General features: G+C 31.9%; 7 protein-coding genes and 10 non-coding genes across 17 annotated transcripts; 14 read left to right on the top strand and 3 right to left on the bottom strand.

Annotated features, from left to right (window-relative positions):
• The first annotated feature begins 32,367 nt into the window (after window positions 1-32,367).
• LOC119601961 (lipase 3) lies at window positions 32,368-83,982 on the top strand. The gene is given in 6 exon segments (XM_037953268.1): window positions 32,368-33,178; window positions 33,181-33,227; window positions 45,643-45,801; window positions 77,890-77,974; window positions 78,215-78,360; window positions 83,628-83,982. Coding segments are annotated over 6 exon segments (1,215 nt in total). The 5' UTR covers window positions 32,368-32,553; the 3' UTR covers window positions 83,781-83,982.
• Window positions 83,983-84,211: 229 nt separating this feature from the next.
• LOC119601962 (ubiquitin-protein ligase E3C) lies at window positions 84,212-92,402 on the bottom strand. The gene is given in 9 exon segments (XM_037953269.1): window positions 84,212-84,520; window positions 84,591-85,290; window positions 85,348-85,492; window positions 85,559-86,329; window positions 86,386-86,507; window positions 86,572-87,001; window positions 87,068-87,773; window positions 87,776-87,837; window positions 91,720-92,402. Coding segments are annotated over 9 exon segments (3,444 nt in total). The 5' UTR covers window positions 92,060-92,402; the 3' UTR covers window positions 84,212-84,352.
• A 541-nt stretch (window positions 92,403-92,943) lies between these two features.
• Window positions 92,944-96,023, bottom strand: LOC119601968 (7-methylguanosine phosphate-specific 5'-nucleotidase). The gene is made up of 4 exons (XM_037953274.1): window positions 95,769-96,023; window positions 94,865-95,499; window positions 93,412-93,835; window positions 92,944-93,350 (listed from the first exon to the last, which is right to left on the bottom strand). The coding sequence occupies exons 2-4, from the start codon at window positions 95,269-95,271 to the stop codon at window positions 93,189-93,191; spliced, it is 993 nt and encodes a 330-aa protein (XP_037809202.1). The 5' UTR covers window positions 95,272-95,499; window positions 95,769-96,023; the 3' UTR covers window positions 92,944-93,188.
• A 10,643-nt stretch (window positions 96,024-106,666) lies between these two features.
• LOC119601969 (borealin-like) lies at window positions 106,667-109,039 on the top strand. The gene is made up of 4 exons (XM_037953275.1): window positions 106,667-106,999; window positions 107,081-107,192; window positions 107,537-107,990; window positions 108,064-109,039. The coding sequence occupies exons 1-4, from the start codon at window positions 106,778-106,780 to the stop codon at window positions 108,251-108,253; spliced, it is 978 nt and encodes a 325-aa protein (XP_037809203.1). The 5' UTR covers window positions 106,667-106,777; the 3' UTR covers window positions 108,254-109,039.
• A 1,636-nt stretch (window positions 109,040-110,675) lies between these two features.
• LOC119601965 (H/ACA ribonucleoprotein complex subunit 4) lies at window positions 110,676-114,920 on the top strand. Its single transcript, XM_037953270.1, has 6 exons — window positions 110,676-110,835; window positions 111,019-111,387; window positions 112,220-112,471; window positions 112,831-113,105; window positions 113,835-114,251; window positions 114,321-114,920. Exons 1-6 carry the CDS (start codon window positions 110,823-110,825, stop codon window positions 114,549-114,551), a joined length of 1,557 nt encoding a protein of 518 aa, XP_037809198.1. The 5' UTR covers window positions 110,676-110,822; the 3' UTR covers window positions 114,552-114,920.
• On the top strand, window positions 111,995-112,135 carry LOC119601978. Its single transcript, XR_005231300.1, has one exon. It is a non-coding gene; the product is annotated as a small nucleolar RNA snoR639/H1 (small nucleolar RNA).
• LOC119601971 lies at window positions 113,145-113,285 on the top strand. The gene has a single exon (XR_005231294.1). It is a non-coding gene; the product is annotated as a small nucleolar RNA snoR639/H1 (small nucleolar RNA).
• Window positions 114,921-115,207: 287 nt separating the features above from the next.
• Window positions 115,208-115,302, top strand: LOC119601981. Its single transcript, XR_005231303.1, has one exon. It is a non-coding gene; the product is annotated as a small nucleolar RNA Me28S-Gm1083 (small nucleolar RNA).
• A 777-nt stretch (window positions 115,303-116,079) lies between these two features.
• On the top strand, window positions 116,080-116,174 carry LOC119601975. Its single transcript, XR_005231298.1, has one exon. It is a non-coding gene; the product is annotated as a small nucleolar RNA Me28S-Gm1083 (small nucleolar RNA).
• A 1,318-nt stretch (window positions 116,175-117,492) lies between these two features.
• LOC119601976 lies at window positions 117,493-117,586 on the top strand. Its single transcript, XR_005231299.1, has one exon. It is a non-coding gene; the product is annotated as a small nucleolar RNA Me28S-Gm1083 (small nucleolar RNA).
• An 827-nt stretch (window positions 117,587-118,413) lies between these two features.
• Window positions 118,414-118,502, top strand: LOC119601972. The gene has a single exon (XR_005231295.1). It is a non-coding gene; the product is annotated as a small nucleolar RNA Me28S-Gm1083 (small nucleolar RNA).
• Window positions 118,503-118,769: 267 nt separating this feature from the next.
• LOC119601973 lies at window positions 118,770-118,863 on the top strand. The gene has a single exon (XR_005231296.1). It is a non-coding gene; the product is annotated as a small nucleolar RNA Me28S-Gm1083 (small nucleolar RNA).
• Window positions 118,864-119,028: 165 nt separating this feature from the next.
• On the top strand, window positions 119,029-119,119 carry LOC119601980. Its single transcript, XR_005231302.1, has one exon. It is a non-coding gene; the product is annotated as a small nucleolar RNA Me28S-Gm1083 (small nucleolar RNA).
• A 176-nt stretch (window positions 119,120-119,295) lies between these two features.
• LOC119601979 lies at window positions 119,296-119,386 on the top strand. Its single transcript, XR_005231301.1, has one exon. It is a non-coding gene; the product is annotated as a small nucleolar RNA Me28S-Gm1083 (small nucleolar RNA).
• A 2,435-nt stretch (window positions 119,387-121,821) lies between these two features.
• LOC119601974 lies at window positions 121,822-121,913 on the top strand. The gene has a single exon (XR_005231297.1). It is a non-coding gene; the product is annotated as a small nucleolar RNA Me28S-Gm1083 (small nucleolar RNA).
• A 2,142-nt stretch (window positions 121,914-124,055) lies between these two features.
• On the top strand, window positions 124,056-140,293 carry LOC119601958. The gene is given in 8 exon segments (XM_037953265.1): window positions 124,056-124,214; window positions 130,772-133,324; window positions 133,384-133,442; window positions 133,505-133,665; window positions 133,722-137,768; window positions 137,770-139,349; window positions 139,419-139,506; window positions 140,267-140,293. Coding segments are annotated over 8 exon segments (8,553 nt in total). The 5' UTR covers window positions 124,056-124,176.
• Window positions 140,294-141,679: 1,386 nt separating this feature from the next.
• LOC119601967 lies at window positions 141,680-142,146 on the bottom strand. Its single transcript, XM_037953272.1, has 2 exons — window positions 141,883-142,146; window positions 141,680-141,817 (listed from the first exon to the last, which is right to left on the bottom strand). Exons 1-2 carry the CDS (start codon window positions 142,057-142,059, stop codon window positions 141,686-141,688), a joined length of 309 nt encoding a protein of 102 aa, XP_037809200.1. The 5' UTR covers window positions 142,060-142,146; the 3' UTR covers window positions 141,680-141,685.
• Window positions 142,147-144,179: the final 2,033 nt, after the last annotated feature.

The raw sequence follows: 144,179 nt of genomic DNA, 5'->3' as shown, positions 1-144,179 counted from the left end.
TAGACTACACTATAGACTAGACTATAGACTAGACTATAGACTAGACTATAGACTAGACTATAGACTAGACTATAGACTACTATAGACTAGACTATAGACTAGACTATAGACTAGACTATAGACTAGACTATAGACTAGACTAGACTATAGACTAGACTATAGACTAGACTATAGACTAGACTATAGACTAGACTATAGACTAGACTATAGACTAGACTATAGACTAGACTATAGACTAGACTATAGACTAGACTATAGACTAGACTATAGACTATAGACTAGGCTATAGACTAGAGTATAGACTAGGCTATAGACTAGACTATAGACTAGGCTATAGACTAGACTATAGACTAGACTATAGGCTAGAATTTTTTTATTCCTTCCATGATATATGTAGACTAGACTATAGACTAGACTATAGATTAGACTAGACTAGACTACAGACTAGACTATAGACTAGACTATAGACTAGACTATAGACTAGACTATAGACTAGACTATAGACTAGACTATAGACTAGACTATAGACTAGACTATAGACTAGACTATGGACTAGACTATAGACTAGACTATAGACTAGACTATGGACTAGACTATAGACTTGACTATAGACTAGACTATAGACTTGACCATAGACTAGACTATGGACTAGACTATAGACTTGACAATAGACTAGACTATAGACTTGACTATAGAATTGACTATAAACTTGACTATAGACTAGACTATAGACTACACTATAGACTAGACTATAGGCTAGAATTTTTTTATTCCTTCCATGTTATATGTAAGTTTTGAGCCTGTGTCAATCAAGTGTGATTACCATTAATTACGGTAAACATATCGCGGAATGATGGCCATTCCTCATAAACCCCATAAAATTCCTAAGTATCACAAGGAGAAACCTTTATATACATACATATTCGAAGTATTGAACAACGTAGAGATAGTTGGTTGAACGGACCTTGGACCTTGAGTACTAGAAGCTCTGTGCATCTTCAATTGGTCCATTATATTACCCAGATCTCACTTTTGCCGTGCATTTTTCGCTCTCAGGAATAATATTCTCATTAGTTAAAATTAGATCCTCAATGGCTTTTCAAACTGAATGCCAGTCCTCTTCAAGCCACTGCAATTTCGTCTCGAGAAGAGACTCGGTTAAATTTTCCAATGGAGTTATATTAAACTTGGAACAAGATCCAACTGTTCAGTTTATAGTTTTAGATATAGACTAACTTTTCAAGATATATCGATTTATTAGCACAGAATTAAGTTAATATTTCAACTACATTTATAATACAAACCTTTGTCTTATTGTCTTAATGTTAAATATCGCACATTTTAATGAAAATATTAATCGCACTTCTCCTACAATAAATTGCAAATAAAAAGCGATGAATATTTAACTTCATTTGAAATAATAAATTACATTTTTTTTCCTAAAATCTTTCAAGAGTGACAAACTATTGACACAACAATCAATTTGAATTTTCGTTTGCCTTTTTTTCGTTTAACAAGGATTCAAATAAATAAAAAAATCCAGCAGATTGAAACAAATATTCAATGGATTCATTCAGCTCAACACAGCTCCACTCAACTACTACTCCAAGTTGAGTCAGTCATTCATTCAATCATTTATCTTAAAAATATTTTAAAGGGATTTTTTTTCGTTGTTGTTTTTTTTTGTTCGTACATTTTATTTGTTATAAATTTTTAGTGGCATGTAAATGAGTTTCCTTGAGTTTTATGAACAAAATGAAATGAACGAAAAAAAAAATTAATACTTTTTCGTTTTCTTGTTGAAGTAAGTAAAACAAACACAATTTTAGACTCGCATCCAACTTCCGGCGGCAAATTTCCGTTTCCTTTATTTAAACAATCAACGAGGCAACGTGGTAGAGGGTGTTATGGGGGAGTTAAATGAATTTTTGCATTTTATTTTATTCATCATTGCCAACAGATTCAAAGTTTTATTGACGAAAAATTCTATAATAAATGATTTTGCATTAGGAAAACTAATGACTCTCAGGCTAAATGCACAAAAAAAAAGCAGAGAATAAATTACTGCTTTGCTGGCACCTCAAACCATTTTCCAAATCAACTGAAAACGAACAAATCCACAAAATATTCATTCTGCTGTTGGGTATTACAACAGCAACTACCAGGAAATAAGAAAGAAAAGTTGGATAAATGTAAAGGAAAAAGGGTTTTAATCATTAGTTTTGTAGATTTGTTTCAATAAATCATGCCATTGGCATAAGAATTTCTTTCATTCAGACTGTTCCTGTTGTTCGGTTTCATCTCTTTGATTTAAATTACTTGACAATTATTATAATGGGTGACAAGGATACGTCCGTCCATCCATCCGTCCTTCCTTCCATCTTATATATGATATATTTGCTTGTAAGTACCACTCTGGCAGGATAAAGCATAAATAACTCAAGTTTTATATTTTTACCCTTTATTCCATTCTTCTGCATACCTCTGCTGTAGTATTAACTTGCCACTTTTCTGTGGCCCAAACAAAAAATTATGGGTAAAAATGTTAAAAAAAACTACAAGTTTTAAGGAAAAAAAATAAAGGTTTTATTTCATTGTAGCATGAAATTAATGATGTTCAAATCATTCTTTTATCTTTCACTTTCTTTCCATATTTTTCATAATTTTTTTCTTTTTGTCGAGTTCACATAATATGAGTAATTTTCTTAAGATGAAGCGTTTTCTGTTCATTTATTATTGCAACAGACACTCCAGCTCCACTCCAAACATCCAGCCAACCAAACCCAACATCAAGGCAGTCAGGCATCTAACCAACGAACCAAAATAGGTTTTCGTTAGTAAATTTAAGTTCTTTTTATGCCTTGTAAGCACTTTGTATGTTGAGTTATTATGACAACAAATTTATAAAATTATCTTGGAACCAACATTTAAAGAAACATTTAAAACTTAAAATATAAAATTAGGCAATTTTAAATTCTTGCAGATAAGTTTAACTGCAACCAGTTAAAGCCTGCACATTCGGGCTGAAACGATTTGAATCTGAAAGCTGCTAGTCCGTTTGGCGAAGAAGCAAAGAGCCTCTTCCTATAAGTTTCAGATTATACTATAGATCATACGTCAAGAAGATATATGGATACATTTGGCAAAGTTTCCTATTAGTCAATGAATCGATAAAACATCGAGTTAACTAAGCACAGTTGGAAGTTGGATCGGTAAAAGCTGTCAGAAAAGTTGTTCAGAAGAAAAGCTTAGTAGAAATACCAAAGTTTTGGCGGTAAGGATAAAAGCTTTAAGTCCAATTGATAAATTTTTAGAGAACTTACCTTACTTATCATCTATAGGCGTTTCGATCAAATATTAAATCTTTGACCATCGCATTCCCCATTGTTTAATATCCGACAATATTCAGATCATATCTTTACTAAACGACAATCCACCATCACATAGATGGAATGGATTCTATTGATTCGGCCTAGATGTAGTCCAAAGTACGATCTCTATTCATTATTTACAGGGGACGCTCTGAGAAAACTATGGTATAAAGAGAACTAAAAAAAAACCGACTGCAAGTCAAGCGACTTCCCCAGTTGATAGTCCCTTGGGAACTATGCCCTTGAATTGCAACAACTCGAAGGTCACCAGGGTAACATACCACTGATATGTTATTATATAAGCATTTGTTGAGGAAATGAAAGAAATTAGAACAATTCCTATCGGAGAATAGTGATTAGATGCACCTATTTATAATGTTGATTGCCCACAAAATATTTTTGACCTTATATAGTTATGAAGCAATTGAATCATAAGCGTAAGAAGTTTATGCAAAGGTACTAGAAATACGAATACAGTTGCCGAATACATGAAGCAATTAAACTCGTCACTCGGGTTCAGGAAGTAAAAGACGTACGATAAGAAGAAGTGACTTACATTAATTCTATAACTCTGATGTAATATACAGACAGACGTATGCCTCTAAATTGGGAGGCAAAAGAGTCCTAGAATCATATAGAAAAGACCAAGTTAAATGTAAGACCGTATTGGATTTTATGGAAGCTTTAACCGAATACTCTTCCAAGATGGTAAATTTACATTATATTGATACTAGGAGGCCACTTTTGAATAGGGCCTAGGAGAGAGCGAATGTACTAGGGAAGGGATTCGGTCAAAGATGCCGAATTAATGCGCGAGAGAATCCGCTAAGTGTTAGTTAGTTAGTTAGTATTTAGTAGTAGTTGTAGTTAGTTATTTAGTTAGTTAGTTAGTTTAGTAGTTAGTTAGTTAGGTTAGTAGTTAGTTAGTTAGTTAGTTCGAGTTAGTAGTTGTTAGTTAGATAGTTAGTAGTTAGTTTAGTTATTAGTTAAGTTAGTTTTAGTTAGTTAGTTTCGTTAGTTCGTTAGTTAGTAGTTAGTTAGTTAGTGTTGTTCGTTGTTAGTTAGTTTAGTTCGTTCTTTTCGGTTAGTGTTGGTAGTTGTTAGTTGTTAGTTAGTTTTAGTTAGTTGTTAGTTCTTAGTTCGTTAGTTAGTTCGTTAGTTAGTTCGTTAGTTGTTAGTTAGTTTTAGTTAGTTCGTTCGTTAGTTCGTTCGTTTGTTACGTTGTTAGTTAGTTCGTTAGTTCGTTTCGTTCGTTAGTTCGTCGTTATCGTTTTCTTCGTTCGTTCGTTCGTTCGTTTCGTTCGTTCGTTTCGTTCGTTCGTTAGTTCGTTCGTTCGTTCGTTTTCGTTCGTTCGTTCGTTCGTTTCTTCGTTCGTTCGTTGTTCGTTCGTTCGTTCGTTCGTTTCGTTTGTTCGTTCGTTCGTTTCGTTGTTCGTTAGTTCGTTCGTTCTCGTTCGTTCGTTCGTCGTTGTTCGTTCGTTCGTTTCGTTCGTTCGTTCGTTCGTTCGTTCGTTCGTTTCGTTCGTTCTTTCGTTCGTTCGTTCGTTCGTTCGTTCGTTCGTTCGTTCGTTCGTTCGTTCGTTCGTTCGTTGTTCGTTCGTTCGTTCGTTCGTTCGTTCGTTCGTTCGTTTGTGCGTTCGTTTCGTTCGTTCGTTTGGTGCGTTCGTTCGTTTTGCTTCGTTTCTCCCTCCCCCCCCCTCCTCTTTCCTCTGTTTTTTGTCCCTCTTTGTCCCCCCGTTTCCCCCTTCCTTCCTCTGCCTGGTCTTCCGTTTACTTCCTCTCGTGGCCCCCCTCCTGTCCACTGCTTTTTCTTTTTGGTTTCATTGTATATTTCTCTTGAATTTTTCTAAAAAAAAACCAACATAGTTTTTGTTTTCACCGAAATACAAAAAAAGTTCATTAGCCTTCGAACATGATTTTTTTGTTAACATTTTTATTTTAGAAATCAACAATAGCAACAAAAAATATGCACATGCGACAAAAAAAATACAAACGTAATCACAATATGTCAATCACCTGTCCTCCAAATGGAGCAACACCAAACAAATAAACTTCAGCCAACTAATATATAGAAACGAAAATTATACACTATCTCTTGCACCATGAACATCATTGTTGGTTGGTTGGTTGAATGAATGGATGTTTGAATGCAGCAATGTGTGTTGTAGATAGATCAACTAAATTTCCAATGAATCTTTTTGATTAAAACATGTACAAATAATGGTCAATAGCCGTTGCTTTCAAAAACTCCGGTTTATATTTCATTTTCGTATTTCAGATTTTTTCTTATAACACCATATAAATCGGGAGAAAAAATAAAATACAGATAAATCCAAATTCAATAGATAACACATTTTTTAAATTTGTATTTAGAGGGTCAAGCAGATGTTAAGGCAAAGTGCGACAAATACATTTTGCAATAAAAGCTAAATAAATATTGAAGGCTAATTGTATTAACATTAGGGTGATATTTCTATTCTAGAACTAGAACTGAACTAGAACTGAATTAGAACTGAACTAGAACTGAACTAGAACTGAACTAGAACTGAACTAGAACTGAACTAGAACTGAACTAGAATTGAACTAGAACTGAACTAGAACTGAACTAGAACTGAACTAGAACTGAACTAGAACAGAACTAGAACTGAACTAGAACTGAACTAGAACTGAACTAGAACTGAACTAGAACTGAACTAGAACTGAACTAGAACTGAACTAGAACTGAACTAGAACTGAACTAGAACTGAACTAGAACTGAACTAGAACTGAACTACATCTGAACTAGAACTGAACTAGAACTGAATTAGAACTGAACTAGAACTGAACTAGAACTGAACTAGAACTGAACTAGAACTGAACTAGAACTGAACTAGAACTGAACTAGAACTGAACTAGAACTGAACTAGAACTGAACTAGAACTGAACTAGAACTGAACTAGAACTGAACTAGAACTGAACTAGAACTGAACTAGAACTGAACTTGAACTGAACTTGAACTGAACTTGAACTGAACTTGAACTGAACTAGAACTGAACTAGAACTGAACTAGAACTGAACTAGAACTGAACTAGAACTGAACTAGAACTGAACTAGAACTGAACTAGAACTGAACTAGAACTGAACTAGAACTGAACTAGAACTGAACTAGAACTGAACTAGAACTGAACTAGAACTGAACTAGAACTGAACTAGAACTGAACTAGAACTGAACTAGAACTGAACTAGAACTGAACTAGAACTGAACTAGAACTGAACTAGAACTGAACTAGAACTGAACTAGAACTGAACTAGAACTGAACTAGAACTGTACTAGAACTGAACTAGAACTGTACTAGAACTGAACTAGAACTGAACTGGAACCCGCCCTAATATACATTTCTGAATTTACACACTTTATATGCATATACTATATGTATGTATGTACCTTCAATATCTGAACATCTGTAAACTTTCGTATTCAATCAACATTAATTGAAACAAATTGCAAACGAAACAAAGGATATTTTATGTTTGTATTTCATTTGAATTAATTGATTAGCCTGACATGTGGTAAGTAAATGCCAATTATTTCACATATGTTAAATAAAAACTACAAAGTTTGAATTTAAAGAATTAAATTTAAAAATTTGTTAAACTACAGTCTTTACTTAAGCCATTTCTCTGCATACATACAGATTAAAAAGAAAATGCAAATTTTGCAATTTTGTACTTGCACCAACCCACCAACCCACTTTAGCAATTTACAAAATATTCATTTCTGGCAATTATTAGTTTCTTTTACATTTTCCTCAGAAATTTCCTTAATCAAGGTGTAGGTAAGAAAAAAAAGACATTCAACACAAAAACACTTTACATTTAAATTCATTGGAAAGTAATGACAACATTTTTAATTGCAATTGTTGTAACCTGAAGACGACAATTCAACGAAAATAAATATGATAAAAAAAAGAAATTAAAACGATAAGTCAACGACTTAAAAAGCATGCAGATCTTGTGTGAATCACGGCAGCCCAGAACGTCAGCAATAATGGTGTAAAACAAAAGATTACAAAAAAAATAATGAAACGAAAGAAAAACAATTTCATAATAAACGAAACGCAACGTTGATAATTAATTCTCAGCCAAGTGGATGATAAAGACATTAAAGGCAAATTAAAGCATCAAGTCAAGGGAACAGACAAAAATACCAGGCATTATTTTGCGCTGCATAAATACTCGTCCACCTAGAATAAATGCAGGCAGAGGACAAAAAAAATATACGAACGACATGGACAGATTATATCTGGTTGTTTTTTAAGTAAAGGGTGTATTTTTTTGAGATCATATTAAAACATTTTCTGTGATCACAAGGAAAGACTTGAATATAAAGCAGTCTCTATAGTCTGTCTAGCCTTGACTATAGACCAGTCTATAGTCTTGCCTATAGACCAGTCTATAGTCTTGCCTATAGACCAGTCTATAGTCTTGCCTATAGACCAGTCTATAGTCTTGCCTATAGACCAGTCTATAGTCTTGCCTATAGACCAGTCTATAATCTTTACTATAGACCAGTCTATAGTCTTGACTATAAACCAGTCTATAGTTTTGACTATAGACCAGTCTATAGTCTTGACTGTAGACCAGTCTATAGTCTTGACTATAGACCAGTCTATAGTCTTGACTATAGACCAGTCTATAGTCTTGACTGTAGACCAGTCTATAGTCTTGACAATGGACCAGTCTATAGTATTGACTATGGACCAGTCTATAGTCTTGACTATGGACCAGTCTATAGTCTTGACTATGGACCAGTCTATAGTCTTGACTATAGACCATTCTACAGTCTTGACTATAGACCAGTTTATAGTCTTGACTATAGACCAGTCTATAGTCTTGACTATAGACCAGTCTATAGTCTTGACTATAGACCAGTCTATTGTCTTGACTATAGACCAGTCTATAGTCTTGACTATAGACCAGTCTATAGTCTTGACTATAGACCAGTCTATAGTCTTGACTATAGACCAGTCTATAGTCTTGACTATAGACCAGTCTATAGTCTTGACTATAGACCAGTCTATAGTTAAGACTATAGACCAGTCTATAGTCAAGACTATAGACCAGTGTATAGTCAAGACTATAGACCAGTGTATAGTCTTGACTATAGACCAGTGTATAGTCTTGACTATAGACCAGTGTATAGTCTTGACTATAGACCAGTCTATAGTCTTGACTATAGACCAGTCTATAGTCTTGAATATAGACCAGTCTATAGTCAAGACTATATGTTTTCGTTGTGATCACAGAAAATGTTTTAATATGATCTCGAAAAAATGCACCCTTTAGATATATATATATATATATATATATATATATATATATATATATATATATATATATATATATATATAGACCAGTCTATAGTCTTGACTATAGACCAGTCTATAGTATTGACTATGGACCAGTCTATAGTCTTGACTATGGACCAGTCTATAGTCTTGACTATGGACCAGTCTATAGTCTTGACTATGGACCAGTCTATAGTCTTGACTATGGACCAGTCTATAGTCTTGACTATGGACCAGTCTATAGTCTTGACTATGGACCAGTCTATAGTCTTGACTATGGACCAGTCTATAGTCTTGACAATGGACCAGTCTATAGTCTTGACAATGGACCAGTCTATAGTATTGACTATGGACCAGTCTATAGTCTTGATTATGGACCAGTCTATAGTCTTGACTATGGACCAGTCTATAGTCTTGACAATGGACCAGTCTATAGTCTTGACTATGGACCAGTCTATAGTCTTGACAATGGACCAGTCTATAGTCTTGACTATGGACCAGTCTATAGTCTTGACAATGGACCAGTCTATAGTCTTGACAATGGACCAGTCTATAGTCTTGACAATGGACCAGTCTATAGTCTTGACAATGGACCAGTCTATAGTCTTGACTATGGACCAGTCTATAGTCTTGATTATGGACCAGTCTATAGTCTTGACTATGGACCAGTCTATAGTCTTGACAATGGACCAGTCTATAGTCTTGACAATGGACCAGTCTATAGTCTTGATAATGGACCTGTCTATAGTCTTGACTATGGACCAGTCTATAGTCTTGACTATGGACCAGTCTATAGTCTTGACTATAGACCATTCTACAGTCTTTACTATAGACCAGTTTATAGTCTTGACTATAGACCAGTTTATAGTCTTGACTATAGAACAGTCTATAGTCTTGACTATAGACCAGTCTATAGTCTTGACTATAGACCATTCTACAGTCTTGACTATAGACCAGTTTATAGTCTTGACTATAGACCAGTTTATAGTCTTGACTATAGACCAGTATATAGTCTTGATTATAGACCTTGTCTATAATCTTGACTATAGACCAGTCTATAGTCTTGATTATAGACCAGTCTATAGTCTTGATTATAGACCAGTCTATAGTCTTGAGTCCCGACCAGTCTATAGTCCCGACTACAAACTAGTCTATAGGTTTGACTATACCCCAGCCTATAGTCTTGACTATAAACCAGTCTATAGTCTTGACTATAGACCTTGTCTATAGTCTTGACTATAGACCTTGTCTATAGTCTTGACTATAGACCAGTCTATAGTCTTGATTATAGACCAGTTTATAGTCTTGACTATAGTCCCGACTACAAACTAATCTATAGTCTTGACTATAAACCAGTCTATGGTCTTGACTATAAACCAGTCTATAGCCTTGACTATAGACCAGTTTATAGTCTTAACTATAGACCAGTTTATGGTCTTGACTATCCATCTAATAAAGTTAAGGTGATATAAAATAAATTTTAATCTCCCTAAATATAACACCCTTTGAGTGTCGCAACAGACATTGCGGCGACATACCAACAAATTAAAACATTTTCTGTGATCACAACGAAAACATATAGTCTTGACTATAGACCAGTCTATAGTCTTGACTATAGACCAGTCTATAGTCTTGACTATAGACCAGTCTATAGTCTTGACTATAGACCAGTCTATAGTCTTGACTATAGACCAGTCTATAGTTAAGACTATAGACCAGTCTATAGTCAAGACTATAGACCAGTGTATAGTCAAGACTATAGACCAGTGTATAGTCTTGACTATAGACCAGTGTATAGTCTTGACTATAGACCAGTGTATAGTCTTGACTATAGACCAGTCTATAGTCTTGACTATAGACCAGTCTATAGTCTTGAATATAGACCAGTCTATAGTCAAGACTATATGTTTTCGTTGTGATCACAGAAAATGTTTTAATATGATCTCGAAAAAATGCACCCTTTAGATATATATATATATATATATATATATATATATATATATATATATATATATATATATATATATAGACCAGTCTATAGTCTTGACTATAGACCAGTCTATAGTATTGACTATGGACCAGTCTATAGTCTTGACTATGGACCAGTCTATAGTCTTGACTATGGACCAGTCTATAGTCTTGACTATGGACCAGTCTATAGTCTTGACTATGGACCAGTCTATAGTCTTGACTATGGACCAGTCTATAGTCTTGACTATGGACCAGTCTATAGTCTTGACTATGGACCAGTCTATAGTCTTGACAATGGACCAGTCTATAGTCTTGACAATGGACCAGTCTATAGTATTGACTATGGACCAGTCTATAGTCTTGATTATGGACCAGTCTATAGTCTTGACTATGGACCAGTCTATAGTCTTGACAATGGACCAGTCTATAGTCTTGACTATGGACCAGTCTATAGTCTTGACAATGGACCAGTCTATAGTCTTGACTATGGACCAGTCTATAGTCTTGACAATGGACCAGTCTATAGTCTTGACAATGGACCAGTCTATAGTCTTGACAATGGACCAGTCTATAGTCTTGACAATGGACCAGTCTATAGTCTTGACTATGGACCAGTCTATAGTCTTGATTATGGACCAGTCTATAGTCTTGACTATGGACCAGTCTATAGTCTTGACAATGGACCAGTCTATAGTCTTGACAATGGACCAGTCTATAGTCTTGATAATGGACCTGTCTATAGTCTTGACTATGGACCAGTCTATAGTCTTGACTATGGACCAGTCTATAGTCTTGACTATAGACCATTCTACAGTCTTTACTATAGACCAGTTTATAGTCTTGACTATAGACCAGTTTATAGTCTTGACTATAGAACAGTCTATAGTCTTGACTATAGACCAGTCTATAGTCTTGACTATAGACCATTCTACAGTCTTGACTATAGACCAGTTTATAGTCTTGACTATAGACCAGTTTATAGTCTTGACTATAGACCAGTATATAGTCTTGATTATAGACCTTGTCTATAATCTTGACTATAGACCAGTCTATAGTCTTGATTATAGACCAGTCTATAGTCTTGATTATAGACCAGTCTATAGTCTTGAGTCCCGACCAGTCTATAGTCCCGACTACAAACTAGTCTATAGGTTTGACTATACCCCAGCCTATAGTCTTGACTATAAACCAGTCTATAGTCTTGACTATAGACCTTGTCTATAGTCTTGACTATAGACCTTGTCTATAGTCTTGACTATAGACCAGTCTATAGTCTTGATTATAGACCAGTTTATAGTCTTGACTATAGTCCCGACTACAAACTAATCTATAGTCTTGACTATAAACCAGTCTATGGTCTTGACTATAAACCAGTCTATAGCCTTGACTATAGACCAGTTTATAGTCTTAACTATAGACCAGTTTATGGTCTTGACTATCCATCTAATAAAGTTAAGGTGATATAAAATAAATTTTAATCTCCCTAAATATAACACCCTTTGAGTGTCGCAACAGACATTGCGGCGACATACCAACAAATGTGTCAAGTGTTTCTTCTTTAATTGTTTTTGTAAATTACAAAAAAGAACACAAAAAACATGAAACGGTGAAAATGATTAAAAAAGCTAATGCAGTCTATAAAAGAGTGAATTGATAAATTCAAAATAGATTACTTCCGCCACTACATCAGTTTTAGATTAGATAAAATTACTTTTAAAAAGAGTTTGGAAAGATTCGGTGCGATTCAAGGACTGTTGTTCGAAATTCTAATTTCTATTACTAGATTCAGAGAAATTTTGATATCTCTTAGACTTCATGGTATTTCAAGTAATGCTCGAAGTTTTAACTTTTAAGAAGACAAGTCTACTTTGAATTTTTGATATAACCATATCAAATCAAAAGGTATTTCGAAGTTCTTTTCAATCAAATTAAAAAAATTAAACAGGAAAAAAAACTGTTATTACATCAAGTAATCTCAGGGGAAGAGTTGACCTTTTCTTGATCTTAAATAATGTTTATTATGTCAATATTCTTTAAGAAATTTAATATGGATCCTTCCATTTCATCCATAAAAAGTTTTTAATCCTTTAAATCCCCATTTTTTAAAATGTAGTTATATTTGCTACAATCAAATTGTTACTGCAATCTCCCAATGAAGAGATATCAAATATTTGTATACACCGATAGTTCCACAAGATGACAACAACAACAAATACAACGAATAGTATAGCAAACTGTAGCAACAACAAAACCACTAAGAAAGACAGTGTAAATAGTTTTTCATGCTAATTGAAATTGGAATTTGGCGATGAACGTATTAGCGACTGTTGGCTGCTGCAATTGGATGACTAGCAACCGACAACAGCAACGAAAATAACAACAAAAAACGAGAACAATGTTAATGGCCTTCGCCCAAACAAATTGTGCACAAAAAAAAATATCCAAAGAAATGGAGGCAAAAAAACAGACAAAAATTTAATTTTCTGAAAATGAAAAACTAAATTAAAATTGAAATTTATTTGTTTGAGAGTGTTTGTGCAAAGCCAGACAAAAAAGGAAAAAAAATGCAAATTAGTATCAGCAAATATTCTTAGTTATTGGAAATGAGCTGCTAAGGAATGGATAATATTTAGTTAAATTTGTTTAATTTTAAAAATAATGGATTTTTTTTTCAAATTTATTTTAGAACACTTTTGTCCAAAGAGGAATATGTTGTCTATAGACCTATTTACAGACACAACTACCTACTGCTCTATAGTCAAGACAATAACTTTTCTATAGTCAAGTCTACACACAGTTCTATAGTCTACACTATAGAGAGTTCTATAGTCAAGACTATAGATTGTTCTATAGTCAAGACTATAGATTGTTCTATAGTCAAGACTATAAACTATTCTATTGTCAAGACTATAAACTGTTTTATAGTCAAAACTATAGTCAAGACTATATAAAGACTATTATATTGTCAAGACTATAGTCTGCTCTATATTCAAGGATATAGACTGTTCTAGAGACTGTTATATAGTCAAGACTATAGACTCTTCTGTAGGCAAGACTATTGACTGTTCTGTAGGCGAGACTATAGACTGTTCTATAGTCAAGACTATAGACTGTTCCATAGTCAAGACTATAGACTCTACTTTCGATTGTGCATTATTCAAGTCTATATACTGTTATATAGTTAAGCCTAGAGACTGTTTTATAGTCAAGACTATAGACTGTTCGGTCCATACTATGGACTAAATAGTCTGTTCTACAGTCAAGCCTACAGACTGTGTTATAGTCAAGACTATAGACTGTTGTATAGCCAAGACTATAGACTGTTCTATAGTCAAGACTACAGAATGTTCTATAGTCAAGACTATAGACTGTTCTATAGTCAAGACTATAGACTGTTCTATAGTCAAGACTCTAAACTGTTCTATAGCCAAGACTATAGACTGTTTTATAGTCAAGACTATAGACTGTTTTATAGTCAAGACTATAGACTGTTTTATAGTCAAGACTATAGACTGTTTTATAGTCAAGACTAGACTAGACTAGACTGTTCTATAGTCAAGACTATAGACTGTTCTATAGTCAAGACTATAGACTCTTCTATAGTAAAGGCTATAGACTGTTCTATAGTAAAGGCTATAGACTGTTCTATAGTAAAGACTGTAGACTGTTCTATAGTCAAGACTATAGACTGTTCTATAGTCAAGACTATAGACTGTTCTATAGTCAAGACTATAGACTGTTCTATAGTCAAGACTATAGACTGTTCTATAGTCAAGACTATAGACTGTTCTATAGTCAAGACTATAGACTGTTCTATAGTCAAGACTATAGACTGTTCTATAGTCAAGACTATAGACTGTTCTATAGTCAAGACTATAGACTGTTCTATAGTAAAAACTATAGACTGTTCTATAGTCAAGACTAGAGGCTGTTCTGTAATCAAGGCTATAGACTGTTCTTGACCATAGACGAGTTTTGACTATAGACCAGTCTTTAGTCTTGATTGTAAATCAGTCCATATTCTTGACCATAGAACAGTCTATAGTCTTGACCATAGATGAGTCAATGGTTTTAACTATATATCAGTCTATATTATTGATTATAGATTAGTACAGGGGTCGGCAAACTAAGGCTCGCGAGCCAAATGCGGCTCTTTGGATGTGGAGCTGTGGCTCTTTAGTTTCATAAACACTTTCTTATTTTATAAACAAATATTTATATATTTTAAAATCTTTCTAAACGAGCAGTGTTTGTTAAAACTAACAAAACAATTCGCAAACGTTTCTACAATATACACAACTTTTCATTTTTGTTTAATCGTTTTGTATGTAAGCAAAATAAAGCAAATTATTTTTGGCCGAGAAAGAATGAAAACAAAACAATTAGTTTTCAGTCATTTCCTTGCTTTTATTTATCATTGTGCCAATTTGGAATTGGTATTGGATCTCTAGAAATGCAGTTGATCAATTTAAAAAGTAAAGCTTTGGTTATGGAAAATAGTCAAAGTTTAAAAGCCAGTTGATAGAGTTAGGTAAAAAGCCAACTAACAAATGAATGTTTAGAATCGTTTGTGAAACTTTCTAAAGCCATACAAACCTATCTCTCCCACTGAATTTGTTCCATGTATAAGTTAGTATTGTAAGAAAATGTTTAACTCTTTAAATTTTTAATTGAAAAGTTCACTATAAACGAATGGGGCATCATGAACGCTCCTACGAAGTGCCATTAGATAAGATGTAAATCATGATCGTACATTTGGAAATTTTCATGTTTTTCGAATTAAAACATATGTTTTGGAAATTGAAAGTATCGTAATTAATTAATTAATTAATAATGTGGAGAGTTTGGATACAGTTAAATACTAAAAACTTGTTCTATTTGAAAACTTCAATATTGGGTGTTGGTTGGTAGTATCAATTCGGAACCCATCTTATTAAATTTGGTACAGATATTTTTGTTTATATAAATTTGTTTATGACGAATTCCACAACTATGCTGGTATTATTAAGCCTGTTATGAGCGTCAAAGTCATTTTCTGAAGAAGAATTTATATGCGGGTATGGTCAACAATGAACTGATCATTAAAAAAATTTTGGAGAGAGATTTTTCTTCTACTTGTTTGTGTCGAATTGCGTCGTTATACTAATATGTATTATTAAATCAGTTATGAGCGTTAGAGTCATTTTCCGAAGTAGAGCTTATAAAAGGGGATTGGTCAATTATGTTCGGATCCTCTTAAAATTTGGTCTAGAAATTTTGTTCTTATAAAACTTGTTTGTGTCAAATTTCGTCGCTTACTGCTATTATTAAGTCACTTAAGAGCGATAGGGTAATTTTCTAGTGGTGATCTTATATGGTGATAGGATCAATTATGAGTCGATAGTCACCAAATTTGGTAAAGAGATTTTTGTTCTTGCTTGTGTTGAATTTCGTCATAATACAGCTATTATTAAGACAGTTATGAGCGTTAAAATCAAATTTGGAAGATAGATATTGGTTCTTATAAAAGTTGTTTATTTTGAATTTCGTTGAAATATTGCTACCTTAGGACCTTATATTGGGGTTGGTAAAATATGGTTCGATGTCCGCAATACATCACAATATAATTTCTGTATGCATAAAAAAACTTTATCTTGATTGCCGCCAAATTAATATATTACTTTATGCTGTATTAGCTGCATCATCAATTTTCGTTATTTTTACATTTCCTGATATACTTCGAAAAGCCTTTAAAATTATAACACTGTCGCCCTACTCTAATAAACTTCTATATTTTAAACAATGTATTCGAATGACACATAAAAATTCAAAAAGTATTTGTAGTCAAAAATCTATAAGAAAGATTCCTTGCAGAATGTCCTGTAGATAATTAAATCAAAAATTATGTTTTTGAAGTGAATTCATAAAGTATTTCAACTAAATTCAAATCGGGGTTTGTTGGTCAAATAGGCCGAAACATGGAAGTCATAAGGCTTCTTTGTTTTCATGAAGATTTTCGGAAATTGGAATTTTTCTTTGAAAAAATTCTAAAACTGTTCAAATAATCTCTATATTACAAGGATTCGCTAAAAGTGCCATTTTTGTTTTATTTGATGCCAATTTATAACATTTCACAGTTTCGAAGTTAAAAATTTAACATTTTCATGAATTTTAAGGTAATTTTAGAACATAACCTTTTAGAATTTCTTTGATAGGGACGCTGAGTTTAATTGTAGGAGTGTAAAATTTAGCTGGAACATGTATTTTGATACGGAGCGTCATAATCAATCAAAAAGTCGATTTTGATTTTTTTGTAACTTAAGGCCCAAATAGACTACACAAGCGGCTTGACAAACATACCAATATTTTACGTTTGCGCAAGCCTGTTGTGTAGTGTATAAGGTTGTTTCGTGTTTGTACAAATGCTTGCTGTTTGTTTGTACAAAAATTAAAAAATTTTGATTTTTACACAAACATATTGAATTTTTGTCAAACCATTTGTATGGTTTATATTCAATAATAACAAAATTTAGAAAAAAATTACATTTCTAAGAAAAATTGACATCTGTATCTTCGAAAGTCCACAAAAACGTGAAAAAATTGGTGTTTGTCGAGCAATGTTTGTGTAATGTGTGTGCGAATGAAAAAATTATTTTTGATAAGTCGCTTGTGTAGTCTATTTGGGCCTTTAGGGCTTTTTGGATTTCATATGAAAATTTTTAAAGTTTTAATAAACAAAAATTTTGTGGCTCTTTTAAAACATATGTTTCGTAAACTGTAAATTTTGGCTCTTCCGACTCAAAAGTTTGCCGACCCCTGGATTAGTATATTATAAGACTAGTCCATAGTCCATTCTGTAGCCTGTATATACCAGTCTATAGCCTTAACTACAGATCAGTCTATGGTCTTGACTATGTATCAATCTACAGTCTTGAATATAGACCATTGTTATGAATAAAGACAAGTCTATAGGCTCTTTTACCTAAAGGGATTTTATATTAAACAAGCTTCCTCTCAAGTTTTCACTTGCCTTTCACTCATTTAGTCTGGATAAATTATAAAATTTTTCCTTAATTAAAACCCATTTTCATAAAAAAAACAAATTAAACATGTTTTTACAACCCCAACATAGAAAAACTCTATAAAATATATTAAAATCCCACAAAAATCCAGGCTCTCTAATAAATTGAATTTTATGTTTAATTCGATTTAAATTTGTTTAACTAAAATTTACGAAATAATAATAAAAACGCAACACAAATACCAACCAAATTTAATTTAAACTTATTCGTTAAAATATCAAAAAGCACTGAAAAAAACTTTTTCGTTTTTATTAACTTATTAAAAAAAAACAACTATAATAAAAAAACTGTGAAAGGAAAATTATATTAAAGCTTTTTTTGCGGAAAATAAACAAACAAACAAAAAAAGATAAACAAATGAAATTATTAAAATTAAATCATTCTGCCTACTGACTGACTTCTTGTCGGGCTGACTGACTGAAAGAGGGAATATAAGTCAGTTTGGCTGACTAAAATAAGTCAGCAAAAAAAGCATATTTATGCAAATGTAATTTTAGGGAATTATGTGAAGTTAATTTTCAGCAAAAGATATAAAAACAAAGAAAATGAGAAAGAATAATAAAGAGGAATGATGTCAAAAGAAATCAAGAAGGCCGAATGTTTATAAACACTTCCTTAAAATATGCTAACATTATATAAACGCCTCAAGGTAGGTTAAGATGTTAAGACATTCATTTATTTGTGTTATTAAAATACAACAAGTTAATAGATAATAATAAAATGTTGTCATTGTATAGCAAACCGGCATAAATAAGTTGTGATTTTTCTTGGTATAAAACTAGGGATGGCTAGGTGAATACCCTCTCAGACTCTTTGGAATTGCTATAATCCAAATAAAAATTGTCCACCTAATTCAAGTGCGCTCATACCTTTCGATATACGTTTATCGTTCTTTAGCGAATGTACTAAATGACTCCAATCAGACTCCCTAAGGTTTCGTAACTAACAAAGTGATTTTTGATTTAATACCGAAGTCAAAGTTTTCTTAATATTATTATAGGTCGTGGTGAGCTGACAATTGAAAAGAAGATGAGAAAGCTCTAGGCTGAGTTTACGTTCCGTTCTTGAAAATTAATCCGAAGAAATACACTTAGATCTCTATCAGACCTGTGGTGTTCCTCTTACAATGAAACATTTTTGTAGAAAAACCTTAGTACTTTATGAAGGTATTAAGATTCTTCCAATCTATATTCCTAAGGGAAGTAGTAATTCGCTTAATTTCGTTTTTCCAATTTGGTTCTCTCGTGACCATAAACCTATGTGTACACTCAAAATTTGTACCATCACATTAAGCTTGAACTTGCTTATTCTGACGAGGCTACTGGTCTTCTTTCGTTAAAGTCACCCCATAGAATCTTAGTGATTCTACTCTACTTTTCATTATTCCAAGAGGCTTTATGTGATTCTCTCGCCTATGTTTTTAATGTAGCCTTTGCTTCGCCGAGCGGGTTTTGTTGCCAATTATTCCCGAGTGGCCATATATTGCCAAGCTTACCTCTTGGTTCCATATTTATTCCAATCCAGTTTACATATTACAGTTAGTAGTAGTTAGTTAGTAGTTAGTTAGTTAGTTAGTTAGTTAGTTAGTTAGTTAGTTAGTTAGTTAGTTAGTTAGTAGTTAGTTAGTAGTTAGTTAGTAGTTAGTTAGTAGTTAGTTAGTTAGTTAGTTAGTTAGTAGTTAGTTAGTAGTTAGTAGTTAGTTAGTTAGTGTAGTTAGTTAGTAGTTAGTTAGTTAGTTAGTTAGTTAGTTAGTTAGTTAGTTAGTAGTTAGTTAGTTAGTAGTTAGTTAGTAGTTAGTTAGTTAGTAGTTAGTTAGTTAGTTAGTTAGTTAGTAGTTAGTTAGTAGTTAGTTAGTTAGTTAGTTAGTTAGTTAGTTTAGTAGTTAGTTATAGTTAGTTAGTTAGTTAGTTAGTAGTTAGTAGTTAGTTAGTTAGTTAGTTAGTAGTTAGTTAGTTAGTAGTTAGTTAGTTAGTTAGTTAGTTAGTTAGTTAGTTAGTTAGTAGTTAGTTAGTTAGTTAGTAGTTCGTTCGTTTCGATTCGTTCTTCGTTCGTTACGTTTCGTTCGTTCGTTCGTTCTTTCGTTACGTTCGTCTTTCGTTAGTTCGTTCGTTCGTTCGTTCGTTCGTTCGTTCGTTAGTTAAGTTCGTTCGTTCGTTCGTTCGTTCGTATCGTTCGTGTCGTTCTTCGTTCTTCAGTTCGTTAGTTACGTTCGTTCGTTCGTTTCTTCGTTCGTTGTTCGTTCGTTCGTTCGTTCGTTGTTCGTTCGTTCGTTCGTTCGTTCGTTCGTTTTCGTTCGTTCGTTCGGTTCGTTTCGTTCGTTGTAGTTCGTCGTTCGTTCGTAGTTCGTTCGTTCGTTTCGTTCGTTCGTTCGTTCGTTGTTCTTCGTATTCATTCGTTCGGTTACGTTCGTTCTTTCTTTAGTTCGTTCCAGTTCGTTCGTCCTTACCCGCCCTCTTCTCGGTTCGTTCGTTCGTCCCTCCTTCCCCGCATTTTCGGATCATGTCTACTGACCAGACTAGATCCCATATCCAATTGAACTGTAGAGGCCTCCTATGCGGGGCTAATAACCTATGTTTTCAATACATTTCATTATATTTTTGTAAAACGACCATCCTTTTGAACTCCACAAGAGTTATCTGAGTCGCCAGGGATAAGTATTTCTGTTTAAAAGATAATAACAAGAATACCCTTATGTAGTAATTTCAAAGTTATTTCGCCTATCTCTAGTATTCTTCTTATTATGTGATTTTTTCCCAACACATTAACAAATTTTGTTTAATCATTTTGTTAAAATCCCATTTCGAAACCAGATTCCTTTTTTTAACTCTTTACAAAATACAAAATGATAAAGGAAATTAACTCATTGAAAAAAGGGTAAACAAAGTTTATTTTAAAATAATATTTTTTCGCAAAATAAAGCAATTCTAATTTTCCCTTATAGCTATAATTTGTAGTCCATAGACCACGAGAAAAAATCTCAAGAAAAGAAAAACAAATCACTTGTCTAATTCTTGAAGTTTTTTTTTTTAACTTTATAATTCCCTTTTGATTTTCATAATTTGCAAAGCAGTTTTTTTAAGTTTCGAAAAAAATAAATATAAATTCTCTTTTAATTGCATAAACTTTATTTTTAATCTGCTGCCATTCATTAAAATATTATAGCAAAAAGAAAACAGAAAAAAAAACAAAATGAAAATAAACCTTTTTGTGGATTCTTTTCGTTGCAAGATTTTGTCTTAACCCCTCCGGTTACAATTCCCTTAAGTCAAGTTAGTTTATAGAAAGAAAGTCAAGTCAGTGTTGAAAATAATGGTGAAGAGCAAGAAGAACAAAGTAAAACCACAATCAGTTAAAGATAATCACTTATACTACCAAGAAATAAAACGCCAACCAAAGTAACCAACCAACAAAACAAACATACTTACATACACTCACTTATTCAGTTCCACATTCCAACATTGACTCAGTTTACTCAATACGCTAGTAACTCATTCATTTTCTCAGTCATTTATTCATTTATTCACTGCATCACTGCTGCTACATTCATTCATTCGTTCATACATACATACATACTTTCGAGCCAGTGAGCATTGTTAGATCCTGAAACAATCATTAAAACACTTCATTAAAAAGTCTTTTGTTTGAAACACCAATGTTATGGCTACAAATGTTTACGAGTAGTGATGGTTTGTGTCGCAACTATTACTATTAAATGCGGGGAAGGTCGGCTAGATAATGGAATATAAAGTCTATAGTCTAGACTATTGAATAAACTACAGTCTGGACTATAGAATATACTATAGTCTGGACTATAGAATAGACTATAGTGTGGACTATAGAATAGTCTATAGTGTGGACTATAGAATAGTCTATAGTGTGGACTATAGAATAGTCTATAGTCTTGCCTATAGAATAGTCCAAAGTCTAAACTATAGCATAGTCTATAGTCTGGACTATAGAATAGTCTATAGTCTGGACTATAGAATAGTCTATAGTCTGAACTATAGCATAGTCTATAGTCCGGACTATAGAATATTCTATAGTCTGGACTATAGAATAGTCTATAGTCTGGACTATAGAATAGTCTATAGTCTGGACTATAGAATAGTCCATAGTCGGAACTATAGCATAGTCTGGACTATAGAATAGTCTATAGTGTGGACTATAGAATAGTCTATAGGATGAACTATAGAATAGTCTATAGGATGAACTATAGCATAGTCTATAGTCTGGACCATAGAATAGTCTATAGTCTGGACTACAGAATAGTCAATAGGCTGGACTATAGAATAGTCTATAGACTATGCTATATTCTATAGTCCTAGACTATTCTATAGTCTATAGTCTGGACTATAGAATAGTCCATAGTCGGAACTATAGCATATTCTATAGTCTGGACTATAGCATAGTTTATAGTCTGGACTATAGAATAGTCTATAGTCTGGACTATATAATAGTATATGCTATAGTTCAGACTATATTTTATAAGCCATACTATTATATAGGCCAGACTATAGGCTATAGTCCAGACTATAAACTATTCTACAGTCCAGACTATAGACTGTTCTATAGTTCAGACTATAGACTATTTTATAGTCCAGACTATAGACTATTATATAGTCCAGACTATAGACTATTCTATAGTCCAGACTATAGACTATTCTATAATCCAGACTATAGACTATTCTGTAGTCCAGATTATACATTATTCTATAGTCCAGACTATAGACTATGCTATATTTCAGACTATAGACTATTCTATAGTCCAGACTATAGACTATTCTATAGTCCATATTATAGACTATGATATAGTTCAGACTATGGACTATAGAATAGTAGACAGTCTGGACTATAGAATAGTCTATAGTCTAGACTACAGAATAGTCTATAGTCTGGACTACAGAATAGTCTATAGTCTGGACTATAGAATAGTCCATAGTCTGAACTATAGCATAGTCTATAGTCTGGACTATAGAATAGTCTATAGTCTGGACTATAGAATAGTCTATAGTGTGGACTATAGAATAGTCTATAGGATGAATAGAATAGTCTATATTCTGGACTATAGAATAGTCTATAGTCTGGACTGTAGAATAGTCTATAGTCTGGACTATAGAATAGTCTATAGTCTGGACTATAGAATAGTCTTTAGTCTGGACTATAGAATAGTCTATAGTCTGGACTATAGAATAGTCTATAGTGTGAACTATAGCATAGTCTATAGTCTGGACTATAGAATAGTCTATAGTGTGTACTATAGAATAGCCTATAGTCTGGACTATAGAATAATCTATAGTCTGAACTATAGCATAGTCTATAGTCTGGACTATAGAATAGTCTATAGTCTGGATTATAGAATAGTCTATAGTGTGAACTATAGCATAGTCTATACTCTGGACTATAGAATAGTCTATACTCTGGACTATAGAATAGTCTATACTCTGGACTATAGAATAGTCTATAGTCTGGACTATAGAATAATCTATAGTCTGGACTATAGAATAGTCTATAGTCTGGATTATAGAATAGTCTATAGTCTGGACTATAGAATAGTCTATAGTCTGGACTATATAATAGTCTATAGTCTGGACTATAAAATAGTCTATAGTCTGAACTATAGAACAGTCTATAGTCTGGACTGTAGAATAGTTTATAGTCTTGACTATAGCCTATAGTCTGGCCTATATAATAGTATGGCTTATAAAATAGTCTATAGTCTCGACTAATGAATGATCCATAGTCTAGGCTATGGAATAGTCACTGTCTGGACTATAGAATGGTCCATAGCCTGGATTATGGAATAGTCAATGTCTGGACTATAGAGTGGTCTATTGTCTGGACTATATGTTAGTCAATTGTCTGGAGTATAGAATAGTCTATAGTCTAGACTGTAAAATATTCCATTGTTTGAACTATAAAATAGTCCATAGTCTGTACTATAGAGTAATCAATAGTCTGGACAATGGAATAGTCTATATTCGAGACTATGAAATAGTCCATTGTCGGGACCTTAGAATAGTCAAGAGTAGTATAATCCTTACATAGCACAGTCTATAGCAAGAACTCTAGAATAGTCTATAGTCTGGACAAAGGAATAGTCTATAGTCAGGATAATAGACTATGTATCTATGATTAGGGAAACTTCTCCACTGAAAATATGTTGCATTAAATAACAACTTTCAAAATAAACAAAAAAATAAAACAACAAATAAACCACAAAGGAAAACGAGATGAAAAGATTTGAAGAACTTAAAAGGTCATTAAGATATGAAACATCACAAACTCTTGATAGGACCAAAACACTCATAAACTCTCACACAGACACACACACACACACACATATTCAAAAACAGATGCAGACAGAAACTGACAGTGAGACAGACAGGACACGACAAGATACACACATACAACACGACAGGACAACAAAATACAATACATTATAAATGACATTAGATTTTGTTAACAACAAAACAATTTCATTCATTTCATCTTTTGAACAATAATGACATTTGAAATTATATTCTTCGCCACACAAAGACATGATTAAACATGTTACATTTAAAATTTACCAAAATAATAAATATCAAAATAAATAAAGAAAATTTAGATAAACTTTTGAAAAATTTATAACAATTCTTTTTCTTAATATTACTATAACTTTTTATATTATTTCTGTTACTTTACAAATGATTTGCTAAAGAAATTTATTAACAAAAAGAAAAAAGAGAAAAACTTTTATTTTCTGAGAAAAAATCCCTCTTAAGTCGTGAAATAATTGATGCATTACAAAAGATTATAAAATGAACAGAAAACCGGCAAAAAGGATCAGCGACTGGGCAACAGAAAGTGTGTGGATAAAGTAAAGGAAATTGGTGTTGAAAAGTATTTTGTGTAACTTTATCTCAAATAATAAGAATCCTCGAATAACACCAACAACAATAACAATAATAAGAGAAAAAGTTAGCAGGATAAAAAAAGAAAAACTAATTTAAGGCAAAAAATAATTTTAGTAGCTGACTGACTGATAAATACGAAATGAAATAAATGAATTCCTTCCTTCTATTGTCAAGAGATTAAAGTTTTTGTAGTTAAAAGAAACTGTCACACAAAAGATATTTTAAATAAACTTTTTTTCATAAGAATTATACTGCACAGTTAAAAAATTTTAAGTAATTTTTGCAGTAAAGAAATAATTTGTAAAACAGTAAAAAAATATAAAGTTTTATTTACTATTTTTAACAATATTTAGTTATAAGTAGGCACTCATCGCAATTATCGACTCTAATTTTATCAGACTAGATTATAATGACAATAGACTACCCTATAGACCAGACAATAAACAAGAAAATAGACTAGGCAATAGATTAGACTATAGACTGGACTATAAACTACACTATAGACTAGATTATAGACTAGACTATAGACTAGAATATAGACTAGACTATAGACTAGACAATAGACTAGACTATAGACTAGACTATAGACTAGACTATAGACTATACTATAGACTAGACTATAGACTAGACTATAGACTAGACTATAGACAAGACTATAGACTAGACTATAGACTAGACTAGACTATAGACTAGACTATAGACTAGACTATAGACTAGACTATAGACTAGACTATAGACTAGACTATAGACTAGACTATAGACTAGACTATAGACTAGACTATAGACTAGACTATAGACTAGACTATAGACTAGACTATAGACTAGACTAGACTAGACTATAGACTAGACTATAGACTAGACTATAGACTAGACTATAGACTAGACTATAGACTAGACTATAGACTAGACTATAGACTAGACTATAGACTAGACTATAGACTAGACTATAGACTAGACTATAGACTAGACTATAGACTAGACTATAGACTAGACTATAGACTAGACTATAGACTAGACTATAGACTAGACTATAGACTAGACTATAGACTAGACTATAGACTAGACTATAGACTAGACTATAGACTAGACTATAGACTAGACTATCGACTAGACTATAGACTAGACTATAGACTAGACTATAGACTAGACTATAGACTAGACTATAGACTAGACTATAGACTAGACTATAGACTAGACTATAGACTAGACTATAGACTAGACTATAGACTAGACTATAGACTAGACTATAGACTAGACTATAGACTAGACTATAGACTAGACTATAGACTAGACTATAGACTAGACTATAGACTAGACTATAGACTAGACTATAGACTAGACTATAGACTAGACTATAGACTAGACTATAGACTAGACTATAGACTAGACTATAGACTAGACTGTTGACTAGACTATACACTAGACTGTACACCAGACTATAGGCTAGACTATACACCAGACTTTAGGCTGGACTTGACTACGATCAATAAAAAGAATTATGTTTTAGTTTTGATATACCCTTTGCCTTTCCATAATGAGTTCAAAATGTCGTTAATTTATTTTATTTACTACAAACGGTAGTCATGGAAATCTTCAACATTCATCCATCTGTTTATTTATTTTTATCAGCATTGTCATCATCATTATGATTTAATAATAATATAAAATATTTTTCTGTAACAGATTAATTTTGTACGTGTCATTGTTTTTGTTTTAATTAGCATATATACAGTTTATAAAATACATAAAATAAACAACAACCATTTTGTTACAGGTGACTTGAGTCAATAATAATTTACAAAATTTTCGTACGTGAATTGATTCCAACTCGTTGTACAAACAAGCAACAACAAAAAAAATGTGCAAACAAAACTTGAATTTCCGACGCACATTTGTAAAACAATGAATGTGAGTGGCGGAATCAATGTAGAAGACTGAATGACTGACTGACAGTGAACATAATTTCGATTTATGTTTTAATGTGACAATAAATGACAGCAACAAATACGTATTTATGCTTGTTTTAACAGACCCCTACTAAGCCCAAAAATAATAAAATAATATTTATTTATAAATAAATATTTAAATGATGTCAGTAGTTTAAAAGAATTAATTTTATATATTGAAAAATAATTTACCTTAACGCACTAATACTTCCAAAAAATCACTTTAAATGTATTCAATGAAAAGCACCTTTAGTTACTCGGGGGACTGATGCTGGGAAAATTCTCTACAAGACTGGACCAGTCAATAAAAACTACACACCCATAAAACAGCCTATAAGATACAAGCCAATCGCTCCGAACACTTTAAGATGCAAATATCCAAAGTAGTCTAAAGTACAATTATTTAATAAACACATTCTTCAAACAAACAACCACCTTCACTTTAAAAATCTGTATGTATGAATATTATAATTTATTTTCAATAACAATATTTAAAATTTATATTAAATTAATCATAAAAAACCTTAACGTAAAAACCAAACGCGCTTTTAAAACAAATTACAAAACACTCAATGTAAACAATAACATTATAAATGTAAACACTAGAAAAACGTATGAGTGCGTGAGTGACTAAACAAAAACAAAAAGTAATTGAGTGAGAGAAGTGTGAGTATGAAAAAAACTACTCTGTAAACAACGAAATCATAAAGTGAATATTAAAATCAAATATGAGTGAATGAGTATAAACGAGTAAATAAATATGTATCGATAAACAAAGGTCTATAAAAGAAAAAAAACTAACAACAATATTACATATATGTATGTATTTTAATGTTTATTTTGTTTTGATTATGCATATAACAGCAACAAAAACAATGCAAAAATTTAACATCCAAATAAATACAAACATACACGGTACGTGCAAATTAAAACCTTATACACACTCTTGCTTATAAATGCTCATACTGAAACATGTGTTTCAAAAGTTAGCATCAGAGTAGTTGGTTTAGCCAACAGTAGCCATAGTCGTCTAGTTTAATAGGCAGCTGAAGAGAGCTGGTGATGATGATGTTACAGTTTGAAGAGGAGCAATCAGTGAATGTTTGTATTTATTATTAAAATTTGGTATTTTGTATTGTTAACAATTTGAATGGCCTACACACTGAGCACAGAGTAGGGTAAAAATGTAGCAGCATTGAGGTTAACAAGACACCAAAAACACAAGTGTCTTTAATACATTACAATATTTAACTACTAACTAACTAACTAACTAACTAACTAACTAACTAACTAACTAACTAACTAACTAACTAACTAACTAACTAACTAACTACTAACTAACTAACTAACTAACTAACTAACTAACTAACTAACTAACTAACTAACTAACTAACTAACTAACTAACTAACTAACTAACTAACTAACTAACTAACTAACTACTAACTAACTAACTAACTAACTAACTAACTAACTACTAACTAACTAACTACTAACTAACTAACTAACTAACTAACTAACTAACTAACTAACTAACTAACTAACTAACTAACTAACTAACTAACTAACTAACTAACTAACTAACTAACTAACTAACTAACTAACTAACTAACTAACTAACTAACTAACTACTAACTAACTAACTAACTAACTAACTAACTAACTAACTAACTAACTAACTAACTAACTAACTAACTAACTAACTAACTAACTAACTAACTAACTAACTAACTAACTAACTAACTAACTAACTAACTAACTAACTAACTAACTAACTAACTAACTAACTAACTAACTAACTAACTAACTACTAACTAACTAACTAACTAACTAACTAACTAACTAACTAACTAACTAACTAACTAACTAACTAACTAACTAACTAACTAACTAACTAACTAACTAACTAACTAACTAACTAACTAACTAACTAACTAACTAACTAACTAACTACTAACTAACTAACTACTAACTAACTAACTAACTAACTAACTAACTAACTAACTAACTAACTAACTAACTAACTAACTAACTAACTAACTAACTAACTAACTAACTAACTAACTAACTAACTAACTAACTAACTAACTAACTAACTAACTAACTAACTACTAACTAACTAACTAACTAACTACTAACTAACTAACTAACTAACTAACTAACTAACTAACTAACTAACTAACTAACTAACTAACTAACTAACTAACTAACTAACTAACTAACTACTAACTAACTAACTACTAACTAACTAACTAACTAACTAACTAACTAACTAACTAACTAACTACTAACTAACTAACTAACTAACTAACTAACTAACTAACTAACTAACTAACTAACTACTAACTAACTAACTAACTAACTAACTAACTAACTAACTAACTAACTAACTAACTAACTAACTAACTAACTAACTAACTAACTAACTAACTAACTAACTAACTAACTAACTAACTAACTAACTAACTAACTAACTAACTAACTAACTAACTAACTAACTAACTAACTAACTAACTAACTAACTAACTAACTAACTAACTAACTAACTAACTAACTAACTAACTAACTAACTAACTAACTAACTAACTAACTAACTAACTAACTAACTAACTAACTAACTAACTAACTAACTAACTAACTAACTAACTAACTAACTAACTAACTAACTAACTAACTAACTAACTAACTAACTAACTAACTAACTAACTAACTAACTAACTAACTAACTAACTAACTAACTACTAACTAACTAACTAACTAACTAACTAACTAACTACTAACTAACTAACTAACTAACTAACTAACTAACTACTAACTAACTAACTAACTAACTAACTAACTAACTAACTAACTAACTAACTAACTAACTAACTAACTAACTAACTAACTAACTAACTAACTAACTAACTAACTAACTAACTAACTAACTAACTAACTAACTAACTAACTACTAACTAACTAACTAACTAACTAACTAACTAACTAACTAACTAACTAACTAACTACTAACTAACTAACTAACTAACTAACTAACTAACTACTAACTAACTAACTAACTAACTAACTAACTAACTAACTAACTAACTAACTAACTAACTAACTAACTAACTAACTAACTAACTAACTAACTAACTAACTAACTAACTAACTAACTAACTACTAACTAACTAACTAACTAACTAACTAACTAACTAACTACTACTAACTAACTACTAACTAACTAACTAACTAACTACTAACTAACTAACTAACTAACTAACTAACTAACTAACTAACTAACTAACTAACTACTAACTAACTAACTAACTACTAACTAACTAACTAACTAACTAACTAACTAACTAACTAACTAACTAACTAACTAACTAACTAACTAACTAACTAACTAACTAACACTAACTAACTAACTAACTAACTAACTAACTAACTAACTAACTAACTACTAACTAACTAACTAACTAACTAACTAACTAACTAACTAACTAACTAACTAACTAACTAACTAACTAACTAACTAACTAACTAACTAACTAACTAACTAACTAACTAACTAACTAACTAACTAACTAACTAACTAACTAACTAACTAACTAACTAACTAACTAACTAACTAACTAACTAACTAACTAACTAACTAACTAACTAACTAACTAACTAACTAACTAACTAACTACTAACTAACTAACTAACTAACTACTACTAACTAACTAACTAACTAACTAACTAACTAACTACTAACTAACTAACTAACTAACTAACTAACTACTAACTAACGAACTAACTAACTAACTAACTAACTATAACTAACTAACTAACTAACTACTAACTAACTAACTAACTAACTAACTAACTAACTAACTAACTAACTAACCTACTAACTAACTAACTAACTAACTAACTAACTAACTAACTAACTACTAACTACTAACTAACTAACTAACTAACTAAACTAACTAACTAACTAACTAACTAACTAACTAACTAACTAACTAACTAACTAACTAACTAACTAACTAACTAACAACTAACTACTAACTAACTAACTAACTAACTAACTAACAACAACTAACTAACTAACTAACTAACTAACTAACTAACAACTAACTAACTACTAACTAACTAACTAACTAACTACTAACTAACTAACTAACTAACTAACTAACTAACTAACTAACTAACTAACTACTAACTAACTACACTAACTAACTAACTAACTAACTAACTAACTAACTAACTACTAACTATACTACTAACTAACTAACTAACTAACTAACTAACTAACTAACTACTAACTAACTAACTAACTAACTAACTAACTAACTAACTAACTAACTAACTAACTAACTAACTAACTAACTAACTAACTAACTAACTACTAACTAACTAACTAACTAACTAACTAACTAACTAACTAACTAACTAACTACTAACTAACTAACTAACTAACTAACTACTATGAGAGTGATATTTATGAAGCATTCGTTTAAAGGTACTTTTTATAGTAAAGCTTTTACTTGAGCTTTAACTTTTAAATATTATCGATCTTTTTGGAATTAAGGGTCGTTTCTTGGCATTTAAACATTAACTTTATAGGATAAACTTTTGTTCGTTGATATTTATAGCCTAAACCACTTTAGTGGTGAGGGTATTATGCGTTTGTGCTGATGTTTGTAAATATTGGTCCCTACCTTGAATTGATTAAACTATAGCTGTCCGTTCTTCTGTCCATGTAAACCTTGTGCACTTCTTTGACACAGCGACGAAGACTTTGGTTGAAATCGCTGCATTGTTTCACAATTGTACCCCCGAATAGGAATCTTGAGCTCATAATTGTGTCATATGATCTAGAATTGTTACCAAAATCGAAAGAACTTAGTTCTAAATAAGTCTAAATAATACTACAGATCTGACTTCACTTGACCTATATACCTGTTACGACATCTAAAACTCCAATCTGCCGAGTCCAATGTGATGGATAAATTCTGAGTCCATATTCAGAATCAGTGTGTCTGAATGCTTTAGAAAAAAATAATAATTTAGTCTCTGTGTGTCTACTTTTCTTAAATTTTATGGGCCTGGGTTGTCATTGCTATAAGAAGATGTGATTACACATTCGATTTCTATTTCCCAGCATGGAGCTGTTCTATCTCTCAGCTGAAAGCTGACCGCATAAATACACTTCTAATTAAGTGATCACGTTTATTTTGTAAAATATTTGCAAAATATGATCATAACTTAAACTACTTGGTATTAAAATAATTTTGTTAAGTATCACATTATAAATAATTAACTTTAAAACGTCATGTTACCAACAACAACTTAAACGGTTTATAACTATATTTATTAACAACACTATGTACAACACTGGACAATAACCATCAAAAAATAAACATAAAACAAATTGACAAAAAAAAATATTAAATACAAAAAAATATACATACTACATACAACAACAACAATACTACATAGAAAAAAAGATGCAAATTTAAATAAATATTTGAAAACAACGTTTAAATAAAAAAATTGTTTTTATTTTCAATTAAAAATAAACAATAGACGCAAAACGACAAGAAGAAAAAAATGCCGGTTAAATATTTTGATGGTCAAAGTGAAAAAAGGGCCTCTTAAATTACAAACAAACAGACTGGAAGTCGTCAAGAGTTTAACACCACCAACAACCAATAGACAGTCAGTTAAAAAATTAAAAAAAAAAATACTTAGAAGCCTAAAGAAGTCGGAAATTTTGTCTAGTTTAAAACTAAAATTTGTTTATTATTAATCACAGTAGTAAAGACAAGTTTTAAACTAAGCACATGTGTGTAGTATAATAAACCAATTGAATTGATTAAATTGTGTTAAAGTTTAAGTTTAAAAAATAAAATAATAAATAAACCAAACAAGAAGTGTTAATCAAACGAAACGGAAGGAAGCCTTGAAAATTATAATAATTCAAATTTAAATAAAACTAATAAAAAAAAGTGATATGAAGAATATTTCTATGGATTCTTTTAAATTTCCGAGTCTGTATTTAACCCTAACTTTAACCTTAATACTAATCAATTCCTGTGTCTGGGCTCAAAAAGATCTAGTGCGCCAATTGATGGAAACAAATTCCTTCACTTGTGAAGCCCATAAAATTCAAACCAATGATAATTATATCTTAACAGTACATCGTATACCTCCTCCCACCAATAGCTCTAAAATTTTAGCGCCCCTAAAACGCCCTATAATACTCATGCATGGTCTATTAGGTTCCGGCGCCGATTTTATATTACCCGGTAAAAATCGTGCCCTTAGTGCTTTACTTCATGAACAGGGCTATGATGTTTGGCTGCCGAATGCTCGTGGCACCACTTATTCCAAAAAACATATAACCTTCGATTCCTCTCAACCGGAATTTTGGAATTTTACTTGGCATGAAATTGGTGTACATGATTTACCCGCCATTGTGGATTATGTTTTGAATTTTACACAACAATCTTCTTTGCATTATGTGGCTCATTCTCAGGGTTCCACTACCCTACTGGTAATGCTTTCGGAAAGGTCAGAATATAATGATAAAATAGCCAGTGCCCATTTATTGGCTCCGGTGGCGTTTTTAAAAGATCTCAAAGTCCCCCACTGAGAGTGATGGCCTATGAGAGTGATAAAATTGAGGTAAGTTAAAGGATGAATTGATATTGATTTATTTTGACATATAAAAAGCACAGAAGAAATTTTAAATCAAAAAATAAAGCTAATGTTTTAATTATTATATAGATCAACGATCACATCTATAAAGCTTATTTTATTCTCTATAACGATCAGCGATTAATGCCTAAGTTTCACCCAATATAGACTAACGCATAAAGCTAAAGTTTTTCCTCTTTAAAAATAAGTGATGATAGCTCGATTTAACAAAGATCAGCAAAGAGTAGGCTATAGACTGGACTAACTAACTATATATATAGACTAACTCATAAAGCTAAAGTTTTTCCTCTTTAAAAATAAGTGATGTTAGCTCTATTTAACAAAGATCAGAAATTAAAGCTTAAGTTTCTCTATATAGATCAGCGATCATATCGATAAAGCTAACTATATACTAAACTATCGACTAGACTATCAAATATACTATCAACTAGACTATCAACTAGATTATCGACTAGACTATCGACTAGACTATCGACTAGACTATCAACTAGACAATCGACAAGACCATATACTAGACTATAGACTATAGTCTAGAATATAGACTAGACTCTAGACTAGACTCTAGACTAGACTATAGACTAGACTATAGACTAGACTATAGACAAGACTATAGACTAGACTATAGACTAGACTATAGACTAGACTATAGACTAGACTATAGACTAGACTATAGACTAGACTATAAACTAGACTATAGACTAGACTATAGACTAGACTATAGACTTAGACTATAGACTAGACTATAGACTAGACTATAGACTAGACTATAGACTAGACTATAGACTAGACTATAGACTAGACTATAGACTAGACTATAGACTAGACTATAGACTAGACTATAGACTAGACTATAGACTAGACTATATACTAGACTATAGACTAGACTAGACTATAGACTAGACTAGACTAGACTAGACTAGACTATAGACTAGACTAGACTATAGACTAGACTAGACTAGACTAGACTAGACTAGACTAGACTAGACTAGACTAGACTAGACTAGACTAGACTAGACTAGACTAGACTAGACTAGACTAGACTAGACTAGATATAGACTAGACTAGACTATAGACTAGACTATAGACTAGACTATAGACTAGACTAGACTATAGACTAGACTATAAACTAGGGGGGACTATAGACAAGACTAGATATGACTAGACTAGACTATAGACTAGACTATAGACTAGACTAGACTATAGACTAGACTAGACTAAGACTAGACTATAGACTAGACTATAGACTAGACTATAGACTAGACTAGACTATAGACTAGACTAGACTAGACTAGACTATAGACTAGACTATAGACTAGACTATAGACTAGACTATAGACTAGACTATAGACTAGACTATAACGACTATAGACTAGACTATAGACTAGACTATAGACTAGACTATAGACTAGACTATAGACTAGACTATAGACGACTATAGACTAGACTATAGACTAGACTATAGACTAGACTATAGACTAGACTATAGACTAGACTATAGACTAGACTATAGACTAGACTATAGACTAGACTATAGACTAGACTATAGACTAGACTATGACTAGACTATAGACTAGACTATAGACTAGACTATAGACTAGACTATAGACTAGACTATAGACTAGACTATAGACTAGACTATAGACTAGACTATAGACTAGACTATAGACTAGACTATAGACTAGACTATAGACTAGACTATAGACTAGACTATAGACTAGACTATAGACTAGACTATAGACTAGACTATAGACTAGACTATAGACTAGACTATAGACTAGACTATAGACTAGACTATAGACTAGACTATAGACTAGACTATAGACTAGACTATAGACTAGACTATAGACTAGACTATAGACTAGACTATAGACTAGACTATAGACTAGACTATAGACTAGACTATAGACTAGACTATAGACTAGACTATAGACTAGACTATAGACTAGACTATAGACTAGACTATAGACTAGACTATAGACTAGACTATAGACTAGACTATAGACTAGACTATAGACTAGACTATAGACTAGACTATAGACTAGACTATAGACTAGACTATAGACTAGACTATAGACTAGACTATAGACTAGACTATAGACTAGACTATAGACTAGACTATAGACTAGACTATAGACTAGACTATAGACTAGACTATAGACTAGACTATAGACTAGACTATAGACTAGACTATAGACTAGACTATAGACTAGACTATAGACTAGACTATAGACTAGACTATAGACTAGACTATAGACTAGACTATAGACTAGACTATAGACTAGACTATAGACTAGACTATAGACTAGACTATAGACTAGACTATAGACTAGACTATAGACTAGACTATAGACTAGACTATAGACTAGACTATAGACTAGACTATAGACTAGACTATAGACTAGACTATAGACTAGACTATAGACTAGACTATAGACTAGACTATAGACTAGACTATAGACTAGACTATAGACTAGACTATAGACTAGACTATAGACTAGACTATAGACTAGACTATAGACTAGACTATAGACTAGACTATAGACTAGACTATAGACTAGACTATAGACTAGACTATAGACTAGACTATAGACTAGACTATAGACTAGACTATAGACTAGACTATAGACTAGACTATAGACTAGACTATAGACTAGACTATAGACTAGACTATAGACTAGACTATAGACTAGACTATAGACTAGACTATAGACTAGACTATAGACTAGACTATAGACTAGACTATAGACTAGACTATAGACTAGACTATAGACTAGACTATAGACTAGACTATAGACTAGACTATAGACTAGACTATAGACTAGACTATAGACTAGACTATAGACTAGACTATAGACTAGACTATAGACTAGACTATAGACTAGACTATAGACTAGACTATAGACTAGACTATAGACTAGACTATAGACTAGACTATAGACTAGACTATAGACTAGACTATAGACTAGACTATAGACTAGACTATAGACTAGACTATAGACTAGACTATAGACTAGACTATAGACTAGACTATAGACTAGACTATAGACTAGACTATAGACTAGACTAGGACTATAGACTAGACTATAGACTAGACTATAGACTAGACTATAGACTAGACTATAGACTAGACTATAGACTAGACTATAGACTAGACTATAGACTAGACTATAGACTAGACTATAGACTAGACTATAGACTAGACTATAGACTAGACTATAGACTAGACTATAGACTAGACTATAGACTAGACTATAGACTAGACTATAGACTAGACTATAGACTAGACTATAGACTAGACTATAGACTAGACTATAGACTAGACTATAGACTAGACTATAGACTAGACTATAGACTAGACTATAGACTAGACTATAGACTAGACTATAGACTAGACTATAGACTAGACTATAGACTAGACTATAGACTAGACTATAGACTAGACTATAGACTAGACTATAGACTAGACTATAGACTAGACTATAGACTAGACTATAGACTAGACTATAGACTAGACTATAGACTAGACTATAGACTAGACTATAGACTAGACTATAGACTAGACTATAGACTAGACTATAGACTAGACTATAGACTAGACTATAGACTAGACTATAGGACTAGACTATAGACTAGACTATAGACTAGACTATAGACTAGACTATAGACTAGACTATAGACTAGACTATAGACTCTTGAAACGACTTTTTGGATTATGCCAATCCTGTAGGGCGATATATTCTGACTCCTTATAGATAGAGTAGTCGGGGGCTTAATGCAGTAACTCAGGATTGAAAAAATGAATTTAATGTTCTGAAAATTTATAAAAGTAAACCGCAAAAAGTAAACGCAAAAGTAAACCTTATTTAAAATAATTATTTTATGAAAATTTTTTTGTTGCAGGCACATAAAATAAATTTCTATCACGATTCGATATACTGCCATAAATCTTTCAATTGTTTTTTTTTTAATCTTAACTGAAGAGTCAGGGTTGGAAGATTTGTATGATGTAAAATTGAAAGAAAAAAAATTAAAATTTAAATTCTAGAAATTTCATTCCTAAAAATTAAAAAAAAATACATACATATATGTATATTATAAAACGGAGCTAATATTTTAGTTTTTGATGTTATTTTTGTATTTTTTTAAGATAAACTTTGAAAAAAATGGAAAAAAGTAGTGTAGGGAAAAATGTAGGGAAATAAAAAGTGGGTGTAGGGAAAAAAGGGATTTTTTCTCATAAGCGTAGGGATTTCTGAAAAAATCTCCTGGCATCACTGGACTAGACTATAGACTAGACTATAGACTAGACTATAGACTAGACTATAGACTAGACTATAGACTAGACTATAGACTAGACTATAGACTAGACTATAGACTAGACTATAGACTAGACTATAGACTAGACTATAGACTAGACTATAGACTAGACTATAGACTAGACTATAGACTAGACTATAGACTAGACCATAGACTAGACTATAGACTAGACTATAGACTAGACTATAGACTAGACTATAGACTAGACTATAGACTAGACTATAGACTAGGCTATAGACTAGACTATAGACTAGACTATAGACTAGGCTATAGACTAGACTATAGACTAGACTGTAGACTAGACTATAGACTAGACTATAGACTAGGCTATAGACTAGACTATAGACTAGACTATAGACTAGGCTATAGACTAGACTATAGACTAGACTATAGACTAGGCTATAGACTAGACTATAGACTAGACTATAGACTAGACTATAGACTAGACTATAGACTAGACTATAGACTAGACTATAGACTAGACTATAGACTAGACTATAGACTAGACTATAGACTAGACTATAGACTAGACTATAGACTAGACTATAGACTAGACTATAGACTAGACTATAGACTAGACTATAGACTAGACTATAGACTAGACTATAGACTAGACTATAGACTAGACTATAGACTAGACTATAGACTAGACTATAGACTAGACTATAGACTAGACTATAGACTAGACTATAGACTAGACTATAGACTAGACTATAGACTAGACTATAGACTAGACTATAGACTAGACTATAGACTAGACTATAGACTAGACTATAGACTAGACTATAGACTAGACTATAGACTAGACTATAGACTAGACTATAGACTAGACTATAGACTAGACTATAGACTAGACTATAGACTAGACTATAGACTAGACTATAGACTAGACTATAGACTAGACTATAGACTAGACTATAGACTAGACTATAGACTAGACTATAGACTAGACTATAGACTAGACTATAGACTAGACTATAGACTAGACTATAGACTAGACTATAGACTAGACTATAGACTAGACTATAGACTAGACTATAGACTAGACTATAGACTAGACTATAGACTAGACTATAGACTAGACTATAGATTAGACTATAGACTAGACTATAGACTAGACTATAGACTAGACTATGGACAAGACTATGGACTAGACTATGGACAAGACTATAGACTAGACTATAGACTAGACTATAGACTAGACTATAGACTAGACTATAGACTAGACTATAGACTAGACTATAGACTAGACTATAGACTAGACTATAGACTAGGCTATAGACTAGGCTATTGACTAGACGAGAGACTAAACCATAGACTAAACCATAGACTAAACTATAGAGTAGACTATAAGCTAGACTATAGTCTAGATTATAGACTACTATGTGCACTACACATAGTAGTCTATAATCTAGACTAAGTTAGGAGTAAGTACCGAAAATGCCGTGGGGATGCCGATGTGTTTTCCGATATCAAAAAGTACTAAATTTTCCATGTCCGATATAGTATGTATAAACTTGTAATGGAAAATAAACTTAAACTGTATAAGGATCTATTATTGAAGTTAAATAAAAGTTAAACTTTAACTGTAAAATAACAATTGATTGAGGTTGAATGAATATACCTACGATTAAAGCTATTTTTGGACTTTAGAATATCTACATTTAATATGTGAACGGTATAACTTCCAACAAATAAAGCTTTATCTGGGCTACTTATACTTCAAATTTGTTCACAGTTTACTTTATGAGTACAATAACTATTTCATTAACTATAATTAGAATAAAATTTTATTTGACACTTTGTAAATGTTACTTATTTTGCTCTAACAAAGTTTTACCGACCAAATTAAAGATTTACAACTTAAGGAAATACACTAAAAACAATCCAACAGAACGAACACGTACTATTGTACTTATACTCATATTTACTTATTTAATGGACTCACAGATTCGTTATCAAATTCCATAAATGTGTCATTTAATGATCTTGTTATTACACATGCCCCTGCTGTCTGTCTGTCTGTCTATGTTTGTACAACATGTTTGACACTTAACACGCGCGCTCGCCAAAAACTCATAAAATGTTTAATGACATGTTTTCGACTGTGCAAAAATAAAAATTAATTTATATTTTTAGAAGAAGGTAAGAAAAAAATAATTTAATTCAATTGAGACATGTAATAAAAAAAATTTGTTTGGAAGCAACAAACATTAGGGGGAATTCTTAATATGTTAAATGGTGAGGTACGTACATATAATATAATGCAAAATTTTGATTACTATGACCTTGCTTAAAAGACTTTATAGGTTTAAAACAAATTGCATTCAATTAAATATTTAAGTGTCATTGACATAAATCGGTGGTTTAAAAGTTAACAATTTAACAGGGAAACAAAGTCGCGGAAGTATTGCAGTAATTGGGGAATGTTTCATTCTGAAACCAACTTTTTTTCTAATATAAACTGATATAAAAATGTCATCTTTTCTATGAACTTACTTTTATAGCTTTCTTTTAAGCAACGTGACAGTTATTAACTCGAAAGGTTAATCCCCAATCTCAAAGTCATTGTCTTCAGAGTATCAAAATGAACACATACTCTCGGTTCTTATTAAGTCAAGTAACTACTTTTGTTTGTTTAAATAACCAGCTTAATATTAATACTAATGAATCCTTTTTATGTTGTTCATATAATATTGCCCTGTTGTTTTACACGTTTCCTGTTCTCCGGTACCTTCTCGCTATTACCACCATTAAAAAAAGTTCTTTTATACCTTCAGAAGAGTAAGAGAGTAAAAAAAACATTAATAATATGCATACATTTTATAAATGTAATCCTTAGTAGAAGACTTTGTATATGTATTTATATAGGAGTCCTTTATATTTAACTATGGATTAACCCATTGTGCAACAGTTTTTGCAATGAACTAGTTTATGTACCAATTTCCTTAAATTATCTTCAAAATTTCGATTTCTATCGTGTGTACAAGGTTTACATGGATACACAGACGGACGGACATGGCTTAATCAAATCAGAAAGTGCTTCTGATCCGATTGGTATACTTTAAGGTAGCTGTAGGACCAATATTTACAAAGATCAGCACAAACGCATAATACCCTCCCCACTATAGTGGGATCAACGATTACAACTAAAGTTTATTATAGGTTTAATACTCACAATTGCCATACAAAATTCCCACAATAAACCATCAACAATTTTATTTAACTCAAGCTCACTTGCAAAAATATAGACAATATTTAAAAGTTAAAGCTCAAGTTAAATCTTTACTGTAACAAGTAAGAAGTATATGTATATTCGCCTACGAAGAATTTTATATACCCTTCACCATAGTGTGTTTAAAAAAAATATATTAATTTTATAATTAATATATAATTAATTTTTCCCAACTCTACCATTACTTTAGCAAAACGAAACAAAACAAAAAGAACCTACACACATCCAAACATATGTTTTTTCAATAAGCAATGTTGTTGTTGCTTTTTTTATCAAAAATGTAAAAAATCGTCTTTTTTATAAAATTTTCAGAGGCACATATCTCCGCAATGAGACGGACATGGCTTAACCGTTATGTCAATACCCACATACCCGGGTATGTTTTTCATTTTTGAAGTGATATATCTCGAGATCTATATATCGTATCGGCTTGAAATTTGGACTATGCTTTCAGAGTGATGTTTTCTATACATTTTCCAAAAATTAGATATATCTATATTAAACCGATTTATAACCGATTTTCTATTTTTACCTCGTGTATCAATACCCAACAAATTATATGTCAGTTGTCGGACAAAAATTAAGTTCCATTATAAATCTAATGTTTTATTATTAGAATTATATATATTCTTGTATCTTATGAAAAAATTGAATTAAACAACAAATTTAGTTTCAAATACAGAGTCTTTATTCATAAATATATATTTGTGATATATTTGTGGAAGCTGTAACATTAACAAATATGGGTCGATTTTGATGAAATACATTTTTTTGTTGTATATGACTTAGTAAAGTAAAATTATGCTGATTATAATAATTTTATTCTCATATAAACAAAAATATTTAAGTTTAAATTTTAAAATTAAAATTTTTGACCATGACTTAGCAATCTTTTTTTGCAAAAAAGTTCCCTACTTACGATAGCAAAAACAATTTCTGTAATGCTAATCGATTTTATATACCTTAATAAATAATATATAAAATGATTTGTTCAATTATCTTTCCCGCTCACAGAGTAATAGCTTCTTGAAGTCAAAATTTTACAAAGTCAAATTCTGCATAATGTACATTAAACGCTATGAAGGCGTTTTTCTTTAGGTTTTTTGCATATGACATTAGGAAAGCAATAAGAAAACTTTAAAAAAGTTGCTAAAATTTAATGGTTTATGATCCAAAACTATTTAATTTATATATACAGACGTTTTATTAAATTAGTTTTATTAATTATCTGAATTATACACTAGAAATGTATAAAAAGATGAAATAGCCATATAAATTGTATGACATACCCGGGTATGTTGGGTATTGATGTACGTAATTTTGCTCGGGTATAGACAAGACGGTTGATATAAGAATCCTTCTCACGAAGGTGAAGGGTATAAAAAAGGTACTTTTTAACTAAAGCGATGAAAGTTAGTTACTTAGTTAGTTAGTTAGTTAGTAGTTAGTAGTTAGTTAGTTAGTTAGTTAGTTAGTTAGTTAGTTAGTTAGTTAGTTAGTTAGTTAGTTAGTAGTTAGTTAGTTAGTAGTTAGTTAGTTAGTAGTTAGTAGTTAGTTAGTTAGTTAGTTAGTTAGTTAGTTAGTTAGTAGTTAGTAGTTAGTTAGTTAGTTAGTTAGTTAGTTAGTTAGTTAGTTAGTAGTTAGTTAGTTAGTAGTTAGTTAGTAGTTAGTTAGTTAGTTAGTTAGTTAGTTAGTTAGTTAGTTAGTTAGTTAGTTAGTTAGTTAGTTAGTTAGTTAGTTAGTAGTTAGTTAGTTAGTTAGTAGTTAGTTAGTTAGTTAGTTAGTTAGTTAGTTAGTTAGTTAGTTAGTTAGTTAGTTAGTTAGTTAGTTAGTTAGTTAGTTAGTTAGTTAGTTAGTTAGTTAGTTAGTTAGTTAGTTAGTTAGTTAGTTAGTTAGTTAGTTAGTTAGTTAGTTAGTTAGTTAGTTAGTAGTTAGTTAGTTAGTAGTTAGTTAGTTAGTTAGTAGTTAGTTAGTTAGTTAGTTAGTTAGTTAGTTAGTTAGTTAGTTAGTTAGTTAGTAGTTAGTTAGTTAGTTAGTTAGTTAGTTAGTTAGTTAGTTAGTTAGTTAGTTAGTTAGTTAGTTAGTTAGTTAGTTAGTAGTTAGTTAGTTAGTTAGTTAGTTAGTTAGTTAGTTAGTAGTTAGTTAGTTAGTTAGTTAGTTAGTTAGTTAGTTTAGTTAGTAGTTAGTTAGTTAGTTAGTTAGTTAGTAGTTAGTTAGTTAGTTAGTTAGTAGTTAGTTAGTTAGTTAGTTAGTTAGTAGTTAGTTAGTTAGTTAGTAGTTAGTTAGTTAGTTAGTTAGTTAGTAGTTAGTTAGTTAGTTAGTAGTTAGTTAGTTAGTTAGTTAGTTAGTTAGTTAGTTAGTTAGTTAGTAGTTAGTTAGTTAGTAGTTAGTAGTTAGTTAGTTAGTAGTTAGTTAGTTTAGTTAGTAGTTAGTTAGTTAGTTAGTTAGTTAGTTAGTTAGTTAGTTAGTTAGTTAGTTAGTTAGTTAGTTAGTTAGTTAGTTAGTTAGTTAGTTAGTTAGTTAGTTAGTTAGTTAGTTAGTTAGTTAGTTAGTTAGTTAGTTAGTTAGTTAGTTAGTTAGTTAGTTAGTTAGTTAGTTAGTAGTTAGTTAGTTAGTTAGTTAGTTAGTTAGTTAGTAGTTAGTTAGTTAGTTAGTTAGTTAGTAGTTAGTTAGTTAGTTAGTTAGTTAGTTAGTTAGTTAGTTAGTTAGTTAGTTAGTTAGTTAGTTAGTTAGTTAGTTAGTTAGTTAGTTAGTTAGTTAGTAGTTAGTTAGTTAGTTAGTTAGTTAGTTAGTTAGTTAGTTAGTTAGTTAGTAGTTAGTTAGTTAGTTAGTTAGTAGTAGTTAGTTAGTTAGTTAGTAGTTAGTTAGTTAGTTAGTTAGTTAGTTAGTTAGTTAGTTAGTTAGTTAGTAGTTAGTTAGTTAGTTAGTTAGTTAGTTAGTTAGTTAGTTAGTTAGTTAGTTAGTTAGTTAGTAGTTAGTAGTTAGTTAGTTAGTTAGTTAGTTAGTTAGTTAGTTAGTTAGTTAGTTAGTTAGTTAGTAGTTAGTTAGTTAGTTAGTTAGTTAGTTAGTTAGTTAGTTAGTTAGTTAGTTAGTTAGTTAGTTAGTTAGTTAGTTAGTTAGTTAGTTAGTTAGTTAGTTAGTTAGTTAGTTAGTTAGTTAGTTAGTTAGTTAGTTAGTTAGTTAGTAGTTAGTTAGTTAGTTCGTTAGTTAGTTAGTTAGTTAGTTAGTTAGTTAGTTAGTTAGTTAGTTAGTTAGTTAGTTAGTTAGTTAGTTAGTTAGTTAGTTAGTTAGTTAGTTAGTAGTTAGTTAGTAGTTAGTTAGTTAGTTAGTTAGTTAGTAGTTAGTAGTTAGTTAGTTAGTTAGTTAGTTAGTTAGTAGTTAGTTAGTTAGTTAGTTAGTTAGTTAGTTAGTTAGTTAGTTAGTTAGTTAGTTAGTTAGTTAGTTAGTTAGTTAGTTAGTTAGTTAGTAGTTAGTTAGTTAGTTAGTTAGTTAGTTAGTTAGTTAGTTAGTTAGTTAGTTAGTTAGTTAGTTAGTTAGTTAGTTAGTTAGTTAGTTAGTTAGTTAGTAGTTAGTTAGTTAGTTAGTTAGTTAGTTAGTTCGTTCGTTCGTTCGTTCGTTCGTTCGTTAGTTATCATCCCGTTTTCTATACATTTTAGTCCTCTTACTTCCTTTCAAATCTACCTCCGCTTTTAATGGTTTAATAATAAGGATTTAAACATTACACTCCGTGTATTTAAATACGGTGAAACAATTTTAAAATATACACACATAAATCTTTAACATACAAATGTGCTAAATATAGCAGAAGAAGTAGTTGTAACTATAGTTTAAATCACTGTCATCCCAGTGGGAAATTTGCGGTGTAAGAAGATTAAATATGTGAATGTAACTCTAACTTTGTAAGTAGCGGGTAATGCCCAGTGCAGACTCCCGTAAGGTATCCAATAAGATCAGCAATTAGACGGAAGCGAGTTGTTCCAACCATTGTTACGAGTGCAAACTGGCTTGTAGGCCAGATAATTATTTAGTTTTGTTGACTCTTTATACTAGTTTATTGATCATTTCAAAATTCAGTAATACATGTTCTGTGAATTTATATAGATTATAATATTTTAAAGTGATTGATGTAAATTAAACTGATTTCTTCAAATTTTAGTTTTAAAGGGCTCAGATAAGTATATGCCGAAGGTTGGGTATAAAAACCCATTATATGTATTTCTGTAGGGCGTAATGATTATATTGAGCCTTTTGAATTAAGAACATAACCATGAAAATTCCTATATTTTTCCTAACGTCTCACATTATTATCAATTCACATTTTTCTACCACATTTAACTATGACTATATTTGCATGTAAATATGTATGTGTAAGTATATTTGCATACATATGTGAGTGAATGTGTATGCATGAGTTTATTTGAGTATTTTAAACCGTAACCACTAAATAAAGTTGGCGGTTTTTTTTTATATTTTCAAATTTAAATGCAAATTTCCTTTTTCCCTGCTTGCCAACGACGAGTATTTACAATATTTGTTTTTTTTTTTTCTGTTCCGTATTCACCCATTAAGCTCCATTTTCTGGTTACAATTATTATTTCAATTCAGCAACGAAAAACACCTTTTGTTTTTATTTCACCGTTACCCCAAACTGAGTTAATACACTTTTTATATTTTTAAACTCCCTGCCTTCTCTCTCTCCTTTATTTCTTCCTCTATTATCCTGTGCTTTTTTATTTTATTTTAAAGTTATAGTTGCTTTTCTCCAGTTTCTGTTATTTTAATATCCTGTGTATATTTATGTGTGTGTGTGTGTTTTTTATATATTTTTAGGCCCTCTTAAATCACTTGGGATTACATGAACTTTTTCCATCTACAGCTCTAAATCAATTGGGCGGACATCTGTTGTGCGGTAACGGAGTACCCACTCAAAATCTCTGCCTGTTACTTACGTTTCTATCGGTGGGTTTTAGTGACTTTCAAATGGATCGTGTGAGTACAAAATATCTATATATAAAAAAATTATTTAAAACCATGATTTAGCATTCATTTCTATTTCTAGATGTTTGTAATTTTTTTTAAATTTTATTTCTTCCTCACTACGAATAAATAAAGTTATTTAACTGCAGGCATTTGAAATATGGTTTTAAATGTGCAAAAATACTGTAAAAAGTTTTTCATTAAATTTTTGTGGTTTCAAACTTTTTTTTTACATACTCAAAAAGCTTCAGGGTTGCAAAGCATCAAAAAACGAGTTTTGTATTAAGTTTTTTTCTACTATTAATATTTAAATGCATGTTTAAGCTTTTTTATGCATCAACAATGAGTAGGTAAAAAAATGTGATTTTTTCCCTCTAAATGTTGCATTTTATTTATGCGGAAACATAAGTTGGTTGCATAAAGCCAAGGCATTTGACATTGACCTCAAGTGTATGTTTGACTTTGGATTGAAATTCTCAATTAAAATAAATAATTATAAAATGTTTATTATTAAGCTTTTGATAGCTTAATTACTCTGTCATTATAAATGACAGAGTTTTACTTGTTATTTGAAGGGTGAAAGGGGTATTCTTATGCCCTTCACTTTCATGAGAAGGGTAGCTATAGGTTTATCATTATGTTTGTAATTTCTATAACATAATTTTGTAACCCTATACAGTCTATAGTCTTGTCTAAAGTCTAGTCTATAGTCTAGTCTATAGTCTATTCTATAGTCTAGTCTATAGTCTAGTCTATAGTCTAGTCTATAGTCTAGTCTATAGTCTAGTCTATAGTCTAGTCTATAGTCTAGTCTATAGTCTAGTCTATAGTCTAGTCTATAGTCTAGTCTATAGTCTAGTCTATAGTCTAGTCAATAGTCTAGTCTATATTCTAGTCTATAGTCCACTCTATAGTCTAGTATATAGTCTAGTCTATAGTCAAGTCTATAGTCTATTCTATAGTCTAGTCTAAAGTCTAGTCTATAGTCTAGTCTATAGTCCACTCTATAGTCTAGTCTATAGTCTAGTCTATAGTCTAGTCTATAGTCTAGTCTATAGTCTATTCTATAGTCTAGTCTAAAGTCTAGTCTATAGTCTATAGTCTAGTCTATAGTCTATTCTATAGTCTAGTCTATAGTCTAGTCTATAGTCTAGTCTATAGTCTAGTCTATATTCTAGTCTATAGTCCACTCTATAGTCTAGTATATAGTCTAGTATATAGTCTAGTCTATAGTCTAGTCTATAGCCTAGTCTATAGTCTAGTCTATAGTCTAGTCTATAGTCTATAGTCTAGTCTATAGTCTAGTCTATAGTCTAGTCTATAGTCTAGTCTATAGTCTAGTCTATAGTCTAGTCTATAGTCTAGTCTATAGTCTAGTCTATAGTCTGGTCTATAGTCTAGTCTATAGTCTAGTCTATAGTCTAGTCTATAGTCTAGTCTATAGTCTAGTCTATAGTCTAGTCTATAGTCTAGTTTATAGTCTAGTCTATAGTCTAGTCTATAGTCTAGTCTATAGTCTAGTCTAGTCTATAGTCTAGTCTATAGTCTAGTCTATAGTCTAGTCTATAGTCTAGTCTATAGTCTAGTCGATAGTCTAGTATATAGTCTAGTCTATAGTCTAGTCTATAGTCTAGTCTATAGTCTAGTCTATAGTCTAGTCTATAGTCTAGTCTATAGTCTAGTCTATAGTCTAGTCTATAGTAGTCATAGTCTATCTAGTCTAGTCTATAGTCTAGTCTATAGTCTAGTCTATAGTCTAGTCTATAGTCCAGTCTATAGTCTAGTCTATAGTCTAGTCTATAGTCTAGTCTATAGTCCTAGTCTATAGTCTAGTCTATAGTCTAGTCTATAGTCTAGTCTATAGTCTAGTCTAGTCTAGTCTATAGTCTAGTCTATAGTCTAGTCTATAGTCTAGTCTATAGTCTAGTCTATAGTCTAGTCTATAGTCTAGTCTATAGTCTAGTCTATAGTCTAGTCTATAGTCTAGTCTATAGTCTAGTCTATAGTCTAGTCTATAGTCTAGTCTATAGTCTAGTCTATAGTCTAGTCCTATAGTCTAGTCTATAGTCTAGTCTATAGTCTAGTCTATAGTCTAGTCTATAGTCTAGTCTATAGTCTAGTCTATAGTCTAGTCTATAGTCTAGTCTATAGTCTAGTCTATAGTCTAGTCTATAGTCTAGTCTATAGTCTAGTCTATAGTCTAGTCTATAGTCTAGTCTAGTAGTCTAGTCTATAGTCTAGTCTATAGTCTAGTCTATAGTCTAGTCTATAGTCTAGTCTATAGTCTAGTCTATAGTCTAGTCTATAGTCTAGTCTATAGTCTAGTCTATAGTCTAGTCTATAGTCTAGTCTATAGTCTAGTCTATAGTCTAGTCTATAGTCTAGTCTATAGTCTAGTCTATAGTCTAGTCTATAGTCTAGTCTATAGTCTAGTCTATAGTCTAGTCTATAGTCTAGTCTATAGTCTAGTCTATAGTCTAGTCTATAGTCTAGTCTATAGTCTAGTCTATAGTCTAGTCTATAGTCTAGTCTAGTCTAGTCTATAGTCTAGTCTATAGTCTAGTCTATAGTCTAGTCTATAGTCTAGTCTATAGTCTAGTCTATAGTCTATAGTCTAGTCTAGTCTAGTCTATAGTCTAGTCTATAGTCTAGTCTATAGTCTAGTCTATAGTCTAGTCTATAGTCTAGTCTATAGTCTAGTCTATAGTCTAGTCTATAGTCTAGTCTATAGTCTAGTCTATAGTCTAGTCTATAGTCTAGTCTATAGTCTAGTCTATAGTCTAGTCTATAGTTAATATACATGTACAGAACATTCGAGACAAAGCCCTAAAAACTGCAAATGTGTTAACAAAAATTATGCCAAATATAAACGGACCTAAAGACTCCACTAGGAAGCTCATAAACAGTGTAGTTCACTCACAAATGCTGTATGCAGCACCTATAATTGCATCAGCTTTGAAAAGAAAGTGTGTAATCACACAACTGTTAAAACCACAGAGAGTTAGTGCCCTAAGGGTAATATCAGCGTACAGAACTGTGTCCACAAGTGCAGCTTTAGTTCTCTCCGGAATTCCACCCATTGACCTCCTTATATTGGAGCGAGAAGAAATATGGCAAAGATTGAATGTAGCAACAAGTCTAGACATCAATACGCAATATATTAAAAATGTAAAAGAGGAAGCAAGAAACAATCTGCTAACAAAGTGGCAGGAACAATGGGAAGCAGATGAAAGGGGTAGATGGACCCATAAACTGATACCAGACATTGAAAGCTGGATAAAACGAAAACACGGTAGAATGCACTACTATCTAACACAAATACTAACGGGACATGGAAATTTTAACTCATATTTAACAAGATTCAAGATAAAAGAGAATATATATTGTGAAGACTGTGGATCCCAAGAAGATACCGCAGAACATACTCTATTTCAATGTGAAAAATGGAACCAAATGAGGAGATCTTTATATGAATATATTGGAACTATATTAACTCCGGTAAACATTGTTTCGGAAATGTTGAAATCCGAAGAAAAGTGGATGAAGTGTCAAGATTTTATCACACATATAATGAAATGCAGATCTGATCGCAACGCCGAACCCCTAATCTCATATGAGGATGGGGGAGTAGGATAGCGATATATAAAATCGTCTGCCCCGATGAAATGCGAAAGTGGTACCGGGGTGAGACGGGGAGGTATTCGTGGGGCCACTAGTTGATAGTGTACTATCACTACGTCCTATAAAAAAAAAAAAAAAAAAAAAGTCTAGTCTATAGTCTAGTCTATAGTCTAGTCTATAGTCTAGTCTATAGTCTAGTCTATAGTCTAGTCTATAGTCTAGTCTATAGTCTAGTCTATAGTCTAGTCTATAGTCTAGTCTATAGTCTAGTCTATAGTCTATTCTATAGTCTAGTCTATAGTCTAGTCTAGTCTATAGTCTAGTCTAGTCTAGTCTATAGTCTAGTCTAGTCTATAGTCTAGTCTATAGTCTAGTCTATAGTCTAGTCTAGTCTATAGTCTAGTCTATAGTCTAGTCTATAGTCTAGTCTAGTCTATAGTCTAGTCTATAGTCTAGCCTATAGTCCAGGCTATGGACAAGTTTATAATGCAGATTATAGACTAGTTTATACTACATATATTAGAGTAGTTTACGATCCAAAGCATACAGTAGTTAATAGTCCCGACTATGGACTGGTATATAGTGTAAACTGTAGATTAAGTTATAGTTCGGACTATATACTATTTTATATTTCAGACTGTAGAATAATTTGTATATAGTTCTGTTTATAGACTAGTCTAAACTAGACTAGTCAAAATCTTCAAAGAATACAAGTGCTCTAATTAGATACACTTCTGAATTACTGCATAATTTGTTTTGTGTTATAATTTAAGCGCCGTTTTAACTTGTTGCCTATTTGTTCTATTTATTTCCTACATTTTCTAAATATTTTTCTGAAAAACCCCTCATTTTCTTTGATTATTTTTTAATCCCGTCAGACTCAAGTTAAACACTAGAGTTCAGTATTTTCTCGTTTCAATTCTGACAGTCGCTGCTTGTTTATTTATTCATTTATCTGTGATAAAGTTAAACAATTTCTATTGCTCTCTTCATATTGTTGTTGTAGTTGCCGTTGTTTAGTGAATCCTTTTAACAAAATTGTTTACAATATAATCGTCTAAAATGTTCCAACCATCCATCATTACTTTAACAACATGAACATGGACATCATGTAGAATAAAGGGGAAAAATGTTAAGAAACCTCAGGTTATTTTATAGCATTTTTATTTTTTATATTTGAGCTTGTTGTTATTTTTATTATTGTGTCCCATGGACATAAACAACAACATTTATACCGGAAATGCAAAAATATGTCTGCTTTCATTTTTCTCGTTTCTATTTTTCATCATATTTTTTTCCTTTTTAGTCCATGATGTCCTTATTTTTGCAAGACAATTGTTATTTTTATCATGTTTTTGTTATTATGTTTAGAACCCTTTTTTCCAAATAGTGTTCTATATTATGGATACAATTGGTAACTAGAAATCTATATTGCAGTTTTGTAACAATTTCTTTTATTGTATTCTCTTATTTTACGCTACAGTTAATTTGAATGTTTTGATATTTTGTTGCTATTTTTTTGTGCACCCTACTTAGAGAGTATCAAATAATTCATAGTCCATGCGTAGTTCAAACCATAATCGACTAATTTTAAAAAACTGACAATTGCCTTAATAATAATCGAGAAGACAGACTAGTTTATGAAACAAAATGTAGAATGTAGACTTTATAGTTCAGAAAATAACTTAGTTTATAGTTCAGAATTTAAACGAGTTTATAGTCCAGACTATCGAAGAGTTTATGGCTCGGGCTATATACAAGTTTACAGTCCAGACTATATGTTAGTTTATAGCTCGGACTGTAGTTTTGTTTATTGTCCAGACTATAGACTAGATAGTAATCCAGCCTATAGACTACTTTATAGTCCAGACTGTAGAATTTTTTATAATCCAGACTATAGACTAGTTTATAGTCCAGACTTATATCAATAGTATGGACTATAGACAAGTTTATAGTCCAGACTAGAGACTGGTTTATAGTACAGACTATAGACTGGTTTATAGTCCAGACTATAGACTAGTTTATAGTCTATAGTCTAGACTATAGATAAGTATATATTCCAGAATATAGTCTAGCTTATAGCCCACACTATAGACAAGTTAATCCAGATTATAAACTAGTATTTAGACCAGACTATAGACCAGCATATAGTCCAGACTATAGACTGGTTTATAGTCCACACTATTGACTAGTTTATAGTTTAGATTATAGACGAGTTTATAGTCCAGACTATAGACTAGTTTATAGTCCGGACTATAGATAGGTATATATTCCAGACTATAGTTTGGTTTATAGCCCACACTATAGACAAGTTTAGTCCAGACTATAGACTAGTATTTAGACCAGACTATAGACCAGCTTATAGTCCACACCATAGACTGGTTTATAGTCCACACTATTGACTAGTTTATAGTTTAGGTTATAGACGAGTTTATAGTCCAGTATATAGTGCAGACTATAAACTAGTCCAGACTAGTTTATAGTCCAGACTTTAGTTTATAAGCCAAATTTACGGTAGATTACTATAAAGTCCAAACTATAGACTAGTCTAAATTCTAGACAATAGACTTGTTTACAGTCCACACTATAGACTAGTTTACAGTACATATTATAGACTACTTTATAGAACAGACTCTTGATAAATTTATAACCCAGACTATAGATTAATTAATAGTTCAGACTATAGCAAATCTATATAAAATAGAGTCCAGACCATAACAATTATAATTGAATCCATACACCACTTCAAACGGTTTAAACAGTAGATGCTTAACAAATTCGTCTATTGCTCGAAGTAAAGTTCCCTTTCAAAACTTTTATATAATTCCTATTTCTGTGTCATGATCTATATATATGTATGTATATATAGTGCAACCTATATAAAAAATCATTGTACCCCAAACATAAGTACATTGCATTGTTATTGTTTTGCAAATGTTGAGGGGGGAAAAAGTACAATTGTATCTTGTGCATTTTCATTTCTATCTATATATTGACCTGCCCGAGGGCATATTGTCATAAAATACTTTTACAAACAGAAAACAAAGCCAAGATACATACATAGATATCTAAGCATTTAAATATTTTAAAAAAATACCCAGCGAACAAACGTATTTATAGTTGGTTTGATAGAAATTAATATTATTGAAAACTATTTCAAGGGAGTTTTAATTGGAGAAATACTTACTATAGGATAGTTTATAGTGCAGACTATAGAATAGATTATAGACCAGACTATAGACTTGTTTATAAAGCAAACTATAGTCCAGTTTACAGTAAAGACTACTAGTATATAGTCCAGACTATAGACTAGTTTATAAAGCAAACTATAGTCTAGTTTACAGTCCAGACTACTAGTATATAGTCTAGACTATAGACTAGTTTGTAATCCAGAATATAGACTAGCTTATAGTTCACACTATGAACTAGTTCATAGTCCAGACTATAAACTAGATGGTAGTCCAAACTATAGACTAGATAACAGTCCAGACTATAGACTATGGACTAGTTTATAGTCCAGGCTATAGACTAGTTTATAATCCAGAATATAGACTAGCTTATAGTTCAGACTATGGACTAGTTTATAGAACAGACTATAGACTAGATTATAGTCCAGACTATAGACTAGTTTATAATCCAGAATATAGACTAGTTTATAGTCCAGACTATAGGCTAGTTTATAGTCCAGACTATAGACTACTTTATAGTCCAGACTATAGACTAGTTTATAGTCCAGACTATAAACTAGATTACAGTCTAGACTATAGACTAGTTTATAGTCCAGACTATAGACTAGTTTATAGTCCAGACTATAGACTAGTTTATAGTCCAGACTATGGATTAGTTTATAGTCCAGACTATAGACTACTTTATAGTCCAGAATATAGACTACTTTATAGTCCAGAATATAGACTACTTTATAGTCCAGAATATAAACTACTTTATAGTCCAGGCTATAGACTAGTTTATATTCCAGACTATAAACTAGTTTATAATCCAGAATATAGACTGGTTTATATTGCAGACTTTAGACTACTTTATAGTCCAGACTATAGACTAGTTTATAGTTCAGACTATAGACTAGTTCATAGTCCAGACTATAGACTAGATTATAATCCAGAATATTTAGTTTACAGTCCAGATTACAGCAAGTTTATACACTAAACTATAGTCTAATTTACAGTCCAGACTATAGACTAGTTTATACTTAGCTCAGAATAATTCATGGTCCCTACTATAGAATGGTTTATAGAATTACATTAACTCTTTATAAAAATGCTGAATCAACAATCATTTGTTTGCTAGATAAGTTTTGTATACTGTATATACATATGTATATATATATATGTATATATGTGTGATTTTGTGTCTGTATGTAAACATCTGAGAAGTAAAAGTACTGAGGACATTTGGTTCATCCGTTTATTCCTTGGATTTTGTGGCCCATATATGAAGCACAACTGCTTTTTAATTGTTGTTAAAAAGTTTTCTTTTACAAAAAAAGTTTAATTTTTTTCTCTCCCTCTCACTACATACAAGCAGATTGTTGTTGTTTTTCCTTTTTAAGGATTCTTGTGTTTAATTTAGTATTTTTTTATTTTATTTTCGTAGTATGTGTATTTATTATAACAATGATAAAAAGTTTTCAAATGCAAATTATTATGTTGTTATGTATGTATGTAGGAGTTTGTTGTGAGTGTATGGATACTGGCTGTTGCAGGTTTATGTATGTGTATATGTATATTGGCATGTATGTGATGTTATGTGGGTCCTATCCATTATATATTATTTTAATAAATCTATTCGTATATTTGTTTGTTAGTACGTCTATCATGCCTAAGGGACTGAAAGGGGAAAATGGACCAAATATTAAATTTTTGGATGACGAAAATTCCCCTCATTTAACATTCAGTGCCACTCATGGGCTCATCTTCATAATTTGAACTCGGAACTTGGAATTAGCAGATGGAGTTACAAATAGATTCTACAGGGAAAAAAAGGGATTTCTGTGTTTTTATTAGGTGAACTATTTAGAGGTTCAAATGCATTACAGAACCCATAAAAAGTACAAATTATATTAAAAGTACATTTTCGGTACTTTTTTGGTACTTTTTATATGCAAACTTTGAAAGTACGATAACGTACGATATAATATTTCTGTTTAAACCGTAAAAATGGAAATCGGAAAGATTTATTTTTGCCTCTTATTCCAGTGAAAAATCTGGAAATCCCGCACAATACCGGTTACTTATATATCTACTTTAGTATAATAAAACATGTAATAAAGTTTTGGATTTTTTAAATAAATAAACTCAAAAAAACGAAACAAAATTATACAAGTACATGAAATTATTGCTATAAAAATTATGTTGTGTTGCTTATGCTAGAAATATACTGGAGACAAACAACAAGTTGTTTATTAGAGAAAAAGTATGAAAAAAAACTTTTTATATGCATAAATTCAAATAATAACAACAGCAACAACAATGAATAATTCAAAACTTTTGTTGAAAAATTTAAATATTTTATTTAAATTAATCTTCTAATTTATACTTTAAAACACAAAAATATTTATTAAAAATTTTAAATTTTACCAAATTTTTTTAAGAATAATTTCGTCATTCTTCTAAGACCTCATTCATAGTCTCTTTCCTATCTAACCCTCCATCTATATTGTAGATATTTTTACAAGTTTTTAAATATTTTTTATTTTATAGCAGTTTATTTGATATTATTAGACCTACGAAATCAAATCTCTTAAAAATATTTTATATTTAATAAATTCACTCCTTTTATACTTTTTATATTTATATATTTTTGGCAAAATTTTTTATTGTTTTCTCCCATCGAATGACACAACAGCCTTTTTTCAATAATTTCTTTATGGAAAATGATAAATTGTAAAACTGCAGTCATAAAATGTAATAAGAAATTACTCAAACGCAACGAACAACAAAAATTCTTTATTTATATTACTCATTCACATACATACATAAATATGTAAGTGTGTAACTAAGGCTCACTCCTGAATGAAAATATACCACGAAAGTGTTTCTAAAAGTTATAAATTAATGAAATAATCTTAAAAAATCTTCCTGAAAATCCGAACTTCAACAAGTGGTGAAGAAAATCTGACATAGGACAACATGATACTTTTTTGATGAGCTATCCTAATGTCAAAATAACCAAAACACCATTTACGGTAAATTTTCTTATAAAGACCATAAACTGGTCTATAGTCAAGACTATCCATAGAACTACAGCCAAGCGTAAAGATTGGTCTATAAACAATAATATAAACAAGTCTGTAGACAATACTATAAAGTGGTCTTGACCTTAAAAGACTTTATACTTATTATTTATACTTGACTATAGAACAGTCCATAGTCTTGACTATAGAACAGTCTATAGTGTTGACTATAGCACAGTCTACAGTCTTAAGACTGTTCTATAGTCAAGACTGTATACTATAGAACAGTCTATAGTCTTGATTATAGAACAGTATATAGTCTTGACTATAGAACATCCCATAGTCTTGACTATAGAACAGTCTTTAGTCTTGACTATAGAACAGTCTTTAGTCTTGACTATAGAACAGTCTATAGTCTTGACTATAGAACAGTCTTTAGTCTTGACTATAGAACTGTCTATAGTCTTGACTATAGAAGAGTTTATAGTCTTTACTATAGAACAGTCTATAGTCTTGACAATGGAACAGTCTATAGTCTTGACAATGAAATAGTCTACAGTCTTGAACAGTCTACAGTATTGACTATAGAACAGTCTGTAGTCAAGACTATAGAACAGTCTATAGTCTTGACCATAGAACAGTCTATAGTCTTGACCATAGAACAGTCTATGGTCTTGACTATAAAACAGTCTATAGTCTTGACAATGGAACAGTCTATAGTCTTGAACAGCCTTTAGTCTCGACTATAGAACAGTCTATAGTCTTGACTATAGAACAGTCCATAGTCTTGACTATAGAACAGTCCATGGTCTTGACTATAGAACAGTCCATGGTCTTGACTATAGAACAGTCCATAGTCTTGACTATAGAACAGTCTTGACTATAGAACCGTCTATAGTATTGACTATAGAACCGTCCATAGTCTTGACTATAGAACAGTCTTGACTATAGAACCGTCTATAGTATTGACTATAGAACAGTATATAGTCTTGACTATAAAACAGTCTATAGTATTGACTATAGAAAAGTCTATAGTCCTGACTATAGAACAGTCTATAGTCTTGACTATAGAACAGTCTATAGTCTTGACTATAGAACAGTCTATAGTCTTGATTATAGAACAGTCTATAGTCTTGACTATAGAACAGTCTACAGTCTTGACTATAGAACAGTCTACAGTCTTGACTATAGAACAGTCTATAGGCTTGACTATAGAACAGTCTATAGTCTTGACTATAGAACAGTCTACAGTCTTGACTATAGAACATTCTATAGTCTTGACTATAGAATAGTCTATAGTCTTGACTATAGAACAGTCTATAGTCTTGACTATAGAACAGTCTATAGTCTTGACTATAGAACAGTCTATAGTCTTGACTATAGAACAGTCTATAGTCTTGACTATAGAACAGTCTATAGTCTTGACTATAGAACAGTCTATAGTCTTGACTATAGAACAGTCTATAGTCTTGACTATAGAACAGTCTATAGTCTTGACTATGGAACAGTCTATAGTCTTGACTATAGAACAGTCCATAGTCATGATTATAGAACAGTCTATAGTCTTGACTATAGAACAGTCTGTAGTCTTGACTATAGAACAGTCTATAGTCTTGACTATAGAACAGTCTATAGTCTTGACTATAAAACAGTCTATAGTCTTGACTATAGACCTGTCAATAGTCTTGACTATAGACCTGTCAATAGTCTTGACTATAGACCTGTCAATAGTCTTGACTATAGACCTGTCAATAGTCTTGACTATAGACCTGTCAATAGTCTTAACAATAGACCTGTCAATAGTCCTGACTATAAACCTGTCTATAATGTTGACTATTCAACAGTCTATGCTCTTAACTATACTCCAGTCTATGCTCTTTAACTATACATCATTCTATAGTCTTGACAATACACCAGTCAATAGTTTTCACCATGGACCTGTCTTTAGTCTTAACTATAGACTTGTCTATAGTCTTGTCTATAGATTGGTCCATATTTATATTTTTTATAAAAACCTTGGAAATTGTGTAGATAACTTAACAAAGGAGTTAATATACAATATATTTTTTATGCTCAACTCACTTACCACCGACAACAACAACAGCAGCACTCAGTCAGCGCCAAACAAATTTGTACAACAACTAAACGAAAATAGTCTAAAGAAAATAAATAACAGTATTTCTAACATTTCTAACTTAATAATATAAATAAACAAACAATAATAATAAAAATTTATAACTTATAAAAATGAAATAGGAAGAAGAAGCCAAAACTGTATATCGAAATAATAATAAAGAATCCCACGCATTTTTAAGCAATTTTAAACGCTTAAACAATCACAAACAACAAACACATTTCGCAACAAGCAGAAGGACTGAAATGGTTCCAAAAAAGGAGTTTTTTACATATACTAACACAAAAACACACAATTGGCTTCAGAACAATAAGAATCATAAGAATGGCCATAAAGATAAACAGGGTATTTACACAAAATGTTGTTGTTGTAGTTAGTAGAGTTTTGGAAATCAGACATGTAGGGATGGAAGTATATGTATGTATATGTACTGCACTATCAAAATTACAGTTACTTTAACTTACATGTATTCTGGTTGTTTCTAAGGGCCAAGTTATCCAAAAGTCCAAGAACGTTGTCGACAGAGAACAGACAGAAGGCAATTGGTTGCTATACACATCCGTAGTAATGTGGAGGGTAGTCAATTGTCACTTTTGAGTTAGTTAGTTAGTTAGTTAGTTAGTTAGTTAGTTAGTTAGTTAGTTAGGTAGTTAGTTATTAGTTAGTTAGTTAGTTAGTTAGTTAGTTCGTTAGTTTAGTTAGTTAGTTCGTTAGTTAGTTTAGTTAGTTAGTTAGTTCGTGTTCGTTAGTAGTTTGTTTCGTTCGTTCGTTCGTTAGTTTTAGTTGTTAGTTAGTTGTTAGTTCGTTCGTTCGTTCGTTAGTTCGTTAGTTAGTTAGTTCTTCGTTAGTTCGTTCGTTAGTTCGTTCGTTCGTTCGTTAGTTTTCGTTCGTTTCGTTTCGTTCGTTCGTTAGTTCGTTCGTTCGTTCTTCGTTCGTTCGTTAGTTCGTTCGTTTCTTCGTTCGTTAGTTCTTTCGTTCGTTCGTTCTTCGTTTTTCGTCGTTCGTTCGTTCGTTCGTTCGTTCGTTAGTTCGTTTCGTTCGTTCGTTCGTTCGTTTTCGTCTTCGTTCGTTCGTTCGTTCTTCGTTCGTTCGTTCGTTCGTTCGTTCGTTCGTTCGTTCGTTCGTTTCGTTCGTTCGTTCGTTCGTTCGTTGTTTCGTTCGTTTCGTTCGTTCGTTCGTTCGTTCGTTCGTTCGTTCGTTCGTTCGTTCGTTCGTTCGTTCGTTCGTTCGTTCGTTAGTTCGTTGTTCGTTTGTTCGTTTTCGTTCGTTCGTTCGTCGTTCGTTTCGTTCGTTCGTTCGTTCGTTCTGTTCGTTCGTTCGTTTTTCGTTCGTTCGTTTTTTTGTTCGTTTCTTTCGTTTTCGTTGTTCGTTTTCGTTCGTTCGTTCGTTCGTTCGTTCGTTCGTTCGTTCGTTATTGTTCGTTCGTTGTTGTTCGTTCGTTCGTTCGTTCGTTGTTCGTTCGTTCGTTTCGTTCGTTAGTTCGTTATTTCGTTCGTTCGTTCGTTCGTTTTGTTGTTCGTTCTTCGTTAGTTGTTCGTTCGTTCGTTTTCGTTCGTTTCGTTCGTTCGTTCGTTCTTCGTTCGTTCGTTCGTTCGTTCGTTGTTCGTTTCGTTCGTTCGTTCGTTCGTTCGTTCGTTCGTTCGTTCGTTGTTCGTTGTTTCGTTCGTTCGTTCGTTCGTTCGTTTCGTTGTTCGTTCGTTCGTTGTTCGTTCGTTCTTGTTCGTTCGTTTTAGTTCGTTCGTTCGTTCGTTCGTTCTTTCGTTCGTTCGTTCGTTCGTTCGTTCGTTCGTTCGTTTTCGTTCGTTGTTCGTTCGTTCGTTCGTTTTTGTTCGTTCGTTCGTTCGTTCGTTTTCGTTCGTTCGTTCGTTCGTTCGTTCGTCGTTCGTTCTTCGTTCGTTCGTTGTTCTTCGTTCGTTCGTTCGTTCGTTTCGTTCGTTCGTTCGTTCGTTCGTTCGTTTTCGTTCGTTTTCGTTCGTTCGTTTTCGTTTCGTTCGTTCGTTCTTCGTTCGTTCGTCGTTCGTTCGTTCGTTCGTTCGTTCGTTCGTTCGTTCGTTCGTTCGTTCGTTCGTTCGTTCGTTCGTTCGTTCGTTCGTTCGTTCGTTAGTTCGTTCGTTCGTTCGTTCGTTCGTTCGTTCGTTTCGTTCGTTCGTTCGTTCGTTCGTTCGTTCTTTCGTTCGTTCGTTCGTTTCGTTCGTTCGTTCGTTCGTTCGTTCGTTCGTTTCTTTTCGTTCGTTCGTTCGTTAGTTCGTTCGTTCGTTCGTTCGTTACGTTTCGTTCGTTTCGTTCGTTCGTTCGTTCGTTCTTCCCCGCTCTCCCGGGCTCCTCTGCGTCCCATTATTGTACACATACAAATACTCTGACTCACTTATAGTAGCTGAATGTGTATGTGTGTGTGCGATTTGTGAATACGGGAAACGGATATAATGTTAAATATTCAAATGATATGCCAACAAAAACATATGTGACCTTTTTCTGTTTTATTATTTTATTATTGTTTTTTCTCGTTGTATATATTTGATTTGAAAATTGGCAAAACATATAAGGACACGGCAAACGAAGGCGTTTTAATATGACAGTGACGTACATATGGGACAATTTGTTTTGGATTTCTAAAATATACATATTTTCTTATTTTATTACACAAAATAAACTTTAGGGTCTTTAAATTGAAATAAATCATAAGGAAATTTTAGCAGAAAACATCAATAATTAATTAAGAATGAAGATGAAAGGAATAAGATTTAATAAAGTATAGATAATTTCTAAAAGGGGATATTTTTAATTTTTAAAATGTTTTAAACAACTTGTAGTTTGATTAGGAAATTCAGAGTTATTTTATTAATACAAATTTAAGAATTTTTTCCCTTGCAGTTGCCTATTAAGACTCATAGACATCTACTTATGTATGACTTTACAAAAGTTTTAAATATCATAAATTTCCCTATTTCGTTTAATATGCAGACATAACTACATAAATGTTTATCGTACCAGATGTACCGATATAGTAGTTAGTAACACCCACAAAATTTATTTCAAATAAAATCTATAAGTTTTCTACTTTAAACAAAGGATTACATTAATACAATTTGTAAATAGTAACGGATTTGTATTAAATTATTGCGGTTCTATTACTTCCTTTATAATCAAAAATTTTTAAATTTTTACCATAAAGTATTTTTCATGAGTGTATAAAAACTCATCTTCTATTCATTTTATTCAAACTTTACCGAACCATTGTCTCAATTACATATAATAATACAATTTATTTTTATAGCACCTTTGCGATTTTATAACACTTTAAACATAAACACACTCGCCTCTCTAACAAGCAGAGGATTACGTTTACAAAAGGATATTTTCGTATGTATTTTGGGCTTGTAGTACTTGCACCAATAACACTATGTAATATGAATCGGAAAAAAATCCCATAGAAACGTTAAATAAACTAAAACAAATGGTGAGTAAGTGCTTACTAACCCACGACAATCAGAAAAATATTGGTTCTTTTATCTCTATATGTACATATACATACTTATGTATATAAGTATGTGTAAATATGTAAGTGAAAATACCACCCAGTTTTAAAGAAGGATATTCAAATAATCATAAAATAAAACTCTTTATAGTCAATAGACCAGTTCATATACCACTTCATCGACTGGTGTAGTCTATAGTCTAGTCTATAGTCTAGTCTATAGTCTAGTCTATAGTCTAGTCTAGTCTAGTCTATAGTCTAGTATATAGTCTTCTATAGTCTAGTCTATAGTCTAGTCTATAGTCTAGTCTATAGTCTAGTCTATAGTCTAGTCTATAGTCTAGTCTATAGTCTAGTCTATAGTCTAGTCTAGTCTATAGTCTAGTCTATAGTCTAGTCTATAGTCTAGTCTATAGTCTAGTCTATAGTCTAGTCTATAGTCTAGTCTATAGTCTAGTCTATAGTCTAGTCTATAGTCTAGTCTATAGTCTAGTCTATAGTCTAGTCTTAGTCTAGTCTATAGTCTAGTCTATAGTCTAGTCTATAGTCTAGTCTAGTCTAGTCTATAGTCTAGTCTATAGTCTAGTCTATAGTCTAGTCTATAGTATAGTCTATAGTCTAGTCTATAGTCTAGTCTATAGTCTAGTCTATAGTCTAGTCTATAGTCTAGTCTATAGTCTAGTCTATAGTCTAGTCTATAGTCTAGTCTATAGTCTAGTCTATAGTCTAGTCTATAGTCTAGTCTAGTCTATAGTCTAGTCTATAGTCTAGTCTATAGTCTAGTCTATAGTCTAGTCTATAGTCTAGTCTATAGTCTAGTCTATAGTCTAGTCTATAGTCTAGTCTATAGTCTAGTCTATAGTCTAGTCTATAGTCTAGTCTATAGTCTAGTCTATAGTCTAGTCTATAGTCTAGTCTATAGTCTAGTCTATAGTCTAGTCTATAGTCTAGTCTATATCTAGTCTATAGTCTAGTCTATAGTCTAGTCTATAGTCTAGTCTATAGTCTAGTCTATAGTCTAGTCTATAGTCTAGTCTATAGTCTAGTCTATAGTCTAGTCTATAGTCTAGTCTATAGTCTAGTCTATAGTCTAGTCTATAGTCTAGTCTATAGTCTAGTCTATAGTCTAGTCTATAGTCTAGTCTATAGTCTAGTCTATAGTCTAGTCTATAGTCTAGTCTATAGTCTAGTCTATAGTCTAGTCTATAGTCTAGTCTATAGTCTAGTTTATAGTCTAGTCTATAGTCTAGTCTATAGTCTAGTCTATAGTCTATTCTATAGTCTAGTCTATAGTCTAGTCTATAGTATCGTCTATAGTATAGTCTATAGTCTAGTCTATAGTCTAGTCTATAGTCTAGTCTATAGTCTAGTCTATAGTCTATGTCTATAGTCTAGTCTATAGTCTAGTCTAAGTCTAGTCTATAGTCTAGTCTATAGTATAGTCTATAGTCTAGTCTATAGTCTAGTCTATAGTCTAGTCTATAGTCTAGTCTATAGTCTAGTCTATAGTCTAGTCTATAGTTAGTCTATAGTCTAGTCTATAAGTCTAGTCTATAGTCTAGTCTATAGTCTGTCTATAGTTTAGTCTATAGTCTAGTCTATAGTCTAGTCTATAGTCTAGTCTATAGTCTAGTCTATAGTCTAGTCTTTAGTCTAGTCCATACACTAGTAATGCATGCATACACAGATTAATTAGTCCAGTACATAGACTGGTCTTCATAATAGTTAATAGTCCATGAACTAATGAATAGACTAGACTGTAAACTATTCATTAGACTATAGTTGTAAACTATTAGTCAGAAATTAGTTAATTGTCCATTTCCAAGACAATTTTTTATATAAAATACGATTTGTTATTCAAAACTACTGGGTACATTGCCGACTACGTGCTTTTGAATACTTGACTGAGTATGTAGACATACACACAAATAACTATAGTTTATATACCGACAAGCACATGTTCTTGAATGTATGAGTACTTGTAAATTGCTGGTACTCGTTACAATTTTTATACGAAAATTGTAATATACTGATGCATATTTTATACCTTTTTGTATTTATGTAAGCCTCTTGGTTTGAAATATAGTGGATATAGGAATTGCATAGATATCATTTTAAGTAAATAAGTTGGCTGCTTATCTTTTGTAAGGCGATTTTGGAATATTTCAAAAAGAGTGCTAAATTTTTTAATTCGAAATAAAAATATCAAGAAAATCGTTAGAGGTTCAATACAATATTTTTTAAATGGTATTATAAAAACTTAAACTGGGCAAACATTAATATTTTAAGAACACACTTATATTATTACTAAATGAAACCAACTCCTGTGTACTTTAAATTATCACTTAGTTCTTAACTTTCCATTTAGCTGATAACTCAAGGAAACAATATGTTAATTTCGTCGGTCTTGACCATGTCACTTGATGACTATTTATTGTTATCGTTCTTTATTTATATTCCTTAGCAATTGTGCATACGTTCAAAATATTTTTTTCCTCCTAAATGCTTAAAGATTCTTTTCTTCAAAAAGTACTAAAGTACAAAAGTTCCCCATAGTATAAAAAAACATTTTCTCTTTTATTATTATTTTGTTACCCCAAAAAACGGCACACAAGTGCTTTTGCCGAGATTAAGGCAAAAATATGATAAGTCATTTTGTTAGGGAAAATTATTTAAGTGTTAAATCGTTCAAAACATAGAAAGGAGATATTGGTTTTAATTAAATGCATATTTAGCACATATTCTTATAATTAATTTTTAAATTTTTTTAATATTTTAAAGTAAATTTTTAATATTTTGATTTGTGACTTATCAAATTATGGCTTTTAAGCCATCAATTGTATGTAATGAATAGTGTTGCTGACACTATATTACATACTTCATACAGGTTCTCTTCTAGCTAGATTCTGACAGCTCCTAGTATATAGACTAGTCTATAGTTTATGGTCTAGTCTATAATCTAGACAATAGTCCGGCCAATAGTCTAGTCTGTAGACTAGTCTATCGACTAGTCTATCGTATAGTCTATAGACTAGTATATAGTCTAGTCTATCGTCTAGTCTATAGTCTAGTCTATCGTCTAGTCTATAGACTGGCCCATAGTCTAGTATTTCGTCTAGTCTATAGACTGATCTATAGTCTAGTCTATCGTCTAGTATGTAGAATGGTCTATTGTCTAGTCTATGGCCTAGCCTATAGCCTAGTGTATAGTCTGGTCTATAGTCTATTCTATATTCTAGCGTATAGTCTAGCCTATAGACTTGAATAAAGTCTAGACTACAGTATTGACCAAAGTCTAGTCCATAGTCTTGTATATAGTATAGTCTATGGTCTAATCTATGGCCTAGTCTATGGTCTAGTCTATAGTCTAGTCTATAGTCTAGTCTATAGTCTAGTCTGTGGTCTAGTCTATAGTCTAGTCTATAGTCTAGTCTATAGTCTAGTCTATAGTCTAGTCTATAGTCTAGTCTATAGTCTAGTCTATAGTCTAGTCTATAGTCTAGTCTATAGTCTAGTCTATAGTCTAGTCTATAGTCTAGTCTATAGTCTAGTCTATAGTCTAGTCTATAGTCTAGTCTATAGTCTAGTCTATAGTCTAGTCTATAGTCTAGTCTATAGTAGTCTAGTCTATAGTCTAGTCTGTGGTCTAGTCTATAGTCTAGTCTATAGTCTAGTCTATGGTCTAGTCTATAGTCTAGTCTATAGTCTAGTCTATAGTCTAGTCTATAGTCTAGTCTATAGTCTAGTCTATAGTCTAGTCTATAGTCTAGTCTATAGTCTAGTCTATAGTCTAGTCTATAGTCTAGTCTATAGTCTAGTCTATAGTCTAGTATATAGTCTAGTCTATAGTCTAGTCTATAGTCTAGTCTATAGTCTAGTCTATTCTATATCTAGCGTGTAGTCTAGCCTATAGACTTGAATAAAGTCTAGACTACAGTATTGACCAAAGTCTAGTCCATAGTCTTGTATATAGTATAGTCTATGGTCTAGTCTATGGTCTAGTCTATGGTCTAGTCTATAGTCTAGTCTATAGTCTAGTCTATAGTCTAGTATATGTCTAGTCTATAGTCTAGTTAGTCTAGTCTATAGTCTAGTCTATAGTCTAGTCTATAGTCTAGTCTATAGTCTAGTCTATAGTCTAGTCTATAGTGTAGTTATAGTCTAGTCTATAGTCTAGTCTAGAGTCTATAGTCTATAGTCTAGTCTAAGTATAGTCTTATAGTCTAGTCTATAGTCTAGTCTATAGTCTAGTCTATAGTCTAGTCTATAGTCTAGTCTATAGTCTAGTCTATAGTCTAGTCTATAGTCTAGTCTATAGTCTAGTCTATAGTCTAGTCTATAGTCTAGTCTATAGTCTAGTCTATAGTCTAGTCTATAGTCTAGTCTATAGTCTAGTCTATAGTCTAGTCTATAGTCTAGTCTATAGTCTAGTCTATAGTCTAGTCTATAGTCTAGTCTATAGTCTAGTCTATAGTCTAGTCTATAGTCTAGTCTATAGTCTAGTCTATAGTCTAGTCTATAGTCTAGTCTATAGTCTAGTCTATAGTCTAGTCTATAGTCTAGTCTATAGTCTAGTCTATAGTCTAGTCTATAGTCTAGTCTATAGTCTAGTCTATAGTCTAGTCTATAGTCTAGTCTATAGTCTAGTCTATAGTCTAGTCTATAGTCTAGTCTATAGTCTAGTCTATAGTCTAGTCTATAGTCTAGTCTATAGTCTAGTCTATAGTCTAGTCTATAGTCTAGTCTATAGTCTAGTCTATAGTCTAGTCTATAGTCTAGTCTATAGTCTAGTCTATAGTCTAGTCTATAGTCTAGTCATAGTCTAGTCTATAGTCTAGTCATAGTCTAGTCTATAGTCTTAGTCTATAGTCTAGTATATAGTCTAGTCTATAGTCTAGTCCTCTAGTCTAGTCATAGTCTAGTCTATAGTCTAGTCTATAGTATAGTCTATATTCTAGTCTATAGTCTATATTCTAGTCTATAGTCTAGTCTATAGTCTAGTATATAGTCTATATATAGTCTATAGTCTAGTCTATAGTCTAGTCTATAGTCTATCTCTAGTTAGTCTATAGTCTAGTCTATAGTCTAGCTATAGCTAGTCTATAGTCTAGTCTATAGTCTAGTCTATAGTCTAGTCTATAGTCTAGTCTATAGTCTAGTCTATAGTCTAGTCTATAGTCTAGTCTATAGTTAGTCTATAGTCTAGTCTATAGTCTAGTCTATAGTCTAGTCTATAGTCTAGTCTATAGTCTAGTCTATAGTCTCTAGTCTATAGTCTAGTCTATAGTCTAGTCTATAGTCTAGTCTATAGTCTAGTCTATAGTCTAGTCTATAGTCTAGTCTATAGTCTAGTCTATAGTCTAGTCTATAGTCTAGTCTATAGTCTAGTCTATAGTCTAGTCTATAGTCTAGTCTATAGTCTAGTCTATAGTCTAGTCTAGTCTAGCTATAGTCTAGTCTATAGTCTAGTCTATAGTCTAGTCTATAGTCTAGTCTATAGTCTAGTCTATAGTCTAGTCTATAGTCTAGTCTATAGTCTAGTCTATAGTCTAGTCTATAGTCTAGTCTATAGTCTAGCCTAGTCTATTGTCTAGTCTTTAGTTTAGTCTATTGTCTAGTCTTTAGTCTAGTCTATAGTCTTGTCTATAGTCCAGTCTATGATCTAGTCTATAGTCTGTTAGGTATGCATTGACTCTTAGTCCAACTGCGGAATGTTAGCAGAAAATACAAGCAAAAATATAAAAATGTACAGGCCCTTTAAAAAGCACTACATTGTGAACATTTGTACATAGCATTTGTTTGCACAAAACATTTGCAACAAAAGTTTTTTTTTTCAACTCCGTATCTCTGTTTTTTTTCTAATTCCAAGGATCTCCTTTGTCTTAAAGTCTTATTTTCGATGAACAAACAGAATAGAAAAATAAAATATTTAACAGTCAAAGGAGCAACACCAAACAGCAGCAAATAAGAAAAGAATAAAGTAACCCAAGATTTCTTAACTTCTGCTATATAAGGAGTCCTTTTATTCTCTACGAATGAGTGTGTTTAGAAAATGTGTGCAGTACGTCCTTACAGTTTTCGTTTTTTCACCCAAAAAAAAAACCCAGAAGAAAAAACAAGCGGTACAAGTAGAGTAGAAAAGTTAAAATTTATGAGATTTCTCTCCTGATGCCACTTGATATTGTTTGAAACTTAATTTATGTGTAATTTTATGCTTCGTATGTTTGTATTTAAAATATTTTACTTCTTTTATTCGTTTCTTTTATAATTTTCATTTTAAACATTGGAGAGCAGCAAACAAAAAAGTGCTGAAATTTTAACTTGCCAAGCAAATCGATTAAATAATACTCTCCAGTGTATAAAGCAGTCAGTGAAAGATAAAAGCAAACATTTATTTATTCATTCATATTTTAAAACCTTAGTTTGTTCTATTCTCTGACTTTATATAAACTTATTGGAATGTAAGAAAATGGTTATATACTATTTATATTAGAAAAAAATGTAGTCGAATAGAAAATCATTTGATTTGCATATTAAAATTTGATTAAAATAAATTGTTTATTATGCATACAATTTACATTCATATTGAATTTATGTGCATTATTCATAAATTTTTCTTCAATTATGGCAGGGAGATGGAGAGAAAACACATAATTTTGCATAAAGATAATCGATGGCGTATGAGTATTTTTATTTACTATTAGGTATTAAATATTAAGTATACGTACTGGATAAAATGAACTACAAAGGAAAAATAAACAAAATAGGCTTCAATTCAAAATAATTTTTCTTTAAAAATTTACAAATTTTTTCTATAAAATAGACTTCGAATCCAACAAAGCTTTATATATGGAAGAAAGCTTTCTGTTTAAATTTATGTAAATATAATGTTTTGCTCGGGGGAGTTTTCCAGATTTTTCCTACCGAGCGCGTCCCCGGGTGGCGGATAGGGGGTGGTGATGGACCATCTGTCCTCTCCCAGCTTTAATTTCACTTAAGCTTAGGGAGGGCAGATTGTCCACCACCTGGGAATATTATATTCCCCGCGGACCAAAAAACTGGAAAAAAAAAAAAAACAAATATGGAAAATAAAAATGAAAAGATAAAAGTTACGGTGCAGGGCCTAAATAACCCAGTACCGGCGGCAAGTGTTGATCTACTCGCGAGTCACGTGTCGTCGTCATCCTGCAATCGTGAGCAGAATACTACTACGGAGGTGGGTACCTTGGCCTCCGTGGCGGACAATGCGTCAAGTGTACAGCATGCCGCTGGCAAAAATATAGGGGTGAAAGAGAAGGATGTACTCGGAGAGAGCTCTAAGCTACCTCAGCCTTTAAATATAGGTGAGGGTTCCGACTCTGAATCCTCAGATGATAATAAAAATAATACCATTATAGCAAATCCCAAAAAGGATGAAGTAGAGCAAATGGTGAAAGAGGTGAGTGATAGCATAGCTAAACTACCTATTACTAAGAAAAGACTTTCTGGAGCACAGAGGAGGAAGTTGAAAAAGATGCTTCAGGAAATCATAGTTAGTCAATCCCACGACACTCCAAAGGAAAAATCGGACTCTCTCACAAGATCTGAGGCAAAAAGGATCAGGTCTCCCGAGGAGTTGACAACTGAGAATAAACCTAAGAAGAAAAAGAGCTCCCCGTCTTCTAATACACAGTCGAAGCCAAGCCATACTTCACTCAAAGGAATCTCAAGTGAGAATCCTGCGAGTAAGGGTGACAACGCCAAGCCAGATATTCCGAAGACGAACACGTCGGCGAAATCAACCTCGAAGGTAAGGGAATCTCAAAAGAAGCCCCGAAAAACGAGGAAGGAGAAGCTAGACGGAGGAAAAGGAAAAGAGCCGCCATCTTACGCCAAAGTTGCCAGAAGTAGGCACCGGGACGATCTCTGCTATGCAGTTTACGATGCCGGTAATCCGACAGGCAAAATTCCAATAGACCAACAGAGTAAAATAGAAGACCTGGTCAACAATAAGATAGTGGACCATGCAATCGCTTCAAAGGGCAAACAACCAATAGAGAGCGAGAGCTGCGAGTTCAGCATGGGCGTGATGTTGATGAGGTTGGCATCTCACCAATGTGTTAGCACCCTAAAGAACTTGGTGGAAAGTATCCCTCCTCCCTGGGACGGCGCTAGGCTGGGACTGGCAAAGAAGAGCGAGCTTCCGGTGCTCCTAAAGTCCACTGTCTACATAAAAGGATGGGGCAGTAAACTGGCTAATGAACGTATACTGGAAATTCTTGGAGGTCAAAATGCTGAGCTGGCCGTGGAAAAATGGGATGTCTTTTACAGGAAAGAAGAACCTGAGGGAACTTTATTTGTAATAGGTATCGACCAGAAATCCATGGCTAGTCTTGCCAAGAATAAAGGAAGGGCTTACTTCGCCTCTAAATCTGTCATATTCAAAATTGGGAAGGTGCCGATTGGAAGGGCTGTTACAACAAGCCTCGAAAAGGACACTAAAAAACCTAAGACCACAGCATCAGTATCCACTACTGATAACGTTGAGGAGTCAAATCCTAAAATCGAGGAATTTACCATTAACTCGCCAGAAGAAAGTGTAGTTGCCCTTTCCAAAATTGGGAAGGCGCCGATTGAAAGGGCTGTCAAAACCGGCCCCGAGAAGGACACTAAAACACCTAAGACAGTACCCAAAGCATCATTAGCAAGTACTAGCAATGTTGAGGAGTCAAATCCTAAAAGCGAGGAGGAAATCACTCACCCGCCAGAAGACAGAACAGCAATGCTCTCCAGAATTGGGAATGTGTCTATTAAAAATATTGCTATTCCTATGCCTCATAAGGACACCGCAGTGCCATCAACAGTACTCACTGCATTAATAGCCACTTCAGGCTATCCGGAGGAGTCAAATCCAAAGAGCGAGGAGGTGACCACCAACTCGCTGGAAGACAGTTTAATGGATGACCATGATTGAGGTTATCCAAATAAACCTCCATCGGAGCGAGACAGCTACCAACGCTCTGATGGCTAAAATCAACACAGGTAAAATACATATAGCTTTAATCCAGGAACCTTGGACGATTCGCAACAAGGTTTCTGGATTAAATCACGTAAATTTCCAACTTTTCTACGCTGATACAGGATCTCGCCCGAGAACATGTATCTTATGTCACAAGAACTTATGTTTTCTCCTCTCAACAGGATTATCAACATCGGATGCAACGGTGCTGAAGCAAGGTCGTGGCAACATATTCCTTGCATCTATTTACCTGCCTTTCGATTCTCCGACACTACCACCAACGTCGGATCTGATGAAACTGGTTGAAGAGGCACAAAGGAAAAATAAGAAAATTGTAATAGGTTGTGATGCCAACTCGCATCATGTAGCTTGGGGTAGTACAAACACCAATCGCAGGGGACAAGCCCTCATGGATTTCTTTAATACTAAAGACTTGATAACATTGAACTTAGGTAATAAAGCTACCTTCGTCAATAGAATCAGAGAAGAAGTATTAGATATAACTATATGTTCAGAAGAGCTTATAAACGAAATTCAGGATTGGAGAGTTTCGGACGAGCACTCCTTTTCTGATCATCGGTACATAAGATTCAAAATACTAAGGCCACCACCAAAGCCGATAAAGTTTCGGAATAAGTCTAAAACTAATTGGACAATGTTCGGGACCTTACTAAAGAACCGTTTAGGTCAGGACACTTTTCAATGTCGAAATAAAGAGGATATAGATGCCAAAGTGGAAACGTTCACAAGTGCCCTGGTTGAATCGTTCGAGGACAGCTGCCCTCTGCGAGAGCGGAGATCTGCCCAGGAAAAACCCTGGGTAACTGGGGAGATCCGGAACCTTGGGAAGACTCTTCGCAAACTATTTAACCGGGCACGGCGTAAAAAGACCGCAGTATTCTGGGATGAGTATCGTAATAAACTTGGTGAATATAAGAAAATCGTTCGAAAAGCCAAACGAGACTCCTGGAAACTTTTCTGTGAACAGGTAGATAGCGTAAATGACGTATCGAAGATAAAAAAATTCCTATCCAAAACTCATGTCCAACCGGAATCTATGATCGATGACACGGGCAGGAGGCTTGAGGATATGGAGGAGACAATGAAACTCCTAATGGATTCTCATTTCCCACCCGGTATATCGAATAACATAGATGAACCGATATTGGAGGAAGGGGAGGGTAACAAGGAAATAGTTATTACAACTGACATGGTGAAAGGGGCAATCAAGAGCTTTGCTCCCTATAAAGCTGCAGGACCGGATGGAATTTTCCCGGCACTTTTGTAGATGGAGGCGGGACTGGTTTCCGTACATCTGTCACAGATATTCACTGCATGCTTAAAATTGGCATATACCCCAGTTAAATGGCAGGATGCAAGGGTAATATTTATACCCAAACCAGGGAAACCTAGCTATGCGACACCTAAGTCCTATCGACCGATAAGTCTTACGTCCTTCCTACTTAAAACCTTGGAACGGATAGTCGATAGCATGGTTAAAAGCAGCATACCATACAATGACCTTAAATATAAGCAGCATGCTTATGTAAAGGGACGATCGGTGGAAACCGCTTTAAATGAAGTTGTCCACTACATAGGTGAATCTTTCGATAGCAAACTGTATACACTGGCAGTATGCATTGACATCGAAGGCGCTTTCAATAACGTGCACACTGATACCCTTATCCAATCCCTAGACCAGTTTTATGTTGACCGGGTGCTCCGTAACTGGATCAACTACATGCTAAGGAACAGATGGATAAGCTGCGAGATGTACGATATAACTATCAGGAAAAAGGTATTTCGCGGTATACCACAGGGTGGCATTTTGTCACCTTTACTCTGGGTCACCACGATTAATAGCCTCCTAAGGACCCTAACCGAGAAAGGACTTAGACCTGTCTGCTATGCAGACGATGTCGTAATACTTTTAAAGGGAAAGGATCCAAATTACTTGTGTAGAAGAGCTGAGGAGGCTCTGAATACGGCCTTGAGCTGGGCTCAACCGAGAGGCCTCAATGTTAACCCGGCGAAGACGGAAATCTGTCTTTTCACAAGAAAGACAAAAATTTCTACATATACTGAACCTTGCTTCTTGGGCAAGAAGATACCGGTGACAGACAAAGTTAAGTACTTAGGTGTAATACTTGACCGGAAATTAAAATGGAGACACCACATAGAGGATAGGATCAACAAGGCACATCGGTGCTGGGCGATATGTAGGAGAACCATAGGCATGAAATGGGGTCTTAGTCCTACTATGACAAATTGGCTTTATAAAAGTGTAATTAGACCAATTCTAGCTTATGCTTCAATAATCTGGTGGACTGCTTTGGACAAAAAGTGTAATATCAAACTACTACAGGGAGTTCAGCGTACATGCTGCTTGGGTATAAGTGGTGCCATGTGTACTACTTCAACCAAGGCTCTGGAAACGTTGCTAGATATTCCACCCATTGAAACATATATAAGATATGAGGCGGCGCTTACAGCCGAACGGCTCTTTACTTTAGGCGAACTGGCCAAAAACGGTTATAGGACACGTCATCAATGTATACTGGACACATTGGAAGGTTATACACATTCATCGGACGTGCCTGATCGCATACCAGACACTGAATATGTCGGAAACTTTGAAACGCTAATCCCAGATAGAATGTCTTGGTCAAGCGGAACATTAGAGCAAATACCAGTAGGAATCCGTTGCTACACGGATGGCTCTAAATTAGGGGACAAAGTGGGTCTGGGGTTCTATATTGAAGACCCAGAAACAGAAATATACCACCGTTTACCTAATCATAACACAAGCTTCCAGGCAGAAGTACGAGCAATAACGGAATGTGTAAATTGGATTAGAATAAATATGGCGCCCACAGGGCTTAATATATTTACCGACAGCCAGAAGGCAATTTGTGCGATATCAGGTGATAGAATTAAATCTAAGACCGTATTGGATTGTAAGAAAACTTTAACTGAATACTCTCCCAGAGGTAAGGTTCACATCATATGGGTACCAGGCCACTCGGGAGTAATCGGCAACGAAAGGGCGAATGTAATAGCTTTAAAGGGAAGGGAGCTCGATGTAGTTAACCTGACAAACGCAAAACCATTCGACGCAACAAAAGCTGAATTAAAAATATGGATGAGAGAATCCCATAAGGCCTCTTGGAATAATGAAACGGTGGGTAGAACCACAAAGATTCTATGGGGTGACCCTGATGAGAGCAAGACAAGAAATCTTCTCAAAATGAGCAAGTCTGAGGTTAGTATGATGGTACGTATTCTAAGTGGACACACAGGATTACGAGCACATCTATACAAAATTGGACGTGCGAATTCAGACGAATGTAGAGCATGTGGAGAGGACAGTGAAACTCTGGAGCACTTTCTTTGCCATTGTCAGGCATTCGTCGAAGTTAGATCCAAGTATCTTGGAAGTGATGTTATTCCGGAAATAACATTCTTAACCAACACCGATTGGAAGATTCTTAGGAATTACGTCCAGGAAACTGAGTTTCTGAACATTCAGTAAACAATTTTTTTTTTTTTTTTTTTTTTTCTTGAATTGGAGCGCACAACAGGCCCGATAGTGGCCTAGGTGTATTTCTTCGGATTTGATGTAGTATACATCCTCCTATCAACCTAACCTAATGTTTTGAACAAACCATTTTTCTTTATGCAATATTTTTTTTTTACTTTTTAATATTTTTTGATAAAACTTTATCAGAAAGCTTTATTTTAAAGTTCATTCAACTTTATTTAAAAGAAGCTTTTTATTTTACAGGAAATTTCTAAAAATTTTTTTGATATAGCTTAAGCTTTATCATTTTTTTACATGTTTAACAAAGCTTTATATAGAAGAAAGCTTTTTATTTATAGAAAAATAACAATGAAGCTTTCTACAAATATAAAATCTTAGACGAAGTATGGAATATTTTGAAATAACATTTAAAGATCAAATTCAACAATTTTTTCTATTTTTATAAAATTTTAAACAAAGCTTCGTATCCTAAAAAGCTTTCCATTTATGGGAAATTTATAGGACATTTTTAATAAAAGTTACTATTTGAAGAAAATTAAAAAGAAATATTTTATTTTTTTTAATTTTGACAAAGCTTTCTAAAATAAAAAAAAAATTGGAAAGCTTTCTATTTATAAAGAAATTTCGAAAAAAGCTTTTTTTAATAAACAATTTTTGAACAAACCTTTTCATTTTAGAGACACTTCGCGATTTTTTTTTTATTATTGTTTTTAATTTTTACATAAAACTTTATTCTCTTTATGATATTTTGGACAAAGCTTTATAAAATTAGAAAATGTTTAACAAAGCTTTCTATTTAAAGAAAATTTGTTAAAAAACGCTTTGTATAAAAATAACATCTCGAACAAAGCTTTATAGAATATTTTGAAAAAAGCATTCAATTTAGAGAAAAAATGGAAAAAACTTTATATTTTCATAAAAGCTTCATATAAGTAGAATGTTTTGAATAGAGCTTTTTAATTATAGAAAATATCTTAAAAAAAAACTTTATATTTATATGAAAATTTGTGATAAAACATTCTTTGGATAAAGCTTTGTGCCATTTATGACAAAGCTTTATTTAAATAGAAAAATTTTTAATAACGCTTTCTATGTGTAGAATATTTTTAAAAAAGCTTTTGTATATATAGATCATTTTTTTAAAATATTTAAAGAAAAAACTTTTTATTTTTTATAAAATTTTTTTTTCAAGAGCTTTGCTCCCTATAAAGCTGCAGGGCCGGATGGATTGCTAGATATTCCACCCATTGAAACATATATAAGATATGAGGCGGCGCTTACAGCCGAACGGCTCTTTACTTTAGGCTAACTGGCCAAAAACGGTTATAGGACACGTCATCAATGTATACTGGACACATTGGAAGGTTATACACATTCATCGGACGTGCCTGATCGCATACCAGACACTGAATATGTCGGAAACTTTGAAACGCTAATCCCAGATAGAATGTCTTGGTCAAGCGGAACATTAGAGCAAATACCAGTAGGAATCCGTTGCTACACGGATGGCTCTAAATTAGGGGACAAAGTGGGCCTGGGGTTCTATATTGAAGACCCAGAAACAGAAATATACCACCGTTTACCTAATCATAACACAAGCTTCCAGGCAGAAGTACGAGCAATAACGGAATGTATAAATTGGATTAGAATAAATATGGCGCCCACAGGGCTTAATATATTTACCGACAGCCAGAAGGCAATTTGTGCGATATCAGGTGATAGAATTAAATCTAAGACCGTATTGGATTGTAAGAAAGCTTTAACTGAATACTCTCCCAGAGGTAAGGTTCACATCATATGGGTACCAGGCCACTCGGGAGTAGTCGGCAACGAAAGGGCGAATGTAATAGCTTTAAAGGGAAGGGAGCTCGATGTAGTTAACCTGACAAACGCAAAACCATTCGACGCAACAAAAGCTGAATTAAAAATATGGATGAGAGAATCCCATAAGGCCTCTTGGAATAATGAAACGGTGGGTAGAACCACAAAGATTCTATGGGGTGACCCTGATGAGAGCAAGACGAGAAATCTTCTCAAAATGAGCAAGTCTGAGGTTAGTATGATGGTACGTATTCTCAGTGGACACACAGGATTACGAGCACATCTATACAAAATTGTGGAGAGGACAGTGAAACTCTGGAGCACTTTCTTTGCCATTGTCAGGCATTCGCCGAAGTTAGATCCAAGTATCTTGGAAGTGATGTTATTCCGGAAATAACATTCTTAACCAACACCGATTGGAAGATTCTTAGGAATTACGTCCAGGAAACTCAGTTTCTGAACATGGAAAAATAATACATTCAGTGAACAATTTTTTTTTTCTTGAATTGGAGCGCACAACAGGCCCGATAGTGGCCTAGGTGTATTTCTTCGGATTTGATGTAGTATACATCCTCCTATCAACCTAACCTAACCTTATAAAATTTTAAACAAAGCTTCATATAAAAGTAATATTTCGAACAAAGCTTTTTTATATTATAGAAAATATCTTAAAAAGCTTTTCATTTATATGAAAATTTTTAATAAAACAAAGTTTCACAAAGCATTTTTAATTATATAAAATATCTTAAAAAGCTTTTTTTTATTATAGAAAATATCTTAAAAAGCATTCCATGCTTTTCCAATATGAAAATTTTTAATATTTTTAATTATATAAAATATCTTAAAAAGCTTTTTTTGATTATAGAAAATATCTTAAAAAGCTTTCCATGCTTTTCCAATATGAAAATTTTTAATAAAACTTTCTATTTGAAGACACTTTACCATTTCCTTATTATTCGAATTTTTTGCATAAAGCTTTATTCCATTTTTTAAAAAAAGCATAAAATTTGTTTAAATTTTTGACAAAGCTTTATTTATTTTGAAAAAAAAAAAATGCTTTGTAGAAAACTTTATAGATGATTGTGAATGCTATTTATAGAAAATTAAAAAAAAAAAACTTTGTTTAAATAGAGCTTTGTAGAATATAATGAAAAAAGCTCAAATTTTACAGAAAAAAACCGACAAAATTTTCTATTTTTATAGAAACTTTAATGAACCTTCATATAAATAGAATATTTTTATAAGAGCTTTCCTACTTAAAAAGCTTTCTATTTATAGGATATTTAAAATAAAACGTTATATTTAGAGATACTTTTTTTATCAGACATTTTTTGATAAAACTTTACTGTGTAAATGAAATTATTGACAAAGCTTTATTCGAACTATTATTAATTTTCGAAAAAAGCTTTGTGTAAATAGATCATTTTGGACAAAGCTTTATAGAATGTTTTTAATGCTTTCTATTCATAGAAAAATTTCGTGGAAAGCTTTTTATAAATAGAGCTTTATAAAATATATTGAAAAAAGCTTTAAAGAAATCTTCACATAAATAGAATATTTTAAATAGAGCTTATTTTATTAAAAAGCTTTCAATTTATAAGAAATCTGTAATAAACTTTCTATTTAAAAATACTTTTTTTATTGGACATTTTTGCATAGAGCTTATTTCAGTTTGTGAAGTTTTTGACAAAGCTTTATTTATATGAAACAGTTTAGAAATAAAATTTTGTGTAAATAGCTCATTTAGGACAAAGATTAAGAGAATATTTTCAATTTAGCGAAAAAAAATCTTGTCTTTTTTTTATTTTTATAAACTTTGAACAAAGCTTTATATAAATAGAATATTTTGATTAGAGCTTTCTTTAAATTTTTAAGAAATGTTCAACAAAACTTTCTATATTGAGACAATTATTGGGTAAAGCTTTATTTTTGGGTAAGCTTCGTTTCATGTCATTCAAAGCTTTCTATAAATAGCTAATTTATTAGTAGAGCTTTCTATTTATGGAAAAAATTCAACAAAACTTTCTTTTTATAAAAAAAAATTAAGCAAAGCTTTCTTTAATTAAAAATTTTTGGCCAAAGCTTTTGGGATAAAAATAAATTTTTAATAAATTAATCAATAAAAAAGCTTTTATATATTTTTTCTAATTCATTCATTTATCAGCAGAAATAACATAATTTTTTGTTATATTCTTTAACCTTAATTTTAGTTTAAGTTTTTTTTTTTTTGTTTGCCTTTTTAAACTTTTTTACAAAATACATAATATGTGGTAATAAATATTTGTCTGCTTTATATTTTTCTTTTTTTCTTCCATTGCAGAATCTATTTCCACGTTTATTTGAAACGACACCCGCTGGCATATCACGCAAACAGTTTCAACATTTTGGACAATTGATAACTTCCGGTAAAACTTTTTCACCTCATCCACGTCATCCTCAGCATCATCGTCATCATCATTATCATCATCATCGCCAGCAACAACATTATAATATTATTGTTTGCTGCACGTTCATGCTACATTGTAATACCTATAGTATTATTACTTCCTTTTCTACTCTTTACAATTCTTCTTTCTTCTTTCCATTTCTAACCAAATATTTTAAATTTATAACGTTTTTTTTTTTTTGGTTTATTTTGTCTACAGGAAAATTTCAACAGTTTGATTATAAATCGAAAAGTGAAAATTTACGTCGTTACAAAAGTAAAACACCACCCGAATATAATTTACGTAATGTACGTGTACCGATGCAGTTATTTTATGGGAATCGTGATTTGTTGATGGCTAAACAGGTGAGAGTAGATTGATATATAACTACCTATATAACTATTAGGTTTCTCCCGAATAATGAGGAGCTTAAATGAAAATGCATCACAATGAAACGAAATTTTCGACAAAGCTTTATATTTTAAGAAAATTTTTCACAAAGCTTTTAGCTTATAGAACAATTTCGAATAAACTTTCTTAGTATTTAAGGAAAGTTGTCAGCAAAGCTTTTCATTTAAAGAAAATGTTGTTCAAAGTTTTCCATTTAAGAAGTATTTTCGTTAAAGCTTTACATTTATAGCATATCCTCGATTACCATTCTACTATATCTCTACAAAGCTTTGTTCACAATTTGTTCATTCATTCATTTATTTAAAAAGCTTCCTTTGAATTTCATAAATTTGAAGAAGTCTAATATTTCTTACAAACTCCTAACATTCGTACACGTTCCAAAAAAAAGAGAATTACCAAGATTTTCCATTGGGTCTAGTTAGTACTACGGGTATAAATGCTTGTCGGATAGTTAGTCATTCTGTGTTTGAAGGTGTAACATATCAGTAGTTTGTTATGTTTAGAAATGTCTATACAGGGACATCCAAACATACACTGACTAATGATAACCCCATAAACATTTTAGTTTAAAATAAATTAAAAAAAAATCACTTTTTCCAAAAAACTTTTAATTGAATTTTCTCTTTATAGAAAATATTAACAAATTAAAATGATTTTTGCAAAAGCTTTCTATTTATATAAAATTTTCACAAAAGCTTTTGATAAATAAAAAAAGCTTAATATTTTTACACAAATTTTGATCAATGCTTTATATTTATAAAAACCTTAGAAAATCTTTTTAGAAAACACATATTCAACAAAACTTGTCATTAGATAAAATTTTCGATAAACCTTTTTACTTACAGAAATTTTTAGAAAAAAGTTTTCTATATACATACATATATACAATTTAGCATAAAGCTTTTTATTAACAGAAAATATTGAAAAAAAAATTTTCTAATTATACAAAATTTTCAAAAATGCTTTCTATTTGTAAACAATTTTTGAAAGTTTTCTAGTTTTCGACCAAGTTTTTTTAGATATTTTTATATTTTCTGTTTTCTGGGACTTTCTCTTACTTTAGCTTTAACATTTATAAATATCAACTGATGATTGCTGTCAGGTTTGGTGGTTCGTGCTTTTTTGTTTCAGTTGTTTTTCTTTCTCTTGGTTTGCCAGTCCGTCATGTTTAATGTAAAGTGTGCATCAATTGTTGTTGTTGTACAACCATCTATGTACGTGGCTTTGTTTCTTAGGTGAACAAATAAATGTTTAAAACGTTCAACATGTTATGATTTCTTATTTATTTTGAATGCCCTACATTTCGAGTAGGTAACAATAGGCAAGACCACATGAATGATTTTTCAATGTGGACTTTTTCACGCCTATTTATGCTATAGATTGGACTATAGGCTAGACTATAGACTAGACTATAGACTAGACTATAGACTAGACTATAGACTAGACTATAGACTAGACTATAGACAAGACTATAGACTAGACTATAGACTAGACTATAGACTAGACTATAGACTAGACCAACGGTTCCCAAATGGGGGTCCGCGGACCCCAAGTGGTCCGTAGTAAAATCCTAGGGGGTCCGCGAAGACGAACGAAAAAAACATGAATAAACAATATTCTTTTATATGTATGTACAAATATCTCCAATTTTTGTGCAATAATCCTAAATTTTTTGGTGACTTTTTGAATTTTATTTTTTCGGTTGTTTATCAGGAAGAAGCTAGGCCGTACAAATTTATTGTATAACTTTTATAAAGTAAAGTATTGCGTGATTTGTAATTTTTATTTCCTGTATATGTACTGAAATAATGGTTTTTATTTCAGACAAATAATACTCTGCCTTACAATTAAATTAATTCCGGAGTATGAAGTTCAATTCAAAGACAAGCTTATTATAGATTTAAGTTTATCAAATTGTAAGCAAAAGTGGTCTTGTTTGAAAGGACTAAAATTATATATTTTCAAAACAGAGGTGACTCTTTAAGTAAAATAATTCGTTGGTATTTTAAAATTCAAATTTAAGTTCCAAATTCACAGTACTTTAACAAAGAGTTCAAATCATATATTAAGCGGATAACGCATTCCGCAACAACATAGAAGAAGTCCAACTATCTTATATTATTTTCCCGAAAACTTAGCTCACTTACTCAGTTCACCCTTTGCAATCGCAACAAATTTTTATAACGTGACTTCTTAAGCACATGTGACAATATTTGATATTGATATTTTCGCTACCTTGAAGAAAAATGAACATGAAAGATCTCACGATCATAAAATGAAACATCATGTTAACATATCAACAAAGAAGTCATTCTATCTTCAAAACATGCAATTGAAAACCTATCTGAAATATTATATATTCTCAATGTACGGGAATATTTTATAGATATGACATCTCTACATTTATTAGACCTAGGGATTAATGGACTAGGTCAATTTTCGAATGGACAATTATTTAGAACAATAGAATATCAAATATGTATGGGGGTCCGCGAAATTAAATAAGTTCTTCAAGGGGTCCGCAAAGTAAAAATCGGTGGGAACCGCTGGACTAGACTATAGACTAGACTATAGACTAGACTATAGACTAGACTATAGACTAGACTATAGACTAGACTATAGACTAGACTATAGACTAGACTATAGACTAGACTATAGACTAGACTATAGACTAGACTATAGACTAGACTATAGACTAGACTATAGACTAGACTATAGACTAGACTATAGACTAGACTATAGACTAGACTATAGACTAGACTATAGACTAGACTATAGACTAGACTATAGACTAGACTAGACTAGACTATAGACTAGACTATAGACTAGACTATAGACTAGACTATAGACTAGACTATAGACTAGACTATAGACTAGACTATAGACTAGACTATAGACTAGACTATAGACTAGACTATAGACTAGACTATAGACTAGACTATAGACTAGACTATAGACTAGACTATAGACTAGACTATAGACTAGACTATAGACTAGACTATAGACTAGACTATAGACTAGACTATAGACTAGACTAGACTAGACTATAGACTAGACTATAGACTAGACTATAGACTAGACTATAGACTAGACTATAGACTAGACTATAGACTAGACTATAGACTAGACTATAGACTAGACTATAGACTAGACTATAGACTAGACTACTAGACTATAGACTAGACTATAGACTAGACTATAGACTAGACTATAGACTAGACTATAGACTAGACTATAGACTAGACTAGACTAGACTTGAACAATATTTTTCCTAAGTGTATTGGATTTGCAATTTTGTGTACAATCATATACAATATCCATTATTTACCAGTTGACTTTGGTTATGTACAAAATACATTTCACATTTATATTGTAAATAATATAAATATAACACACATACACTTGCATATGTACAATGTATATACCCTGCCAACAATTTCTATCCAAATTGTAACCATAACGTTACAGCTTAATGTTTAAAACAATCTAATTTGATATAATCTGAGTGAATGAAAAGTGACCCCGTTCGGAAGAAACTGTTCCGCCTGTTTAATACTTACTTGATGTGCCCATTTCGTTTCAGTTTCAAGTCACTTTTTTATAACATAAAATTTCCTAAATGTAGTAAATTTCCAGTTTTGCCATAACAATAGAGAAGCTGGAAAGTGTTATGATTTTATACTCTTTTATGTTATAAAAGCGACTTTATAATAATTTTTTTTTATTTCTTCTTTATTATACTGTTTTGCACTCACTAATCTCTCACTGATGCTTATTTTATATTAAACTATGTTTTAGATATATTAAATTTTAAATTAACTCAATTTATTACAAAATCTAAAGTTCACAATATATCACACAACTGATCACAATGAAATAAATATATTTACTGAAATGTGAAAACACTTTTCCTTCTGAATTTTGAGAGCAAGAATGATTCTGCATTAAACTATCTTCTTAGTGTATTAAAAAGTGTTAGTTTTTGAAATTTTTATTCTATCTACTTATTATCATTTAATCTTGCTTTTGGTATATTAAAACGCACTAAAATTTAACAAAATTATGATCAAAATTAGAAAGTACTGTATTTTGTTTTTGTAATTTTTTTAACTTAGTACTAAGGAACATAAAATTGAGCCTTTAAAGTGACTATTCAGTTCATGTATCCAAAATTAAACTCAAATTTGCTGGCAGGGTATGTACCTAATGTGTGTATATTAAATTTTATTTATCTTCATCTCATAATACGCACCTTTAGCTAATGTGGTGGTGTAATGTGGTATAAATTTACACGCCACAGTGGTATGATAGACATATAAAGTCTTAAAAATAATGAACTCAAGCAGCAAAAAGGTTTTATTGCTTAATTTTTGCAATCGCACCCACTGTTATGTTGTATTTCCTTTAAATCATTTAATGTGAGTGTTACACGTCTTATGAATAATAATGTCTTTCAAAATTCATCATACGTCATGTGTGCTTTTTCATTTTATAAATTTTATTAATTTCTCAAGAAATATGTTACAAATTTTGAAATATTTATGACTTTGCACAGACATTATGGGAGATTTATCTCTTTAGTCAAACTCTAAAAAAAATAACGGGGGTAAAATGAGTTTATGAATTAAGTCTTTTAGCAAATTGTTATACTTCCATTTTACAATTGTGAGAAATGACAAAGAGTAAAGTTATTTTTGTGTATTCTGCTCATTTTTGAACTTTAATACAAGCAAGGACTATATTTAAAGCAAAAGGTGAAGTAAATATTAGAAAATAGTGGATTCAACAGACTTATATCGTTCTGAGAATACAGTAATCTGTATAAAAAAGATCTCTGAGAAATCTTTAGTATTACAGCTCTTTTCTAAACTAATTGCTTTTTTCTTTTTATTTCATTTTACTGACACAAATTTTCTCTCCATTTCACAGGACATTAAGAAGTCCTTTCTTAACTTATAACTTTTTTCTTTTTATTTCTTTCTACAGGCACAAATATTAATTGGAGTTTTCTCTGCATTTTACAGGATATTCAAATCCTTTCTTAATATATAACTTTTTTGTTTTTATTTCATTTTACTGGCTTAAATATATTTGAAGTTTTCTCACTCCATTTTACAGGACGTAAAAAAGTCCTTTCTTAATTTATAACTTTTTTCTTTTTATTTCATTCTACTGGCCGAAATATTAATTGAAGTTTTTTTTTTTTTCATCTATTTCACAGGATGTTTATCGATTGGCGAATAAATTGAAAAATACTCATTATTCATTACATGAAATACGAGGATTCAATCATATTGATTTGTTATACTCTACAGAAGCACCACGCTTAATCTATAAGCAAATACTACAGGAGCTTAAGAAATTCTACAAATAAAAACAAAAACAGAAAATTTTAAAATAAAACTATAAACCAAATATTAAATTAAACTTACCAATTAAGTAATGATCGAAGAAGATTGGCCAGAGAATAAAGAAATGAAATACATATTAAATACATTTATTCTTATATAAACATATTGTTTTATATTTAACATTTACCAATTAAATAAATTAATAGTAAGGTTGTCTTGAATCGATAATTGGAAGTTTTTGATATGATTTTTTTTTTTTTTTTGTTTTATAAATGAATTTCATTTCTCTTAACTTTGTTCATTATATTTTGCTGTTATATAAATATGTATTAATTATATGTTTAGATTTAAATTACAATTTTTAGAGATTAATTAATATTAAAGTTGTTGTTGTTGTTGAATTGTTTAAATGTTTTTTAGCACATTTCATTACACAATTTTTACATTAATAGTAATAAAAAAAATGGAATATAAGTTTTTATATAAAAGAAAAGAAAACCAAAAAGTTGTTTTTTTTTTCGAAAAATTGCATGAGAAAATAACAAAAGAGGAGTAGTACAGGGAATGGGGAAAATAATAAGTTATAAAACAAGATTTAGCTTAATTCAAAGCCCACACCCGATTGTATGGCATAGAGCAGTTTTTCGCGCATTTGTTCAACTGTCTTAAAGGGAGGCAATTTCAAAAGATTTGTACAAGTACTAGCCGTGGGTAAACGTTCCATATCACCAGCATTTTGTATAAAAAAGGGAGGATCCAAATCCTGTAAATATTAAATTAAAAAAAAAAATAAATATTGTCAAGTGTTGAAAGATGTAAGAAAAAAAAAATACCTTAAAACCCAATAAAGGAGGCCGGGAACAACTCGTTACAAATTTCAGCAATTGTCTTTTTTGCAAATCATCAAAACTCTCTAAGGCCGACCAGAAGGCCACTATCGAAGGATGCTCTGGACTATATTCACCACCATATTTACAATGCTTTTTGAGATCTTCCAAGTCTATGGGTATTTCAGCACCCGATATCAATATCTGTAATTCCTTATTGCTAAACATATACAGCCATTCGACTGGTAAAACATTTGACAGACCCTTACGAAATGCTATACAGTGCTGTCTTATCTGTACATTCAATTTATAATCGGCCATTAGTTGCAAGTATTCTATACGATTTGAATTTGTCACTGGTATCGTTTGACCTTGAGGTTTCAATTCAATCACTTGCGTTTGACCGAAAGAACTACTGGCTACTGTAAAATCTAAATTTAATTCACTAACATCACCTTCATAGTCTTTTAAATAGAGAAGATTTTTATACAGTTCCGGATCCAAAGAGGCCAATTGATGTATATCCACATCAGCATATTTGCCGGCCAATTTGGTAAGGAAAAATTCTGCTAAAGGTAGCTCAACTAAGAGATTTTCATAGATCGCTTTGCCTAGAATGCGACCTATGAAATAGTAGTGTTTTTCAAAGTCGGGCACTAAATCGCCCACATTAGGATTGGGATAGAGTTTATTGTCGGTAGTGACCCTGCAACAAAAGGCAAATATTACAAAAGTTTTGCTTAATTTACAAGTTAATACTTACATAAAAAAACCTCTATTGGGATCAAAAGCAGTTTTAATTAATTCCGATAAAAATTCTCTAAAAACACCACCGCCATCTATACCCGCCTCATCCAAACCCAAAGAGGAAACAAACTGTACACGGAATTTTAAGCGTAAGTCAGGTTCTATAGAAAATATTTAAAAAAATTTAAAAAAAAATTCACAAACAAATTTAAAAAATGTAAAACTACCATTTTCCGGCCTTAGTTTATCATAAGCATCTTCATATAAGTGGGTTCTACGCACTGTCAAAGTTATCGAGGGACCCTGCAGAAAGGCCTGCAAGTGACCTTGAACACGCATTTTATCAGCTGCCACCAGGCCCTGTAATATACCCACACGTTTGCTAAAGGCCACCACAAATGGTATTTCCCTTAATATGGTAATAGAACGTATTTGTTTCGTGGACATGGGAGGACCATTTTCAAAATCTTCCCGTGTAAAATCACGTATAGGTTGAAAGGGTCTTATGCCGCGGGTACGACTGCCTCGTGTTAAAGGTAAATCAGCAGGTCTATCTAAAGGCAAATCCAGGCGTGTTACCGTCCAATGTAACTCAGGACAGAAACCTAATCTTAAATCTCTGGTATGTATTTGATTCAGAACAAATACCACCACCTTTAAAAGATTTGACCAAATTTGTTTTTGTTGCTTGATTTTTTTATCATCCGAATCGGAACGACCCAAAACAAAACGATAATGTTGATTAAGATTTGAGCGAGTTTCGGGAAAAGCCAATTCTACCAAACCCAAAGAAACCTCTTTAAGTGTTTTCGATAATTGCACAATTTCAGCCAAAGAAAAGGGCATAAGACGTACATGTAAAGTGGGCTGTAAAGGCTTTTCGATCAATAACTTTTCATCACAAAACTCTACATCGTGTAAAGTAGGCAATAGGCGTCCAAAAAGCATACAGAAAGTGGCCAATAAAGGCACAAATGATTCAGCACCAGCTTGTTTAGCTGCAATACAAAAACAATTAAAACTGAAGTACAAAAAACATTCTCTAAATACTTACGCACTACACCTTTAGATATCAATGTCAAGGGGGCATTAAAGCCCTGTTGTTTTGATTGTGCTATTAGGGTAAACCAAACGGCACGTATAAAGTTGGGCATAAAAGCCAAAGTATATAAAAGCCTTTAAAGAAATCCAGAAAATTAATACAATACTTTCTTATTTAGTCTTCTTTCAGCACACTTACTTATATTCAAACATGGCCATTTTATTGTAAATCATTAAATTATGACAAATTTCGCACAGCCCATAGAGCACTTCTTCATCTTTCAGATACTCCTCTATATAGTCTAATATACTATGAACACGTTCACCCTCATTTAATAATTGTATACACTCCAGTAAACTATCTTTTTCAGTTTCTGACAAGGGTACTGACATAGTCATTACATCCACGGTATCCATGGATTGTATATTGCGTTTATTTTGATATTGATCTTCTTCCTCTTCGTCTTCAGAGTCATCATCGGATGAGGTATCTTCACTAGCATGAGGATGATAACGTTGATGATGGCCGGTATGTTTTAACGATGATTTGGGTAGTTGTAAAATTTTCGGCGATACTTCAGCTATAACTTTGATATAATCCCCCAACAAAGACTTGGCATGTAAAGATTCTAAAGTTTAAACAAAAATATAATAACACTCTTTAATTTGAAATTTTTTTTCCAACAAAAACTTACTTAATTGTTTACGGTCCAACATTAGCAAAGAATGTAATAAAAATGTGCTAAATATCTTAGTTGGTTCCTGTGACTTATCCTCCATAGCCTTATTGCCGGAAGGTGAACTTGAATTTGAAGTCGCATTAAGACTTTCAGCTGCGGAGGCTCCTGTAAAGGTCACCACGGGACTGCTATCAACTTGCATTTTTTCTGGCAATTGTGTTCTTGTACACTGTTGCAAAGTTTTAAGTAAATATTCAAAAGGAAATTCTGAACATTCGGCAAAGCAGGGTAGCAAAAAATAACGTATACAATCGGTATATGGCAGCGCTAGTATATGTTTAGTAAATGATTGACAAATAATATTGCCATAGGAAAAACCGGATGCCGCTTTATTGGCCAACAATAAAGGTCTAAGCATAAGTTGAAATATAGCCTCTGAAAATTGATTTGGTGGATGTAGTGTCTCACCATCTAATGGTGGGCATTTTTGTTCTAATAGTTCACGCAAACGCTTGTAATAGTTCTTTATCTACTAAATAACGAAATATACGATCTAAATAGGTTTGATTAGTTGTTCGTTTTCGACATAACGCTCGATGGATGTTTCCGCAGTGAATGTCTCCAGCATTCTCAGCGGTATGGCTTGTGATGTCTGTTGGACAGATGTTAATTGTATGATACATAAGCTGATGTAGGTTTTTTAAGGCCGATGCAGCCAGGACCCAGCCTCGTAGTGGAAATTGCACTAAACGCGCGGGATTCTTTTACGACTTGTGATCAAATGTCTATCGTAAGAAGAAAAAGAAGAAAAGGAAAAACGTGTGAGTAATGTCTAGTCTAGTGTAGTCTATAGGAAGTATAACAGTCTATAGTCTAGCTAAGGATCGTCTAGTATGTTAGTAGTTAGTCTAAGAGTCTTATTATAGTCTAGTCTATACGATATAGTCTAGTCTATAGTCTAGTCTATATCTAGTCTATAGTCTAGTCTAGTCTATAGTCTAGTCTATAGTCTAGTCTATAGTCTAGTCTATAGTCTAGTCTATAGTCTAGTCTATAGTCTAGTCTATAGTCTAGTCTATAGTCTAGTCTATAGTCTAGTCTATAGTCTAGTCTATAGTCTAGTCTAGTCTATAGTCTAGTCTATAGTCTAGTCTATAGTCTAGTCTATAGTCTAGTCTATAGTCTAGTCTATAGTCTAGTCTATAGTCTAGTCTATAGTCTAGTCTATAGTCTAGTCTATAGTCTAGTCTATAGTCTAGTCTATAGTCTAGTCTATAGTCTAGTCTATAGTCTAGTCTATAGTCTAGTCTATAGTCTAGTCTATAGTCTAGTCTATAGTCTAGTCTATAGTCTAGTCTATAGTCTAGTCTATAGTCTAGTCTATAGTCTAGTCTATAGTCTAGTCTATAGTCTAGTCTATAGTCTAGTCTATAGTCTAGTCTATAGTCTAGTCTATAGTCTAGTCTATAGTCTAGTCTATAGTCTAGTCTATAGTCTAGTCTATAGTCTAGTCTATAGTCTAGTCTAGTCTATAGTCTAGTCTAGTCTATAGTCTAGTCTAGTCTAGTCTAGTCTAGTCTAGTCTAGTCTAGTCTAGTCTAGTCTATAGTCTAGTCTAGTCTAGTCTATAGTCTAGTCTAGTCTATAGTCTAGTCTAGTCTAGTCTAGTCTAGTCTAGTCTAGTTAGTCTAGTCTAGTCTAGTCTAGTCTAGTCTAGTCTAGTCTAGTCTAGTCTATAGTCTCTCTAGTCTAGTCTAGTCTAGTCTAGTCTATAGTCTAGTCTAGTCTATAGTCTAGTCTATAGTCTAGTCTAGTAGTCTAGTCTAGTCTATAGTCTAGTCTATAGTCTAGTCTATAGTCTAGTCTATAGTCTAGTCTATAGTCTAGTCTATAGTCTAGTCTATAGTCTAGTCTATAGTCTAGTCTATAGTCTAGTCTAGTAGTCTAGTCTATAGTCTAGTCTATAGTCTAGTCTATAGTCTAGTCTATAGTCTAGTCTATAGTCTAGTCTATAGTCTAGTCTATAGTCTAGTCTATAGTCTAGTCTATAGTCTAGTCTATAGTCTATCTAGTCTAGTCTAGTCTATAGTCTAGTCTATAGTCTAGTCTATAGTCTAGTCTATAGTCTAGTCTATAGTCTAGTCTATAGTCTAGTCTATAGTCTAGTCTATAGTCTAGTCTATAGTCTAGTCTATAGTCTAGTCTATAGTCTAGTCTATAGTCTAGTCTATAGTCTAGTCTATAGTCTAGTCTATAGTCTAGTCTATAGTCTAGTCTATAGTCTAGTCTATAGTCTAGTCTATAGTCTAGTCTATAGTCTAGTCTATAGTCTAGTCTATAGTCTAGTCTATAGTCTAGTCTATAGTCTAGTCTATAGTCTAGTCTATAGTCTAGTCTATAGTCTAGTCTATAGTCTAGTCTATAGTCTAGTCTATAGTCTAGTCTATAGTCTAGTCTATAGTCTAGTCTATAGTCTAGTCTATAGTCTAGTCTATAGTCTAGTCTATAGTCTAGTCTATAGTCTAGTCTATAGTCTAGTCTATAGTCTAGTCTATAGTCTAGTCTATAGTCTAGTCTATAGTCTAGTCTATAGTCTAGTCTATAGTCTAGTCTATAGTCTAGTCTATAGTCTAGTCTATAGTCTAGTCTATAGTCTAGTCTATAGTCTAGTCTATAGTCTAGTCTATAGTCTAGTCTATAGTCTAGTCTATAGTCTAGTCTATAGTCTAGTCTATAGTCTAGTCTATAGTCTAGTCTATAGTCTAGTCTATAGTCTAGTCTATAGTCTAGTCTATAGTCTAGTCTATAGTCTCTAGTCTAGTCTATAGTCTAGTCTAGTCTATAGTCTAGTCTAGTCTAGTCTATAGTCTAGTCTAGTCTAGTCTAGTCTAGTCTATCTAGTCTATAGTCTAGTCTAGTCTAGTCTATCTAGTCTAGTCTAGTCTAGTCTAGTCTATAGTCTAGTCTATAGTCTAGTCTATAGTCTAGTCTATAGTCTAGTCTATGTCTAGTCTATAGTCTAGTCTATAGTCTAGTCTATAGTCTAGTCTATAGTCTAGTCTATAGTCTAGTCTATAGTCTAGTCTATAGTCTAGTCTATAGTCTAGTCTATAGTCTAGTCTATAGTCTAGTCTATAGTCTAGTCTATAGTCTAGTCTATAGTCTAGTCTATAGTCTAGTCTATAGTCTAGTCTATAGTCTAGTCTATAGTCTAGTCTATAGTCTAGTCTATAGTCTAGTCTATAGTCTAGTCTATAGTCTAGTCTATAGTCTAGTCTATAGTCTAGTCTATAGTCTAGTCTATAGTCTAGTCTATAGTCTAGTCTATAGTCTAGTCTATAGTCTAGTCTATAGTCTAGTCTATAGTCTAGTCTATAGTCTAGTCTATAGTCTAGTCTATAGTCTAGTCTATAGTCTAGTCTATAGTCTAGTCTATAGTCTAGTCTATAGTCTAGTCTATAGTCTAGTCTATAGTCTAGTCTATAGTCTAGTCTATAGTCTAGTCTATAGTCTAGTCTAGTCTAGTCTATAGTCTAGTCATAGTCTAGTCTATAGTCTAGTCTATAGTCTAGTCTAGTAGTCTAGTCTATAGTCTAGTCTATAGTCTAGTCTATAGTCTAGTCTATAGTCTAGTCTATAGTCTAGTCTAGTCTAGTCTAGTCTAGTCTATAGTCTAGTCTATAGTCTAGTCTATAGTCTAGTCTATAGTCTAGTCTATAGTCTAGTCTATAGTCTAGTTCTAGTCTAGTCTATAGTCTAGTCTATAGTCTAGTCTATAGTCTAGTCTATAGTCTAGTCTATAGTCTAGTCTATAGTCTAGTCTATAGTCTAGTCTATAGTCTAGTCTATAGTCTAGTCTATAGTCTAGTCTATAGTCTAGTCTATAGTCTAGTCTATAGTCTAGTCTATAGTCTAGTCTATAGTCTAGTCTATAGTCTAGTCTATAGTCTAGTCTATAGTCTAGTCTATAGTCTAGTCTAGTCTATAGTCTAGTCTATAGTCTAGTCTATAGTCTAGTCTATAGTCTAGTCTATAGTCTAGTCTATAGTCTAGTCTATAGTCTAGTCTATAGTCTAGTCTATAGTCTAGTCTATAGTTAGTCTATAGTCTAGTCTATAGTCTAGTCTATAGTCTAGTCTATAGTCTAGTCTATAGTCTAGTCTATAGTCTAGTCTATAGTCTAGTCTATAGTCTAGTCTATAGTCTAGTCTATAGTCTAGTCTATAGTCTAGTCTATAGTCTAGTCTATAGTCTAGTCTATAGTCTAGTCTATAGTCTAGTCTATAGTCTAGTCTATAGTCTAGTCTATAGTCTAGTCTATAGTCTAGTCTATAGTCTAGTCTATAGTCTAGTCTATAGTCTAGTCTATAGTCTAGTCTATAGTCTAGTCTATAGTCTAGTCTATAGTCTAGTCTATAGTCTAGTCTATAGTCTAGTCTATAGTCTAGTCTATAGTCTAGTCTATAGTCTAGTCTATAGTCTAGTCTATAGTCTAGTCTATAGTCTAGTCTATATTCTAGTCTATAGTCTAGTCTATAGTCTAATGTTTAACCGTATCCTTAGTCCAGTTTATAATTTATTCTTTATTCTATTCTATAATCGAGTCTGTGGTCTGCTTATGGTCTTGTCTACTATCTAATCTTTAATGGGAATGACTTAATCATCACTTACCAATCTCTCACCATCTTTGGTCTCTTTTGAATTGTAAAAAAATATAATTCTTTTGAGTAAAAAAGCCAGATTTTCATCTTGTGTAAGTTTATCACGATGAGTGCGTAAAAATTCATCAAATGTTTCACGTTCATAACGCTTACGGCGCTGTCGATGTATAAATGAACGTAAATAGGATTGCAAAACAATCGCTCCATTGTTTTCACGACGCAATTGATTGCGTTTCAAACGCTCCTCAGCAGCTTTGCGTATAATCGTTTCCCGATCACTGCTGGTCGAGGCACCACCAAAACTTTGGCTCGGCTTACGACGATATTCACCATCGAAGCCAAACATAGTTTTTGTAATGATTTTTCTCTTTTTCTATATAGCTTTTGCTGGGTCCAGTTGTAACAATTGGAAATTTCTTGTTTAGTTTTCAAGGTCTAAACTGTTGTAGTTTTGTTGTTTATGGTGTAATATGTTTTTTGTGTTAATTTTCTTTCACAATCTTTTCAAAGCACTTCCGTATGTAGGATTAGTTTTTCTTGAATTCTTTTTTTTGGATTTTATTTAATTTATTTGTTATTGTTGTTTTAACATTTCTTTTTAAGTTTATATTATATTTAATTACTTTTAAGAAATTTTAATTAATTAATAAAGTTTTTTAACAATAACCTTTTGTGTATTTTCTCAGTTTTTTTTTCTTTAGCATGACACTAGGAAATTTTATGAACTGTCTAATTTGACGTTTAAATGTTTTTGTTTTTTTTAGCTGTTGTCAATTTAATTCTCTGAGAGAGTAAAAACATATGTTGTGTATTATTTAACAGGGTGTATTATAAATTAATTTTAGTTGTTTAGTTATTCGGTGTAGAAACGGCTTATGGTTAGTTTTAAAGAACTTCAACACCGAAAATATTTCGTACTCGTTATTTAATTTAATTCATAAACTTTTCACTTAATTTTATGACAAAAAAGCACTTTTTAGGTTGGCAACATCAACACAATTACAACTGAAATTGGTTGTAATTCATAATACCAAAAAAAAGTTTAGTTGTTCCAAAGTTAAGTTGTTTCAATTTCAACTCAACAGAGTTGAGTTGTAAACCATAATAGGGGCATTATTTAATTACCACTTGGGGTAATTTATATTTTGATCCACTAAAGACATTACTAAAAATAACTAACAAGATTTCTGTCAAGACATTTAGCCAATTTTATCCTCTCAGTAAAATCCATATTTTTAATACTTGTCTGTATTATTTTTATTAAAGTTACATTATATAGGTTTAGATAATAAAACTGAGTCCTTTGATTGGTATTAAACAAAACGTAATAAATACACTTAGAAAAAATTCAGAACAGATTCGATAATGTATGCTTTGCATTAGTTACAGTTAGTTTTAGATATATTTTTAATGGAGATACCGTCATTAACACACTTAACTAGAAACTTTGGGAGTTAGCCGCTACTTAACCAAATTTACTGAACTATTTGAGCCTCGGTATTTGAAGTTGAGTTTGATTGTAAACGTTGCTGAAAGTTTTCAATAGCAGACAACAAAGCCAATGGCACATCCATGGTTTGATCATCAATTAACACTATGTCGAAAGCATTCATATATCTTTCTAAATTTTGTTCGGGCTAAAAGTACAAAAAAACAGACATTTTTAAAGAACTCATATGCTTACCACCACCTACTTACATGATCAAATAAAAATCCTATTTTAATAATATGCGATGAAGACGGCACACCATTTGCCATATCAGCATCTCCTATGGAATCACCCATAACAATGATATGATCACGACTATGTACCAAATCATAATATTCACTGCCATCCAATGCTGTTTCATTTTTATTGAATGTATGAATCATGGGCTGTTGGAAACCATTTAATAAACCATCTTTGTATTGTAAAAAGTTCGAGACCACTTTAACATTCGAGTACATAACATTGGCTTGCTGCAATACGGATATTACGGAATTGCCTAAACCAGCTGAGAATACTAAGACGGGTATATCCAAACGATTAAGCGTTTCGAAAAGAACGTTAGTGCGATCACGCAAAGCATCTTTATATTTGCCGGCAATACCATCAATTTCACTTTGTCCCAAAGGGAAACCACTGAAAGAGAAAAGAATTGGTTATGGGTAACAAAATTGATGGTGTTGTGTGCAAAATTTATATCTATTATTAGATTACAAGATTAATAGTATAGTATATGTATATTCTAGTATAGATTATAAACTATAGTCCTGTCTATAACGTAATGTACAGTCTATACTATAGACTAGTCTGTACATTAGTGTAGGGTCTAGTGTATAGGCTAATGTATAGTCTAGTGTATAGTCTAGTGTACAGTCTAGTGTATAGTCTAGAGTATAATCTAGAGTATAGTCTAGTCTATAGTCCAGTGTATAGTCTAGTGTATAGAATAATCTATAGTCTAGCCTATAGTCTAGGGTCTAGTGTATAGGCTAATGTATAGTCTAGTGTATAGTCTAGTGTACAGTCTAGTGTATAGTCTAGAGTATATTCTAGAGTATAGTCTAGTCTATAGTCCAGTGTATAGTCTAGTGTATAGTATAATCTATAGTCTAGCCTATAGTCTAGTCTAGTTTATGGTCTAATCTATAGTCTATAGTCCAGTTTATAGTCTAGTACATAGTCTAGACTATAGTTAGATCTATAGTGTAATCAATAGTCTTTAATTTATTAATTAGTTAAATATATAATTTAGTCTATGGCATTGTCTATAATCTAGGCCTCAGTCTTGTATAAATTCTAGTCTTGTGTTATATTATGATGAGTATATGGTGTAGATTATGACTTGCAAAACAAAAATCTATTTCATACAACTGGTATTTAAGGGCAATAAAAAAAACATTGTAAAGATTGCCGGAAATCCACTAGATTTCTGTTTTCAATCATTAATTTAAATTAAAATAAATGATGTTGTAAAACACCCCTTTAGAATAAAGGTTTATTAAGTTATTTAAATTAAAATTTTACTACTTTCTGCTCTTTAATAAATGTATAAATGGTTTTATTACTGCAATAGGATTATTTTGCTGGTCGGTCCATAACTAGTCTAAGGTTTTAAATATTTGTTTTTGCTTACTAAGTAAAATTTCTTTGTCACTTTATACTCACACTAATAATTCACCCGTCTTAGTCCACCAATCAATCATATGCTTTATCTTATCCTTAGTCGGTATATGAGGATCAATTTCAATCGGTCGATACTTGTGATACAATTTATCCGATTCCTCTATAAAGTTGGGCGGCAATGACTTGCAGGCATTTAAAATACCAAAACTACTCAGCACCGGTTTACCATCGGCCGTACGTTGTTTTGTGATGGTATAATCAAAGTCCGAAACTAGTTGCAGACGCTCCGTTCCTCCTCTAACAAATTCATTTAGTATACGTTCAACACGTGCCGGATCTTTTATTTTACAGTGATCATCACACAATTGTTTAATATCCTGCAAACGTATGCTGGTCTCGTTCATAGTGTTATCTTCTTGTTGATTCATTTCCGTAGAGGAGCCCATCATTATTCTATCCAAAATTCGTGTAAAAATAGGAGGAGCAGCAGCAAATGTGCTGCGTATTAGTTTCGACGAAATTTTGTTAATAATTTTCAAATGTCAAGTTCTATACGCATAAAGTCACTTTTTTGGGGGAAAATTTAACCAAAGATCATCAATCACTCTCTTTCTCTTGTTAATATCTACTCTTCCTGTTGTTTTCTCTTTGAAATGAAAACTCTTTGGGTGAATGATCTGCAAAGCATAGGGAAAATAAATAACTGTATAATAATAAAAAAGATAAACAAATATTCTACTAAAAACATAAAAACAAACGTTGAGATACTATATACAAAAACTAAACTTATAAATTGATAAGCGTATTCTCGTTTTTTATTGTTTGTTAACTCTTTATTAAATCTGTAGAAAACTATCACTAAATATATCTTAGTGGCGGAATCAGTCTGGTGGTAACTTGGAATGATTATTTTTATAGTACGTACAAGTACGTGCCTTTTGTTTACCTTTTTGCCGCAAATTAAACCAAGTTATCTTCAGTTGGCTACAACAATTCTAGTTAGATTTATTTTCGTTAAAGTTTGTTTATGATTGCAATTAAATTTTTAATATTGTTATTATTATGTAATAGTCGGATGACCTAAATTTTGTTTTATTTCAGACAAATACTTAAAATTTGTAATATTCTTAATGCAATTGTAAAATAATCGAAAATAAAATTCGTACACACGTATACGGTTTTATTTCAATGAAAATATATAATAACAACAACAATAATGTGATTTACCCAGCTGTTCTGTCAGTGTTGTCATTGTTGTACTTTAATTAGTAATCGGTTCACCCTACAGCAAGTAATGAATAGTTTTGTTTAGTTAATTATACCCGTTAATAAAACAACCTTTTGATAAAACAGCAAACCCTAACAGCTGTTTTTGATTGTTGTGTGGTGAGTTTCTGTAAAAACGTAAACAAATGAAACAAAAACAAATTACTAGACATATTTATTTTGTGCTAAGAAAAATTTATGTATTTTAATAATGTTTTATAGCCAGTGCAAGTGTTCTTGGTGTACACCATCTACCCCAATAATAATCCCGGTTTCTTTAGAATCAAGTATTTTTAAAACGGCCATATATAATGTGCAATTCATTCTATATTCCATGACTGGTTGAAAGTCACGGAATCCATCGGAGATCAACCTAAAAAAATGAAAAAGGGGTGGCTTTAACTTCTTGTTCCGTTCATATGGGACAAGATTCGAGCCTCATCGTATCAGTTCGCCAGATACCTTATTTGTGTATATTGCAGGGTCCTGGTACCCAACACAGCCTTATTGTAAACGGTCTCATAATAACACTTAGAACTTTTCTTCATTCTACGACTATGAAAGAATACAGCTATGACATATTAATGCTTTAAGTGCAGCATGACTATCAACCTAAAATCTTACCAGAGACCGGCAAACAATGTGATTCCCTATTAGTTCCGTCACTTTCAAGATCGTTAAATCACCACTTGGAAGACACTACCCATCAGGGAATCAAGGAACATTTTACACCGTTTGTAACACATCGAAATATTGGTCTAATATCCATAAAAGTATATGCTGGGATCTTATTACAGTCTAAGACCATCTAGTCAATATTTGCCAAAATAATTTTAGTTGATTGAGTTTGTTATTGAATATGGACAATATCGGTATACGATAAACTCATCAGGGAGCCAAGGAACTTTTACACCGAAATATTGGTCTAAAATCCATAAAAGTATAGACTAGGATCTTAGACAATAGTTATTTGCCAAAATATTTTTAGTAGATGGAGTTTATTATTGAACTTCAATATTCCAGTATAGCGAAGAAAAACGACAAAAACAAGTTTTATAGGAACTAAAATCTTTTTGCCAAATTTTATGAGGATCAGGAAATTATTTTACAAGATTTATATGATCCAAAATCTTTATGGGTTGGTCCAAAATTAACCCTACCCCCATATAAGTTCCCCTTCAGAAAAAGATATTAACTCCAATAATTGTAATAAAAATACCAATATAGCAACGAAATTCCACATAAACAAGGAGTCAAAATCGTTTTGTCAAATTTAAGGGGATCGGTCCATAATTTAACCTATCCCCGATATAAGCTCCACCTCTGGAAATTACTACCACTCATAACTGGCTTAAAAAATTAGCTATAAAATTCGACAACAACTTTTATATGAAACAAAATTTATCTGTTGAACTTTGTAAGGGTCGGTCCACAGTTGACCCTACCTAAAATCTCAAACAGATTATGCCATCCGATTTCTACACTTCCAACTTAAAGTTCGATATAAGTTTTTATCGTGCACAAGATCGTCCGATAGCAGTTATATATCATTTTATATATACGGCCATAGTAACATTTTTTGTAAAAAATGTTTATTGTTGTAGTACACACCCTAGAACGATGAAATCCGGAAAAAAATGTATGTCATCCGATTTCTACACTTTCAACTTAAAGTTCTATACAGGTTTTTATCGTGCACAAGATCGTCCGATAGCTGTTATATATCATTTTATATATACGGCCATAGTAACATTTTTTGTAAAAAAAAAAGTTTGTTGTTGTAGTACACACCCTAGAACGATGAAATCCGGAAAAAAATGTATGTCATCCGATTTCTACACTTTCAACTTAAAGTTCTATACAGGTTTTTATCGTGCACAAGATCGTCCGATAGCTGATATATATCATTTTATATATACGGCCATAGTAACATTTTTTGTAAAAAAAAGTTTGTTGTTGTAGTACACACCCTAGAACGATGAAATCCGGAAAAAAATGTATGCCATCCGATTTCTACACTTCCAACTTAAAGTTCTATATAGGTTTTAATCGTGCACAAGATCGTCCGTTCAATATTCCAGTATAGCGAAGAAAAACGACAAAAACAAGTTTTATAGGAACTAAAATCTTTTTGCCAAATTTTATGAGGATCAGGAAATTATTTTACAAGATTTATATGATCCAAAATCTTTATGGGTTGGTCCAAAATTAACCCTACCCCCATATAAGTTCCCCTTAAGAAAAAGATATTAACTCCAATAATTGTAATAAAAATACCAATATACCAAAATCCGGAAAAAAATGTAAGTCATCCGATTTCTACACTTTCAACTTAAAGTTCTATACAGGTTTTTATCGTGCACAAGATCGTCCGATAGCTGATATATATCATTTTATATATACGGCCATAGTAACATTTTTTGTAAAAAAAAGTTTGTTGTTGTAGTACACACCCTAGAACGATGAAATCCGGAAAAAAATGTATGCCATCCGATTTCTACACTTCCAACTTAAAGTTCTATATAGGTTTTAATCGTGCACAAGATCGTCCGATAGCAGTTATATATCATTTTATATATACGGCCATAGTAACATTTTTTGTAAAAAAAAAGTTTGTTGTTGTAGTACACACCCTAGAACGATGAAATCCGGAAAAAAATGTATGCCATCCGATTTCTACACTTCCAACTTAAAGTTCTATATTAGTTTTTATCGTGCACAAGATCGTCCGATAACATTTATATATCATTTTCTATATATGACCATAGTAACATTTTTTGATTGTTTTTTATTAAAAGACATTCTGTAACGATATAATCCCAAATATATTTATATTTTATCAGATTTGTTCCTTTCCACATTTATATACATATTTTAATTGATCAAAAATAATTTTTTTTAAGTAAATCATAAAAATCAATTTTTTTGAATCTTTTCCACGTGCATAAACACATATTGAAAATGTAAATATTGAAAACAAGTTTTTGCGTCTTTTCCACGTGCACAAACACATTTTTGTAAACAAAAAAAACTCACCACACCAAAAAAAATGTTTATTTTGATAAAACAGCTGTTACGGTTTGTTTTATTTTTCGTCGGATTGTTTTCTTTATGTGCGCACATAAAGAAAACAACCCGACGAAAAATAAAACAAACCGTAACAGCTGTTTTATCAAAATAAACATTTTTTTTGGTGTGGTGAGTTATTTTTGTTTACAAATATGTGTTTCTGCACGTGGAAAAGACGCAAAAACTCGTTTTCATTATTTACATTTTCAATATGTGTTTATGCACGTGGAAAAAATTCAAAAAAATTGATTTTCATGATTTACATTAAAAAAAATATTTTTGATCAATTAAAATATGTGTATAAATGTGGAAAGGAACAAATCTGATAAAATATAAATATATTTGGGATTATATCGTTACAGAATGCCTTTTAATAAAAAACATTCAAAAAATGTTACTATGGTCATATATGTATATAAAATGATATATAAGTGCTATCGGACGATCTTGTGCACGATAAAAACCTATATAGAACTTTAAGTTGGAAGTGTAGAAATCGGATGGCATACATTTTTTTCCGGATTTCATCGTTCTAGGGTGTGTACTACAACAACAAACTTTTTTTTTACAAAAAAAGTTACTATAGCCGTATATATAAAATGATATATAACTGCTATCGGACGATCTTGTGCACGACAAAAACCTATATAGAACTTTAAGTTGGAAGTGTAGAAATCGGATGACATACATTTTTTTCCGGATTTCATCGCTCTAGGGTGTGTACTACAACAACAAACTTTTTTTTTACAAAAAATGTTACTATAGCCGTATATATAAAATGATATATAACTGCTATCGGACGATCTTGTGCACGATAAAAACCTATATAGAACTTTAAGTTGGAAGTGTAGAAATCGGATGGCATACATTTTTTTCCGGATTTCATCGTTCTAAGGTGTGTACTACAACAACAAACTTTTTTTTTACAAAAAATGTTACTATAGCCGTATATATAAAATGATATATTACTGCTATCGGACGATCTTGTGCACGATAAAAACCTATATAGAACTTTAAGTTGGAAGTGTAGAAACCGGATGGCATACATTTTTTTCCGGATTTCATCGTTCTAGGGTGTGTACTACAACAACAAACTTTTCTTTCACAAAAAATGTTACTATAGCCGTATATATAAAATGATATATAACTGCTATCGGACGATCTTGTGCACGATAAAAACCTATATAGAACTTTAAGTTGGAAGTGTAGAAATCGGATGGCATACATTTTTTTCCGGATTTCATCGTTCTAGGGTGTGTACTACAACAACAAACTTTTTTTTACAAAAAATGTTACTATAGCCGTATATATAAAATGATATATAACTGCTATCGGACGATCTTGTGCACGATAAAAACCTATATAGAACTTTAAGTTGGAAGTGTAGAAATCGTATGGCATAAATTTTTTTCCGGATTTCATCGTTCTAGGGTGTGTACTACAACAACAAACTTTTTTTTCCAAAAAATGTTATTATGGCCGTATATATAAAATGATATATAACTGCTATCGGACGATCTTGTGCACGATAAAAACCTATATAGAACTTTAAGTTGGAAGTGTGGAAATCGGATGGCATATATTTTTTTCCGGATTTCATCGTTCTAGGGTGTGTACTACAACAACAAACTTTTCTTTTACAAAAAATGTTACTATAGCCGTATATATAAAATGATATATAACTGCTATCGGACGATCTTGTGCACGATAAAAACCTATATAGAACTTTAAGTCAGAAGTGTAGAAATCGGATGACATACATTTTTTCCGGATTTCATCGTTCTAGGGTGTGTACTACAACAACAAACTTTTTTTTTACAAAAAATGTTACTATAGCCGTATATATAAAATGATATATAACTGCTATCGGACGATCTTGTGCACGATAAAAACCTATATAGAACTTTAAGTTGGAAGTGTAGAAATCGGATGGCATACATTTTTTTCCGGATTTCATCGTTCTAGGGTGTGTACTACAACAACAAACTTTTTTTTTACAAAAAATGTTACTATAGCCGTATATGTAAAATGATATATAACTGCTATCGGACGATCTTGTGCACGATAAAAACCTATATAGAACTTTAAGTTGGAAGTGTAGAAACCGGATGGCATACATTTTTTTCCGGATTTCATCGTTCTAGGGTGTGTACTACAACAACAAACTTTTCTTTTACAAAAAATGTTACTATAGCCGTATATATAAAATGATATATAACTGCTATCGGACGATCTTGTGCACGATAAAAACCTATATAGAACTTTGAGTTGGAAGTGTAGAAATCGGATGGCATACATTTTTTTCCGGATTTTATCGTTCTAGGGTGTGTACTACAACAACAAACTTTTTTTTTACAAAAAATGTTACTATAGCCGTATATATAAAATGATATATAACTGCTATCGGACGATCTTGTGCACGATAAAAACCTATATAGAACTTTAAGTTGGAAGTGTAGAAATCATATGGCATACATTTTTTTCCGGATTTCATCGTTCTAGGGTGTGTACTACAACAACAAACTTTTTTTTCCAAAAAATGTTATTATGGTCGTATATATAAAATGATATATAACTGCTATCGGACGATCTTGTGCACGATAAAAACCTATATAGAACTTTAAGTTGGAAGTGTAGAAATCGGATGGCATACATTTTTTTCCGGATTTCATCGTTCTAGGGTGTGTACTACAACAACAAACTTTTTTTTACAAAAAATGTTACTATAGCCGTATATATAAAATGATATATAACTGCTATCGGACGATCTTGTGCACGATAAAAACCTATATAGAACTTTAAGTTGGAAGTGTAGAAATCGTATGGCATACATTTTTTTCCGGATTTCATCGTTCTAGGGTGTGTACTACAACAACAAACTTTTTTTTCCAAAAAATGTTATTATGGCCGTATATATAAAATGATATATAACTGCTATCGGACGATCTTGTGCACGATAAAAACCTATATAGAACTTTAAGTTGGAAGTGTGGAAATCGGATGGCATACATTTTTTTCCGGATTTCATCGTTCTAGGGTGTGTACTACAACAACAAACTTTTTTTTTACAAAAAATGTTACTATAGCCGTATATATAAAATGATATATAACTGCTATCGGACGATCTTGTGCACGATAAAAACCTATATAGAACTTTAAGTCAGAAGTGTAGAAATCGGATGACATACATTTTTTTCCGGATTTCATCGTTCTAGGGTGTGCACTACAACAACAAACTTTTTTTTTACAAAAAATGTTACTATAGCCGTATATATAAAATGATATATAACTGCTATCGGACGATCTTGTGCACGATAAAAACCTATATAGAACTTTAAGTTGGAAGTGTAGAAATCGGATGGCATACATTTTTTTCCGGATTTCATCGTTCTAGAGTGTGTACTACAACAACAAACTTTTTTTTTACAAAAAATGTTACTATAGCCGTATATATAAAATGATATATAACTGCTATCGGACGATCTTGTGCACGATAAAAACCTATATAGAACTTTAAGTTGGAAGTGTAGAAACCGGATGGCATACATTTTTTTCCGGATTTCATCGTTCTAGGGTGTGTACTACAACAACAAACTTTTCTTTTACAAAAAATGTTACTATAGCCGTATATATAAAATGATATATAACTGCTATCGGACGATCTTGTGCACGATAAAAACCTATATAGAACTTTAAGTTGGAAGTGTAGAAATCGGATGGCATACATTTTTTTCCGGATTTCATCGTTCTAGGGTGTGTACTACAACAACAAACTTTTTTTTACAAAAAATGTTACTATAGCCGTATATATAAAATGATATATAACTGCTATCGGACGATCTTGTGCACGACAAAAACCTATATAGAACTTTAAGTTGGAAGTGTAGAAATCGGATGACATACATTTTTTTCCGGATTTCATCGTTCTAGGGTGTGTACTGCAACAACAAACTTTTTTTTTACAAAAAATGTTAATATGGCCGTATATACAAAATGATATATAACTGCTATCGGACGATCTTGTGCACGATAAAAACTTATATAGAACTTTAAGTTGGAAGTGTGGAAATCGGATGGCATACATTTTTTTCCGGATTTCATCGTTCTAGGGTGTGTACTACAACAACAAACTTTTTTTTGACAAAAAATGTTATTATGGAAGTATATATAAAATGATATATAACTGCTATCGGACGATCTTGTGCACGATAAAAACCTATATAGAACTTTAAGTTGGAAGTGTAGAAATCGGATGGCATACATTTTTTTCCGGATTTCATCGTTCTAGGATGTGTACTACAACAACAAACTTTTTTTTACATAGTTTTATTATGGAAATATATAGAAAATTATATATAGCTTTAAGTTGGAAGTGTAGAAATCGGATGGCATATATTTTTTTCCGGATTTCATCGTGCTAGGGTGTGTACTACAACAACAAACTTTTTTTTTACAAAAAATTTTATTATGGAAGTATATAGAAAATTATATATAACTACTATCGGACGATCTTGTGCACGATAAAATCCTATATAGAACTTTAAGTTGGAAATATACAAATCGGATGGCATAATTTGTTTTGTGGATTTCATCGTTCTAGGGTGTGTACTACAGCAACAAACTTTTTTTACAAAAAATGTGACTATATCCGTATATAGAAAATTATATATAACTGCTATCGGAAGATCTTGTGCACGATAAAAACATATATAGAACTTTAAGTTGGAAGTGTAGAAATCGGATGGCATAATCTGTTTGAGATTTTAGGTAGGGCCAGTTATGAGTGGTAGTAATTTCCCGAGGAGGACCTTATATCGGGGATAGGTTAAATTATGGACCGATCCCCTTAAATTTGACAAAACTATGTTGACTCCTTGTTTATGTGGAATTTCTTTGCGATATTGGTATTTTTATTACAATTATTGGAGTTAATATCTTTTTCTGAAGGGGAACTTATATGGGGGTAGGGTCAATTTTGAACCAACCCAGAAAGGTTTTGGATCATATAAATCTTGTAAAATAATTTCCTGATCCTCATAAAATTTGGCAAAAAGATTTTAATTCCTATAAAACTTGTTTTTGTCGTTCTTCTTCGCTATACTCGAATATTGAAGCTCAATAATAAACTCCATCAACTAAAAATATTTTTTGCAAATATTGGCTAAGATCCTAGTCTATACTTTTATGGATTTTAGACCAATATTTCGGTGTAAAAGTTCCTTGGCTCCCTGATGAGTTTATCGTATACCGATATTGTCCATTTTCAATAACAAACTCAATCTTAGAATGTAATAAGATCCCAGCATATACTTTTATGGATATTAGACCAATATTTCAATGTGTTACAAACGGTGTAAAATGTTCCTTGACTCCCTGATGGGTTGTGTCTTCCAAGTGGTGATTTAGCGATCTTGAAAGTGACGGAACTAATAGGGAATCACATTGTTCGCCGGTCTCTGGTAAGATTTTAGGTTGATAGTCATGCTGCACTTAAAGCATTAATATGTCATAGCTGTATTCTTGCATAGTCGTAGAATGAAGAAAAGATCTAAGTATTATTATGAGACCGTTTACAATAAGGCTGTGTTGGGTACCAGGACCCTGCAATATACACAAATGAGGTATCTGGCGAACTGATACGATGAGGCTCGAATCTTGTCCCATATGAACGGAACAAGAAGTTAAAGCCACCCCTTTTTCATTTTTTAGGTTGATCTCCGATGGATTCCGTGACTCTTTCAACCAGTCATGGAATATAGAATGAATCGCACATTATATATGGCCGTTTTAAAAATACTTGATTCTAATGAAACCGGGATTATTATTGGGGTAGATGGTGTACACCAAGAACACTTGCACTGGCTATAAAACATTATTAAAATACATAAATTTTTCTTAGCACAAAATAAATATGTCTAGTAATTTGTTTTTGTTTCATTTGTTTACGTTTTTACAGAAACTCACCACACAACAATCAAAAACAGCTGTTAGGGTTTGCTGTTTTATCAAAAGGTTGTTTTATTAACGGGTATACTTTTATTGTATTTAAAACCCCGAAAATAATTTATATTTTACAAACGAAAAAAAATATTTTTTATTCTTTGACATTTCATTTTAATTAAAACTGAAAAAAGAAAAGTTGTAAATTTTCGTATTGAAAATGAAAAAAGTATTTCACATACATTTTTTCTTTTTCCATTAGTGCAGAAAAAAATAACAAAAAGACGTGTTTATAATATGTTTTAAGATGAAATATCTTCTGAAAAAAATTAATTAACTATTATTTTCATTCACTAGTATATAAAATCCCAGTAATAACATACAAAAAATAACGTATCAGAAATACATTTATTATTTAGTACCTTTTGAACAACTGTGTTTATTTTTGTGCTTCTACTAATACATTCTCACCAGTTAGGTTTTTGACAGGGGACTTAGGTCTTTGACAATCCCTTTCGCCTATATGCTACTACATGGCGAAACTAATAAGGTGAAGTCATTTCAACAGCTGATTGTTTTTTTGTCCATGGAAATTTAGCCCGAAGCTGTCAAACTCCATATAAAAAAAATTCTCTCTCAAACCCGACGCTGTCAAACTACATATATAAAAAATTTCATGAATTCGCCGTAAAATGAAATGACTTCACCTTATAGTCTATTCGCCTTGATGCTACTATATGTATCATGGCGAAACAAATAAGGTGAAGTCATTTCAACAGCTGATTGTTTTTTTGTCCATGGAAATTTAGCCCGAAGCTGTCAAGCTCCATATAAAAAAAATTCTCTCTCAAACCCGACGCTGTCAAACTACATATATAAAAAATTTCATGAATTCGCCGCAAAATGAAATGACTTCACCTTATGGTCTAATCGCCTTGATATGTATACAACCATATGTTGTAAAAATGTCGAAAAAATCTACTATCTTGTAATAGAAACTCGAATCATCGATTCTGTGATAAAAGTTAAAAATCGGAAAGATGAAAAAAAGGTTGACAAGTCAAAGGTCAATATGAAAAATGTTAAAAAAAATTATATTTAATTAAGGAACGCATCAATCATAAGGAAATTCATTTATTTTCAAATGTTTCTATCATTTTTCTTTAGTCTTTAGTAGGATTATAAGCAATTTTAATATGATTAAAATGATTAATAACAACCATATGTTGTAAAAATGTCGAAAAAATCTACTATCTTGTAATAGAAACTCGAATCATCGATTCTGTGATAAAAGTTAAAAATCGGAAAGATGAAAAAAAGGTTGACAAGTCAAAGGTCAATATGAAAAATGTTAAAAAAAATTATATTTAATTAAGGAACGCATCAATCATAAGGAAATTCATTTATTTTCAAATGTTTCTATCATTTTTCTTTAGTCTTTAGTAGGATTATAAGCAATTTTTTTGCTCAGTGTGCGTACTTAATGAAAAATACAACCCTGTTCAGTATTCAAAAAAATTCCATCAGTTTGGCAGATGCAAAAAAATACAACAACAAAAGCAGCAGTGCCGCCAACCATCAAAACAAATTTTCAAACAAAAAAAACCATTCCTTTGAAGAATTAACGCACGGAGAGCGCCATTACATTTTCAATATTTATTTTCATAATTATCCACAAAAATGCCGCGCACAAAAGTCTCGAAAAGTTCCAAACGCAATCGGGAGACAACAAATCGTGAAGAAAAAGTAAGAGAATTTGAAAATTCCCTCGATGGCTTTCAAAATACAGTCGACGATAAAATACAGGATATTTTCACTGCTTACGATGATGAAATCAAAATGTTGCTACAGCGTACTCCAAGGGCTTTGCTCAAATTGAAAATGGTGGATGTGTTTTCATTGGTAAGTCTAAAGAATTTGGTATTTTGTGCAAATAACAGTGGGATGTTTATATATTGCTTTGATTTCTTTAATGCTTTGCAGGATTTGGATCGTTTCAGCGATTGGGAACAACAGAAATCCAAAATGTTAAATGCCACTTTACAAAATTCCTCTATAAAACAGTCAACCAGGACGATAAATCCCAACGATGAGGGTGAGTTTCTTTGTGTATATTATTTTAAATAATAATTTGGGTCTTTGGTGTTAAATATATATTTAATGGTTTAGAGGGAATCTTTACAATTTTCTTTGTGATAAGACGCCCATCAACTGGCTTTGGTTTTATTTTATTTCTCATTACTTAAATGTTCACTCTACTGTATTTAATTTATTATACTTTTCCTTGAAACTTTTAACCAATTTCCCAATTGCACCTTTAAAAAAAGAAATATTTTTAAATAACAAACACACACATATCTCATCTTATTGCTACTACTTTTCTTCTGCTCATTTATATGTATTGTAAACAATTATGGCACTTTGACTCATTTGGTAAAGGCTACCTTACAGAGGATAGTTCAACTGGCGGCAGCATTGGTTCAGCCATAGCAAATCCTGCATTTTTGAGTACTTCAAATATGCTAACACAACCTCTGATACAACAACAGTCGGCCCGTTTGCGTACCCCAGGACCATTGAGCTCAGCACGAGCTAGACGTCCTAGACGTAGTCGTTCAGCATGCGGCAATTTGGCTCCTATACCAGCATCAGCTGTCAAATTAAAGCCACAATTAAGTGCTACAGCTGGAGGACATGGACATGGTGCTGCAGAACATCATTCGCGTAGTAAAATGCGCACACCAATGGCCAGTCGCACAAAGGCTCTCAGTGCAGATCGTACAACTAAATTTGATAATCCAAGTTCACCACAATCGCCACCCACATTTTTGCGTTTCCCCAAACCTGGCGAATTGGCCTTGTCAAAATGTGGCAGTCCTTTAGTTACACAAATGTAAGTTTTAAAATAATTTTTTTTTAAAATAATAACATTTTCTTTAAATGTTGTATTTATATATTTTCTTTAGGTTACCAGAAAACATTGCTCACTTGAATATACCATTGCGTAATGGCGTCATTTCTATGCGCCCCAAAAAACTTGCCGATCTACAACCACATATTTTAGAAGACCTTGATCCCACAACTGTGGATCAGCTAAGAACCTTAAAACTTAACATTGATAAAATTGTAAGTATGGTGGACAAAGCGGGATATTAATATGAAGTCAAGCGAGCACCTCTTAAACGAAAGAAGAACTTCTTTTGTAAAACACAACTTTTAGTTTTAATCATTACTTTTCTAAAATATTTTTTTGGCTATAAATTTAAACAAAACTCTATTTTGTAATCATATACATCATACTACCCACCAATGATTCAAGCTATAATTTACAAGTTAGCTGGAAAATCTTATACTAAAACTTTAAAACAAGTAAAATCCTCTTTACACTTATTACAACATTGCCTTTAATCCTGTTTAAAACTTGTTATGAAACCAAGATTTACAGTTGTTTTCCAGCTAATTATTTATTGGCTAATTAATGTATTATTATTTTTTTTTTTGCTATAATATTTTGTAAGTTTGTTGGCAAGTACGTACTACTCTCATCATTTACCCCTATAATCCATTATGCTTTTTACATTACTTACTGTGTGCAAAAGGAGTTAGTTGCCTCCTTTAAATTCTCTCTACCGACATGATTAGACGCTTAATTATTTGTTCCTTTAAAGCGAACATAAATCTAAATTAAATTTTCATGTCGTTTTATTCTCTTTTTTTTAATCTAATGTATTTTGTTGACATCCTTTTTTTTCTTATTTTACTTTTATTTTAATTTTTCTCTTTGTTGGTGTAACTTTATTTTAAGTTTTTCTTTTAAACATATTTTGTATCCAAATCACAAAAGAAAATAGCAAGCAAATACATAAAACAAATATTTCGATTTAGTTTTATATAATTAAATTAATGTAACGTAAGTTAAGTTTTTTTTTATTCAATTTTATAAATAACAAATAAAATATTTCAATTGATCCTAAGTTTTTGGATAATATATTATTTTATTAGTAGTTTTAATTTTGTGCTCAATAAAAGTAGCGATCAAGTAAAATATTTCCTGCAGAAAGAAAACTTATTGCAGTCTCCTACAGAAAGAAAATTTGTTAAGAAGTCTCAAACTGGAAGAAAACATGTTAAGGAGGAAGTACACAACACGCGTTGAGGCGGCAACGCGTTTCACGCTTTATAAGCGGCAAATTACACACCACGCGTCAAGGAACATGTCACCGGAGGAGTCATCCCAACTTTAACATCACACAGTTGGATGCTCCCCCGAGGCATGTCAGGAAGGACCTTCGTGTATACGAAGAGAGCATACGAAGTTATGTTCAGGATCCCTTAGATCGGACTTCGTATACAGCAGCTTTGAACGACATTCATAGAGACGCCATCAATACCGCGGTTTCAGGTTACCGCATGAATGTCGTTCTTGGAGGTCGCCCATAGCAGAAATAGAGAAGAACCTGCCGCGGAAAACAAGAGTTGCTCTGGCACAACTGAGATCGGGATGGAGCAACAGGCTCAACGCCTACTGGTCCCGCATAGACCGTGCCGTCCCCAATATATGCCCATCTTGTGGACAGGGTCCCCATGATACCCACCACATATTCAACTGTCCAGCCCACCCTACTTCACTTAGCCCAATGGATTTATGGACTAACCCTGTTGAAGTAGCCCAATTTCTTGGCTTGGACCTAAATACAGAACCCCCGGATTAAAATTGTATAGTTTAAGCTGTTACAACAACAACGACAACACCACGCGTGATTTTGATCCCTCTTTTAATACTAAGACTATTACTGTATAAAAAAATCAAAATTTTACATTTTTGTTTATTTTTTTAAATATTTGTCTTTCAATGTTGGTGAAATCTATTTCATTTTAGTTTATTTTTATTCTACACAAAACAAACTACAACCCTGATCAGCTGCCGACGCGTCAAAAGTTAAAAGTTGCTGAACTTTTAGCGGCAGACGCGTTACAAACTACAGTGTGTAACTTATTTAATGTAAATAAACTATTACAACTTTTTTGACAGAAGTCTATATATAACGCGGTGCCGCTTACAACGCGTGTTGTGTACTTCCACCTTTAAAGAGTGTTGCACAGAAAGAAAACTTGTTAAAAAGTTTCGTACAGAAAGAAAACTATATAGTTTAAAGAAGTTTCCTATAGAAAAAGGAACATGTTTTAAAGCTTTCTGTAAAAGTATTTTTTACAAAGTTACAAAGTTTTCTGAGGAAAGAAAACTTTGTAAAAGCTTTCATGTACCCAGAAAGGAAGGAAACACCCTTCAAAAAACTTATTTTAAAGCTACTTATACAAAGAAAGTTTGATCAAAAGTTTGCTATTGAAAAAACTGGGTTTAAAGTTTCATAGAGAAGAAATTGTTAAAAACTTACTTATAGAAAGAAGTTTTTTTGTAAATTTTCCCGAATTTTGTTGAAAATTTTCCTATATCTATAAAGAAAACATAAGGAATTTCCGTTAAAATTTTGAATTTCAAATTACACTTCTTTTTAAACAACAATTTTTCATAGTGTAATCAAAAACATTGACAACCAGAGGTCGCTGTTGTAGTACACGTGTTTCTGCACAAACACTCAACTTCACAACTCGCTGTCAAAATCGTCCATTTTTCTAACCTCGTTGTTGAGTCTGGACGTGTTGCTTCAGACCTTGTGTTTTAAATTTTGAAAAATTAAATTTATAAATAAAATCAACCATAAAAATGGCTGATATTGGTAGGTTTTAAAGTTTAAATTATAAATACCATAACTAATTAATAACAATATAAAAATAACTTTAAAGAAAAAGTTTTTAATTAGTGGCACCAATAGTGTCTATATTTGAAACCACGTTTTTTTTTCTTCTGAATTTATGTGAAAATTTTCCACGTTTTTTTCGGTTTTTTTTTCATGCTATAGAAATCAAAAAAGAAAAGAAAAAGAAGAAGATCAAGGAAGAACCCATTGATTTAGATGATATTGGTTCTCTACAGAAATCCGGTAATTTCACTGTTAAACCTTCTGAGAAATCAGCCACTTTGGATACCTCACAATGGCCATTATTGTTGAAGAACTTTGATAAGTTGAATGTACGCACCAACCATTATACACCATTGCCCAGTGGTTCATCACCCTTGAATCGTGACATCAGAGAATACATGAAATCTGGTTTCATTAATTTGGACAAACCCTCCAATCCCAGTTCTCATGAAGTTGTAGCTTGGATTAAGAAAATATTGAAGGTCGAAAAGACTGGTCATTCTGGTACTTTGGATCCTAAAGTTACTGGTAAGTTGTTTATTGGAAAAACATGTTTTTGTGTATACTTTTATAAGGGGACATATTGTTTGGTACGTAGTTAGTATTAGTTTTTAATAAATGATGTTTATTAATTAGTTAGCATTGCGTAGCATCTGTACCTAAGAAAAGATTTTAAAAATTTTGTTTAACATGAAATGGACACATGTTTTGTATCGGAAATAATAGTGCGCGCCAAAAGTTTATACCACATGGCTAGTAAAACTAAATTGTATTTTCGTTTAATATGGCTTATTCTAATTTTAGTGTTCTTTCTATAGAAAACTTTTCAACAAACTCTATCGTATCTATCAACAAATTCTCTATCTATAGGAATCTTCTTAGCAAGAATTGAACTGAAACTGAACTAGAACTGAACTATTACTAAACTAGAACTGAACTAGAACTGCACTAGATCTGAACTAAAACTGGACTAGAACTACTAGAACCGAACTAAAATTTAACAAGAGATGAACTACAATTGAACAATTATTCTTTCTATAGGAGATTTCTCAGCTAGTTTTCTTTCTAAAGGAAACTTTTGAACAAGTTTTCTTTCTATAGGAAACTAAACACAATTTTCATAATTTCCTTTTACACCCCATCTCATAAGCCGACAAGGAAGAGTATATATAACCAGCTCTCTAAGTGACTAGAGATGGGAAAATTAAAACTACTCCGATGTGTGTATGTTTTGAGATAAATTTTCATCTCTTTACAAAGATTATTTCAGAGTACAACTTTTATAAAATAAAGATAAATTTCACTATTTTCTTATAAATATAAATTTAAACTAATAAAATTATTACTCTTATGTTTCCAGGTTGTTTAATTGTTTGCATTGATCGTGCCACACGTTTGGTTAAGTCTCAACAAAGTGCTGGTAAAGAATACGTAGCCATTTTCAAATTGCATTCTCCTGTTGAATCAGTAGCTAAAGTACGTCAAGGTTTGGAAAAATTGCGTGGTGCTCTTTTCCAACGTCCTCCTCTAATTTCTGCTGTTAAACGTCAATTGCGTGTACGTACTGTTTATGACAGTAAATTGTTGGATTACGATGAAACTCGTAATATGGGTAAGTTTTAAGTTTTTATTGTTTTCTTTCTAACTTAACATCAAAAAAAGCATTTGCCATAAAAAAGTTAACATTTTCCTTTAATTTACATCCTGGGATTATGTTACTTTTTTCTAAATCTACTTATTTCTAAACGTAAATTTAATGCAACATAAATTAAAATCATTAGTTTTTGTTTTTAACAAAAACTCGATGTAATACATATCTGTTATTTTTATTTGCTTAAAAATTTGTTTTTCTCTTTTTCCTACCAATATATACATACACATACATATTTATGGCCTTTTTACGAAATGTTGGCCTATATTTTAAATTTAAAATCACTACTCGAAACGAACAAAAATATTGAAAATTTGAAGGTGTTTTTTGGGTTAGTTGTGAGGCTGGTTCTTATATTCGTACCATGTGTGTACATCTTGGTTTGGTACTCGGTGTTGGCGGTCAAATGTTGGAATTGCGTCGTGTCCGTTCTGGCATACAATCGGAACGTGATGGTATGGTAACTATGCACGATGTCTTGGATGCTATGTATTTGTATGAAAATCACAAAGATGAATCTATGTTGAGACGTGTCATTAAACCTTTGGAGGGACTTTTGGTCAATCACAAGAGAATTATCATGAAAGATAGTTCGGTAAGTTTATGCTCTTTTTCTTATAAGATGAAACCTCTGACCCCATGATATAAGCCGGCATGTTGAACGTATTCCAGTTCTTTATGTGACTATGATTGGGAAAATGAAATCTGCTCCGATGTGTGTATGTTATGAAATGATTTTAATCACATTTCTGTACAAAGTAAATTTCAGAGTACAAAAAAATAATGTTCTATTTCAAATTTTAAACTTTTGCATGAACAAAATAACTGAACTAGAACTGAATTAGAACTGAACTAGAACTGAACTAGAATTGAACTAGAACTGAACTAGAACTGAACTAGAATTGAACTAGAATTGAACTAGAATTGAACTGGAACTGAACTAGAACTGAACTAGAACTGAACTAGAACTGAACTAGAAATGAACTAGAACTGAACTAGAACTGAACTAGAACTAGAACTAGAACTGAACTAGAACTGAACTAGAACTGAACTAGAACTGAACTAGAACTGAACTAGAACTGAACTAGAACTGAACTAGAACTGAACTAGAACTGAACTAGAACTGAACTAGAACTGAACTAGAACTGAACTAGAACTGAACTAGAACTGAACTAGAACTGAACTAGAACTGAACTAGAACAGAACTAGAACTGAACTAGTACAGAACTGGAACTAAATTACAACTGAACTAGAACTTTTCTTTTAAAAATAGAAACTCCGAAACCAATTAAATGTTTCCCTCCACGCTTTATTTCCATTTTAGGTCAATGCCATTTGTTATGGTGCCAAAATTATGTTAACCGGTGTCTTACGTTACGAAGATGGTATTGAAATTGATCAAGAAATCGTTATCTGTACCACAAAGGGTGAAGCCATCTGTTTGGCTATTGCTCAAATGACCACAGCAACCATGGCGTCATGTGATCACGGTGTAGTGGCCAAGATTAAGCGTGTCATTATGGAAAGAGATACCTATCCACGCAAATGGGGTTTGGGTCCTAAAGCTTCCGCCAAGAAAGCACTCATTGCTTCTGGCAAATTAGATAAATACGGCAGACCTAATGAAAATACACCCAAGGAATGGTTAACAGGTTTTGTAGACTATAATGCCAAGAAACCGGCTGCTGCTGTAGCCCCACAAGCCAACACCAATGGCAATAACACAGAAGAGGCTAAAAAGGTAATTGCTTAAATCAAATGGTTTATTAAAGGGACAAATTGAATTTAATCTAAAATTTTAAATTTACAGCGTAAATTAAGTGTTTCTAGCCAAGAAGGTGCACCAGCTGCTGCTGCTGAAGAAACCCCTGCCACAGATAAATCCGAAAAGAAGAAGAAAAAGAAACACAAGGCTGATAAAGAGGCCGCTGATGTCTCTGTAGTTGAAGAAGAGACCGTGGCTGAAGCTGAACCCGAGGGAGAAAAGAAAGAAAAGAAAAAGAAGAAGAAAAAGGATAAAGATAGGGAGAAAACTGAATAAGGAATATAGTTTACAAATCCTTACTTGTTAGCAATTTTATATAAGTTCATTTACTACTATAGCTACTACTTCCTCCTTTACAAAATATGAGAAAGAAAAAACAACAATGCATTTTATATAAAGTTTAACATTTTTTAGCTTTTCTTTTTTTTTCCTTTTTGGTTAATATAGAAATTTTATTTCTTATTTAACCGTTTTATTAGTTTTAAGGATTTTATTTTATATACATACATACTTTACTTTGCAAAAAACCACAAAAAACTAAAGTTCAAACTATTATTTTATATAGTTGATGTCATGCTTCAGATTATGTTTATAATTCATAAGAAAACACAGAAAAAAATATAACAAAATAACTATTTTTCTAAATAGAAAATGTATGAAAAAATTACATTATGAAATGGAATTTTGAAGTGTGTTTATTTAAAAAGAAAACTTTTGATAGGGATTTTCAGCTTTCTTCAAGTCTTCTTTCTTTCTTTTGTTTATAAAGGTGAGTGTTTTTTGATTTTTATTTTAAGTTTTACACTTTATTCATAATGAAAACGAGCTGCTTGCTTGCTTGCTAAATTTTTCCCTTAAGGAATTTTACCTACAAAACAGCAGCTCGTTTTCATACTGAATTAGGTCGTAAAAGTTGAAACAACTTTTGTTTCATTTATATGATGATTAATTAACTTTCGCCCCTATCTGAAAGTTTTGGAAACTTCTCATGTTGATTGCGAATGATTGGTCTTACTGAAAAAAGTTTAGATTTTTTAAACACTTTCAATATTAAGTAATATACTAATGTTTTGATTTTTCTTTTTATTCTAATTTTAGCTTAAACAAATGAAGGTTGAGGATCTAGGGGGGCCCTATAAAAGGATTTAAATAGAATTTTTAATTGATATTCTTTAATTACAACCGAAATTGGAGTTTTAAAGGAGGTTCTTAACGGTAAGTTTACTTTTGTTTTTAAATAATTAAACAATTTTTACATTTAACGTGTTCCTATTGACAAATATTGAATGAAAAAAAAGCCTAGAAAGTATATAAAAGTAATGGTTTAGAAAATGTTAAAAATTTTTTAATGAACGGCTAACTGTTAAACAATTTTAAAATTGTTTATTAAAGTTTTATATTGATGTTTTGATACTTTTTCTTAAATATTTGAATAATATGAACACAGTTTTCTTATGATGAACAATACATTAACTTTCGTTCTACAGAAAAATAATGACGAAACGTTTGATTACGTTGTCTTTAACTGAAATTATACAAAAAACATTATATTTTAATAGTAAAATAACATATAATAAGTCTTTTATTAATAACAAAATGTTTTTTCTTTACTTTTAGTTAAAATAATACCAGGAGAAACTGTTTTATAATCATATGATTAAAGGTAAGCAAACAAATTATTCTAAATATTTACCCAATAATTCATAAAGATATCATTGGTTTATTTATGGTTTATTAAGAACTTTTCCTATAGTAGTAAACTGTATTAAACATTTATGAATACGTGATAGTAATTTTTCTTAATATTTAAATGATGAACAATTAACTTTCGCCCCTATCTGAAAGTTTTGGAAACTTCTCATGTTGATTGCGAATGATTGGTCTTACTGACATATTTATTATAATTAAAACTTAAATTATTAGTTTATAAATTGTTTATTAAAGTATTTCTTTACTTTTTCTTTTAATTTTAGTTTGAGAAGTAAACAGGGAATGGAAATATGAGAGGTCTTCAGTCCAAAGTTGTTGCTACTTTTTCTAATCTTTAGGTAAGTTTTGTTTTTATTATAAATTTATCTTAATATCTTTTACAATGATGATTTTTAATCTTAACTTTCGTTCTACTGAAAAAATAATGACGAAACGTTTGTCTTTAACTGAAAATTAATACAAAAATCTTTATTTTTTAAAAGATTTTCAAATATTTGATTATTAATTTAGTGTTTATGTTTTATTGTATTTGCAGTTGATGTGAAAAATTCGCCTAAATAAGAGAAAACTTTAAAAGACTTTTGAAAAGGTAAGAATGCAATAATTGCTGAACTAGAACTGGACAAGAACTGAACTAGAACTGAACTAGAACTGAACTAGAACTGAACTAGAACTGAACTAGAACTGAACTAGAACTGAACTAGAACTGAACTAGAACTGAACTAGAACTGAACTAGAACTGAACTAGAACTGAACTAGAACTGAACTAGAACTGAACTAGAACTGAACTAGAACTGAACTAGAACTGAACTAGAACTGAACTAGAACTGAACTAGAACTGAACTAGAACTGAACTAGAACTGAACTAGAACTGAACTAGAACTAGAACTGAACTAGAACTGAACTAGAACTAGAACTGAACTAGAACTGAACTAGAACTGAACTAGAACTGAACTAGAACTGAACTAGAACTGAACTAGAACTGAACTAGAACTGAACTAGAACTGAACTAGAACTGAACTAGAACTGAACTAGAAATGAACTAGAACTGAACTAGAACTGAACTAGAACTGAACTAGAAATGAACTAGAAATGAACTAGAACTGAACTAGAAATGTACTAGAACTGAACTAGAACAGAACTAGAAATGAACTAGAACTGAACTAGAACTAGAACTGAACTAGAACTGAACTAGAACTGAACTAGAACTGAACTAGAACTGAACTAGAACTGAACTAGAACTGAACCAGAACTGAACTAGAATTGAACTGAACTAAAACTGAACCAGAACTAATCTAATACTAGAACTTAACAAAAACTGAACTAGAACTGAACCAGAACTGAACTAGAACTAATCTAAAACTGAACTAGAACTGAACTGGAAATGATTTGGAACTGAACTTTATATAAAATGGAACTGAACTAGCACTGAATTGGAACTGAACTAGAAATTAATTGGAACTGAACTAGAATGTCTTTTTTCATCAAATATTTGATAGATGTGTTTAATTATATGATGACAAATTAACTTTCGCCCCTATCTGAAAGTTCTGGAAACTTCTCATGTTGATTGCGAATGATTGGTCTTACTGAAATCTTTATAATTTTATTAAAAACTTAAATTATTCAATTTAAAAACTGAATAATAAGAAATTGTTTTCTTTTTTTTTTTTTTTTTTTTTTTTTTTTATTTTAGTTTGAACTACTGCTTCTTCGTTATAGAATTCTCAAAACAATGAGCAAATTTCGATATTCGAAAACTATTGATATTTTCATTTGAATTCTTTAAAATTCTGTTGATGTCAATAAATATCGAAAGGCGTATTTGAGCTGAAGTATAACTGTTTATAAACCAGATTGTAAATATAGCTCAAAATCGTATTCGAATGAGAGTAAAGGTGAGTTTAGAACATAATCTATTTAAAAACCTTTTATAACAGTGATCGGCTCTATGGAACAAAGACAAGTAAAATAACTACAAAATCCTTCAGATCTAAAATCCCAAGTGGGACTCGAACGCGAGCCTGAAAAATATTAAATTAATAACTTCACATCAGACTTCATAATGTAAAATATTTCAAAGTTTTTTACATCAAAAGTTTGTTTCTGCTAAATTATGGTGTCCAGGACGTCTGTGCCATTAAGCCTATTACTGTTTTCTATATAAAATGATGAACAATTACTTAACTTTCGTTCTACAGAAAAATAATGACGAAACGTTTGAATACGTTGTCTCTAACTGAAAATAAATAGAAAACATCTTTTAAATGATAAAACAGTTTAAAAATTTTGTTATTAATTTCCAATATTTTCCTTTATTTTTAGTTAAAATCTATAAAGACGAAAAGTAATAAAGAAAATGTTTAAATGGACTTTTCTCAAAGGTAAGCTAATTAATAATCTAAAATTCGTTAAATTTTATTAAAATCTTTAAATGATGAGCAATTAACTTTCGCCCCTATCTGAAAAAAACTTCTCATGTTGATTGCGAATGATTGGTCTTACTGAATAAATTTTACACTCATTGTCTCATTTTAAGGGTATTTTTTATCATAACGACGATATATTTATATATCTTTTCGATAAACAATATCCATGAGATGAGATAATGAAACTTAACCGTTACTAAATTAAGATCTTTTTCCAATACAAATGAAAATTATTATAATTTTTTTCTTTTTTTATTATAATTTTAGTTTAAAACGTTCGCACTTGCTGCTAAACTTGAAAAACTTTTTAATTATTTTTAGGTAAGTTTTAAACAAATTTATTATAAAAGTATAAATATCCAAGTGATGACAAATAACTTTCGCCCCTAACAGAAAGTTTTGGAAACTTCTCATGTTGAATGCGGAATTGGTCTTACTGAAATATTTATATTAAAAGATTTTTTTAACTTAAAACGAATTGTTATTAAAATTTCCTTTATATCTTTATTTTTAGTTTTAATACAATTAAAAAAAAGGCAAAAAGTTTTCATCCACATCCTCCTCGGTACTGTTTAAGGTAAGTTTATTATCTTATTTGTTAAATTAAGTATAATTGTTATCTGATGACAAATAACTTTCGCCCCTAACAGAAAGTTTTGTAAACTTCTCATGTTGAATGCGGAATTGGTCTTACTGAAACAATTTTTACTAAAAAACAGATTATTCTAACATTTGGATAAACATTTTTAATAATTTTTTTCTTTATTTTTCAATTTTAGCTTAATTACCTATTAGACACTTGCTTCCCGCGGCCCGTTACTATATAAAAATGTTTAAGGTAAGTTTATTTCTCTTATTTTTCTTAAAGAATCAAATAAAATTGTTATCTGATGACAATTAACTTTCGCCCCTAACAGAAAGTTTTGGAAACTTCTCATGTTGAATGCGGAATTGGTCTTACTGAAATAATTTTTACTAAAAAATTAAATGTTCTTAAATAAAATTTAAATAATAACAAAGTTTTTTGTATACTCTTTTCTTTTTAGTTGTTATACTGTTATAGCCTTAAAAAAAGTTGCTGGAAAATTGAATTTATTTGTTTTAAAAGGTAAGTTTAATAGATTGTTTAATTATTGTTCTCCTCGCACTAATAGATTATAAATTTGTAAACCAATTTAATGGTCTACAGATGAAATATTGGTGCTAGATTAAATGTAGGCTTTTCGCTAACATCGTGCCAATTTATAAACCATGGTCGAAGTTTGATAGTAGACGTCTCAACATTTATTTATAATATTTTTTTAAGAATTTAAGGAATTCACAAAATTAGGTTTATTTTAAATCCAGGACACGATGTAAAATCTTAATTATGTTGAACTAAAAACTACCCTTCTCATGACTTTTAATTTTAATCAATATTAATCATCTTGACGTGAACGTGTTAGAGTTTCTGATTATAGCACAAACTAAGTTTTTCCTAGCACTAATAGATTATACATTTGTTAACCATTTTAATGGTCTACGATAGAGATATTGGTGCAAGATTAAATGTAGGCTTTTCGCTAACATCGTGCCAATTTATAAACATGGTCGAAGTTTGATAGTAGACGTCTCAACATTTATAATATTTAAAAAAAAGTTTTTAAGAACTTTTAAGTACTAATAAAGAGTATTCATCTTGACACGATGTGAAGTTATAATGACACATGCAGGTGGAGCTTAGAGGTGCTCAACGCAAGCACGAAGTAAGAACTACCCCTCTGATAATTGGTAGCGTAGGTTTTTCCCCGATGGGTCGGTATTAGTTGCCATCGTAACTGTCAAAATGTTTTCCCTTTTCATTGAGACTGCACATTCTAACAGTGCCGTTTTGGATCCTACAGACCCACTTTAGCCCAACAAAAACGGTTATACAACCATATTCGGCGGCTTGATGGTCTATAATTCTACCTATAGCTATCTTGACGCGATGTGAAGTCAAACACGTTGTGCTTAAAGGGGCTCAGGGCGAGAACGAACTAAGAAAAACCCCTCCTACGACTGGTGACGTCTGGTTTTGCCCGATAGGTCGGCTATCCCTCACCATTGAGAGATAGCCGAATACACATTCTAACAGAGGCAGTATGAGTCTTACAGAACCAGTTTAGTCCAACAAAAACGATCCTGCACCCATATTGGTCAGTTTGGTAGTAACGTGATGTGAAGTCAGAATGACCCATGCAGGTCGAGCTTAAAGGGGCTCAGCGCAAGCACGAACTAAGAACTACCCCTCCCATGACAGGTAGCGTCCTTTTGGGAGCTAGAGTCGCCTTAACTTGTCTTAAAGATTTACACAATTTTAAAAACTTTTTTGTGAATTCCTTTATTCCTTTCTTAAGATGTATGTATACATTTTTTAAATATTTAATTAATGTTTTTTATATTGTTTTTTTTTATAGATTATGCGTGTAAACATTTCAAAAACTTTCGCACAGATGACAACATATAAAAAGAGGTAAGTCAAGTCCCGATTTCTTACTACTTTGTGTAGAAATGTTATGAAATAAAAATGAATAGAAAACAACAAAATTAACAAACAAATATAGCAAAAACATAGTTTTCATTTTAGCATTAGAATTCATATAAAATTTAGAACTTTGATATAAAGATTGAATTTTCGAGCATATCAAAAATATCTATGTTCGAAATTAACAAAATTTAAGAAATTGGTCTCTAATGAAGCTTAAATTGTATTTTTATGAATCCCCTTGATTTAGAGTTTATTTCAACATTTTCAAAAATTTTTCGAACATAAGTTCGAATTTTCGAACATGCCTTGAAAAGCTTACATTTTAAGGGTCTTATTCATAAACTTTTATCAAAGGTTTGTAAATCAAATTTTCAAACAAAATTTGTTCTATAAACCTTAGATAAATGTTTATGAATACGGCAGTAAAACTACATCGAAATTATAGTAAAATTTATGAACATCTTAATATTATTTTTCTATGTTCGAAATTGGAAAAAGTATGAAAATAGGCCACAAATGAAGTTAAAATTATATTTTTATCAATCCTCATGATTTAGAGATTATTTCAAGAGCTTTAAAACATTTTCGAACATAAATACGAATTTTCGAGCATTTCATAAAAAGCTTTTTTTACACTCCATTGAAAATTCGTAAAAATTTATGAAAATTTCAAAATTTCCAAGTTCGAAATTGCTTACAAAATGAAATTAACATCATATTCTTATAGATTCTCCTGCCTGGGAGATTATTATAAGAGTTTTAAAATCCTTTCGAACATAAGTTCGAATTTTTCAAAATTGTTTAATAATTCTCATTATTAAGATAGTATTTTAACAGATTTCAAAATAATTTGAATATAGCTTTATTATGACAAATAACAGAATTAGTTAGCTCTTGTTTTTAAGTGATGACAATTAACTTTCGCCCCTAACAGAAAGTTTTGGAAACTTTTCATGTTGAATGCGGAATTGGTCTTACTGATAATTTTAAAAAAATAATAAAATTTGAATAGAAATATTTCATATTTACTAAATAGAACAACTATTTATGTCTATTTTTAGATTTCATCAATTGAGTAATGAAAACTTTTGAAGTGTGGACTTTTGCTAACCCCCAACATCCATAAAAGACACCGAAAATATCCTCCTAAAACCTAAAAGGTAAGTTTCATTTCAGTATTCAAACATTCCGCCGAATTATCACATTTTTGATCAATATCAAACACGAACGAAATCATTCGATCAAGAATGCTGTAATACATCTCGTAAATTTTAGTGTTACATATTTTAAATGTTAACTGATGATAAAGGGAATCTGATTATGTGGCATGATTTCACATTAAAACCGCAACAACGCAACCCGATTCATAATAGGTCCTGCTGAATATTTAAAATATTAAAATATATTTCAAAATACAATATCTAAAATTCAACTTAGTTTAACTGTAATTTTTTTTTAATCTTTACAGCTAATAATCGAAGATAACTTACGGTCCTTCCCTTAAGGAAAACACATATTCAGAAGTTACCCTCTAAATGCCAAGGTAAGATTTATTTACATTTTTAAACATATTGCCTCATTCCTGATCGATATTCAAAGCTTATTCGATCGCGAATACGATCGTAATTTGTAGTTCAAATGTTAACTGATGATAAAGGGAATCTGATTATGTGGCATGATTTCACATTAAAACCGCAACAACGCAACCCGATTCATAATAGGTCCTGCTGATAACATTTTATACTACAAATTTTATTTAAAAAAATGATTCGTTTACGAAAATATTTGCTTTAATATAAAATTTTCTGTTTATTTGTCTTTACAGGAAAATTTCTTTTGAAAAAAACACTTATTTTTGGTGATCGTAGCTATAAAAAGGTAAGAATTCGTTTAATTTCATATATATTATCATACTTTCCTTTAAAAATTTTACTGATGATAAAGGGAATCTGATTATGTGGCATGATTTCACATTAAAACCGCAACAACGCAACCCGATTCATAATAGGTCCTGCTGATATATTTTTTAAATTATACACTTGTATGGTTTTTAGTAAAATTTTAAAGAGAACAAAAGTGATTTAAAAGAAAAATAACTTTTTCTTAATCCGTTATTTAAAAAGTAGCATAATATCACTGAGTTTCAGAACCGAGCAGTTTAGGGGTTGAGAGTTCGATTCTCAACAGAGAATAAGATCTAGAAACGAATTATATAGGACCTGTTACACAATTCTAATTGATTATTTTAAATTCATTGCTTGTTATTATATATGGAAGCAATTCCACTGAAAATTCAGAAATCGACATGTAATTGTTTAATTTTGGTCTAATTCTTATCAGTGAACCATGTTTTAATTCACTACAATCTTTGCGAATGTACTTTAACGTTAATTTTTTGTTCACTTTAAAATTTAGTAAAACCATACATGTATTTTATAATTTTATTGTATAAATTTTCTTTTTAATTTATAATAAAACTAATTTATGCTTTTTCTTCTTCTCTTTTTAGGTAAGACTGATTTATATAACATTTACTTTGCGTTACAAATTAAACTTATAAGAAAAAACAAAAATAAAATAATTAATAAAGAAATTCCCACAAAAATCTAATGTTTTTTTAATATTTAATAAATAAATTCGAAACTTACATCCTTAACAACAAAGATTTTCTTTAAAATTAAAGCCGCCACGTGTTATTTGTCAATAAACGCATGGCATTTCCGTTAAATGGCGCGAAAAAGCACAATCTAGTTGTCTCTTTCCTAAAATGTTTCATTGCCATATAGTTGCGGCTTTATAGAGTTGCCAGCCTTTAACTAACAAATTCTAGACGGCAGAAATGTCGAAAGTTTAAACTAAACGATAAACTAAAGGGATTTAAAGTTTAAAAATAAACTCTTATCTTTCATTGTTTAAGTAAACAAACCCAACTGCTTGCTTGTTTTTATCTGTTCTGTTTTCATTGCAACAAATGCATTTGTTTTAAATTTTCTTTCCCCTTACAAGGTCATTATTCTATATTCACCACATTTCATTTACCACTATGTTTCTGTATATGCAATGTTCACTTTTCTCTCTCTCTCTGTCTCCTATTCTCTTGTTTTTATTTTCTGGTCTGTTATGAAAGCAAATGTCAAGTGAATTAATCGAAGTTTTGTTGACACATAAAATTCTATCGTGTGTGCAAATTGTTTAACTAAAACTTTGAAAAAAGGTTAAATATTCCTTGAAACTGTAAATTAATAAAGAATTTATGTTAAATTCTTTGCAACAAACCAAATGTATAACGCGGTAAGCTATTTTTTATTGTAAGAAATTAATTAAGAAAATTTGTCGGCAGCCAACAAGGGTAGGGTTTTTTATATCAAAGAAAAAACTAGTGTATAGTATTATTAAATTAAGTGTGTATAATAAGTCGTTGGTGTTTTTTTTTTTTTTTGCAAAGCTATTTTTTTTCATGTGTATCTATTTTCCAACTTCGTGGCGGCGGTAGACATTTTGTTTTTTGTGCTCTTCTTTCTACAAGTGATCTGCGGAAGTACAGTTTTCTATTTAGTTAAAATTTAGCTAATTTCTTTTAAAACTTGCTTTCTACCTTGTTAAGAATTATTTTCACTAAATGATGTCATTATTTTAGTCATTTATTTATTTTTATCCATAAATGTTTTTTAAAACTTTCTGCAAAAACACTAATTTGTGATTGATATTTTATATCGTTTTTAGTAAAATTAACTTTTTCGTATAAAAAATTTGTTATTTTTGTAAAATAAACAATTTAAAATAATGGTCAATGTCCTGCGCATTAAATATTTGTCTGGATTTTTTAGCTTTTCATGCAAGAGCCCATTTTCGTTCGTCTTATCAATATCTTTCGTATGTTTTTGTTATACATGACCACAGTATTGGTCATAGAATTAGAGATGGTGTGTATTTGCAGATACTTTGATTTTTATTTAAGTTATAGACATAAACCACTTCTTTTGATGGAATTCCACGTGTTTTAAAGTTTTGATATTAAGCAGCAGACCATGCAACTTTGCCAACATTGCAACAATTCGTTGTCGCAATCTAAACTTTATTAACTTTTATACAACGGATGTCCCTCTGTGTATATCTTCAAAAACTTCTTACATTTTATAAGAAAATAAATCTAAAAACGAGAGTATTGTCATTATTGCCGACGTTTAATTATGGGCCCATGGCGTTTTGAAAGCTTTCGGTTCTGTTACATCATTTAAAGATCAGTACCGTTCCGTGATGAATCAGCTGATTACTCGCAGTATTGTAATGTATACTTTTTTTTTGGATTTATTTGATATTTTATATTGCCGGGTTATCACACGTGTGTCCGTAGAAACCCTACCAAACGACCTATACCTTCATATAGGATGTTGGAGCACCGAGCTTAGATAAATCAAAAGTATTATTTGGTCTCCACCAGAATTAAGTTTAAGAGTTCTAATGGTCTCCATCAGGTTATATCGGGAGTATATCCTCACTCTGAAGTAAAACGAAAGCACGCCTTTGAAGCAAACAAGATATAACTTGAAAACAGTTATACGAAGAATATACATTAAATTAGAGCGAGTGAGACGCAACAAACACAAGCCTGGATCGTATTTAAAAAATAATGGCGATGAAGCGAGAGTTCTTCCCCAACTTTGACCTGAATCACGACTGTAATGTATGTGATCTAAATTATAATTTGTTAGCATTAGCCGCATGCTCAAAGTGAGGTTAAGTTTTGCCGGATGGAAACCATAATTCACAATAGTAATTTAGAGCAAGTATTAAGTAATTCCAGTTGTGGTGTGAATATACTAAAAGTATTACGTATGGATTTTGCAATTATTAAATCACAAAAGGGAACCAAGCGTGAAATTTGAGTGTTTTTTACTGTTAAGAAATCCGCCGCATTTCATCACAAATTCACAATAGTTTGGAAAGAAAACCAGGTAATGGGCGAAAAACTGCTGTTTGCTAAGATCACCAGATAATAAAATTATAAAAATTAATGCACCAAAGTACGGCAGCCAACTAAATAGTAAATACTTTGACTTTAAATTATCGCTTAATTACCGTTGCTGAGATAAGCAAAAATATCGTTACGAGTATAAACCAAATAGTTATTGCAAAAGTACATATTTTTACAAAAAAAAAAAAAAAAACTTGATGGCTTTAGAGTTTGCTATAAATAAGAGCAGTAATACGGACATTATCTCCACATAATTTTTCAATTTGTTTCTATAACTACTACCAACACTGTATCTTATTTATTGTGAGCATATACATATGTATGTACTTTATTTACGAACTGTCAAATGAAAGATTGCAACTAGGTTTTGCTTATTTAACAAGAAAAGTAAATTCCATTGTGTTAAACAGGTATTTAAGGTTAATTTAATAATTTCTGTTTATTAAAAACTTTCTTTATAAAAAGCTAAAATCTATATAATTCTTAATGATCGAATATATTTGTTTATAAATTGTGTTTTATATAAATTTATCAAAATATCCACGAAATGTGCATCTTCGCAAATGAAGCAGAATTTTTGTAGCAAGTTAAACGATAAGTGGTTTTTCAACTGAATGTTTTTTCGGACGAAGATTCTGTGATTCTCACCAAATTTTAAAGTTGGGTTATGTCAGCACATGTTTATATAAATTTCGATATAAACAAAACTTGAGGATGTAAAAAAATAGAACATTTCAGTGTTGCCACTTCACGTATGTATGTTTAAAGTGCAATTTATGGGAGGAACTCTACGCTGATTTAAAATTCAACTGTATATTTACGGAAACATTTTTGTATAGTTTATATCTAAAAATTTAAAAGACGAGAAAAGTTCCTCTAAATTTTACTCCTGATCGATACCTTGGAACAATACTAAGCTAAGAAAAAAAACTGTTTTTATCAGCTCTATTCCCAATAACTATTTACTGGAAATATTTATTCAGAATAGACCTTTATAGATGTATATTGCGTACGTAATTTTGTAAATTGACTTAGCATATCGATACGACACTCGGGAGTGGTCGAAATTTAAATTATGTTTATATTTCGAACGAAGTAATGTTTCTCCAGATCTTAATACGCAGAAAAAAGTTTCAGCATAAATATTATGAACGGCTTTCATTGACTAAAGTTAATAATATTTAAGAATAAGTTCCTAAATTGTATGAATTTTTTCATTTTTATATTTTTAAACATAATCTAGAAGCCTTGACTTAAAATATTAAAAATTTTCTTATAAAAAAATTTTCTTAGGAAAATTTTTTATTTCTTTATGATTTTTAGAATGAAAACAATGAAATATGCGCGTAACATGCAAAATTTTCTGAAGAATGGATGTCTAGCTGTATTTGATTTTTATTTCATAATTTGTTTTCCAATATTTTATTTATTTATCATAAAAATTCGCTAATATGTGGTATTTTCTAAGAAATATGGAAGATATTAATAGATAACGGATATTTATTGCAATTTTTTATAAAAATCGAAGAAAATTAGTAAAAAAACAAAAAAAAATCGTTCATGTACAAATTCATACATTTTATGAACTTTTAATATTCTGAATGAAAATGGTTTGGGAAAAAAAGTCATGTTCGATTCATACAATTTATTACAAAATTCTTTCCAGTTATGTATTATTTTTTTCTGTGTAAGTAATTTATTATTATTAACAAACATTGAAACATATTTTCAAACTGTTTTTGATAGCTTATTATGAAAAAAGCTATTAAAGAACACACGTCAATATTGAGATAATGTGCAATTCCACTATTGTTTAAAAAAATTCTTTTAACAAAACCTAAAGTAATGCAATTTTTGTTATTGTGTTTTTCTTATTGGCAACATCGAAATTTTTGAATGTTTCTTCAAGTACTAGTGTTACCAACTAAAATGTTTAGCAAAACCCCTAAAATTACGACACAATTTGTATTATATGTTTTGTACAATATCGTTCTCGGTAGTTTAATCTGTATGATAAAAGTAAAAACCTATTTTTTACAATTTTCATTGAGTACTAATTTTTCATTCACAATGTCACAATTCATAGAAAACAAGAGTATTTGCTATAAAAATTAACACAACTGTGAGTGTTACATTAAAAACTGTAAAACTTAAGAATGTAAATTAATTAAAAACTAAAATTTGATTATTTAAAATCTTCAAAATGCATTTTTCTTAAATTTTATTTACATATGTTTACGGCTCAGCTGTTCACATCCTGACATTTCTTGGTTAAGTTTAATCCACCTTCATTGGTGGCTTAAACTAGCAAATAAAGTTCACTAATCGGGTACACAAAAACTTTTTTCGACTAAGATTTAATTGCTAATCTTTAACCTAATAATTGGCCCTAAATGTTACCAATTTTAAAATTATAAATTTAAGATTTCTCGATAGCTTACAATTATTGATTAGCAGAAAATAGATTAATCCCCGTTTTTCAATGTCTTGTTATTTTTTTTTTATCAAAACGATATTTTGACAGTTTTCATACAAAAAACATTTTAACCGGCAGAATACCTACCGGTTAAACAATAACCGGAGAATGAGATTATGGACTTTTTTTAGTCCTTTATTATTATTATTATTTGCTTCATGTTACTTTACAGGAACTTGTAAGATATTCAGAAGCCTTTGCTCCATAAACGCACAAGTTTTATAAAACTTGGAGAACTGCTCCCGACTACGTAGTTTTTCAAAAATATCTCATAGAGACATACGAACACGAAATATGTACAATTACACAGGTCAACCGGCCGTTGCATTTCTCCGCCACATCAGATTTTCCAGATATCCTGTTTAAAAGATGGAAAAAATCCCATTTTTGGCCATATTCTAGGTGTAATAGTAGTTGAAAGACCTCATTTTCGACTTTAAAATAATATATCTTCTCCCTTATTCGAGATATACTATAACTGTTACTATGTCTCAAATAGTGACAAAAAAGTGTTTTTTGATTCTGCAGTGATTGTTGATTATATAAGCTTTGAAAACAGAATTTGGTTCTGTGAGATTGATTCAATTCTATAGTATATAACGTTTTAAACCAAAAAAAAAATCTATTATTTTTAACATTTTAATTAAAATAGTTGTTTGTTTTGACTAAAAATATTTTCTACTAATGCGCTTTTTTTATAAAAAAAATAATACAAAATCAGAAACAAAGAATATTTTTGATTGCACCTAACCTCAAAAAATAGTGAATTGCAAAAATAAAGCACATGCTTTATAAAGCACATGCTTTATTTCTTACCAAACACCACCATAAACAGCTGTTTTACCAGTGTTTATCACTAAGGCACACAAAAATTACACAAATCTATTCACAAAACATGTTAAACACAAACAAAATGCCGCCGGTTTTTTACTCAACATTTTAACAGTGATACATTCTGTAGCACACACACACATTCGCTTACTATAAACAAAAATTATGCTTTTCACCAGTGTAAACAAAAAACATGTGATTAATTAACCAAACTCCCGCTCAAAAGGAAAAACTCAACGTTTCATATAACATCCACCACATTTCTCTCACAACAACTGATTTTTGTTTTGACAGTCATTTTTGTTTAAGGGGGAACAGAATAAAACAAGAAACACAAGTATAATAAACGTCAAGCAAAAGATTTGCGATCATACATCAGTAAATTTTTTCATTTATTTTTACAATTTTTTAAGGCGAAACAAGAAGTTTTAAATTAAAAAAATGTGTGAAAAATGCAATTGAAGTGTGAGGAAATAGTTTAATTAAAAATTTAAAGTGAAAATGTATTTGTAAATATGATTTTTTAATAAAAAAAAAAAAAACTGAAGTAGTTCTATAGTGTTTGCGGCGGAGCATTTGCACACATACACACGCACACATAATACCACATATACACGCCATTTGCAAAGTGGGTGTTTGTTGTTGTTGTTGTCGTTCTTATTGTTGTTGTATTATATATCCCTGCTTCATTTGAAATACACACAGAATGTTGTTGTGTGGTGTATTATTTATTTTTAAATGAGATATTTTTTCCTGTGGAAAATTAAACTAAACGAATTTGATGTTTGTTAAATGAGAAACAAATATTAGAATATTTAAAATATTAAGGTAAGAATGTTTGCATTTTATTTCTTAAGATATTTCCTGGTTTAAGTGCTGTGTTTTGAAAGATTTCTATTCCAAAAGAATCGATGAATCTGCTAGTTTAATATAGTGGTGTGTATGTATCTAAAGTTTGAAAACAGTGTTGCCAAATGTTTATAATTTAGCGTTTTTTGCCAAAAAACGGAAATGAAACAAAAAGGTGAAATTTTAAATGGAATCGGAAAATTTATAAAAAAAATTAGTTAATTATTTAAATAATTTTATGTAAATTAGTTATAGTCGAATTATGTGATAAAAATTATAATGTTTAAAGCGACAATAAACATTTATACTCAAAGGCTACATCGGTTGTATTTTAATATGCATAAATTTCTATCAAAATTTGCGTTAATGCATATTCAAGATTTTGGCATTTTTATTCAGGTCTGTAAAGTATTCCGATACTAAAGGCCACACTACAGTCGATACTATAGTCGCACCGTAATCAACGCTATACATAGTTGATCCTATTGAAAACTCTATAGTAGATATTATAGTCACAGTAGATATTATAGTCGACACAGTTGTCTACTATATAGGCGACACTGAAGTCTACTATATAGTCGATACTAGTCGGCGTTATAGTCTATTCTATTGAAACTCTACAGTCAACACTGTAGTCGACAGAGAAATCTACTCTATAGTCGACTATTACAAATGATTACAAATGTAATAATTTTTTTTCATTCCTTTCCTTTATAGACCAACACCTGCCACAATTAGTCGAAAATTGAAAACAATGATTAGACTAACAGAAAATGACTGGCGAATATTTCGCCGCCTACAGCGGAAGCATAAAGTCTCCACCGAATTTCTGCGATATAACTTGGAAAATATCGAAAAGTTCATATGGTTTGAAACCTGGCCACGCATAGTTATTAAACGTTATGCGGTACGCAAAGAAAATCGTGTATTCATAATATACTATCGCTTAAGGCGTGTACTATTCGATCAGTCGAATCGTAAAATGTTTAAGCGTATGCGACAGAACATCAAACAGTGGTCTAAACGTATAGTGGCTTGGCAAAAAACTCATTTAGGCATTAAAGAATACGTTGAAGAAGTGGTCTACGAAGAGGTGTCGGAAAGACAGAAAAAAGAAGAAACTGTTAAGGCAGCAAGTGCCGAACAAACATCAAGTGGCAGCAGTGAAGATGTTAGCAAACAATTGAAACAACAATTGGAATTATTAAAAAATGGCAGGAGACATCAGCCATTAATTACAAGCAATTCTCAGCCAATAGAAACTGCTACAAATGAGGAGTCAGAGAACGATGAAGAGATCAACAAAGTAGAGAAACAAAAGTCTGATAGGAATAGTGTAGATGATGTTAGGAAAAAATTAAAAGAACAGTTAGATAGTTTAAAAGCTCGAAGAGATGGAACTAACTCCTCCTTAGATATAATGAAGTCAAATGCGACTAGTGACCGAGAAGAACCGCTTGATGATTCAGCAACTATAGAAACTTCAAGAGATTGGCAAATTAACTTGGAATCTACTCCCGAGAAGCAAATAACTACCCAGGAAAATATACAACCTGTGAAACAGCTGGACACTGATGAAAAAACTGAAAAATCTCACACAGAAATCAGTACACAACAAACTGGTAAACTGGTAAAGACTGGTTTAAATTTCTTAGACATGCTTATGTGCAAAGTTAGTGGCAGTAGCATTAACACAACCACTCAAACCAGCAATTCATCAGCCATAAAGGCAAAAGAAAGTCTAGCGAGAATGCCATCATGTAGTTCACTCAAAGAGGGTTATCAACATCATCATGAACATTCTATGGATTCAACGGATGAATTTTTAGGTTTTGATGACTGTGAACGTATACCCGGTATGCTGATGACCCCTATAGTACCACATTCCACTAAGAACAACAAAAACTCGGCGTTCGTAAGCGAATCCTTGAACGAGTACATGCGTGTCAATGATTTGGAAACTAACTATAGTATTGATGAAGACAAATCGGTAATAAAGAGTAAAATATATGCCAGAGATATGGAGGGACTGATGACACCCAAAACTATACCTCCACCCTTTGACATGCCGGCTGTGCCAGACAATTTACTCAAGTTTCGTACGGTGGCCGAGAGGAAACAATATTTGCAAAAGTTTTCGAAAAATTATCGCTTGGCCATCATTAACAATGAGGCTAGCATTTATAGGGAATTGCAGAGGAGAATGCGCACCCAAAAGGTGAAGAGTGCCAGTCAAATTGTGGCCCAGTCAACAAACTCTTCTATGTCCTTTACACGCAACGGCTGGAATGCAGCTTCTTTCATAAACACTGAATTTAATAAATACTATTATCAAATTTTAGATGTTGATCACGGCTCTTACAAAGTGCGCCTTAGGGGAGCACGTGGCAATAATGAAGAATTTCATAAGACCCCTTATGTTAGCCGTGCCATTAAACCGCCCAAAGAATGTCCTGAACATTGTGCAGATGATAGGGTTTGGCAATATTTGAAGCCCATCAAGACGGTAGCAGAAAAAACGAAAAAACTCAACAAGGATCCCCTGCCGGCTGTATTTAAACCCTGTCCCTTGTCCCATAAGACCTTCCAGAAACCTTTAGATGATGATACGGCAGCTTTGCTTTTGGCCGGTGGCAGTATGGCTGTGGTTCGTATGCCCACTGTTGAATTAGAAGTTTTTCCTGAGTATGGCAAACCTTTACATGAAATAGCCAAACGTTATTTACAATATATTTTGCCTCATCATGATATTTCCAGAGAATGGGCGGAATTTAGTGTTTCGACACTGCAACAACCCAAATCGCTTAAAGAAGTGGAACAAGCAGCGGCCAAGACTTTCACTACGCCAGACTTGAGAAAATCCTATACGTTTGTAATACCATATCTCAACGATCGTAATCATATATTGGTACGACGTGTTGTTGATCGTTCGGAGAAGTTAGATCAATCGTTTGAAAAATGTTTGGAAGATAGAGAATTGGTGCCAAAAACTGATTTTTCTTTTCGTCAAAACTTGGATCAAACTGATGATGTACTTTTAGAATGTGCCGATGTGGTTAGCGATATGATTAATACCGTGGCCATAAGTTGTAGTGAGAACTCTTTTATTAAAACTGATCCAGATGGTGTGAACAATGGCGAAGCTGTAAATAGTTTAAGGAAAACCAATAACAAACCGGATTCCAATCATTTTGAAAGACCAGCAACAGTTGCTTCAGCAGCAGCAGTAGCCGGTAATATGAAAAAGCATAAGAAACAAAATAGTTTATTGTAAGTTTGTAATTTAATAATCTCAAGAAGATTTTAATCTAATTAAAAAAACTTTTTAGATTGGAACTTAAACGTCTTAATGCCACCATTATAGATGCAGCCGTTAAACCCGGAAATGGTAAGTTTAAAAAAAGTTAAGGTTAAGTTTAAATTTTGCAATTTTTTTAACGAATTTTCTAGATAAAAAACCTTGTTCCAAAGAGTATTGTCAAATGGGTTGTATTTGTGTAAGTCTGGAAGAAACAGCACCAATGCGTGAACACTGCGGTAAGACAAAATGCATGTTGGAGTGTACTTGCAAGTCAACAGCTCAATCACGTATAATGCGTCTCGAGACAGATGTGAGTAAAGAATAAATATTATAGGTAAAAGCTCTTTTATTGAATTTTCTTCTCAGGGTCGTACACTTACCACTGAGGATGCCTTTATGTTGCGCCGCAAAGCCACCGCCCGTTTAGCACGCATGGAAAAGGAATTTACCTCTACGGTGGTACTCACAGAAAATGAAACTCTACTCATTAATGAAACAAACAATGATAAAAAACGACGCTGTACTAAAACACCCAAACGCTATGAAGATTTCACCGACACCGAAGATGAACAGCGTAGAAATTCACCGAAAAAGGCTGCCTTAACAACCATAGACAATGAAAAACATTTAGCCATAGAAATCAAAGAAGTACACGAACCGGTCTATGTTAAGGATTCCATTTTAGAACAATTAAAACATTGTACGGTTAATTTAGTGCCATTACAAGAAATGGATAATATAGCCCCCTGGTGTATGGTGCATAATTTATATAAATGTTTCTGCAAAGGTCGTGCAGTGGAGGGTAAACCGATGATTATTGAAAAGGAAGAGGTCAATACCACTATTGAGCATGAGGCTGAACAAAAATTGGAATACGATTACAATGTTAGCTTTAAGGCCAAATATACTTTCGAGAAGGTGGAAAAGAAAAAGAAAAAAGTGGAGAATAATAGTGAAGCCGAAGAAGAGGAGGATATGGCAGCTGAAACTGTTGATAATGATGAACAGCAAAAAGATAATAGTGATGATAACGTTAAGGATAATGAGGAGGATTGGATTAAAGAAAGAAAACGCCGTAAACGGGAAAAACTTGTGGAAAAAGCAACAGCAGAAGAGATAAGTCAAGAAAAGCAAAAATCAGATGAAGATGTTGCTGATGAATTAGGAGAAGATGAATATTTAAACGATTCAAGTATAAAAAGTGGTCGTATAGAGAAAAAATCCAGAAGAAGTTTACATGAAGTGCGTAAACGTTTTTATGAGACAAGGGAAGATAGCTGCCGACGTCATATACCCACCCCCAGACGCATGTTTCTCTATTGTAATCGTCGGCGCAGGTTAAGTATTTTGAAATTTATCAAAGAGAATGAAAATGAACAAACTAGACTGCTACTAAACGAACATGTTATGAGATCGGTATATTATCATAAAATTGATGCTGAAAATCACAAAAAGAATAACAGTGTTGATGAATATAACCTTAAGGAACAAAACGATGATGGTGTGGTTAATGAAGTGGTTGTTGAACAACAGCCTCGACCAGCAAATGAAATTTTGGCAACCAGTGATAAAACACAGAAAAAGTTTTTGCTGGTCAATGAAGTTGTAGATCTTTTAGAAGATGATGAAGAACTGCCAAGCAGTTCAAGCGCTCTGCTTAAAGATAGAGATGAAAATACTCAATTAACTTCATCGAGCACTAGATCTTGCAGTTCATTCGAAAAAATTACACCCGATTCGGAAACTACAGAGTCTACTAAACACTTCCAAATCTGTTCTAGTGGTGGAGTTATAACAGTTAAGAAATGTGCTAACTTAACAGCAGAGAAAACTAAGGAACAAGATAAACCCATACAACCAGCACCAAAGGCAATTGCTCTTAATGAAACAAGTGCAGCAACAGATACTGGAAGCTTGGAAGCCTTAAAACTGCCAAAAATATCAAGTTGTTTTTCACTAAACATTAAAGCTAATACACAAAAGCCTACTTCTACAGCAAAACTAAATGAAGAACAATCTTTAGATTTCACCTCGGCCACCTCAGTGCACTCGGCTGCCTTTGCTCAAGCACAAAATCAACAAACTGCAAATGCCTCAAATGCTTTATTGGGGCCTAATACTACTGCCAAAGAATCGGGCACTGCTTTCACATTGGACATGGATAATGAAAATGTTAGGGATGTTTATAATAGTGTTATTAAAACCATGAATTCTTTGGTTAGCAAAAAGATGCAGGATATAGACTGTGCCCTACAGAGAGAATCACACATAATACCCACCCCCAATCCAGATATTTTATGCATCATGAAATGGTGCAACTTTCTAGATGCATTTTGCGAAGGTTTCGCCTATGTCTGGCAGGTGAAAATGAAAGATGACACATTTTTTGTGGTAACCATACGTAATATGATGCCTTTGATTGTGGGTGCCATGGGTATTGTAAATATTACCGCTTTAAAGCCGGATAAAATGCCTTTAATGGGCAAAATGCTGTTGCAGAAATTCCGCAACAAAGAAACCGAAAAATTAGCGGTGGTAATGCAGGGTAAAGATTCACATTGGGTGGTTAAGGGTTTCTTAAAATCTGATCCCACCATGGCTTGCAATAAACCTACACCAGAAACTCATCCTTCTTTAACGAAAAAAATCAATGTTTTATGTTCGCTGCTGGTCAAGCAGAGACAAAAGGAACAAAAGAAAAAAGAGAAAGTAACAAATCAATGGTCGAGCACAAGCTCGCAAATGAAAGCAACAAAAATTACTAAACCAACGGCAACGGCAGTAACACAACAACCACAAATCGCACCAAAAATAGCACAGATCATGCCTACACGTAGAATAACCACGGTGCAACACACACCCCCAACAACAGCAGCAACACCACAGCAATTATTAAATCAAAATACAACTTTACTGACACAACTGCAGCAACAACCGAAACCCATAACGCCACAAATCTTGACCCCAGAACAAGTGCCCGCCCAAAATTCTATAGATCTAACACCAAAAGCCAACAAACAAAATGACATAGAGCCGGGCAAAATAATCGCTAAGATAAACTCACGCAAACGTAAAGTCGATATGGCACAATCGAATAATTTGCTAAAAATGGATTCATACAGTAAAATGAGTTCCAACATCGAATTTCGCAGTGTAACACAAAGTGATCTTAATGAAATCTTTTTGCCGGAACTACACAAATTGGATCACAAATGGTTGGTACTCGATTTACATAATGATTTCTCACATATATTTGTACCAGATTTTCGTGATCTTGTTTCGCTGGATCGTATACAAAAGGTCATAAACTTTGCCAGGCAAAAGAGTAAAATTGTTAAATTACAATTCTTTCAAAATGCTCCCTTCGATGCTTTTGTTACACCCAAGTCGGGTAGAAAGATCTATTTTGGTCCTTTAACTATGGATATGAAATCGCCCACATTAATACTGTTGCAAAGTGTAGATGGTCAAATGATGTTGAGAGAGCTATATCAATTGCAACACAATATCGTAAAGAAGCCGGAAGAGAAGACTAAAGCATTTTGGTTAATACATCTTAAAGGAAAGACACAATTCGAGATGAATGTTAATATAAACGGAGTAATAAATACAAATGCCGCTGAACCACTATTGTCGAACGCAACAGGCACAACAATTTCTTTACAAACTAACGACGTTAATAAGGAAATTATAGCCACAACTGCTAAAACGGCCAATAATATTAATCAAGAAGTTAATCCCAATACTGAGGAAGAAGACGATGAAGATTGTATGATAATAGAAGATGACTCAGAGCAAAATATAGAAAGTATTCCCAGTATGGTGAGAAACTCTAGTAGAATTGATAATCTTAATAGTTTAACCGCACAAATCAATAACATAACTGCTGGACCAGCCATTCAATCTATTGTAACATCTCAAGCTGTAAGCATGGACACTCCACTGCACGCCACATCCACACAGTCTTTATTAAAAGTGCCAAATACAAATACCATTATAAAACCCTTGAACCCAACAAACACCTCGGCTCCAGTTGTTATAAATGTACCGGCAATGTCGGCAACAAACAAACCCTTGCCTATATTAACTTTGCCACCAAATACCATAATAACTGGAATAACACCAGCCACACCACCCACGCTGGAGGTAACACCAACAACTCCTATTATTAATTTGCCTACAAATGCTGTCATAACTGGCATTAAGACAGCACCACCAGAAGCTCCATATAGTTCTACCATCTTTATAACATCCTCCAGTCCTTCAACTCCAGCCGCTACAACTATAGTAACAACAGCGTCAACTAACACTATTAACAACCCAACAACAACAGTTTCCACAACTTTAACATCACAGGCAAATGAATTTAACAATAAAAAGACAATGAATATAACCAGGCAATCCTTAGAAGCGGGGAGCCATAAAACGCAGGCGCATTTCATTGTTTTGCTCGAATAAATATGATAAAATGTCGGAAAATTTAGCTGTCGATGCGGTTATTAAAAAGATATTACCTGAAAATGCTGAAGATATACAAATAAATCCCTTGTCAGTAAGCGAGGAAATAACTACTCCGCCCATGTTAACTCCCGAAGTTGTGACAACTGTGGGATCAACAAAAATTTCAAAACTACGCCATATAGAAACAAATGCTCTACAACAGGCTATGGAAACAAACACAACCGCTACACCTAACACATCTACCACTGCAGCAAAACCTAAGGCACCTATTGTATTTGATGTTAATTTTATGGATGATGGTGATGAACCGACAGCCTCGATTCTTATAAAACCTAGTAAATCTGCAGCAGCTGCAACTGAAACCACAAACACAACAACTTTGCCAATAACAAATAATAAAACTGTTACCAATACAACAAATTCTCTTATTAGACAACAACTTATGTCAACTACAGTTTCGCCAACAAATCTTTCCACAGTTCCTGTTTATAAAAATATTAAATTACCCACACGTTTTAATACAACTACAATAGCTGTCACTAACAGCACAAATACGGTAACTATATCCAACAAAAGAACATTAAACAGTCCAGCTACTGGTTCTATCAAAAGAACATCAAACAGTCCACCAGTTACTGTGTCCAATAAAAGAACATTGATTAATTCTATGCTTTGTACAAAACAACCAGATATTATACCAACATTTTCAACACCTAGACCCATAGCACCAAAAACAAATAATACTTCCTGCTCTCCAACCGATGATAATTCAAATCCTTTCCCTTTTAGACGATCGTCTGTGTCGCTTAAAGTACAGAAAATAATTAGTTCTTCTGCAGCAGCCACACAAACATCAGCTAAACCCCTATCCACCTCGGCTATAGTGTCAACAAATCAACCGACATCAGCTTCACCTTCAACTTTAACCGTGCAACAAGTACAGGAAATGTTAAATAAACCAGCCATAAGTGTTACTTCAAACAAAACACCAATAGCATCACCAGCTGCTTCACCAACAATGCCCCTACAAATATTGCCTGCAATAAAAGCCACCATAACTCCAGCAAACTCTAATGCAATTTCGTTAACATCAACAATTATAACTCCAGCATCTTCACCGATTTCGATTACCCCCTCTTCTACATGTACAGTATCATCTTCAACAACCAGCACAGCAATTAAAACCGTAACCACCCCATCTTCTACAGAAACAACTTCATTGAATCCCACCAACACTTTAACCATAACTAAAGTACAATCATTTGGTTCTCCACAGAAACCCCACAATAGCGATAAGAATTCACCAACGTTTACAAATACTCCCAAATCAATTGTAATCAATGATTTGAATGATGATGTACCAACAGTACCATCACCACCCTCTCACATACAATACGGCTATATTGTGTCTGCTACTCATTGTAATCAGAAGTTTGTTGCTAAACGTGTAGCCGATGAATTTTATGTTAAAGTACCTTCTGTAGGTATATTGAAGTTACAAGGTTTGACAGCTGTCAATAATTATCTTAATAAGTAAGTTTTTATTGTTTTTAAGATTTCAAAAAGAGAGAGATTTTAATTTCGTTTTTATGGATTTTCTAGATATATTAGTAAAACTGGAAAGGATGGACAAAATGCAGCTGCAGTATGGCAGTTTGTGGCCGCTAGCAAGGCTGTACAAATGCAAAATGTAAGTTTCAAACTTATTACAAATTCAGATTTTATATAAAGAGGGAATTTTTTTCTAAAATATCCTAAAAGAAAGAATTTTTCGATAAATTTCTATAAAAAAAGGGAATTTTTTTGATAAATTCCTATGAAAAAAGGAATTTTTGATAAATTCCTATAAATAAAGGGAATTTTTCGATAAAATACTATAAAAAAGGGAATTTTTCGATGGATTCCTATGAAAAAATGAACATTTTCGAAAATGTTCCAATAAAAAAGGATTTTTTTTAAAATGTCCTATAAAAAAGGGAACTTTTTGAATATTTCTTATAAAAAGGGAATTTTTTGAAAATGTCCTGTAACAATGGGAAATTTTTCAAAATTTCTTATAAAAAAGGGAAATTTATGATATTTTCCTATAAAAAGGTACATTTCGGAAAATTCCCTTTTTATAGGAAATTTTCGGAAAATTCCCTTTTTATAGGAAATTTTCGGAAAATTCCCTTTTTATAGGAAATTTTCGGAAAATTCCCTTTTTATAGGAAATTTTCGGAAAATTCCCTTTTTATAGGAAATTTTCGGAAAATTCCCTTTTTATAGGAAATTTTCGGAAAATTATAAAAAGGGAATTGTCCGAAAATTTTCTATAAAAAGGGAATTTTCCGAAATTTTCCTATAAAAATGAATTTTGTGAAAATTTCCTATATGAAGGATTTGTCAAAAATTTTCTATAAAAGAAAATTCTTAGAAATTTACTCATTTTTTTTAATTCATCTTTTTAGCATCAAAAAATCGCTGCTTGTACGTAAAACAAAGACTCCTAGTGGTACTACAGGAACGTCTAAAAATAATAATAACACTACTCCAATGAGTGTGACTTTAAGTGACAGCTCTTTAGATGAACCGATATTAATTGATGATTAAAAATCTGCTCTAATACAAAATGATGTTTACATCAGATGTTTAAAAAAAAAAACAGTTGTAGTTTGTAAATATTAGTAATTATTTAAGCCACTTTTTAAAGCTATATACATATTTATATGGAAATCTAGTTTTTTTTAGCAATATTTCTTTTTCATTTGGTTATAAAATTATACTTTTCTTTTTAATTTATATTAAGCAATGCTTTAATATGAGATTGACTCAAAAAACAACAATTTGAATTATTGTTTTGTTACTACACGATTAGTTTTTAAATGATAATTTCTTTATAGAACTTGTTAATCCTAGTTTACTTATTAAGTTAAGTATCTTTAGTTATTTTTTTTTAATTTCTTTATTATATTTAAATAGTATAAAAAAAATGAGTTCATTTATGTTATTTTTTAAACATTTTTAAAGGCAGCATAAATAATTTCGTATGTATGTTTAAATAAAAACCACAAAAAGGATATGAAAAAAAATGGAAAATATAAAATACTTATAAAAGCTCTGTATGTACTAGTACTAAAGTGATTTCTTTGTAATTTATTATTTTGCTTTTTCTTATTTACAAATAAAACCTGGGATTCATTTTAGTACTAGTACTAGAGCAAGTATATAAAAATTTAAACAAATGTTTTATTTCAAATAATTATATTATTCATCATTGAAAGCACCTTCCTCAGTAAGGAGATATTTTCGTATATTTTCTCTTACTTCTTTGGAGTTTTTCACACGTTCATGACACTGTGGCGGTAAAGAGGACATGGTTTCTGGTAGTTTCTGCTGTTGTTATCTCAAATGGATATGGTTCTGTCAAATCCTTAGATAAATAATTATGCAGTAAACAGCATGCTTTCACCAATGAACCGCAAGTATCTATGCTTACTTCAATAGGGCGGCACAAAATGCGAAACCTAGCTGCCAGCTTACTAAATGCTATATCAACTGACGTCATAGCATGCCGTAACCTCTCATTGAAACTTGTTGTGAATTTAATAAACTTGAATTACTGTTATAAGGCTTCATAACATGGCGTTCCAAGACAAAAATATCATCGCCTATAAAATAGTAGGGAGTTTTGACTAATTGTCCTTTTAGTTCTTTATCTGCAGGTACTTTTAACTTTTCTTCTTTCAGCCATTTATTTAGAGTTGAATTTTTAAAAACGGCATCATCGAAATCACGTCCACCTTACTAACATCAACATATAAAAATTTACTATGGGCATCGACTAGAGCAAAGAGTACAATGCTGCAATATCCTTATTATTGAAATATTCAGGAGTGGATTGTCCAGTTGTTTTTAATGCGGATATGTTTTCCGTCTATTGCTCCTAAGGTGTGTGGAAATTGCCATAAATGTTCAAATTCATTGGCCACCTCAAGCCACTCGCTTTTAGTAGAGGGTAGCTGAAGATTAAATAAAATAAATTATAATTCACAAACTATTTAGATTCTGATATGATGTATGGTACCTTTAAATATTTACTTTGTAAACATTCTATTATCGCTCTCAACACTTCGGGCAGAAATTGACTCATGGTTTTTCTTGAAATATGACTAATAACTTCCAATGCCCTCAATGAATCCCCGGTAGCTAAATAACGTAGAGTAATTGCCAATCGAATGCGGGCGGTAATAGCAACTCTCATAACGGTGTCTTGTTTTTTGATTTTGGGATAAACCTACAAAAATTTATAAATTATTTAAATTAAAAGTCACGACTATATTTTCCTGACCTGCGGACGGAGTCTTGAATATAGACCAGACTATAGTCAAGTCTATAGCCTTGAATGTAGACTGGAATATAGTATTGACTATAGAAAGGACTGTAGTCTTGACTATAGTCTTGACTATAGACAGGACCATAGTCTTGACTATATACTGGACTATAGTCATGGTAATAGTCTAAACTATAGCACTAAACACCGTCTTTACTGTAGACTAGACAAGTAGTCTTGACTATAGAATGGACTATACTCAGACTGTACTATACTCCTAACTATAAACTGGACTATGTCTTGACTATAGACTGGACTATAGTCTTGACTATAGACTGGACTATAGTCTTGACTATAGACTGGAATATAGTCTTGACTATAGACTGGAGTATAGTCTTGACTATAGACTGGACTATAGTCTTGACTATAAACTGGACTATAGTCTTGACTATAGACTGGACTATAGTCTTAACTATAGACTTGACTATAGACTGGACTATAGTCTTGACTATAGACTGGACTATTCTTGACTATAGACTGGACTATAGTCTTTACTATAGACTGGACTATAGTCTGGACTATAGTCTTGACTATAGACTGGACTATAGTCTTGACTATAGACTGGACTATAGTATTGACTATAGACTGGACTATAGTCTTGACTATAGACTGGACTATAGTCTTGACTATAGACTGGACTATAGTCTTGACTATAGACTGAACTATAGTCTTGACTATAGACTGAACTATAGTCTTGACTATAGACTGGACTCTAGTCTTGACTATAGACTGGACTATAGTCTTAACTATAGACTGGACTATAGTCTTGACTATAGACTGGACTCTAGTCTTGACTATAGACTGGACTATAGTCTTGACTATAGACTGGACTATAGTCTTGACTATAGACTGGACTATAGTCTTGACTATAGACTGGACTATAGTCTTGACTATAGACTGGACTATAGTCTTGAGTCTTGACTATAGACTGGACTATAGTCTTAACTATAGACTGGGCTATAGTCTTGACTATAGACTGGACTATAGTCTTGACTATAGACTGGACTATTCTTGACTATATAGACTGGACTATAGTCTTACTATAGACTGGACTATAGTCTGGACTATAGTCTTGACTATAGACTGGACTATAGTCTTGACTATAGACTGGACTATAGTATTGACTATAGACTGACTATAGTCTTGACTATAGACTGGACTTAGTCTTGACTATAGACTGGACTATAGTCTTGACTATAGACTGGACTATAGTCTTGACTATAGACTGGACTCTAGTCTTGACTATAGACTGGACTATAGTCTTGACTATAGACTGGACTATAGTCTTGACTATAGACTGGACTATAGTCTTGACTATAGACTGGACTATAGTCTTGACTATAGACTGGACTATAGTCTTGACTATAGACTGGACTATAGTCTTGACTATAGACTGGACTATAGTCTTGATATAGACTGGACTAGTCGTCTATGTCAAGACTATGTCCAGTCTATAGTCAAGACTATAGTCCAGTCTATAGTCAAGACTATAGTCCAGTCTATAGTCAAGACTATAGTCCAGTCTATAGTCAAGACTAGTCCAGTCTATAGTCAAGACTATAGTCCAGTCTATAGTCAAGACTAGAGTCCAGTCTATAGTCAAGACTATAGTCCAGTCTATAGTTAAGACTATAGTCCAGTCTATAGTCAAGACTAGAGTCCAGTCTATAGTCAAGACTATAGTTCAGTCTATAGTCAAGACTATAGTCCAGTCTATAGTCAAGACAATAGTCCAGTCTATAGTCAAGACTATAGTCCAGTCTATAGTCAATACTATAGTCCAGTCTATAGTCAAGACTATAGTCCAGTCTATAGTCAAGACTATAGTCCAGACTATAGTCCAGTCTATAGTAAAGACTATAGTCCAGTCTATAGTCAAGAATAGTCCAGTCTATAGTCAAGACTATAGTCCAGTCTATAGTCAAGACTATAGCCCAGTCTATAGTTAAGACTATAGTCCAGTCTATAGTCAAGACTCAAGACTATAGTCC

Source organism: Lucilia sericata, unplaced genomic scaffold (assembly GCF_015586225.1).
Source record: "Lucilia sericata isolate MDLA Ls3-8-SP2 unplaced genomic scaffold, ASM1558622v1 Contig000202F_arrow, whole genome shotgun sequence".
Taxonomy (NCBI): domain Eukaryota; kingdom Metazoa; phylum Arthropoda; class Insecta; order Diptera; family Calliphoridae; genus Lucilia; species Lucilia sericata.
This window is presented reverse-complemented; position numbering and strand designations above follow the sequence as displayed.

Excerpts from the sequence above, each read along its gene's own strand:
- LOC119601968 (XM_037953274.1), bottom strand. The coding sequence starts at position 95,271 with ATGATGGGCTCCTCTACGGAAATGAATCAACAAGAAGATAACACTATG. Across the intron at positions 93,836-94,864 it reads AAGACGGGTGAATTATTAGT|TGGTTTCCCTTTGGGACAAA; the intron begins GTGAGTATAAAG and ends TTTCTCTTTCAG. Across the intron at positions 93,351-93,411 it reads TAGGATTTTTATTTGATCAT|CCCGAACAAAATTTAGAAAG; the intron begins GTAAGTAGGTGG and ends TTGTACTTTTAG.
- LOC119601969 (XM_037953275.1), top strand. The coding sequence starts at position 106,778 with ATGCCGCGCACAAAAGTCTCGAAAAGTTCCAAACGCAATCGGGAGACA. Across the intron at positions 107,000-107,080 it reads TGGTGGATGTGTTTTCATTG|GATTTGGATCGTTTCAGCGA; the intron begins GTAAGTCTAAAG and ends AATGCTTTGCAG. Across the intron at positions 107,991-108,063 it reads AGTCCTTTAGTTACACAAAT|GTTACCAGAAAACATTGCTC; the intron begins GTAAGTTTTAAA and ends TATTTTCTTTAG.
- LOC119601965 (XM_037953270.1), top strand. Across the intron at positions 113,106-113,834 it reads TTATCATGAAAGATAGTTCG|GTCAATGCCATTTGTTATGG; the intron begins GTAAGTTTATGC and ends TTTCCATTTTAG. Across the intron at positions 114,252-114,320 it reads ACACAGAAGAGGCTAAAAAG|CGTAAATTAAGTGTTTCTAG; the intron begins GTAATTGCTTAA and ends TTAAATTTACAG.
- LOC119601967 (XM_037953272.1), bottom strand. The coding sequence starts at position 142,059 with ATGAGAGTTGCTATTACCGCCCGCATTCGATTGGCAATTACTCTACGT. Across the intron at positions 141,818-141,882 it reads TACAAAGTAAATATTTAAAG|CTACCCTCTACTAAAAGCGA; the intron begins GTACCATACATC and ends TTTAATCTTCAG.